This window comes from Delphinus delphis, chromosome 11, assembly GCF_949987515.2.
Source record: "Delphinus delphis chromosome 11, mDelDel1.2, whole genome shotgun sequence".
In the NCBI taxonomy this organism is placed as follows: domain Eukaryota; kingdom Metazoa; phylum Chordata; class Mammalia; order Artiodactyla; family Delphinidae; genus Delphinus; species Delphinus delphis.
The window spans coordinates 44,520,121-44,661,949 of NC_082693.1; the positions used below are offsets into that span (position 1 = coordinate 44,520,121).

The 141,829-nt window shown below is 47.6% G+C and overlaps 7 protein-coding genes and 2 pseudogenes across 7 annotated transcripts in view; 1 reads left to right on the plus strand and 8 right to left on the minus strand.

Moving 5' to 3' along the window:
• Positions 1-16,616: 16,616 nt before the first annotated feature.
• SDR9C7 (short chain dehydrogenase/reductase family 9C member 7) lies at positions 16,617-29,523 on the minus strand. Its single transcript, XM_060025032.1, is given in 5 exon segments — positions 16,617-18,132; positions 24,925-25,097; positions 25,752-26,010; positions 29,118-29,379; positions 29,381-29,523. Coding segments are annotated over 5 exon segments (1,014 nt in total). The 5' UTR covers positions 29,420-29,523; the 3' UTR covers positions 16,617-17,851.
• Positions 29,524-31,212: 1,689 nt separating this feature from the next.
• LOC132433800 (retinol dehydrogenase 16-like) lies at positions 31,213-36,822 on the minus strand (annotated as a pseudogene).
• Positions 36,823-40,418: 3,596 nt separating this feature from the next.
• On the minus strand, positions 40,419-44,848 carry LOC132434588 (retinol dehydrogenase 16-like). Its single transcript, XM_060026284.1, has 4 exons — positions 44,536-44,848; positions 42,211-42,469; positions 41,192-41,355; positions 40,419-40,636 (listed from the first exon to the last, which is right to left on the minus strand). Exons 1-4 carry the CDS (start codon positions 44,846-44,848, stop codon positions 40,419-40,421), a joined length of 954 nt encoding a protein of 317 aa, XP_059882267.1.
• Positions 44,849-51,203: 6,355 nt separating this feature from the next.
• Positions 51,204-54,893, minus strand: LOC132433802 (retinol dehydrogenase 16-like; annotated as a pseudogene).
• An 11,064-nt stretch (positions 54,894-65,957) lies between these two features.
• Positions 65,958-67,154, plus strand: GPR182 (G protein-coupled receptor 182). Its single transcript, XM_060026285.2, has one exon. The coding sequence runs from the start codon at positions 65,973-65,975 to the stop codon at positions 67,146-67,148; it is 1,176 nt and encodes a 391-aa protein (XP_059882268.1). The 5' UTR covers positions 65,958-65,972; the 3' UTR covers positions 67,149-67,154.
• A 6,281-nt stretch (positions 67,155-73,435) lies between these two features.
• Positions 73,436-77,938, minus strand: ZBTB39 (zinc finger and BTB domain containing 39). The gene is made up of 2 exons (XM_060025034.2): positions 77,215-77,938; positions 73,436-75,686 (listed from the first exon to the last, which is right to left on the minus strand). The coding sequence occupies exon 2, from the start codon at positions 75,640-75,642 to the stop codon at positions 73,507-73,509; it is 2,136 nt and encodes a 711-aa protein (XP_059881017.1). The 5' UTR covers positions 75,643-75,686; positions 77,215-77,938; the 3' UTR covers positions 73,436-73,506.
• Positions 77,939-87,590: 9,652 nt separating this feature from the next.
• TAC3 (tachykinin precursor 3) lies at positions 87,591-98,330 on the minus strand. Its single transcript, XM_060026287.1, has 7 exons — positions 98,257-98,330; positions 92,035-92,126; positions 91,353-91,471; positions 88,836-88,944; positions 88,614-88,643; positions 88,067-88,120; positions 87,591-87,664 (listed from the first exon to the last, which is right to left on the minus strand). The coding sequence occupies exons 3-7, from the start codon at positions 91,464-91,466 to the stop codon at positions 87,591-87,593; spliced, it is 381 nt and encodes a 126-aa protein (XP_059882270.1). The 5' UTR covers positions 91,467-91,471; positions 92,035-92,126; positions 98,257-98,330.
• On the minus strand, positions 97,549-115,929 carry MYO1A (myosin IA). Its single transcript, XM_060026286.1, has 27 exons — positions 115,816-115,929; positions 115,594-115,709; positions 115,236-115,330; positions 114,938-115,042; positions 114,698-114,744; positions 114,497-114,560; positions 114,196-114,294; positions 112,075-112,178; positions 111,812-111,959; positions 111,218-111,336; positions 111,051-111,137; positions 109,634-109,699; positions 109,386-109,490; positions 107,318-107,380; positions 106,911-107,111; positions 106,511-106,737; positions 105,946-106,146; positions 105,550-105,643; positions 104,945-105,094; positions 104,767-104,835; positions 104,248-104,322; positions 99,840-99,974; positions 99,126-99,232; positions 98,605-98,737; positions 98,257-98,409; positions 97,951-98,078; positions 97,549-97,675 (listed from the first exon to the last, which is right to left on the minus strand). The coding sequence occupies exons 1-27, from the start codon at positions 115,927-115,929 to the stop codon at positions 97,549-97,551; spliced, it is 3,132 nt and encodes a 1,043-aa protein (XP_059882269.1).
• A 10,137-nt stretch (positions 115,930-126,066) lies between these two features.
• The window catches only part of NEMP1 (nuclear envelope integral membrane protein 1), a 16,271-nt gene continuing 508 nt past the window's right edge, over positions 126,067-141,829 (minus strand). The window contains exons 2-9 of the mRNA XM_060026288.1: positions 134,915-135,039; positions 133,501-133,720; positions 132,056-132,128; positions 130,577-130,670; positions 129,990-130,104; positions 129,046-129,271; positions 127,763-127,936; positions 126,067-127,026 (exon numbers count right to left, since the gene is read on the minus strand). Of these exons, the coding sequence (XP_059882271.1) occupies positions 126,843-127,026; positions 127,763-127,936; positions 129,046-129,271; positions 129,990-130,104; positions 130,577-130,670; positions 132,056-132,128; positions 133,501-133,720; positions 134,915-135,039 (1,211 nt within the window). The 3' untranslated portion in view covers positions 126,067-126,842. The remainder of the gene's footprint in view (positions 127,027-127,762; positions 127,937-129,045; positions 129,272-129,989; positions 130,105-130,576; positions 130,671-132,055; positions 132,129-133,500; positions 133,721-134,914; positions 135,040-141,829) is intronic.

Here is a 141,829-nt window from a genome sequence, read left to right on the forward strand (position 1 = left end):
AGGAAAAAAATTAAACAAGGCAAACAAGTGAGAAAATGTTTTGCACCAGAACTGTTTGTTAGTACTGGACTCCAGCCTCTTTGGTCCACTTACTCTGCAGTTGCAATCCTGTCTGAAGAGGGGGAATGGGCAGCATCCCACATGTCTCTGGAGCCTGACAGTCGGGGTTGAAACTCTGCTCTCCTCGCACTGGGTTCCTCATCTGTAGAATGGGCCTGTTAATAACAGCAAGTTTTTTTAAGGAAGGTTAAATGAGTCAATATTTGTAAGGCACATAGACCAGTGTCTGGCACCTAACAAGTGCTATGTAAGCATTTCCTGGTTAAAGGAAATATCAATAAATCCTGTTTGAATGGGCTCAAAAGTCTGTGCCTTTTACTATTCACAAAAGATTACAGACTTAAGAGTTAGCTAACCATTTCTTCCATTCTTTATGCCAGCTTCTTAACAAGCTGCTGGTTGGCTTTCTTTCCCATCTAATTCATGAGAAAGAAGCTACTCCACAATTATTATTAGATGATAAAAACATATCTTACTATATGTCAGATGCAATTTTAATCATTTCGTGTACACCATCTCATTTAATCTTCACATCAACTCATTTTAGAGTTAAGGAAACCAAGGCACAGAGAAGTTAAGTTACTTGCCCAAGGTTACACAGTTGGTTAAGTGTTGGAGCCAGGATTCAATCCTAGACAAGCTGGCTCCAGGGACCATGTGCTTCACCACGACAATGGGCTACCCCACAAAGAGCAAGCTCTGTTAGGAATAACACGCAACTTTATTTTTATTTATTTATTTATTTATTTTTGCTGCGTCAGATCTTAGATTACAAAATGAACCAATTATTAAAGAAAAATACGTTCTTAGTTACAACTTTAGTAAATCATACATTAATTTTAACAATCAAAGTAGTCTCAGAAAAATTTTTTCTACTCACAAATGCCATGCTTAAGGATACACACTTACTCACATGCACACACACAAAACCTCATTTAACACCTATCATTACGGAAGAGGGCTTTGAGTCCCAGGAATCTGGGTAACCTAATTCCCATATGAGGCAAGGCATTCAAATACTCTACAGAAAAATAAGCAAAAGATGAGAATACTCACTTTATAAAAGAGAAAAGCATCAATATACTTAGGAAAAGAAACTTAACCTTCTCAGTGGTTAAAGAAATGCCAAGTAAAACAAGAATGACTTTGCTATGACCAAGTGTCTTGTTTGCTTTGTTTCTTTTTCTTTTTTTTGGCTGGGCCACATGGGATGTGGGATCCTAGTTCCCCCATAGAACCTGTGCCCCCTGCATTGGCATTGGTAGTGTGGAGTCTTAACCACTGGACAGCCAGGGAAGTCCCTGCTTTGTTTCATTTTTAGTGTAAGTGTTCAAGGTTAGCAAGAACTCAGGGACATGGGTATTCATACACTGATTATGGGGGCTAAGGGTAATTTCTCGGTTCATTAAAAATTTAAAAAACCCACATAATTTATGTATGCTCATTAAACCATCATTTTTATTCAAAAATTTATCCTAAGGTAAAAATAACAACTTAAACATTTAACCACCTTGCGGTGCTGTGGATAATTGCTAAAAACTGGAAAGAATAAAACCAGTTAAGAATAAATAAAATGTGGCATATTAATACAATAAAAGCTATGTGATTTAAATATGACATAAAAGATATTTAGTACTTATATATTAAGAGAAAAAAGTATCATAAGAACACTATGACCCATTTTTTTTAGAGAATTGTTTTAAAAATTAATTTACTTTATTTTATTTTTGGCTGTGTTGAGTCTTTCTTGCTGTGCTCGGGCTTTCTCTAGTTGCGGCGAGCGGGGGCTACTCTTTGCTGCGGCGCGCGGGCTTCTCATTGCGATGGTTTCTCTTATTGCGGTGCACGGGCTCTAGGTGCGTGGGCTTCAGTAGTTGTGGCATGCAGGCTCAGTAGTTGTGGCTCGCGGGCTCTAGAGCACAGGCTCTGTAGTTGTGGCACACGGGCTTAGTTGCTCCGCAGCATGTGGGATCTTCCCAGACCAGGGCTCGAACCCTTGTTCACTGCATTGACAGGCGGATTCTTAACCTCTGGGCCACCAGGGAAGTCCTTATGACCCATTTTTAAAGCATATACATGATAAAGAAAACTCTGAATGTATAGCCAGAAAAATATTAAGTGGTTATCTCCGAGTGGTAGAATTATGCTGTTATTTCCTCACTTTTGCTATGCATGTGTTCTAGTCTTTTACAATGCGCATATATTGCTTATATAATAAGGAAAAACAATAAAAGGGTGCATGCATGTATGTATGTGTTTGGCTTGTTTGTTCACTTGTTTTAAGGTATGAACAAACCTTAAGGTAAACGAGAAAAGCAGATGAGACCTCAGGATCTGTAGCACAGGTAAGGTTTTCTCAATGTATAATCAAGCACTCCCTTTGATATCCACTTAAGAACAACATAAACAACATTGCTATACGGGGAAAATATGCCTGACAAAGCACCTTTCCTTGAGAGAGCTGCTGGGGTAGAGTGCAAGCCTTCTAGTTTTATTCCTAAACTCTACCATGGCACTGTAGGTAGACGCTTTCTCATTTTAGTACAGACCTCAGCTTGCTTTCCATGACACTGCCCAGTCTGGATTAGTTGTATTTAGCTTTGCAAAATCACTTGATTTACTTCTTACTAGAGGTGGAAGGCAACTGGGGACTGACTTACCCCTTTCTTTTTACTAATAAAAAAAAACAACAACAAGATTAAGAAATTTGCCCAGCATCTCCCAGTTACTCAATGGTAGACCAGGACTAGAATTTCATGGTGATCTAGTCCAACCCCCATCAGGGCATGCATCTCTTCCAGAGATGCCCATTCAACTGGTTTTACATATCATACTCAGAAGCTGTCAGGTACTTTGGGATTCTGTTTCTCAATCATTAAGTCAAGGATTGTTTTTATTGTTGTATCCTTATCTTTCTAAATCCATCTGGCTCAGATGGATTAAAATTAGCCAACATTCCTGGAAGATCACATACCAAATTATATAGGTAGAGTGAGGCAAGGAGGCAAAATAAAGGAGGTGATCTAGAAGGAAGCTGAATGGGTGGGAGGCCGAGTTAAAACTCAGCCTTGATTTGAAAATTTGTGAACAATACACAGTGTAAACTAGCTGCCTGCCTAACTCTGACTCATTCCCTAGTCAGTTCAGACATTACTTCTTCCAAGAAGCCTCCTCTGATCCCCCAAGTCTACATTAAGTGCTCCTGTCTTGCATAAGTTTCTATTAACAGCCTGTACCTCTCCTGCCATTATTTCCATAACACTTTATTACAAGTGCTTATTTATTTGTGTCTACTCCTTGGTACTGTAAGTTCCTCTAGGGTGGAAACCGTATGTGGCATGCTCACCACCATATCCCCAGCCCCTAGCACAGTGCCAGCCCCCACAGTAGTGCTTCAACACAAATCAACTGAACCAGTGAGTAAGGTGTGGCCCTGGATTTTGGCACTTGGAGAATGTCTGCAGCAGCCCCATCCAGGCCTACCTTAGGGCACCCCAGATATAGTTTACTGGTCTCACTGAGGCCAGAGTTGGATTGCTCTAGAAAGCAAATTGCTGGTATGTCTATGTTCACGTACAGGGGTGTGTGTGTGTGTGTGTGTGTGTGTTTGTGTGTGTGTTTGTGTGTGTGTAGTTGGGAGAATGGGGAAGACTAACATATTGGGGAGAGCGGCTATCACAGTGTAAGACCTTAGGAAACTAATTCTCTGGGAATTAAACCAGCCAACTTTGAGGGACTTGTCCCTCAAGGATCACAGCCCTGTTTGGGGCTCAGAATCAGTTGTTCTTGAACCCAAAGTCAAAAAGACTTGCTTGAATGCTGGTGACAGAGGGCCTACAGTTTTCAAAGAACTTCTATCTTCTGATTTCCAGAGAAATATGGTCCCAGGTATCCTCAAGGATGCTGTTTACCCTTTTGGGAAAGAAATGGCTGTCCTAAAGTTGCCAGGTTTTATGACAGAAACTTCACCTCCAAAGTAGTAGGGGGACTTTAACCATGGAGTGAAGAGGTTGGCAAATCCTCTTCTCCAAAACCAAGTATAAAGTTGGACAAAACTGTCAAAAATAATGGTTTAAGATCTCTGGAAATCAACCAAAAGTAAACAACAAATTGAGAATCATTTATTCATGAAAAACTTCTAGTTCTTCCAGTGAGATCAGCAGGAATCTATGATCTTGCTTGAGACTGCTCCGCTGTCCTCACTCAGCAGAGCTGGCCAGAAAGTCAGCAGCTTTACTGCCAGAGGGGGGTGGGCACAATTTCAGGCAGAAGGCAAAAACACACCACAACCTTACCAGTAGAAGTAGCAAACTTGGTAGGACATGGACAGGGAAAACCCAGAGCTCTTCTAGCCTGCGCTTGTGGCCCTGGTTGGGGCAAGCAACAGACCAGTCAGAAATTTAGCAGTGAGGTGGGACTTCCCTGGCGGTCCAGTGGTTAAGACCTCGCCTTCCAATGCAGGGGGTAAGGGTTCAATCCCTGGTCGGGGAGCTAAGATCCCACATGTTTTGGGGCCAAAAAACCAAAACATAAAACAGAAGCAATATTGTAACAAATTCAAGGAAGACTTTAAAAATGGGAAGAAAAAAAAAAGAAATTTAACAGTGAGAGCCTGGAAATGAGAGCGCCATTGAAGGGCTGGAATAAGCTCTTCACACAGAGCCAGCTGACTGGAAAACTATGCACATGCATGGGGAGACCTAGGAGAGCCAAGCTGAGAGCTAAAGCCAATGCTAATTTGAGGACTGGCTGAACCCTGAATGTCCTCCCAGGCTGTGACAACCAAAAATGTCTCCAGACATTTCCAAATGTCCTCTGGTGGGAGTGGGGAAGCAATACTGTTACCAGTTGAAAACTACTACTCTAGACCAACATTTCAGAAAATAACAATTTCAAAAATTTTTTAGAAATCAGGAGAGAAATTTAAATGGTACGCTAAAAAAATTTTAACACTAAAGATGGCAGGAAATGAGGAACAGAAAAAAAAAATAAACTAAGACCTAAGGAAAATAAAAGTGTTTGATACAAATCCAGTGACATTGATAATTATATTACTGTAAATGGACTAAACTTCCCCTATCAAAGGTAGAAATTGTGAGACTGGATACAAAAGCAAGACCCAATTATATGCAGTCTATAAGAGATATACTTTAGATCCAAAGACACAAACAGAATGAAAGTAAAAAGATCAAAAAAGATATACCATGCAAATAGTAATTGTTAGAGAGCTTGAATGGCTATATTAATCAACGTTGAGAATAGAAATATTACTAGAGACAAATAGAGACGTTTTACAACATCATTACATCTGAAAAGTATAAAGTTTATAATGTATATGCAACTAACAACAGAACCCCAAAACAACATGAAGCAAAATGAACAGAATTGAAAGGGAAAATAGACAACTCAACAATTATAGTTGAAGATTCCAATGTTTTTCTCTTGAGTATTTTTTTTAAAGATTCTTTTTTGATGTGAACCATATTTAAAGTTTTTATTGAATTTGTTACAATATTGCTTCTTTTTTTAAATATTTATTATTTATTTTTGGCTGTGTCAGGTCTTAGCTGCAGCATGCGGGATCTTCATTGAAGCATGTGGGATCTTTGGTTGGGGCATGCGGGCTTCTCTCTAGTTGTGGCGTGTGGGTTTTCTCTCTCTTGCTGTGGTACACAGGTTCCAGAGCACGTGGGCTCTGTAGTTTGTGGCAATGAGGGCTCTCTAATTGAGGTGCAAGAGCTCAGTAGTTGTGGTGTGCGTGGGCTTAGTTGCCCCACGGCATGTGGGATCTTAGTTCCCTAACCAGGGATCAAACACGTTGTCCCCTGCATTAGAAGGTGGATTCTTTACCACTGGACCACCAGGGAAGTCCCTATTGCTTCTGTTTTATGTCTTTGGATTTTTGGGGATGAGGCATGTGGGATCCCAGCTCCCAGACAAGGGATCGAACCTGCATCCCTGCATGGGAAGGCGAAATCTTAAGCTCTGGACCACCAGGGAAGTCTCTCGAGTATTGATAAAACAATTAGGCAGAAAATTGGTAAGATAAGGAGACTTGAACAACATTATCAATCAACTTGGTCTAACTGATAGAACAACAACAGAATACACTTTCTTCACAAGCACACATTAAACATTGTCTAGAATAAATAACATTCTAGGCCACAAAACAAGTCTCAATAAAACTTAAAAGACTGAAATCATACAAAGATTGTTTTACAACCACAGAGGAATTAAATTAGAATTTAACAGCAAGAAGAAATTTGAGCAGCCACTATGGAGAATGGTATGGAGGTTCCTTAACAAACTAAAAATAGAGTTGCCGTACGATTCACCAATCCTACTCCTGGGAACATATCCAGAAAAGACGAAAACTGTAATTCAAAAAGATATATACACTGCAATGTTCATAGCAGCACTGTTTACAATAGCTAAGACATGGAAGCAACCAAAATGTCCATTGACAGATGAATGGATAAAGAAGATGTGGTATATATATAAACATCTATATATGTGTGCGTATACATACATACATATATATATATATATATGATGGAATATTACTCAGCCATAAAAAAAGAATGAAATTATGTCATTTGCAGCAACATGGATGGACCTAGAGATTATCATACTAAGGGAACTAAGTCAGACAGAAAGACAAATATCATATGATATCACTTATATGTGAAATCTCAAAAAAAGATACAAATGAACTTACTTATAAAACAGAAATAGACTCACAGACATAGAAAACAAATTTATAGTTACAAAAGGGAAAAGGAGGAGGGATATGGGCTTCCCTGGTGGCGCAGTGGTTGAGAGTCCGCCTGCCGATGCAGGGGACACGGGTTCATGCCCCGGTCCGGGAAGATCCCACATGCCGCGGAGCGGCTGGGCCCGTGAGCCACGGCCGCTGAGCCTGCGCGTCTGGAGCCTGTGCTCCGCAACGGGAGAGGCCACGACAGTGAGAGGCCCGTGTACCGCAAAAAAATAAATAAATAAATAAATGTGGTATGTCCATATTATAGAATACAATTCAGCAATAAAAAAGAAGGAACTATTAAGATAAGCAGCAACATGGATAAGCCCCCAAACATTATTCTAAATAAAGGAAGCCAACACAAAATGCTACATATTGTATGATTCTATTTATATAAGATTTCTAAAAAAGGTAAATCTATACAAACAGGAAGCAGATCAGTGGTTGCCTAGAGGAACCTGGAGTGGAAGTACGAATTGACTTCAAACAGGCACAAGAGAACAGTTTGGATGAAGAAAATTTTTTATTACTGGACTGTATGATAGTTGCACAAATTGTATGAATTTAGTAAACAATTCTCAAACTGTACACTTAACATCAAATTCAATAAGTGAATTTGAGGTATGTAACTTATACCACAACAAAACTGTTAAAAAAAATAGGTAAGGCTCTCTAACTGCAAAGGAATCCAAGACCAAAACTGATTGATCATAAGAAATGTCTCTGTACTCTTCTCAAATCTCTGCTGTTAAAGAGAGGCCCAGGTATGTTAGGAAAGGGGAATTCCTAGAGTCTGAAAGTCCAATCCAGAGAAATCTCAAATTCCAACCATTTGATCCATAGATTTAGAAATGCAATTATTAAAACTTTCTATCACCAAAGACTATAAAGGAAGAAGCTGTTGCTAAAGATGTCACAGAAGAATTGACTTATTCTGTGTGGCAGAGACTGCCAGCTGTCCCACACTATATATTCTCCCCTTTACCCATAATAATGGAATTTTTAGGTGAATTCATGGCTGCTCAGAATGAGGACTACAGTTTCAGTCTGTCTTGCAGCTAGGTGTAACAATGTGACTAAGTTCTGGCCAATACATGTAAGCACAAGCCAGATGTGCTATGCCCTTAAAGGGCAGACGCCTGTCCTTCCTTTCCCCATTGCTGCTGGCTGGAGCTACCTTGGACTGTAGGATGGCAGAGCAAAAAGACAAAGGAGTCTGAGCCCCTGACAAATTAATAGAGAAGAGATACTATATCATTCCAGGTTTTTCCATGAGGAAGAAAGAAACATCTGTCTTGTGTAATCCACAGTTAATTTTGGTGTCTGTGACATGCAGCTGAAACCACATCCTATAATAAGAACATGATCTCTTGTATACAGTCCAGAGGGTATAGAGTGTGGGCAGTTGTTTCCAAATGTATCCATTAACCATTCAGAAAGGAACAAAGGTTGGGAAGGACAGAGGGAGGAAGGAAGGAAAGGTGAGGGAAGGGTGAAGGGAGGAAGGGAAAGAGAGACAAAGGCAGAGGCAGACATTTCTATCCAGCCCTGATACGGAGCATTTTCCTGCTGAGTAAACAAGGAGACCAGTATATACTTAGGGAGAATGGTTGTGATTCTTAAACCTCTCTTTCTTCATGTAAAGGAGGACAAAAGCCAAATGAGAAATGCCAGGAACAAAAGCCAAATGAGAAATGAAGCCATCCTGTCATGGAAAGGGAGGCTCTTCCCGACTTCTTGTTCCAGATTTGAGCCCAGAGCTCATGAAAAGCTCCCATGATGAGGCTGTGGACTGAAACAGGACAGGACACTGGAGAGTCAAAGGACGACCTGATGAGGCTGCCTGGACAGGAGAAGAGGAAGAAATTTTCTTCAAGATAAAGTTGCAAAAGGCAGGAAATTATTTTGAAATTATTATGCCCAAGACTATGCCAGTGCTGGAGAAGGAAGGGCATAAACATAGATGGGAGACAGACATTGTGGTGAGTGGCCTCTGGGATTCAGACAAATTCTTGCCTTGTGAAAACACAGTGAAAGAGTGAAGAAGGGTTCGGAAACTGGAAGAGAAGGAACCAGCCTCTTCCACAGGCTTGCAAGAAGGGCCATATGCAGGAACCAAACAGGCAGAAAAACACTTTTCCCCAGGAACAAGGATCTAGCAGAATACATCAAAATTCTAAGACCTCAAACTAAGCCACCAAAAAGTGTAATAAATTGAAGATGAAGAAGAAACTGATCAAATATGCCCTTTCTAAATGCTGCCACTAGCAAGCTAAGAAATCTCTATTCTTGCTTGAGCAGATGGCTGGAAGGATATGCAACTGCTACAAGAGTAGATTCTGTAGAAAACAGTCACTGCCTCCAAGAATTTGAAGAGTGTCAGACTTGGAGAGGCCCACAACCCTGATTAACTTGAAATGCTGCCCTTTTCATCTATTAAAAAATGTACACATACGTATTAATTGTAGAAATGATACCTAGGAATAAACTTAACCAAGGAAGTGAAAGAACTGTACTCTGAAAACTAAAAGACATTGAGGCAAGAAATAGAAGATGACACAAATAACTGGAAAGATACACCATACTCATGAATTGGAAGAATCAGTATTGTTAAAAAAACAAAAACAAAAAAACAAGGCAATCTACAGATTCAATACAATCCCTATCAAAACACCAACGGCATTTTTCACAGAGCTAGAACAAATAATCCTAAAATTTGTATGGAATCACAAAATACCCTGAACAACCAAAGTAATCGAGAGGGGAGAACAAAACTGGAGACATCACACTTCCTGATTTCAAACTATAATACAAAGTTACAGTAATCAAAAGAGTATGGTACTAGCATAAAAACAGACACATAGACCAATGGAACAGAATGGAGAGCCCAGAAATAAATCCATGCTCATATAGTCAATTAATCTACAACAAAGGAGGCAAAAATATACAATGGGGAAAAGACAGTCTCTTCAATAAGTGGTGTTGGGCAAATTGGACAGTAACATATAAAAGAATGAAACTGGACTACTTTCTTACATCATATGCAAAAATAAACGCAAAATGGATTAAATGGAAGATACCATCATCTTAGAGATCCCACCCAACACCAGCTCCCATTGATTTATCAAGGGAAGGGCCTCTGACTCAAGCTAGGCTTATGATAGAGCCCTCGACCCCTGATTACAATTAACTGATTCAGGGATTGTCATCTGATCCAAGTACTTTTTTTTTTAACTTGGCTCCATGATGATGAAGCTATGAGATGTGAGGTTCGGAGATGTCAAAGGCCATGTGTCACTGTGAAGAGGAAACCAGTCTCAGAGAGGAGCTAAGGTGTGGACAGGAGCCAACACCTCCACTTATGCGCTCTTTCCTACTGAAAGTTTCCAGCCCCTCTTTCCTACTCTAAGATACCAACTCAGCAACCCACTCCTTTCTCTCCTTCCTTTCACCCTCTATCATATCATTGCCATCGGTACACAAACATGATGCTATTTCTCCCATCTTCAAAATGAATGGAGTCTCTTGACTCTGCTTCCCTTCCAGCAACTGCCCCATTTCCCTGTTTCTTATTAGAGCAAAACTCCTTGGAGGAGCTCCCTGTACTCATGGTCTCCAATTCTCCTCCTACCCTTCACAGAAATGACTTTCTGAGATAGATAACCAAGAGGGAGCAGGCCATGGAATGGAGATCACCTGATGATGAGAAGAGCCAAAACATGGGACCTGGTCTGGGCAGGACCCACTCTGGGAAGAGTGGGGGGTGTTCCATGAGGCTTTGCATGAGACCACCAAGGTTGTGGGGATGGACATAAAGAACGCAGAAAAGGCAAGTGGAAGTGAGGGATTGCGCCGGGACTAACCTCATAATCGGCGGTGGTGCCAATGGGTCATTTGGGGAGAATTTGTCCTCCCATATAGCATATAATTACGTAGCATTTACTGTGGACTATGCACTATTCTATGTGCTGTACACTTTTCTTTTTTTTGCATGTCTTTTTTATTGAATTTTATTTTATTTATTTTTTTATACAGCAGGTTCTTATTAGTTATCTATTTTACACATATTAGTGTATATATGTCGATCCCAATCTCCCAATTCATCCCACATATTACCACATTTAATCGTTGCTACAACCCTATGCAATAGATACTATTATTATCTCCATTTTTGCATATGAGGAAAATGAGGCACAGAGGGATTAAGTAATTTGCGCAAGTTCATACAGCTAGTAAGAGGCAGATGAGGATTTGAACCCAGGAAATCTGATTCCACATCTATGATTTTTAACCACTATTTGAAGGGAAATAAAAGGCTTGCCATGCAAAAAGCATGTCCAGGTGCCCGAATCCACCCAAATCGCCTCTCTCAGGTCCCTCCTATAAAGAGTCTGGAGCCAGGACCATTGGGGTGTCCATGACTATGCAGTCATCACAAAAAAACTGTCACCCTGGAATCTACAGGTGGTTCATATAAGCTCAGGTCAAGTTGTTTCTTTCTTTTGAAATGTTTTCCACCTCAGTCCCTTCCCTTCTGTCTTTTGGAAACTTATTCCCTCTCTTTTCTTTCCCAGGTATTTACTCCTGTAGCCCCTTGTCAACAGTTTCCTTCCTCTTCTAGTTTTTGATAGGAATCTGCTGGACACTGCCAGCAGAGAGAAGTCCAAAGTCCTAGAAATTAGGGGGATTCAGGCTGAACAAGGGAAATTTGGGAGAGAGTAGGAAAAGAACCCCCTCTCTCCATAAACTGCTAAGTCTCCCCATTTGCACAGAAGACAGGGCACTGATTCTCTAGCTTGGCCTGTGACTTCCCAGCTCCATCACCTGGCTCCGTCTCACCTTTACAAAGTTTTTTATATACATTACCTCATGTATGCTTTACCAGAGCTGCTTGAGGGGAGATATTATTGTTCCCACTTTACTGGGAAAGACATTGAATCACTGAGGGGTTAGATGAATTTTTTTTTTGCGGCACGCGGGCCTCTAACTGTCGTGGCCTCTCCCGTTGCGGAGCACAGGCTCCGGACGCGCAGGCTCAGCGGCCATGGCTCACGGGCCCAGCCGCTCTGCGACATGCGGGATCTTCCCAGACCGGGGCACGAACCCGTGTCCCCTGCATCGGCAGGCGGACTCTCAACCACTGCACCAGCAGGGAAGCCCCAGAGTGGAGAATTTTATCACAGGTATCCAGACTTCAACTCCCATGTCTCACTGCACCAGCATGTGCAGGAGCTCTGAGCAAAGACCTCTGCTGTGGGTCTTGCTTTTCCACATTAAAAGTATTCAAATGATCTGAGGTGAAATCAAAGTTCTTGAAACAGGACATGGCGTAATGTATGTATAAGAACTTTGTAACACTGTGAAGTGCTATACAAACATGATTTGTTATTAAATAGTTTGTACTTATATGAAGCATGTTTATATACCTACAGCTACATGCCATGGAGTGTGACTGAGTAGAATCAGCTGCTGTCTTGGATCCAGACGATTGCTCTTTTCTGTCAAGTAAATAACTAAGAGCTCATTTTATAACTTGATAGTATCTCTCCCTCATTTAATAGACCGGTGTCATCTCATGGGGCCACTACTTGGAATAAGAGGACATCCAGATTAAGAGAAATATACCTAAGTCATATCTCTGTCCCCCACACACTCCTTTACTCAGTGGGTGGCTACAGCAATGTTGTCTTGGTGACATCCAGGATGTCCCCAGCCTGTCTGACGTTTGGTTCCTCAGCTGCCGCACCCCCTTCCCCATCAGACACGCAGCCAGCACCCTCAAGCCTCACAGGTCCAGCTGCCTGGCCAGCAAGTTCCCAAAGCCTGAGTCCCATGTCACAATTAAGTCATAGTTGTCTTGGAGGTGGCTCACCCCTCACTGGTCTTCGCAGATAACAGTGCAGAAGATGGAAGAACCCCCTGGGGGAGTTTTCCTCCTCCTTCAGTAGGAGAAATTCAGATCTCTCCTTTCCCGGCAACCTTGGAAGAGTTGGCATTTCTCTCCTTACCTACAAAGCCCTCTGAAATGTCTCCTAAGTGGAGTCTCAATTCTGCCTTTGAAAATTGTTTACTTGCAGTTCATATTCATTTCCTGGTTGAAACTTGTCCCTGACTATTAAATAAACACACACAATTTAAAAAAATCCTCACTCCTCCTGTTCCTCTGTCAGAAATTCCAAAAGGAACATTTTGTTATTGTTTCAAGTTTGGCATTAAAATTCTCTGTATCATTTTGTTCTGGTCCAGATGCAGTATTTACACTGCCGTTGCCCAAGAATATCTCAAATATTCTGGCCAGGCAATAGTTCAGTGACCAGCAAGTCCCAATTACTCTGGATGGTACTCTGTCCTCCCACCTCCCATCACTTCTGAGTTGAGGTTGACAGGAGATCAGACAGCTGAGGCTCAGGGGAAAGGCAGGCATGCCCCATAGGAGAAAAGGAGGCCATGGAGGACAGAGGCTCCCCTCCTTTCATGGGGAAGGAGTTGGAAGAGAGGCCCATGCAAGTCTAGCTAGAAGAGGTTCAGAAGGTTTATGGAAACAGAAGCAAAAGCCACATCACAGCTGCTGGCTAGAAAACCCTGCTACAAATGTGTGTGGACAGAGGTGCTCCCCAGGGTGAAATTAAGCACATGCTCAACGAATAGCATTCAGAAATAGAAGGACCTGCTCTGCCAGTTACTTTTAAGGTATGTAATTACCCTCTCTGAGTCTCAGTTTCTTCCTCATTAAAACTGAATAATAATATCCTTCTTTCAAGGTTGTTGTGAATATTAAAGTGCTTAGAACAGTGCCTGGTATTCAGTAACCACTATGTAAGTGTTTGCTATTGTAGTGTGTGGTGAACGGCAGGGACTGGAATCCTCTCTGCCATTTATTAGCTATGTAATCTTTTTTTTAAATTAGTTAATTAATTAATTTTTGGCTGTGTTAGGTCTTCGTTGCTGTGCGCAGGTTTTCTTTTTAGTTGCAGCAAGCAGGGGTGGCTAGTGGGGGCTACTTGTCGTTGTGGTGCATGGGCTTCTCATCGCGGTGGCTTCTCTTGTTGCAGAGCACGGGCTCTAGGTGCGTGGGCTTCAGTAGTTGTGGCACGCAGGCTCAGTAGTTGTGGATCGCGGGCTCTAGAACGCAGTCTCAGTAGTTGTGGTGCTCGGGATTAGGTGCTCTGCAGCATGTGGGATCTTCCCGGACCAGGGCTCGAACCCATGTCCCCTGCATTGGCAGGCGGATTCTTAACCACTGTGCCACCAGGGAAACCCCATTAGCTATGTAATCTTGTACAAATCACTTAACTTTCTGAGTCTTGGTTTCCTCCTTTATAAAATAGGGATAAAACCACAGGGCTTGTTGCAGGGGTTAAATAAAAATTAAATGGATAGTATTTGGAAAACACAGTGCTTGGGACAGAGTAAATGTCCAATAAATGCTAATTATTATTATTTCTATGATTTTGTTGTTACATTTCTCTCACCATCTCTAGTCTTGCTCCTCTTGTACCCCTCCAGTAGAAGACCCAATGCAGCCAAAATAAATAAATAAATAAAAGAAAATTAAAAAAAAAATATTTATTGTTCCAGTCTACATGCCTTTTTTTTTTTTAATGTAAGTAAGCAGAGTGCCTTTTTTTTTTTTTTTTGGCTCCGTTGTCTCTTCATTGTTGCGTGCGGGCTTTCTCTAGTTGTGGCGAGCAGGGGTTACTCTTGGTTGTGGTGTGCGTGCTTCTCATTGCGGTGGCTTCTCTCGTTAGCATGGGCTCTAGGTGCACGGGCTTCAGTAGTTGTGGCACACAGGCTCAGTAGTTGTGGCTTGTGGTCTAGAGCGCAGGTTCAGTAGTTGTGGCGCACGGGCTTAGTTGCTCCGTGGCGTGTGGGATCTTCCCGGACCAGGGATCGAACCCGTGTCCTCTGCATTGGCAGATGGATTCTTAACCACTACGCCACCAGGGAAGTCCCTACATGCCCTTTATATCTGGTGAATCTCTACTGCCTTCCTGCCATGGTGGGACACATGTGTCTTCTGTGAGGTCACCCAGAGTCTCATGTGCCTAAACACACAACGCAGCTGGGACTATCTTGAGTCTTGCCACTTCCCCAACATACTACCAAAAAGTGAACCCTGGTCTTCCCTCATCAGAATTAACCAAAGTGAATCTTCTAGTCTTAGGGGAAAGGCCCTGCTTCTCTGAGACATTGTATAAACCCACAAGACACATTCCCTTTTGCTTCTTTCCCTAAATCCTATTAAAGATATTAAGGTTGGGGGAAACTAAATCTGGAGAAAGTACAAGAAATGTATTTATTCTATTCCATTAGATGTCTCACCCTAGGTAAAGAAGTACCAAATTGGCTCCTTGCTTGAGTGGGGAAGGGGGAAATAAGAAACCAAGGAGCAATGAAAATGTGTAAATTAATATCTCAAAATATTACCTAGCTATAGGTAGTATGGCTACTCCCCCTAGTAAATTTTTGTGTCTTCAACAAAGAAAATTTATTTTTGACCTAGATTTAACCTTCTCAATAGCATGGAGTCTGAGGTTTGAATGTTCCAGGGCAATAGGCACTGTGACTGTCTCCCCAACATTCCCATTCTGTCTTGTGATTAATCTAAACAATTCGTGGCAATTTACCCCCTTGTCAGTGACTGGTCCACAGATGGACAAACCTAAGCCCTCCAGGTCTCATTTGGGTCAATGTGATTTTTTTTTTAATATAAATTTATTTATTTATTTATTTTTGGCTGCATTGGGTCTTCATCGTTGGGTCTTCGTTGCCATGTGCAGGCTTTCTTTAGTTGCGGTGAGCAGGGGCTACTCTTCGTTGGGGTGCATGGGCTTCCCATTGAGGTGGCTCCTCTTTTGCGGAGCGCGGGCTCTAGGCGCATGGGCTTCAGTAGTTGTGGCACGAGGGCTCAGTAGTTGTGGCTTACGGGCTCTAGAGCACAGGCTCTGCAGCTGTGGTGCACGGGCTTAGTTGCTCTGTGGCATGTCCCAGACCAGGGCTCGAACCTCTGTCCCCTGCATTGGCAGGAGGATTCTTAAGCACTGTGCCACCAGGGAAGTCCCTGGGTCAATGAGATTTAAGGAAAGCCTCAGTGAGGGCTCTGGGAAAGAAACTTCCTAAATCTTTAGCGTCATGGAAAGACAGGCTCTCTCTTTTCTTATAAGTTGTGAATGAGGAAGCACAGAGTTCCCGTTGCCACTGGCAGTCGTGCCACAACAATAAAGGTAATTGGATTTAGGGTAAAGACTAAACTGTGGATGCCAGAGCAAAGAAGCAGAAGATGATGCAGTTATCATTTAGCTATGGGGTCCTGCCCTAACTCTTTCTTTGTTGTTTAAACCAATGTGAGTTGACTTTTCTGTTACTTGCTGCTCAATGCATCCTACCTGATACAGAGAATTTGGTGCCAGGAATAGACGTGATGCAAATAACAGACTTAGTGGGTTGTATGGTGGCCCTCCAAAAAATACGTCCACACCCTAATCCTTAGAACCTGTGAATGTTACCTTCCTTGGAAAAGGGGTCTTCGGCAGATGTGATTAAGTTACATTTAATTATTTTCAAGTTCAGCTGGATGTTGAAGAGACACCAACTAAAGACATTTTAATTTTAAAAATTCACATCTGACCTTTATTACGTGATCACTCCTCAAGATCAAAAGTCTTTTCAATAGAACTTCATATGGCTCAGAAGTTTAAGGATTTTTAAAGAATAATAATTTCGTTTCATGACTTTTTTTTTTTTTTTGTGGTACGCGGGCCTATCACTGTTGTGGCGTCTCCCGTTGCGGAGCACAGGCTCCGGACGCGCAGGCCCAGAGGCCATGGCTCTCAGGCCCAGCCGCTCCGTGGCACGTGGGATCTTCCCGGACCGGGGCACGAACCCATGTCCCCTGCATCGGCAGGCGGACTCTCAAGCACTGCGCCACCAGGGAAGCCCATCGTTTCCTGACTTTTTTGACAACGTTACTAATTACGGGAATTTATTCTCCTGTAACTAAAATCCTAGCCTGGGAATCTAAACACCTGAGTTCTGTCAAGGCTATGATGCTAGGGGACCTCCCATAAGTCACTTCCTCCTCTGAGCATTAGTTACTCCTATGGAACTATCAGCAGTTTCCAAATGCCCAGATGCATCAGAATCATCTAGGTCCTTTTGACAAATACAGATTTCTGGGCCCCACCCAAGCCTAATGAATCAGATTTTCTAACACCAAGGCCCAGGAATCTGTGTTTTAATTAACCAGGTGATTATGATATACACAGCCAAGTTGGGGAACTACTGAATTAGATAAACTCTAGTGTTCCTCGTAGCTCCAAAAATTTGATTTTCTGATTTCTGTTTCTTCTATCGCTATCCTGTCTCTGCTACTAGATATTGTGCTAAAATACAAAAACAAAACCACAAAATAAAGAGGGAAAAACCAAGACCATGATTCAATCATATTTCTATGCTTCTAGCACCTACACAGGGCCTCGTCTATAGTAGGCACTCAGGTAATATTTGAAGAATTAATCAATGGTGATTAAACAAACGAGTGTTACTTCATGGGAGTCCCAATCACCTATGGATACAGAAATCCATAAAAGAGAGAGAAAATACTATGATAAACTTTTGCGTGATATAATCTTGCACTCCCTGTTTGTCCTACTACACACTTCAAATAATGGTTTATGTGAATAAGGTTAATGCATATTTAGAGACACGAGAGGAAAGTGGTTGAGTTCTCCTGTGGGCTACATAATCCCACAAAATTTCCCAGTGGTGGTGATAACTGAGGGAGGCTCATGATTCAGCAGGAACTAGTTTTCCTCTCCTTGACGCCTCCAGGTCAAGAAAAAGCCATATCCTGATTGGGTGACAGATGTTCTTGGGGCCAGGCTGCAGGTCTTTGAACCTGTAAAGGCCCCCTCAGGTTTCTGTGAGGCCCCAGTGAGTAGGAACACCTTCTGTGAGAAGTTATCCATAAATTCACCACCAACAGGTAGGGTGTCAGCCAAGCAAGGTGTCCCCAGAACATCTGATACCCCCTCATGTGACCCTACAGTGCCTTCTCCTCCATACTCCACTGACCACCCCTTGGGCTTCCCCAGCTCGGACACTGTCTGCTGGCCTTGGAAGGTACCGCCTCAGGATGAAATCTGTCACAGGGGTGGGAAACTTAGCCAAGGGGAGGTAGAGGAGTTTGACATCCAGGCCAGGGTTGTAGTGGATGCAGGGGTCCCGGGAAGCAGTAGCGTGCTCCATGCTGTTAGTGATTTCACTGATCCTTGACTCTGCCAGCTGCATCGTGTTCTTTAACTTGTCAGTATCTGTTTGAGGGTACAAGAGGGGGAAAAATCAAAGGCTCTATTATTCTTCATTAAAGATTGTTTCTTCTGAATTCCATCCAAGCTCCTTTTTCACCGGACCACTGATCTAACATTTCAGGCAGATTTCACAAGCTCCAGGTTGCCCCTTAAACAAACACCCTATAAATAATCTTATTTCTCTTCCCGAATTCAATAGTTGTGAATTGAATTCCTACTGTTGCATTAGACTAGCAATGAGGAGAACTGTGCCCAGTTCTGCCACTTATTAGTTGTGTGACTTTGAGCTTAAACTATCATCATCTGTAAAATGGGGATAATAATACCTGCCCTAGAGAATAATAAAGATGAATAATAGCAGGGTAGACAGTGGAGGAAAGAGGAGAGAAAACAGGTGAATATAAGTGCACAGAAAAATTGGAAGGAAATAAGGAAAAATACTGTCTGTCTGTTGAAATTCCTAGTTGCTGGAGGTTTTTTTTCCTCCTGTGGACTTCCTAGAGTTTCCAAATTTTCTACAAAAGCATGCAGGGAAAAGATGTTATTAAAAAATAGTAACACTGCCTTTGCTTTGGTCATAAGGTCATTATGGGGCTCAGATGAGCTAAGGCACAGACCGGTACCTTGTAAGGCTCTAGCAAATGTGAGGGGCTGTTCCGTTAGCATGGTACACACGGGTGTGGAGATGGGTCCAAGTCTGCTGTAGCTTACAACACAGATAGGAGACAAGCCACACGATACACTTAGGGAGCCCTGATCTGCACCCTCACCCCAGGACTCTGGGAAGGGGGTAGCTCAGTGGGACTCATATTTCACTGAGCGCCCCAAGGACTCAGGAGGAAGTGGTGCCTGAGAGTCAGACTTCGTGATAAGGGATTAGAACTTGAAAACAAAGAGGGAGCAAAAGCTAGCCTGACTTTGGGGGTGGTCCAGGAAGGCAGAGAAGTCACCCCTTCTGTGCAGGACACTGGTGGGCAGTTGATGAGGGCAGAACAGTGTCGTTCAAGTATGCTTTACCCATCTCTCCGACTCCGAGGAACTCCCTTTCTGTTTCTTAAAGAGAAAACTACTGTAGTGAAAAGAGGTAAACTACATATTAGGGGTCCCAAAAAGAGCCACACTGACTTAAAGCCAGGCTGTCTATAGAGCAATAATGTCTTAGGAATCCGACACTCTGTGCTCCATCCTTGGGTCTGACACAGAGTCCACCACCAACAGGTTCCAGGCAGGGAAGCGAGTGTCAAAGGACTCATTCATGAAGCTCAGGGTTACAGCTCCCTCAGAGGGAGGGAAGGCTGTGTGGGCTGATGAGGATAAGGCAAGCTGATGGGATGAGATGGCTTTGGACCCACAAGCTGATGGGGTGGAAGAAGCTGCCTGAGACTCTGAAATAGTCTAAGGCACATCCTTTCCATGTTCTCTCAAATAGTTATTGCACTCCTGCTTTGTGCTGGGCACCCAGCTAGACATGGATTGAGGGAGACAGGGGTACCCTTTAGCCCCTGTCAGTCTCCTGGACAGTGAGGAAGAACTCAGGCTTTGCATTTGGGCATCCAGGAAACGTTTGTGCTATTGTGAGAATTCAGCAAAATAAAGTCTATAAAACAGCAGGCACTAGGCTTTGGCACTCAGTATGGACCCAACGGTCCTAGTCCCTCCCTAGGAAGAAAGGGGACTAAAAGGGGAATTTTTGGTGGCTTCCCTGGCAGGGTTGAGATAAAGAAAGAAACTTGGCAGGTGGCTGTGTTGCTGCGAAGTATGCTAACAAGCCAGGCTGTGCTCTGTGAGGACCAGAGCACTGTGTCCTGTTCACATGCTTATTCCAGTGACTCTGTGTGCTGCTTCTTCGGGTATGTGCCTAGGTTAGGTTGCTATTAACTAGTCATTTCCAATATGGTTCTATTTTGGGGATAGCTAAAAATCACTCCAAGATACCTGGCCTGTTCCCCGATTCACAAGCCAGGGGCCTGTTTGATTGGCTATAACAGCTTGCTGGAGTTCGTGTCCAGTGGTGCTTGTGACCACTCCTAAATATTTCTTCAGTCTGTCTCCACAGCACCCGCCCCCCCCCCCCCAACACTACCCCACATACATACATACTTCCCACAGTGCCCAAGACCTTTCACTTCATGCCTTTGTTGGTCCTTCACTGGGTTTCTGAGGTGGCCTCCCAGCTGGTCTCACGTCTCCACCCTCATCCTTCCCGCGGCACACAAATCTGATCAGGTCATTTCAGAGCCATTTAATAAAAGGCTCTCCAAGGTCCTTCAGGATGAGAGCCACACTTCTTTTTTTTTTTTTTTTCACAGCCACACTTCTTATTGGACCCATCAAAGTCTTCTACTATCCGACTCGTAACGTCTCCCGGCTTCATTCCCATGCCCACCTCTTTACACTTCACACTCAGGCCAGACTAGTCATAACAACGATGGCTAAGATTGTTGAGCCCTTATCATATGGCTGAGCTGAGTACTTTACATTCTTGTTTAACTCTCCTAACAACCCACGAGAGAGGAATTATTATACTTTATCGTGGAGAGACTGAGGTATAGAGAGTTGTGTAACACGGTTAGAGGGATTACTGTCGTCTACAGCTTGCATCCACACCACCTTCGAAAGCACACAAGTGCTATGGCAGGTCTCCAAACTGTTGCTCGTGCTCTTCCCTCTGTGAAACATTTGCCATCTTTTTCCCTTTTGGTGAACTCCTATTTATTCTTCAAAACCCACTAGGACACCAATGGTCACCTCTGTGAAGGCTTTTGTGACAGCAGAATTAAGTCCCCGTACTGTTGCTTTGTTTGTTTGTTTTTTATAATTTACGTCATTTATTTAATTAATTTATTAATTTATGGCTGTGTTGGGTCTTAGTTTCTGTGCGTGGGCTTTCTCTAGTTACGGCGAGCGGGGGCCACTCTTCATCGCGGTGCGCGGCCCTCTCACTGTCGCAGCCTCTCCTGTTGCGGAGCAGTAGCTCCAGACGCTCAGGCTCAGTAGTTGCTTTGTTTTGTATGTATGTCCATTGTTGCACAATTTGTGTGGCGTTATACTTGCTTTCAGACCTCCCCTTCTAGATTCCTAGAGATTTTTGTCTCATCTGTGTATCCCAGTAAACACTAGTAAAACTGAAGTAAAAATTAGAGTATGATCACTCGGAAAATTTTTTATCTAAAAGTAGTCAAATGCCTGCATAAAAATTTTCCTCTGAAATCGTGGAGAGAACTACAGATGAATCAGCCTATAGTATTTTATAACCCAACCCTTACTTTTCTTCTGAAGAACATCAGCTTTTCAACAGTGGTTTTCAGAGGAAGTTCGCCTTTCTACACACTCTTTTATGGACCTCGCTGAAGACTCTACAGCTTCTGCCTGCATTGAGCTACTTAGAAAATGCCTTTGTGAGGTTTCCAGATACTGGCTGAGTCTGTGTTTCACCCCAGCCTCATAGCGACCCCATAAATAATTTGGATCATTCTTTGCTAACTGAGAGTTTTAGGGGAGACTCACAGGGAATATATATTATCCTCCCCCCAACCCCCAAACAGCTATTCCCCTTGTTTGTAGCAACAGCTACAGATTTCTCTCTGGGAATCCACGCCTCTTCCATTCTGAGTCCTTTGGTCTAGGTAGAGTGCATGACCCAGCCTGAGCCAATCAGAGCTTCACATTTCCCCGGGCACAGTGATGGGCTCAGGGTTGAGTACATCCTGCAATTCCCTCTGCTCCTGCCATCACTGGCCCACCGAGTCAGAGTAAATCTTAGACCGTTTGGGGGAGCTACTGGAAAGGACTATCCTGGGAGGAGATGAGGAGATGCTGCAGCCATGGGACCCCACCAACAGGGGAGAGAGCTGTAAGCCTGAAGCTAGTACAGAAGAAGCAGAGCCAAGAAATAGGGTGATTTGAAATGAAAATAGAGCTTTCCTCAGCTAGTGAAGGGTTTACCACGGCTGGATTGTAAAGGACAAGTGTCACTGAGTGAGCACAAGACAAAGGGCAGTCACATGGATTAGCACAGCTGGTGTATTAGCTCTAATTCTATCGATTTATTTAGCATTTGAAACATCCAGCCCTCTGTTCAAATATTTATTGTAATTCCTGGTTACTTTAAGACCTCTAACAGGCCTGAATAAATCTATAAGTACTGAAAAAAAAAAAAGAAATAGGGTGAAAGCAGGTCCTAAGAACATCATTTGTGGACTGGATCAGGCAGTGCCTGAAGCCCATATCCTTATACTTTTTAGTAATAAGCATCAAGAAATTCCTTTTCTGCTTAAATGATTTGGGTTGGATTTTCTGTCACCTGTAACTGAGAAAGCCCTAACTGATCCTCAGAACTTTTTACTTCTCCTCACAGAATTCTAATATGTCCAGAACTGAAAGATTACTTTCCCCAAGGAATACTTCTCCAAATACTTCTCCCTGACTTTTCCCTAAATCAATGAATGAATGATGCCTCCACCCATCAGTTTTCTTGAACTAAACCTAGCACTCGTCCTGGATGGCTTTCTCTCCCTCCCAGCACCAGGAGGTCTCATACACACCGGGCATCTATCAACTTCTTTCCATCTCCTCCACTTCTCTGTAGCCCAAACCACCGACATGTGTAGCCTGGAATACTGCAGCAACCACAGCAGGCTTTCCCAATCACAAATCAGATCACATCCTTAATCCTCAGTGTGCTTTGATGCTCTAATTTATCCTGGGTCTCTTCTGCTCCCCCCGCACTGCTCCCCACCCTCTGGTATCCTTAAAGTTCCTCTAAGGGAACTCAGTGCCTCAGGGTCTTCCTGAAAAAACTTTCTTGCCTATCCACTTTCCAACAATGCCTAACTTATTCTTCCCCAAAGTCGACTCAGAGAAGCCCTCCCTACACCATAATCTAAACTGGGCCCCCACTCCCAACCCTATTCTTTTTTTCATGGCCTTGTGTTTCTTCCCATGGTCATTATCCACATTTGTCACTAAATGTGTGTGTCGTTATTAAGATCTATCTCCTCCACTGGGCCTTAAGCTGCAGGCAGCCAGCTGTGTGCCCTGCTGCTTCGTCCACTCTCACCCCCGGCCCTACCCAGTGCCTGGCATGTGGTAGGTGCTCAATAAAATGTGCATTAGGTGAATAAATGGCTGTTATGGTTTTTAAGTTATGGTGTCTTGGCTTTTTACTCTGTGGATGTATGAGGTCTAGGAGAGCAATTCACTAAAATAACCACCCCTGCCCCCCAGACAGTTAGATACCTGCCATTAATTTAACTGAGTGATTATATTTAGCCCATTCAGAGTTTCTGGGTATATGTTTAAAATTCATCACTTTGGATTTTGGATGATTGCTAGTTAAGAATATCTCTTTGCAACACAGCTCGCAGGTACCAGTGTACTAGAGAAAAGGAGGCCATGCTCTTTTTCTCTGTTACACTGGTAATAGATAAAAACAACAAACTTTTAAATCAAATTGTTCCTACCAGGAAGCAGATAATATTCTAAGCACTTTTTATATATTAACTCATTTAATTTTTATAACCCATTACAGATGAGAAAACTGAGCAACTGGCCCAAGGCAAGCAGGAGAGATGAAATTTACAGTCAGGCAGCCTAGTTTCAGAGTCTAAGAGCTTAAAACCACAACAGGAAATTGCCTCTCAGGGATGTTCATGGAAGTCAAGTAAAAGAGAGGGAAAAAAATCTGGGTTAGGGAAATATATGACTAGGCCACTGAGGCCCAAATGGAGCAGGACGGGGCTGAGAGCCGGCTGCTTCACTCTGGACCGAGGGACCCTCCTGAGCCAGAAAAATGCCAGCCCCCCCTTTCTGTCCCACACAAGGGCAGCTCCAAGGGTGGCCCTGAGGGGCTGTTCCCCCTCCAGGCACTTGGAGGGGAGAAGTGGAGAGAAGCAGGAAATCTTGTGAATGATCCTCTCCTGAAACCAACTGGCTTGGCTTTGGGATTAGAGGCTCTGAGTGAATATGGGGCCGCCCAGTCCTCAGAATAGGCCTCTCCCTACCACGAGGTACTCCACCAGGTCTTTTGGCCAATCCCTCCTCCGCTGCACCTGCAGGCCACCCCTCCTCTTGTTCTCCAATGGTGGGGGCTCCGTGCATCCCTCAAACTGGAAGAGTTCCCCAAACTGTGAGTTTGGGACAGTATAGTAAACAGCTGTGATGTCCCTCCTCTACTCTCCAGAAACACCTGAGATTCACAGGCGACCCTTAGGCCAGGGAGAAAGAGAGCTCCCAGAGCCCCTTCCTTTAAAACATTCGTGTGATTTTCCTCTTTACTGATTGGACAAGCACTTAGTGCATGAGAGAGACTTCACAGACATTAATCCTCACAGCAGCACTGTGAGGTAGGCACTATCATTAACTCCATTTTATAGATGAGAAGACTGAGGCTTAAGGCGACTAGGTAACATTCTCAAAGTCTCCTCCTAGCCCGTAAGTGGCAGAGCCAGGCTTCAAACCCAGGCAGTCTGGCTCAAGCAGCTGTGCTCTTAATAACTTCTCTGTACTCGTGGCAGTGCATTTTCACCTGATTCACCTGCATACGGATGTTTGGGGGGAAGGCAGGTGCCAGGGGGCGGGTGGGCAGCATCTCTCTTAACACCCCCATCTCCCGCAGCTATGGTTTTGTCACTCCCCCAGCAGTTCTCAAATCCCAGCTCTGCCACCAGCTGTGTGGCCTTGGGCTCATAACCTCTCTGAGCTTCCATCCCATCATCTGTAAAATGAAAGTGGGTCAGTGACCCCCAAGACCTTTCCATCCCTCTCAGAGACCCCTTTCTCTCCTGGGGAACGCACAGATATGGAAGTACTCCTCTCCATAGCTCTCGCGGGTCTCCTGAGGCAGCCGCTCCCACAGCTTGCGCATGCTCTTCTCCATGCCCTCCAGGTCCTTCTTGCCCAGAATGGATGTCCGGTAGTTCCCCGGCTCAATGATGCTGACTTTCACCCCGAAGTAGTGGAGCTCACGCCTGGGAAAGAAGAGCTGGACTCAGTCTGGGACTCCACGATGACAAAGGATCATCAGGGAAAGTCACCTCTGACACCTCTAGAGGAGCTGATCTCCAGAGATCAGGAACCTGGAGGTGTGCCCCCCACCCCTGCACCAGGCCCAGCACTGCTTTCATGCAAATAAGCCCTTTCCCAAGCCTGTCTCTGGACAATTCACATTAGGCCAGCCTAGCCAGGAGGAATCTAGACCAAAGCCTTGCTCCGACCAGGTCCCTCCCACTCAGCCCCACCCCCAATGCCTAGGTGGCAAAGGAGTGAAGGGATCTATGCAAGGCTTGCATCCTTCTCGGAGGGCTGCCCACAGCACATCTGCCCCCAGACCTCTCCGTCGGTTTGGAGGACTCTCCCTCCTACTCCCACAGGCCCAAGCAGCGTGTTGCTTATTCTGAGAAAGCTCAAGGGAAGGCTGCTCATCACCACCCCACCTCTTCTCATCCCTCTTCTCTGAGTCCCTGAGGAAGGCCCCTGGAGGTCTAGCCTTCCTCCTGCTACTGTTTTAGCATCTTCTCTCCAGATCTCCTCTGCCCACAGGGTACCCTCACCCAGCCCTCTCTTCCTAAGGTGAAACCCCCAGAACTCCTACCCTGAATGGTTTGGCACCTGGGCCCAGTCACCTGATGCTGTCAGAGAAGGCCTCGACGCCAAACTTAGAGACACAGTAGCCGCCACCAGTGATAGCCACATGGCCACCAGAGCTGGACATTTTGATGACCCTGCCCTGGGCTTTCTTGACCATGGGCAGCTTATGGAGAGCCACTTCGATCAGTCCCACCAGGTTCACGTTGATCACCTTCACATAGTCTTCCTTGGTCAGCCATTCATTGGGACCATTGGGCAGGCCTACACCAGCATTGTTCACCAGGGCCCAGAGGCCTGGGGGCGCAGTGGAGGGAGGGAGAACCAGACAAAAATCAGCAGTGTTTCTGGAAAAGCACAAGGGTCCACGAACCCCCAGCTCAGGGCTGCTGAGGATGGTTGAGCATGTCACAAGGCACAAGACAGCCAGTCTGGCAGCGTGGGGTGGGGAGCTATGACAGCCCAAAGGAACATGGGCATTTTACTCATGGGTTTTCCCTAAAGGGGCAGTTTTTCTGATTCACGCAGTCTGCCAGCTAGCTGGACACTCTACCAGCTACAATCCAGGCTTTATGTAGTAGCATCTAAGCTATTGGCTCTGGGAAAAGAGATCTCATTTTCATACCAATGAATTAATGTTTCAATTCCTTCCCCCATCATGCTTCCCCCTCTCTGTTCACCTGAGTGTAAGAAACCAACTCCATTTCACACATTACCAAAATCACTCTGTTCATTCATTCATTCATCCATTCACACATTCATTCATTTCATGCATCTGTCAGTTACAGAGGAAGGTGCTGGAGACATTAAATGAACAAAACATGGTCTTAATCCTCAGTGATCTCAGAAACCAGAGAAGAAATAAATAAGACTTATAAACAAATACAGAAGACATTTAAATAAAATAATTTTGGAAAAATGTGAAAAGGGCTCCTTTTGAGATATTTAAATTGAGTTGGTATAAATGGAGAGAAATATTGCTAGGTATTGTCCTTCAGCTCTGCAAGAGCCAGGCTTGAAGAGCCTCAGGTTCTAATCCTGGTTCTACCTCCAGCCTTGGACAGGTCACTTCCTTTCCCTGGGCCTCAGGTTCATTGTTGAGTGGATTAGGACAGTTGTTTCCAACCTGTGGTTTGCAGTCCTGAGAGCTTTCAGGCTGAACCCCAGAACCTGATAAGGAAGGGAGATGCAGGAGAACCTCAATTTTCATTTGTCTTACATACTGAGGTTCCAAGTAAAATTCCACTTGGGGGAAGGGCTTGGGGTTCCTTCCCTTTCCCTCCCCTTATCTCACTACCCCACCTTGGCCTCTGTAGCCTCAAGATACTCTTCCACACACATGTGGGGAGGTCTAGACGTAAACACCAATCATGGTTCACCCCTTCCCCTAGGCCTGGGGTCCCCACACAAGCTGTGTCCCCATCCTATCTTTCTGCCTTCCTCCAAGTAGAGACCCCAGGAGACCAACTGGCTGGCAGGACTCAGAGCCTTCCCAGCTAGGGGAGACTCTTGTCTTACAGTGGAAGAAATGAGCTGCTGAGACCCAAAGACTGTAAAACCCGAGGGGTCTCTGCCTGTGGAGAAGGGACATGTACTCGCTGCTACCTCTGATCATCCCTGGTAAATAGCTCTGCCTGCTGGCAAACCAGGACAACTTTAATTTTTTTTTTTTTTTCCTGCAAAGAGAGCTAGAGAACTTTCAAAACAGTGTGAACAGCTTTAGGGTCATGCCAACTTGTCATGTCCAGAGACTCTGAGGGGCAAAAAGAAAGCATGCAAGTATCCCTTCCTCCCATTTCCCAGTGCTTCTTAGACCAAAGATGTTGCCCAATGGCCCCCCAGAGATGTCCCCATACTAATACCTGGAACCTGTGAATATGGTGGATTACATGGGAAAGAGGAATTAAGGTAGCAGATGAAATTTAAATTGCTTAACTGACCTTAAAATGGGGAAATTATCGTGGATTAGCTTGGCAAGCCCAATATAATCACAAAGGTCCTTCTAAGTGGAGAGGGAGCCAGAAGACAGAGAACCAGAGAGATGGCAGCCTGAAAAAGACTCAGCCCAACCTTGCAGCCTTGAAGATGAGGAAGGTCACGAACCAAGGAATGCAGGAGGCCTTTAGAAGCTGGAAAAGGTGATGAAATGCAATCTTCCCTAGAGCTCGGTTAACACTTTGATTTTAGTCCAGTGAGACCCTTTTTGGACTTCTGACTTCCAGAACTATAAGATAATAAATTTGTGCTCTTTTAAGCCACCGACTTTGTGTACATTTATTATAGCAGCAACAGGAAACTAATTAATATACCCAGGGAGTCATTAACGCAAGTGGCTCAAAGCTGAATGTAGGGCACTGGGCGGAGGCAGCCTGGTGAAGAGAGAAACTGACTCTTGCTGAATTATTCATAAGTTAGTTCATTTGACAAATATTTATTGAACACCTTACTAGATGCCAGACACTGTTCTAAGCACTAAGGATATATAATAAATAAAAGGAAAAACACCTCCCCCACTAGAAGCTTTATTCTAGCAGGAGAAATAGAAAATAAATAAGAAAAATAAGTAAAATAGATTGAATATTGGATAGCAGTAGATGCCAAGGAGGAAAATAAAGCAAGAGTTATTGTCTGCCCCTCATGGGCCCCAGAGCTCTCCTGCCCTGACTCGTGTGCACAGACCCCAGATGAGCTCCCTCAGGAGTCAGGACTTCCCCCAGGCTGCTCCTTCTACAACTGAGCCACCCTGTTCCTCCATTCCTACACCCACATCTTGCGTGTGGGAAGATCCCTGGGTGGGTCCCCATTCAGTCCTAGTCCATCCCTAGCCCACAGCCTCCTTTCCCAATAAGAGCAGCCACCCTGACATAGGCACTTACCCTTAGGTCAACCTGGTATCCATCATGATATGACGAAGAGGAGAGATCTCGCTCCCCACCCTGCAGTCTAGCCTGACACAGTTAAGGAGAGCAAATGTCCCCACTCAGAGAGTCCAACCTCATGTTCCCTCTCTCCTCCCCCTAGCCTGATCCCGACAAGAAATGTGCTCATATTTTTATAGGAGCTGATAGTTAGGACTACCAAAGTCCCAGTGAGGCAACTCCATGTTTCCGACAGACGGAATGCATATTCCCTCCCTGAACTTCTAGCGCAACCTCCCCCAAACCCTGCTAACCCTCTGAGTTTCTGGGAAAGAAAACTTCCTTGGGAAATCACCTCTCCATGTGGACAGTCCAAACCCTGCAACAGGTCCAATCCCACTGAGCTACAGGCCCGGCCCCTTTCTCTACATCACCTCTCCCATCCCATCTGAACAACAGGGTCCCTGATAACTCTCAGATACCTGCAGGAGAAAGAGAGAAAAAGAAGGATAAACTGAGAAAGCCAAGGAATGCAATTCGTCCCACCTTGCTCTCCCACTTGGTCCTTCACCCACTGGGCTGCTGCTTTGATGCTCTCAGTCTTGGTGACATCCAATAGGGTGGTCTCCAGCTGGTAGGAGGTATCCTGCTGAAGCTTCTGGGCCCCCTCCTCAGTGAAGCAAGCAGCCAGCACCCGCATGCCCCGATCAACCAGCTGCATGGCCAGGAGGTTCCCGAATCCCGAGTCACAGCCCATGATGAAGATGTACTTGTCCGAGAGGTTGTGGACCAGATTGCAGTTCTTGAACGTACAAGTCCATAAAGGAGAGGTCCGTGATAGCCGCCATAGCAGAGGGGAGAGGTGATGGCCAAGAAGAATCGGGCTCAGAAGATGGCAGGAGAGGCTGGTCCTCTGAGCCCCAGTCTGCTGGAGCCTGTTGAGAAGAGCTCTCCTCCCTTCTGCTGCCGGCGACAGATGCACGGCCCCTGGGTGAGCCACTCTATAACTTGTATAGGTGGATGCATCACCATGCCAATTTGCCTAGATGCAAGAAGTTCAAGTCCAACCTGAAGCTTTGTCACTTCAGACAGCCCTGGTGGCTCCCTCTCTCTCTCCCCCAGCCGTAATGGGTGAAGATGCCAAGGATGGGAAAAACCACAGCGGTGACGTTAGTGCTGAGAAGTGGCTCACCTGGGTGGTCTGAGCAGAGGAAAGAAGGAAGGAGGACTCAGCCCAGAGGACCCTCCTGGAAATCCCCCACTTCCAGCCCAGGAATCAAAATCCTTTGTCATGAATGCGGGCATGTGAAGAAATGTAACTGTTATTTTCGGTGGAAAAATTAAGACAAATTCACTAATGCAAAACAAACAAAATTGGTTTTGTGCCCTCCAAACCCCAAGAGAATTCCAGGTTATCAGCTCTTTGGAATTCTCTGTCCTTAGGTGAGTCTCCATTGCGAGAGATGATGAGAAATAAAGGGTCTGCCCCAGGGTGGATGTGCCTCCGTTGTCCTGAGGTCAGAGGCAGCAGGCCCCCGCTTAAGGGAAACTGGTTATGTGAGGCCCCAACTCCCAGAAAGCAGAAACCCCTGACGGGCTCAGGGCCTGGGCCCTGGGGAGGTGATGCTCAGGTCACCAATGAGGAGTCCCCACTGCACTCTAAGCGGGTCCAGCACCCCCCTCACCCAGCAACCAGGTAAATGGAGGGAGTCAAGGACCGAGGACACAGAAGCTCCCCCGGGCAGGACCCCCAGTGAGCATTTTTCTTCTACCTCCAGGACCAGATACACGCTAGGCTGAGCTGAGGAGCCTGAAGGGGGGTGATGTCCGTGAAAGGAAGGGACTGTAAAGTCAACTGACACAGTGGCTCATGGAAAATGCAGAGGGAAGGGAGGCCAGGAGTCAAAATGATTCTGATAACAGGTAGAACCCCGGGTGTCAAGAAAAGTCAGGAGGAGACACTTTGGGCATCGGGAGAGAGGCAGGAGAATAGAGAGTTCTGATATGAGCATTACTGAGACTGAGGTCCAGCCAGATGATGAGGATGGCTCATGAATGCCCTGGGCAGCTGTGGGAAGGGCCTGGGGCCAAGTCCTTGGCCCCGAGAGGGGATGACATATGGGAAGAGCAGAGGACCGGGGTCAGGGACTTAGAAAACTCTCAGGGTCAGGACTTGGAGGGAAGGGAGAGATTCCAGGCAAGGGAGCAAAGAACACACAGAAAGGTAGAAGGGAAGCCAGTAAAGAAAAGGAAGCAAGGATATGAGACAGAGGTATGAGTAGTGAGGGGCCGTGCCCAGGGCTGCATAAAATATGGGGACAGAATTATGCTGGAGTTTGTGGTGGTTCTTTGGATAAACCTCTAGGGTCACCATTTCTCAGGATAGGCCTGAGAAAAGAGCCCAGGCTCATCCTGAGGGACCCGGGACAACTGCCTACACCTTCCCTGTCTAGAGGGTCTGACACAGAAATGGGGCCACAAAGTTCTCTAGAGTGAAGGGAAAAGGATGCGTCTCTCTGCTCTATGCTATCTATCTACCAAGGTTAGTCAGCTCCAGAATGTCACCACAAATCTCAGGGAGTCTGGCCATTCTATACCAAGGGTGGTGGGAGTAGGGGGGGTGGGGGTCAGTTCATGGACCCAGCCCTGGGGAGCAGACCCAAAGCCTGCAGGGTATGGAGGTAGGAGGTGGGAGGTGGAAGCGAACCTCACCTACTTCATACCCACCCCAAGGCACAGCACTGCCTACAGTGGGTCTGGGGGGCATCTCAGAAGTCTGTCTGCCTCCTTGGTGAGTGAACAAGGAAGTCTTGGCTGGAAGAAGTCAGACAATGTCACCCAAGGGCTGAGCAGGCCCAGGAGTGTCCCAGTTCTTCAGACAGTCCCAGTTGGTGAGATTCAGGGTTTTGTCACTAGACCTGAAAAAGAATGACTTGGAACTGTCCCAGCGCAGGCCTGGGCCTGACTCACCATCTCATGGGCCTGTCTGCTGACTGCTGGCTCAAGCAGCACTTCCCTGGACTCAAACTCCCAACATCAGAAAAATGCAGGCCATGGAATGGGGGTTGGGGGGGCTGCAGGACCACGCAGAGGGCTCTTCTTCTAGGACTGAGAATGCTGCCCGCTCTGATGAGTGGCCTCCTTATTCAGCTGGCACATGAGGCTGATGGGTCAGGCTGGTGGTTGCCTTGTGCATCCCCAACCCCTGCTCACAGGTACTTTCAGTGGAGAGAGGACCCTTTGCCTCTTCCAGGCCATTTCCATCCTGTGGGATGAGGAAACGAAGGCACACTCTGAGGAGATGAACAGAGGCAGAGCAGGTGGGGCTGAGCCCCCTCCCAGCGGCTCACACCCTCCGAAGAGTGCAGATTCCTCAGGGTGGCAGGAGGGCCATGAGGCTCAGAGCCTTGAGAGGCTGCTCCAGGACCAGGGCACAGATGTGTGCTATTGGCTCCCTGTTCCTCAGCTGCAAAACTTGGTCCTTTCTTCCTAATATCCCCAGAGCCTCAGAAGAAGCCTGGAGTAGAGATAAGGAGGAGGATGAGCTGCATGACCTTAGAGACTGGAAAGCTCCCTCCCTCCACCTTTTTTCCCTTCTCTTGAAGCATCATCCCTCACACAGCAACCCAAATAGACCTCCCATGCACCCCAACCTTGACTTCACAGGGCCCTGGCCCTTGAGGAGCTCCAGTAGACCATGGCATCCATCAGGAAGGAGGGTATGTAGCTCTTGGGAAGTAGATGAGCTTGACATCCCAGTCAGGTGAGTATCATCAGGTGCGTGGGTGGCAGGTGGTCAGAGCACGTTCACGAAGTTCATGACCAAGGACAGAGATTCAACTTGCATTTTTTGAAAATATTTTCAGTTATTTTGATGTCTGTTCAAGATGAAAGTTTCCTTATATACTTCCACATCCCTCCTTTCCAATTCACAGCTCTAATATGGGAAGGAACCTTCTAAGAAATCCTGTCCTCTCCCTGCCCCACCCCCTCAAACCCATGTCCCAAACTAATCCATTCAAATTCTCCAAGAAGCGCTCGAATTCTTACCCCAGGAACAACTGTTCCACACTAAGCGACCTCTGGCTCTACTTCTGAGAATATCCAATACATAAATTGGATCTTTCTATAAACACTAGAAATCTAAGCACATGAAAACCAGCTGCTCTAAAGTCAGTTTGCCATGAGTCCACAGGTGTCTATCCTCTCTGGCTTCAGTTTCCTCCCAAAATAACAAGGGGTACAGATGAGACAGTGGTTCCCAGGTTTACCAAGCCTGGATCCTTTCCTTAGGTCACCAGTTGACCACATGGGATCCTGGGGATGGAGCTCATGTGCCCACTGTGTGGGTGAGTCAGAGCCTGGAGGATGGACCTGAGACTGGAGGAGGTGCTAATGATGGACCCAGGCTTCCAGACAAGGGTTTGCTTCTCTCTCCAAGGTCCACAGCTCACTCACTTGAGGCCAGGAATGTCTCCGCATAGAGTTCCTTGACCTCTGAGCTGGCCTGATCCCATGCTGCCTGGAGGCCCTGAGAAATTGCCTCAGGGCTGGTCACAAAGGTCTTGAAGTAACCAGGCACGATCATCTCCTCCTTCACCCCAAAGTAGGAGAGCTCCTTCCTGCAAGGGAGGCAGGCAGAGGGGCAAAGACTTCAGAGTTTTTATGAACCAAGACACAAAAACACACACACACAAATAAGATACCAATACAGGACTGCAGTGCGATAAGCAGGAAACTCTGGGAGGTTGTGAAGTACAGAAAAGCCAGAAGGAGAAATCTTATGATGATGTTATTCTGTATAGAGTTTGAATATTTTTCCAAATATTTTATATACATGTGCTTATGCTTCTAAATCCTACCAGTTGAGTTGCAAGGTACCACTTAAGTGCTATCTCCTCATATTCCCCTCACATCCAATTGATCACCAGGCTTTTTGTATTTTATCCCCTTCACGCTCAATTTCCTCTCTTCCCTATCCTAACCAGTCTACTGCCTGGCCATTTATCAGCTGGGCTGGTGTAACTGGACCCTAAAATGCATCTCCCTACCTGGGATCACTTCCCTGCCCCATATTCAGAGCCATCCTCAGCCCTGCAGCCAGTAGGGTCTCTACTGCTGATATGATTAATTACTTTCCTTGATTAATTGCTTCCATGGGGTTACACTGCAAACAAGGCTCCCCCAACCTAATATCATAGCAGTAATGTAGGTGGAGCACACTGTAGCCAAATTATATCGGTGACAATTCTACCTCACTTTCTGAGTGTGGGCCAACTTCCAGGGCAGAGTAAGTTCATTCAAACTCTACAGTCGCCAAGTCCATCCTGACACCAAGAACTTAGAAAGGAGCTTCCCAATGAATGCCTGGCAAAAGCAAGAGAGAAAGTTCTGGAAAAAAGAACTCTAAGTCTGTGATGAAAGGAACCCCCTGTAAAAGACTCCCCCAGAAGCACAGAAGCAGAAGGACCAAGGGGGTGGGGGGAGGGTCTCTGTCCCAGGCCATAACCTGGGGGAGTCCAAGTCCAAGAAGGCCTCCATGCCATATTGGAAATGCAATAACCTCCACCCCAGAGGGACACACGGCCCGTGACGCTGGAGACGTTGACCACACGGCCCCTCGCCTTCCGCACTAGGGACAGCAGACTCAGGGTCACCTTGATCACCCCCAACAGGTACACGTCCAGTATCTTCACGAAGTCCTGGTTGGTCAGCCACACACTGGGTACAGTGGACATTGGAGATGGCGGTGTTATTCACCAGGCCCCAAAGTCCTGGGAACAGTGAGAGCAAGAGGGCAACACCATGCTGGGCCCATGAGTGAGGACCCAGCAGAGGTTCCAAGTCACCTTCCACCCAGTGAGGACTTTAGGAGAGAGGCTGCAGGGGGAACGGCTGGAACAGAGACCAACATGCTGAAGGTGCGCCACCCTCCTGACTCAGTCTTCACGCCCAGCCCACTGCCTGGTGACAAGGGGCAAGCACCCCAGATTGGATGAAGGCAGGGACTGAGGCTGAAGAAATCTAGTGGGTCCATAGTCTGGAACTCGGAGGGTGAAGTTTTGTGTTTTCACAGTCCATGTTGTCCTTGCAGACATTATCAAAATTCACCTACAAGCAGAAACTAACACACCATTGTAAAGCAATTATACCCCAATAAAGATGTTAAAAAAAAAAAAAAAAAAAGAAAAGTAGTGGTTAAAAAAAAAAAATTCACCTACATTTTCAGATTTTCTGACAGCTGCAGGACTGAGTGCTCAACAACTAGCTAGTATAAGGGAAAGAGAGGGAAACAGAGAGAGACAATGAGGAAGGGAGGGGAAGAGAGGAAGAGAGGAGACAATGGATAAAAGACAAAAACAAAAAAGATGAGAACTATTTGGGTGCAGATTGGCTGGGTAAAAGAGACCTGAAATCCCAGGTTTGGGAGAATGTGTTGACAGGCCTGGTATTGACCTCTAGGGCCTGGCTTTGAAATACCCGCATCGATACTGAGCAATGTTCCAGCAGGAATCTGGGGAATTCCATGGGGTAGGCTTTCAGGGGAAGGCAGGGCTGCCACTATTAACCACCCTCCCCCAAATCGGAATTTACACTTTGTCCCAGAAAAATACACCCTCTCCTCCCACCCACACAGGAGGCAACTCTGACCCCATGACTCTCAGTTCACAGTTCACCAAGCTTCATGGAAACCTCTCTGCAAGACTCAAAGACACATACCAAATATTTAAACACTAACCAATTAATAGAACTCAGGGCAGAAGAGCAGGGTCAGGGGAGTTGGGTACAGGGTGTTAGAATTATTAACACACAGAGTTAGTCCCTCCCCTGCTCAGTACCAAGTCTGCCCTTGTAAGAATATATATTCTCCCACCATATTTGACACCAAAGACCCAACTAATATACATGGTTACAACGTAGGGAGTTGGGTAGAAAGTTTACCAAGACATCATTTCGTTGAATCCAATGAATAAAATGTGGGAAACAATTACATTCATGCCATGAGGTACTTTTTACTAAGTAGTGCTATTCTAAAGTATGGAACATTCTCGATCATTATTTATTATGTTTTTGAAGAAATTTTTGTTATGTGTAAATTTGTTCAACTTCTTTCAGTGGAAAATTAGGATACAAATTATGTACAAAATGTAATATCCTGTATGTAAAAATGTTATCAGTACTTATCTGCGGGTGGCGTGATTTGGGGTAACTTTGGTTTTTATCCATGTACTTTTCCCGTTTTTCACAATGATCATGTTTTAAATCTATACTTAGATAAAAGAAATTAAAGTCCTTTCCTTTTACCATAAAACACAGGCAGAACTACAGTAAAACACACACACACACACACACACACACACACACGCACACTCACACACACACAGAAAAACGAAAAATAAAAGAGGGAGAAAGTAACTCCATAGTAGTTTTCTGACCTTCCTTAGACAAGTCCTGACAGTTCAGTGTCGACATCTGAAAAATACGTGACATTTAAACACAAGTCGGATGACTAGGGGTCACCAGCAAGAACATGACCAAGTACTGAGAACTCAGCTCGGCTCCAGCGCTGCTCCCCAGCCCCCCATGCAGCCTTCCAGCCAGAGTGCCCATCTCCATCCGTCCTCCAAAAAGTGCACCCCGATCACCCTGGTCACTCAGCATCAAGGAACCCAGACCTCCTGCTGAGGGAGGAGGGGACACCAGACAGAAAGTCTGCAAGGACGCATTCTCATCAGGGAAATCTCTCCCCCAAACTGCAGAGCCTCAAGTATGGGAGGTGGAGGTGGGATGGAAGAGGCTTGGCTGGTAAGCTGGATGAGGAGAAGAACACAGGGAGGACTTCAAGTCCTGGAAAACACCTTGGGAATCTCCCCAGGCAGCTGTCAAGGGGTCTCCACTTCACAGAGAGGAATCAGACTTGAGAAATCTGGGTGGTACCTCTGTCCCTCACATGTTCCTTTACCCACTTGGCGGCCGCAGTGATGCTCTCAGTCTTGGTGACATCCAGGATCACCGTCTCCAGCCTGTCTGATGTCTGGTTCCTCAGCTGCTCGGCCCCCTGCTCCGTCAGACATGCATCCAGTACCCTCAAGCCTCGCAGATCCAGCTGCCTGGCCAGTGGGTTCCCGAAGCCCGAGTCACAGCCCGTGATGAAGACGAACTTGTCCTGGAGGAGGCTCACCACCTGCCTCTCCCGGTACCAGCGCAGGAGGTAGTACAGGCCCACGAGGACCGCCAGGTACAGCCACATGGCTTTGCAGGGGACAGACACAGGCAGGCTGGGGTGAAACTCGAGTCTGGCTAGTGTTGAGACAGGAGGACTTAGAACACATGCAATGTTGGTTGGCCAACCAGCCTCCAGGCTCTCTGGCATGGAGTCCTCACGATTTTCCTGTTCACCCTCTTTGGTGAGTAATACTGACTCTGGTCCCAGTGTTAATGCTCTTTGGTACATTTACACCATTTCTAATAGATGTCACTGCATTTCCAACACAACGCCTTGAGGCTCTTTTACAACCACCATTTCCAGGTCCTCCCACTCCTCCCTGTTTCCCCTGCTCACCTCTCCCCTCCCCACTCTCCACATTGGGCCTTTATGTCCTTGGTCTCATGGTTCACAGCTATCTTCTTCCCTTTTTCCTGCTCAGCCTGGGACCGGGGTCTCCCTTACCTACTGGAGATTCTTACAAGGGGAATACACGTGGAATCAAGACACAAGTGGCTTCAAAACCCAGCTCTGCTGCCAACCAGCTGTGTGACCTTGGGCAGCTGGCTTAGCCTCTGAGCCTGGTCTCCTCCTCTGGCTCAGCTCCCAGAATTCACTCCTGAAAGACTAAGTCCCTCTCAGCCTCTCTAGGATTAGAAGGGGAAGGCAAACGAGAATAAGGTGTCTCCTGATGAAGAGGTTCCCTGGGCCAGAAAGGTGTCCAGGAGAACAGCGGGGGTGTCTGATCTCAGAGGCAAGGAGAGGGGACAAGAAGGGAATGGGGGCGACACACGCAATGGTGAGACGTCTCCCAGATGCCGGGCCAGTTGTTGGAAGGACTCACACAAAGCTGGTCTAACAGTTGTTCCCCTTTCACTCTGTGAAGATGCCCTGCCCACAGCCCTGGGTGCCCGGCTACATTGCCCTCTGCCCCTCCTGTGCTGAGTGAGGCCCTGCCCTGCCCGGCACCACACCCCGAATCCAGACCATTCCGACACTGAGAAAAGACTGACTTGAACGGGGATCATGGGATGGGCTGTGCGAACCTCCCCCCAGGCAGCGTGGGCCGTAAAGCCCAATAATTGGAAAGAATCAGGTCAGTTGTATCAGGGTGATGATGGAGAAGAGGAGGGAGCTGCCCCCTCAGGAGATTAAAGAAAGGATCAGAGGCTGGACCCCAGAACAGCTGTGCATGCAGGGACTTTCACATTCAGTAACGGGGGTGGACCCATCAGGGGCACAGAGCTGGTGAGTGGGGCAGGGACAGAAGGAGCCTGGTTTAGTGCGCTGGGCATCCCCTGACCGTCCACATTTACTACAGCTCCGACTGGTAAGTAAGGAAATACGAGAGGCACTGGGAGGGAAGGAGAGGCTTCCCCAAGCAAACAGAGGCTCAAATGCCCCTGGAACCCACCCCAGCAGCCAACAAAGACAGACAGGGGCACAGATTCAGCCTTTAGTGGTAACTGTCAAGTGCAGGGAGCTGACTGTAGTCCTGAAAGTGTTTGTCCCTCAGGTGGGAGTTGGCAGCAGTAATAGAAAGGCCCGTCTTGCAGAAACCAGCCTGTGCCTGCTTCCTGCGTGACCACCAGGACCCTCCTACGTGGGCTTCCCAAAGGGTGAGGACGAAGAAGGCAAGGATGAAGGATGGTGCCCTGGAAACTGTGTGGAAACGGTGTCAAGAAGCCGGGGCGGCATGCAAATCCTAGACAAACAAAAACCCTGCTATGGGAGAAGGTTTGGTTTCTTTACTTGGAAGAAACAGGAGATTTTTTTTTCTCAGTGACCACGAATTCCTTCAACCATAAACTCCCAAGGGGCCATGCAGCAGACACGTCCCAGCCCTCAGGCCATTTGCTTCCCTCTTGTGAACCCTGAAAGTAATATGACTGCTCGCGGGAGTCTCAGCTGTTTCAGACTACATTCCAGGTGGGAACAACCACAGGAAGGTCAGGAGAGAGCAGTAAGAGAAAGGAGCCTGGGGTGACACTCACTCACCTGGGAGCTGCGGGGGCCAGAAGAAGAAATCTTTCAGAGGCGACCCTGTCAGGGAGACTCACTGACCAAGATCTCTGCATCTACGGTCCAGGGAGTTGCAGCTGGCCCAGATTCTGAGGCCGCACCTGTGAGCCTGCTTGTGCTGGAGCAGGGGCTGCCACCACCAGGTGTCTCTCTGCCCAGTCTCAGTAGGACCACTGTCAAAGACAGGGTGTCCCACACCATCCCCTCTTCTCATCTCAGGTTGGGTCCCCTGAAGTGGGGAGAGGCGTAGGTAACCAAAGGGGGCTAGAAGGTGCCAGGAGTGAGGGCTAATTGTGCAAGCTCTTTTCCAGCCCTACAGGTATGCAGTCCCCCTTCTGGAGTGAGCTCCCAAAATGGAGAGACAAATCCCGCCTCCGGCGCTGAATATCTGATACTTGGAGGAGATGAGATTTTCAGTGGGGAATCACTGATCCTTTGTCAAAAACCACCGGGACAGCCAAGGGGAGGATTAGGGAAACTTCCCTGTGACAGCCGCATGGACCCTCATGGCATGGGTTCCAGCCCCTTCACACGTCCACCAGACCAGACCTGGTTCCCTCCCTAAGAAAGGCAGCCTGGAAGGAGGAGGAATAGGGATCTACGGAAGGTCTAGGGTAAGGACGTGGGATGGTGTGCATTGCACTTCTTTTTTCAGCGCTTTTGTTGCTCCGCCTTGTCTAAATAGGGGTCCTTGTGTCACAGTCCACACTGTGGGCCATGGAACCCAACTCAGTGCAGCCCTGCACCCCCCTGTAAGACCAGCAAGGAGGACCAGGGCTTTGCAATCTCACAAGCTCTCTGACATTCTGGAGAGGATTCCTGGGGCTGAGTCCAAACCTCCTGAACACATACCCCCAAGGCATAAAGTGAATCAATGATACTTTATTTGATTTCAGTTTGTTTGGTGTGACTGGCTCGGTGTCTGTGTGTGTATGTGAGTGTTTACGTGTATAAATAATAATTTGAAAAACAGGAGTCTTCAGATTAAGCATGAAGCTCAAGCAGGTGAACTTTTCAACTATAATTTTAAGGCAAAAATAATCAATGGAAATTCTTGTTTCCAAGATAGATCAAAACCCGGTTTGTTTGTTCTCCGACAGGATCGCATTCCAGCCAAGGTCTACTGAGTTGGCACCTAGGCTCGTGAGTCAGGCTGGTGGTTACCCTCCACTGTCAACACATACCCTCAGGCAAGAGGGGCCTTTATCTCCCCTGTCCATTTCTATCCTGGGGGAGAGGGAGACTGGACATGGGAAAGATACATCAACAGGTGGACAGAGGCAGAGCAGGGGGGACTGAAAACTCCCAGCTGCTCACACCCTCCCCAAAGCAAGGGTTTTTCACAGCTGCATGTGGGTCATAAGGCACTGAGAGGCCACTCAAGGAACAGGACACAGATGTGAGATAATGAGCCCTGTTCCTCGGCCATAAGACTTGTTCCTTTCTTCCTAATATCCCCAGAGAACTAAGTAATGTCCCAAGAGAAGCCTGGGGACTGAGGTGGGATGGGTGTCCCCGGTGACATGAGAACCCCTTTCGCCACTCTTATTTCCCTCTCCCTGATGCATCCCCTCCCCACACTATCCCCAACTGCCCCCACCATGCACCCCAGTCTTGGGTTACAGGGCCTTAGCAGGCCGTGGGGCACCCCAGTACATCATGAGATCCACCAGGAAGGTGGGCATGTAGCTCACGGGGAGGTAGAAGAACTTGGCGTCCCAGCCAGCGGAGTACCGGGTGCGGGGGTGGCAGGAGGTCAGGGCATGCTCCATGCAGTTGGTCATCAAGGACAGATTCCCGGACCATGATGGCTTCAGTAAATTAGATGTCTTCATGACTGTCCAGAAGGAGACACCATCCAAAATATTCTCATTTCCCAATGCTCCCACTTTCAGATCAACATGACAGTTTCTAAAAAGTCCTTTCTCTTCCAAAATCATACTCCAAATCAAATCCATGGATTTCATTGGAGTGTGTCCTGACACTTACCCCAGGATCTCTATCCACACCAAGCCCCCTCTGGATCTATTCCTGGGAATATGTGCACTACATAAACTGGAGGTCTTTGCAAACACTAGAAATTGAGGCACCTGAAAAAAGCTGGTTCTAACACCAGCTTACCGTGATTCCACGGGTGTCTTCCCTCTCTGGCTTCATTTTCCTTCCCAAATTAAAAGAGTTTCGGAAGAGAAACTGGTCCCCAGGTCTGTCAAGCCTGAATCCCTTCCTTGGGTCACCAATTGACCACACAGGACCCTGGGGATGGAGTTCATGTCCCCACTATGTGGGGGGACTCAGAGCCTGGAGGATGGACCTGAGACTGGAGGAGGTGCTAATGATGGACCCAGGCTACCAGACAAGGGTTTGCTTCTCTCCCCAAGGTCTCACTCACAGTCAGCCACGAACTTCTCTCCATAGAGTTCCTTGATCTCTGGGCTGGCCTGATCCCATGATGCCTGGAGGCTTCCATTAAACACCTCAGGGCTGGTCATATTGGTCATGAAGTAACCAGGCTCAATCATCGCCACCTTCACTCCGAAGTAGGAGAGCTCCCTCCTGCAAGGGAGACAGGCCGAGGGGCAAGGACTTCAGAGGTCCTCTTGCAAAACAAAACATGAAAGAACAGTAAGACACCAACATAGGATCGGGGTAGGATACGCTGGAATTTCTCAGAGGTTGTGAGGTACAGAAGCCAGGGGGAGAAAACTCAGGATGATGGTATTGCTTCTGTATAGAGTGGGAATATTTTTCCAATTACTTTACATACCTGCGCCTATCAGCTCTAAATCCTACCAGTTGTGCTACAAGGCATCCTTTAAATGTTATCTCCTCCTATTCCTCTCACCTCCAATCAATCACCACACTTTGCACGTTTTATCTTTCCCATACTCCCCAGTCCCCTCTCTCCCCTCTCCTACTCTGCTAACCCCCTGGCCACCTGTCCTCTAGGGAGCATCTCTCTGCCCACGGTATCAGATCCCGCACATCAGAGCCACCTTCTCCCTGCAGCCCGTGGAGTCTCCACACTGATTTGATTAAGTGGCTCCCTGGATTAATGGCTTCATGGGGTACACTCCCCACAGGGCTCCCAAAACCTAAATACCGCAGCAGCTGAGCACATGGAAGGGCTGCACAGACAAATCATATCAAGTCCAATTCTGCCTCCGACACTTTGGTGACTGTGGACCCTCACGCAAGGCAGGAATATGTTGAATCATATTAGGCCTCACACCCACCTGGACACCCAAAAGATAAAAGGGTGCTTCCCAGTGAAAGACCTACACAGAGCAAGAGAGAGGGATCTAGAAGGAAGGGCCATTAGGTCTCAAAAGAAAGAAAACCCCTGTAGAAGGCACCCCCAGAAGCATAAAGCAGGAGGACAGAGGAAGGGCCTCCATCCCAGGCCATTACCTGAGGGAGTCTGAGAAGGCCTCCACGCCGTATTTGGACATGCAGTAGCCCCCACCAAAGAGGGACACGCGGCCCATGACGCTGGAGACGTTGACCACACGGCCCCTCGCCTTCCGCACTAGGGGCAGCAGACTCAGGGTCACCTCGATCATCCCCAACAGGTTCACGTCGAGCATCTTTACGAAGTCCTGTTTGGTCAGCCACTCATTGGGTGCCATGGGAGTGCAAATGCCGGCATTATTCACCAGGCCCCAGAGTCCTGGGAACAGTGAGGGCGAGAGGGCAACACCATGCTGGGCCCGTGAGTGAGGACCCAGCAGAGGTTCCAAGTCACCTTCCACCCAGTGAGGACTTTAGGAGAGAGGCTGCAGGGGGAACAGCTGGAACAGAGACCAACATGCTGCCTGCGGGTTTGGGGAGACCAGATCCTGTAAGCGGTTGGAGGACAGAAGGTGCGCCACCCTCCTGACTCAGTCTTCACGCCCAGCCCACTGCCTGGTGACAAGGGGCAAGCACCCCAGATTGGATGAAGGCAGGGACTGAGGCTGAGGAAATCTAGTGGGTCCATAGTCTGGAACTCGGAGGGTGAAGTTTTGTGTTTTCACAGTCCATGTTGTCCTTGCAGACATTATCAATATTCACCTACATTTTCAGATGTTCTGACAGCTGCAGGACTGAGTGCCCAACAGCTAGTATGAGGGAAAGAGAGGGAAATATAGAGAGACAATAAGGAAGGGAGGGGAAGAGAGGATTAAAAGAGACAGTGGATAAAAGGCAAAAAAGGATGAGTAATATCTGGGTGGAGACTGGCTGGGTAAAACAGACCTGAAATCCCAGGTTTGGGGAAACATGTTGACAGGCCTGGTATTGACCTCTAGGGCCTGGCCTTAAAACACCGAGCAATGTTCCTGCAGGAATCTGGGGAATTCCATGGGGGTAGGCTTTCAGGGGGAGGAAGGGCTGCCTCTGTTTACCCATCACCCCCAGAACACAGAGTTCACCCCCTACCCCAGAAAATTCCATCTTCTCCTGCCACCCACACAGGAGTCCACTCTAGCCACATCTCCTTGGTGCAATTTCACCCAACTTAACGGAGACCTCTCTGCAAGTATCAAAGACACAATCCCAAGGTTTTAAAGACTTGGTAACCATAGGCCTCAGGGTGGCAGGAGCAGGCTATTGAGGGATGGGATAGGGCTGCCAGAAGTATCCACTCAGAGAGTTGAGTTCCTCCCCTACTCAGTAACACGTGTGCCTTGTAGGAAGAATATTCTCCAACCATTGTCACCAAAGGCACAATCAACATATGCGGTTATAGTGTAGGGAACTGGGTAGAAAGAAGTTTGCCAAGATATCATTTATGTTGAATATGATGAATAAAAGGTAGGAAATAATTATGTATCATACCATGAGGTACTTTTTAGTAAGTAATGCTATTCTAAAGGGTAGTATATTCTCAGTCATAATTTACTAATTTTTGGAAGAAAGTTTTATTACGTTGTAAATCAGTACATCTTTCTTTAGTGGAAAGAAAATGATACTAATATGTGCAAAATATAATACCATGTATGTCAAAATATTATCAGTACTTATCTCTGGGTGGTGAGATTTTGAGAGAGTTTGGTTTTAATCCCTGCACTTTTCTGAGTTGCCACAATGATCATGTTTTAAATTATACTTAGATGAAAGAAATACAAGTTCTCTCCTTCCCCTGCAAAACAAAGGCACAACTGTAGTAATTAAAAAAAACAAACAAAGAAGGAAAAGAAAAACAGAAAACAGAGAGAGAGAAAAAGTAACACTTAAGTAGTTTTCTGACCTTCCTTAGACAAGTCCTAACAGCTCAATGTTGTCATATGAAAATTGGTGACATTTAAACCCAAGTAGGATGACTACGGATCACCAGGAAGAACATGATCAAGTGCTGAGAACACAGCCCAGCTCCAGCGCTGCCCCCCAGCCCCCCATGCAGCCTTCCAGCCAGAGTGCCCATCTCCATCCGTCCTCCAAAAAGTGCACCCCAATCACCCTGGTCACTCAGCATCAAGGAACCCAGACCTCCTGCTGAGGGAGGAGGGGACACCAGACAGGAAGTCTGCAAGGACGCACTCTCATCAGGGAAAACTCTCCCCCAAACTGCAGAGCCTCAAGGTTGGGAGGTGGAGGTGGGATGGAAGAGGCTTTGCTGGTAAGCTGGGTGAGGAGAACACAGGGAGGACTTCAAGTCCTGGAAAACACCTTGGGAATCTCCCCAGGCAGCTGTCAGTGGGTCTCCCCTTCACACAGAGAGAAGAAATAAACAGAAAAAAGAAATCTGGGTGGTACCTCTGTCCCCGACACGCTCCTTCACCCACTCGGCGGCCGCAGCGATGCTCTCAGTCTTGGTGACGTCCAGGATCACCGTCTCCAACCTGTCTGATGTCTGGCCGTTCAGCTGCTCGGCCCCCTGCTCCGTCAGACACGTAGCCAGCACCCTCAAGCCTCGCAGGTCCAGCTGCCTGGCCAGCAGGTTCCCGAAGCCCGAGTCACAGCCCGTGATGAAGACGAACTTGTCCTGGAGGAGGCTCACCACCTGCCTCTCCCGGTACCAGCGCAGGAGGTAGTACAGGCCCACGAGGACCGCCAGGTACAGCCACATGGCTTTGCAGGGGACAGACACAGGCAGACTGGGGTGAAACTCGAGTCTGGCTAGTGTTGAGACAGGAGGACTTAAGAACATACACAATGTTGGTTGGCCAACCAGCCTCCAGGCTCTCTGGCGTGGAGTCCTCACGATTTTCCTGTTCACCCTCTTTGCTGAGTATTATTGATTCTAACCCCAAATGCATGCTATTTGGTGCGCTCACAGCATTTCTAATACATGTCATTGCGTTTCCAACACAACTTCTTAAGGATGACAGTGCTTTTCCAGCCACCTCTTCCTGGTGCACCCACTCCTCCCTGTTTCCCTCTACCCACCTCTCCCCTCTCCACCCCACCCCCAAATGTTGTAACTCTTATATCCCAGGTTTCATGGTTCACAACTATCTTCTTCCCTTTTTCCTACTCAGCCTGGGACCGGGGTCTCCCTTACCTACTGGAGATTCTTACAAGGGGAATACACGTGGAATCAAGACACAAGTGGCTTCAAAACCCAGCTCTGCTGCCAACAAGCTATGTGACCTTGGGCAGCTGGCTTAGCCTCTGAGCCTGGTCTCCTCCTCTGGCTCAGCTCCCAGAATTCACTCCTGAAAGACTAAGTCTCTCTCAGCCTCTCTAGGATTAGAAGGGGAAGGCAAACGAGAATAAGGTGTCTCCTGATGAAGAGGTTCCCTGGGCCAGAAAGGTGTTCAGGAGAACAGCAGGGGTGTCTGATCTCAGAGGCAAGGAGAGGGGACAAGAAGGGAATGGGGGCGACACACGCAATGGTGAGACGTCTCCCAGATGCCGGGCCAGTTGTTGGAAGGACTCACACAAAGCTGGTCTAACAGTTGTTCCCCTTTCACTCTGTGAAGATGCCCTGCCCACAGCCCTGGGTGCCCGGCTACATTGCCCTCTGCCCCTCCTGTGCTGAGTGAGGCCCTGCCCTGCCCGGCACCACACCCCGAATCCAGACCATTCAGACACTGAGAAAAGACTGACTTGAACGGGGATCATGGGATGGGCTGTGCGAACCTCCCCCCAGGCAGCGTGGGCTGTAAAGCCCAATAATTGGAAAGAATCAGGTCAGTTGTTTCAGGGTGATGATGGAGAAGGGGAGGGAGCTGCCCCCTCAGGAGATTAAAGAAAGGATCGGAGGCTGGACCCCAGAACAGCTGTGCATGCAGGGACTTTCACATTCAGTAACGGGGGTGGACCCATCAGGGGCACGGAGCTGGTGAGTGGGGCAGGGACAGAAGGAGCCTGGTTCAGTGCGCTGGGCATCCCCTGACCGTCCACATTTACTACAGCTCCGACTGGTAAGTAAGGAAATACGAGAGGCACTGGGAGGGAAGGAGAGGCTTCCCCAAGCAAACAGAGGCTCAAATGCCCCTGGAACCCACCCCAGCAGCCAACAAAGACAGACAGGGGCACAGATTCAGCCTTTAGTGGTAACTGTCAAGTGCAGGGAGCTGACTGTAGTCCTGAAAGTGTTTGTCCCTCAGGTGGGAGTTGGCAGCAGTAATAGAAAGGCTCGTCTTGCAGAAACCAGCCTGTGCCTGCTTCCTGCGTGACCACCAGGACCCTCCTACGTGGGCTTCCCAAAGGGTGAGGACGAAGAAGGCAAGGATGAAGGATGGTGCCCTGGAAACTCTCAGGGGCCTGGGGCGACATGCAAATCCTAGGCAAATAGAAACCTTGCTAAGGGAGAAGGTCGTGGTTTCTTTACTTGGAAGAAACAAGAGGGTTTTTTCCTCAGTGACCACGAATTCCTTCAACCATAAACTCCCAAGGGGCCATGCAGAAGACATGTCCCAGCCCTCATGCCATCTGCTTCCCTTTTGTGAATCCTGAAAGTAATATGACTGCTCGCGGGGGTCTCAGCTGTTTCAGACTACATTCCAGGTGGGAACAACCACAGGAAGGTCAGGAGAGAGCAGTAAGAGAAAGGAGCCTGGGGTGACACTCACTCACCTGGGAGCTGCAGGGTCAGAAGAAGAAATCCTTCAGAGGCTACGCTGTCAGGGAGACTCACTGACAAAGATCTCTGCACCTTATGTCCTGGGAAGGGCAGTTGGGCCAGATTCCAGGACAACACCTGTGACCCTCATGTGAGCTGGAGCTGACGCACACACCCCCCGGCGTAGCCCAACAGCATCTCAGTGGGGACCACTGTCAAGCGTAAGGCCATCTCCCACCCACTCCCTCTTCTCCACCCAGGACAAATCCTCTGAACAGGGGGAGGTGTAGGTAACAACTGGGGGAGCTGGAAGGGGTAGAGAGTAAGGGCTAACTGTGCAAGCTTGTTTCCATCTCTACACGTACGCAGTTCCGCCGTCTGGAGTGGAGACCCAAAAATGTAGAAACAGACCAGGGCCTTCAGGTGTTGAAGATCTGGTGCTCAGAGGGGATGAGGGTTGCAGGCGGGGAGTCACTGACCCTATGCGACTCACAAAGGGCCAGGACAGCCCAGGGAAAGAGTGACAGCAGCTTCCTTGTGGCACTCCCCTGGATCCTCATGGCATGGGTTCCAGCCCCTGCACAGGTCCATCAGACAAGACTGGCTCCCTCTCCAAGGAAGGCAGCCTGGAATGAGGAGAAATGGGGTTCTGCTGAGGGCCTAGGCTGAGGACATGGGCTGGTGTGCATTGCACTTCTTTTTCAATGCATTTGTTGTTCCATCTTGTCTGAATTGGGGCCCTTGAGTCACAGTCCACATTGTGGGCCATGGAACCCACCTCAGTGTAACCCTTGCCTCCCCACCCCCGTGTAGGACCAGCAAGGAGGGCCAGGGTTTTGTTTTTTGTGTGTGTGGTTTTTTTTTTTTTTTTTTGCAGTATGCGGGCCTCTCACTGTTGTGGCCTCTCCCGTTGTGGAGCACAGGCTCCAGAAGCGCAGGCTCAGCGGCCATGGCTCACGGGCCCAGCCGCTCCGCGGCATGTGGGATCTTCCCGGACCGGGGCACGAACCCGTGTCCCCTGCATCGGCAGGCGGACTCTCAACCACTGCGCCACCAGGGAAGCCCAGGGCCAGGGGTTGTAATCTCACAAGTTCTCTGACATTCTGGAGAGGATTCCTGGAGGTGAGTCCAAACCTCCTGAACACATACCTCCAAGGCGTAAAGTGAATCAATGATGCTTTATTTGATTTCAGTTTGTTTGGAATCTGGCTCTGTGTGTTTCTCTCTGTGTGTGTATAAATAAAAATATGAAAATCTGGGGTCTTCAGATCAAGTATGAAGCTCTAGCTTTGTATTTAAGAGGTAGACATGATAGACCTTGAGGGGCTGACATGACAGCCTTGAAGTACTCAGAGATCCTTGAGGAAACTCCTAGCCATCTTTGTCTCTTCAGCAGTCCCCTGTCTGACACCAAGCGCTCACCACAGTCTTGAGTTTCAGTGGCCCTGCAACTTTTGAACTCACTCTCTGCTCAAAAATGGTGATACTGGGCTTCCCTGGTGGCGCAGAGGTTGAGAGTCCGCCTGCTGATGCAGGGGACATGGGTTCGTGCCCCGGCCCGGGAAGATCCCACATGTTGCGGAGCGGCTGGGCCCGTGAGCCATGGCCGCTGAGCCCGTGTGTCCGGAGCCTGTGCTCCGCAGCGCGAGAGGCCACAACAGTGAGAGGCCCGCGTACAGCAAAAAAAAAAAAAAAAAAAAAAAAATGGTGATACTGTTCTATAACATAAGGTTCCCCTGAAGACTCCATACCCTCGACTTTGAACAAAAGGAGAAAAAAGTTCAGGTTTTCTAGTTGACACTTGGAGAGGTCCCTCCCACTCCAATTTGTACTCAGCCCAGAAATCTGTATGACTTTGAACAGATGCCTTCTCCACTGAGTCCATACTCAGACCATCATGAGAAGAGTGGACACATAAAGAGTCGGGGTCTCAGGAAGCACTGGGACATCAAGGGAATTCCTGTCCTGCACACAGTAGGTGCTCAGTAAAGATTAGCAGAAAACATAAGACCGGGGTCCAGAAGTGACCCCCACTCTCCTCCACTGGAGGGTCGGGGGAGGGGATCTGGACCAGGGGACCCAGAGGTTGGCAGAGGATGGACGGTGGTGACTCTAAAGGAGGGGACAGAGGGAGGACCACAGAGAGAGGTTTCTGGTGAGAGAGAGACTAGGTGTCCCCAGGGAAGGGTCTGGGCCCTGCCTGTCCCTTAGACACCTCTCCTTGTTTGTCCATCCTGTGTCTAACCCTGGGAACCCAGGTCACTTGATAAGCCCCAGAAAGACACATTAGCCCCTCACTTCTGTGGATGAAGGGATGACCTCACTTCCCTCTTCAAATCCCTCCTCAGGTCACCCCACTCACCCCTTCTCCTCTGTGAGGTCACCTGACTCCTCCTCTCGTAGGCACACACCCACTGCTGCCCAAGGCATCGGTCCCAATCACTGGGCCTGCGTAAACTTTTCAACTTTTATTTTCAGGAAAATATAATCAATGGAAATGCATGGTTTCAAGACAAAACAAAAATTGGTTTCTGTGTCCTCTGTCAGGACCCCTACTGAGGACAGCCCTTTCCAGCCAAGGTCTGCTGAGTTGGCACCTAGGCTGCTGTGTCAGGCTGGTGGTCACCCTCCACACACACCACCCCTGTCTACAGGTGTCTTTGGAGGGGAGGGACCGTTACCTCCCCCAGACCACTTTTATCCCATGGGAGGGGGAGACTGGCCAGGGCCAAGGCACACCCAGAAGAGGTGGACAGGGGCAGAGGGTGGGGGGCCAAGACCCTGCCAGCTGCTCACACCCTCCCCAAAGGGTGGATTTTTCACAGCTGCATGTGGAACATGAGGCACTGAGAGGCCACTCAAGGAACAGGACGCAGACGTGAGCTATTGACCCCTGTTCCTCAGACACAAAACTTGTTCCTTTCTTCCTAATATCCCCAGAATCCTAAGTAATGTCCCAAGAGAAGCCTGAGGAGAAGGTGGGGACTGAGGTGGGATGGGTGTCCCCGGTGACATGAGAACCCCTCTCTCCACTTTATTTCCCTCCCTCTGATGCATCCCCTCCCCACAGAGTCCCCAACTCCCCCCTACCATGCACCCCAGTCTTTGGTTATAAAAAACAAGGCACGTCACTCATCATCCAGTTCTACAAGGATTAAGTCATTAGTCACTACATTGCTGACCTACAATATACCTTGAAAGGAATTCAGAACAAAGATCAGGACGAGGAACTCTGCTCTGGGAAAATAGCAAACAGGCCCTTACATAGAAATATTTCTGGAGAAATTCTTTATTACCCTGGAATCTTGCATCTTTCCGTACTTCAGAAAGCACTAAAATCATTAACTGAGTTATCTGTTCCTTGCGACTAGGAGTAACCTTCTACCTATATGTATGCCTGATTGCACAACCCCTCAACCAAAATCACATAGTTGCTGGTTTCTCCTTCTGCCTCTTCGGGGCAGGTCCTCAGAGGTATCTGAGAGACTCTACCCTGGGCCATAGTACTCAGGAAGACATTAAATCAACTCAACTCGCAGCTCTTACATTGTGCGTTTTTTTTTTCAAGTTGATGGTTTCAGGGCCTTAGCAGGCCTTGGGGATCTCCAGTAGATCATGGAGTCAATCAGGAAGGTGGGCAAGTAGCTCATGGGGAGAGAGATGTCCATGCCATCATAGCCAGGTGAGTATTGGATCTGGGGGTGGCAGGCGTCAGGGCATGATCCATGCAGTCCCACATGAGGAGATGTTCTCAGATCATCTTGGCTTCAGTATTTCAATTGACTTCATGACTATCCAGAAGGAGACGCCATACAAATATATCCTCACTTCCCAGCCCTCCCACTTTTAGATCAACTTCAGGAAGAAGTTTCTAAAAAATTCTTGGTCCCGTCAAATCATGTTACAAATCATTCAAGCAGTGTGTGCCACCTCTTACCCCAGGGTCACACTCCAGACTAAAGCCCCTCTTGCTCTGTACCTGAGAGTGTGTGCACCGCAGAAACTGAAGGTCTCTACAAACACTAGAAATAGACGCATCTGAAAATCAACTTGCCATGAGTACGGGTATCTTCCATTTTTGGCTTCAGTTTTCTCTCCAGATAACACGGGGTTCCGATGAGACACTGGTCCCCAGGTCTACCAAGCCTGGATACTTTCCTTATGTTACAAGTTGACCACACGAGACCGTGGGGATGGAGCTCTTGTTCCCATTGTGTGGGTGAGTCAGAGCCCCGAGGATGGACCTGAGACTGGAAGAGGTGCTAATGATGGACCCAGGCTTCCAGACAAGAGTTTGCTTCACTCCCCAAGGTCCACAGCTCACTCATCTAAGGCCAGGAATGTCTCCCCATAGAGTACCTTGACCTCTGGGATGGCCCCATCCTATGCAGCAGGGAAACTTCAAGAAAGCACCTCAGGACTGGACATAGCGATCTTGACCAGGCTTGATCATAATTATTTTCACCCCAAAGTAGAGAGCTCTCTCCTGCAAGGGAGACAGGGAGAGGGGCAAGGACTTCAGAGGTCTTGCAAAACAAAACACAAAAATGCACCAAAAAACAAAGTCACCAAATTAAACTGTGCTGGGTAACTGGAAACCTCTGGAGAGTTGTAAAGTATAGAATCCAGGAGAAGAAATGTTATGATGATGGTATTACTTCTGTGTAAAATTTGAATATATTTCCAAATATTTTACAAACTTATAATTCGTAGCACTAAATCCTACCAATTATGAGGCAAGGTACCACTTAAATGCTATCTCCTCTTCTTCCCCTCACCTCTAATCAAACACCAAACTAGGCACAATTTACCTTTCCCATACTCCTCAGTCCCTTCTCTCCCCTCTTCCACCCGGGTAGCCCCCTGGACATCGTTCCTCTAAGGAACGTCACCTTGCCTGTGGACACAGCTCCACACAATTAAAAGCACCCTCCCCCTGCAGCCCGTGGAGTCTCTCCCACAGATATGATTAAGTGGCTCCCTGGATAAATGGCTTCATGGGGTACACTCCCCACAGAGATCCCAGAACCTAAATACCGCAGCAGTTGAGCACATGCAAGGGCTGCACAGACAAATAATATCAGGTCCAATTCTGCCTCCGACACTTGGTGACTGTGGACCCTCACGCAAGGCAGGAATATGTTGAATCAAACTCCTTAGGCCTCGCACCCACCCGGACACCCAAAAGATAAAAGGGTGCTTCCCAGTGAAAGATCTACACAGAGCAGGAGAGAGGGACCTGGAAGGGCCTCTAATTCTCTGGTAATAGGAAACCCCTGTAAAAGACTTCCCCAGAACACAGAAGCAGCAGGACAGAGGAAGTGCATCCATCCCAGGCCAATAACTGAGGGGGTCTGAGAAGGCCTCAGCACTGTACTTGGACATGGAGAAGCTCCCACCAAAGAGAGACACGCGGCCCAACACTGGAGATATTGACGTCACGGCCCCTCGCCTTCCGCACTAGGGGCAGCAGACTCAGGGTCACCTCGATCACCCCCAACAGGTTCACGTCCAGTATCTTCATGAAGTTCTGTTTGGTCAGCCACTCATTGGATGCAGTGGGCATGGAGATGTCGGCTTTATTCACCAGGCCCCAGACTCCTGGGAACTGTGAGGGCGAGAGGGCAACGCTGTGCTGGGCCCATAAGTGAGGACCCAGCTGTGGTTCCAAGTCACCTTCCACCCAGTGAGGACTTTAGGAGAGAGGCTGCAGGGGGAACAGCTGGAACAGAGACCAACATGCTGCCTGCGGGTTTGAGGAGACCAAACACTGTAAGCGGTTGGAGGACAGAAGGTGCACCACCCTCCTGACTCAGTCTTCACGCCCAGCCCACTGCCTGGTGACAAGGGGCAAGCACCCCAGATTGGATGAAGGCAGGGACTGAGGCTGAAGAAATCTAGTGGGTCCATAGTCTGGAACTCGGAGGGTGAAGTTTTGGGTTTTCACAGTCCATGTTGTCCTTGCAGACGTTATCAATATTCACCTATATTTTCAGATTTTCTGACAGCTGCAGGACTGAGTGCCCAACAGCTAGTATGAAAGAAAGAGAGACACACAGATAGACCATGAGGAAGGGAGGGGAAGAGAGGATTAAAAGACAATGGATAAAAGACAAAAACAAAAAGATGAGTAATATCTGGGTGGAGATTAGCTGGGTAGAACAGACCTGAAATCCCAGGTTTGGGAGAATGTGTTGACAGGCCTGGTATTGACCTCTAGGGCCTGGCTTTGAAATACCCGCATCGATACTGAGCAATGATCCAGCAGGAATCTGGGGAATTCCATGGGGTAGGCTTTCAGGGGAAGGCAGGGCTGCCACTATTAACCACCCTCCCCCAAATCGGAATTTACACTTTGTCCCAGAAAAACCCACCCTCTCCTCCCACCCAAGGAGGCCACTCTGGCCCTAAGCCCCTCTATTCACAGGTCACCCAGCTTCCTGGAAACCTCTCCGCAAGACTCAGAGACATGTACCAAGAATTTAAAGACTTAACCAACTAACAGAACTCAGAGCAGAAAAGCAGGGTCAGGGGAGTTGGGTGCAGGGTGTTGGAATTATTAATACACAGAGTTAGTCCCTCCCCTGCTCTGTACCAAGTCTGCCCTTGTAGGAATGTATATTCTCTCACCATATTTGACACCAAAGACCCAATCAACATACAGGGTTATATTATTGTACAACATGAGATATGTAGCCAATATTTTGTAATAACTGTAAATGGAATGTAACCTTTAAAAATTGTAAAAAGAATTTTCTTAAGGCAAAAACAAACAAACCAAAAAACCAACCAAACAAACAAAAATATGCATGGTTATAGACTAGAAAATTTGGTAAATAAATTTTATCGAGACGTCATTTACGTTCAACACAATGAATAAAATCTAGGAAACCATTACATATTATATCATGATGTACTGCCTTAGTAAGTAATGTTATTCTAAAGGATATAATATTCCATTATTAAAAATTATGTCTTTGAAATTTTTCTATTATATTGTAAAATTTATTAACTTCTTTTAATAAGTATCAAGATACCACTATATGCAAAATATAATACCATGTATGTCAAAATATTATCAGTACTTATCTCTGGGTGGTGAGATTTTGGGTGAGTTTGGTTTTCATCCCTGTATTTTTTCGTTTCCACAATGATCATGTTATATATTTATACTAAGATAAAAGAAATTAATGTTCTTTCCCTCACCAATAAAAAAAAGACAGAACTGTAGTAAACAAAAACAAAAAAACAAAAAGAAAAGAGAAGGTGACCCCACAGTAGTTTTCTGACCTTCCTTAGACAAGTCCTGACAGCTCAGTGTCGACATCTGAAAAATGCATGACATTTAAACACAAGTTGGATGACTAGGGGTCACCAGCAAGCACATGACCAAGTACTGAGAACTCAGCTCAGCTCCAGCGCCGCCCCCCAGCCCCCCATACAGCCTTCCAGCCAGAGTGCCCATCTCCACCCATCCTCCAGAATCTGCACCCTGATCCCCCTGGTCACTCAGCATCAAGAAACCCAGACCTCCTGCTGACAGTGGAGGGGACACCAGACAGGAAGTCTGCAAGGACACATTCTCATCAGGGAAAACTCTCCCCCAGGCTGCAGAGCCTCAAGGTTGAGAGGTGGGTGTGGGATGGAAGAGGCTTGGCTGGTAAGCTGGGTGAGGAGAAGAACACAGGGAGGACTTCAAGTCCTGGAAAACACCTTGGGAATCTTCCCAGGCAGCTGTCATGGGGTCTCCACTTCACAGAGAGGAATCAGATTGAGAAATATGGGTGGTACCTCTGTCCCTCGCATGTTCCTTTACCCACTTGGTGGCTGCAGTGATGCTCTCAGTCTTGGCGACGTCCAGGATCACTGTCTCCAGCCTGTCTGACGTCTGGCCCTTCAGCTGCTCCGCCCCCTGCACCATCAGACATGCATCCAGGACCCTCAAGCCTCGCAGGTCCAGCTGCCTGGCCAGTGGGTTCCCGAAGCCCGAGTCACAGCCCGTGATGAAGACGAACTTGTCCTGGAGGAGGCTCACCACCTGCCTCTCCCGGTACCAGCGCAGGAGGTAGTACAGGCCCACGAGGACCGCCAGGTACAGCCACATGGCTTTGCAGGGGACAGACACAGGCAGGCTGGGGTGAAACTCGAGTCTGGCTAGTGTTGAGACAGGAGGACTTAGAACACACACAATGTTGGTTGGCCAACCAGCCTCCAGGCTCTCTGGCATGGAGTCCTCAGGATTTTCCTGTTCACCCTCTTTAGTGACTATTATTGATTCTGGCCTCAATTTGCATGTTTATTTTTAGTACACTTAATTCATTTCTAATAGACATCATTGCATTTCCAAAACAACGCCTTGAGGATGAGAATACTTTTCCCAGCCACCTTTTCCTGGTTCCCCACTCCTCCCTGTTTCCTCCTGCCCACCTCTCCTCTCCCCCACCACCCCCCCGCACACACATTGGAACACTTATATCTCAGGTCTCATGGTTAAGGGCTGATTTCTTTACTTTTTCTGCTCAAGTGTGGGACCCGGATCTTCCTGACCTACTGGAGATTCTTACATAGGGAATAAACATGGAATCAAGACACAAGTGGCTTCAAAACCCAGCTCTGCTGCCAACCAGCTGTGTGACCTTGGGCAGCTGGCTTAGCCTCTGAGCCTGGTCTCCTCCTCTGGCTCAGCTCCCAGAATTCACTCCTGAAAGACTAAGTCCCTCTCAGCCTCTCTAGGATTAGAAGAGGAAGGCAAACGAGAATAAGGTGTCTCCTGATGAAGAGGTTCCCTGGGCCAGAAAGGTGTCCAGGAGAACAGCGGGGGTGTCTGATCTCAGAGGCAAGGAGAGGGGACAAGAAGGGAATGGGGGCGACACACGCAATGGTGAGACGTCTCCCAGATGCCGGGCCAGTTGTTGGAAGGACTCACACAAAGCTGGTCTAACAGTTGTTCTCCTTTCACTCTGTGAAGATGCCCTGCCCACAGCCCTGGGTGCCCGGCTACATTGCCCTCCGCCCCTCCTGTGCTGAGTGAGGCCCTGCCCTGCCCGGCACCACACCCCGAATCCAGACCATTCAGACACTGAGAAAAGACTGACTTGAACGGGGATCATGGGATGGGCTGTGCGAACCTCCCCCCAGGCAGCGTGGGCTGTAAAGCCCAATAATTGGAAAGGTGTTAGTTCGGTTTGTATCAGGGTGATGATGGAGAGGAGGAGGGAGCTGCCCCCTCAGGAGACTAAGGAAAGGACCAGAGGCTGGACCCCAGAACAGCTGTGCATGCAGGGGCTTTCATGGTGTGGTGGTGAATACCATTTGTTAAAGGGGGTAGAATTATGATGAGTGGGGTGCCTACCCACTGGCACCCTTGTGGCCTCTGATGGACTGGGCTCCAGTCCCTGCTCAGGTCACCAACTGGACCTGCCTCGCCCCCCAGGAGAAAAAAACTGGGATGGGGTTGAGGCATGCTGAGGTTCCGAGGGACTTTGAGGAGGAGGACACCTTTGTCACTGCGGTTCTCCCTCCAGTGCGACCGGCTCCTGAAGGGAGCTACAGGAAGCAGCAGTGGTTTGTGTCCTTCAGGAGGTGCTAGCAGAAACCAGAGTCCTAATCAGTCCACTCTTCCCTGACTCTCTGGAGGGGACTCCCGGAGGTGGGCCCAACCCTCTTGAATACCTTTCCCCACGGGGATACAAAATGGCTCAATAGTCATTGTCTGGGGGAAGAGAAACGGCACGATGTTGGCTGGCCAACCTGCCTCCAGGCTCTCTGGCACGGAGTCCTCAAGATTTTCCTGTTCACCCTCTTTAGTGACTTCTGAATTTAGTGAAATCCAGAAGTTCCAGGTTAAGCCTGAAGCAATGGTTTCATGTTAATGAAGCCACACGGACTGTGCTGTGTGTGCTGAATTCTAGAGAATTGCTGCCTCAGATTCCCCCGAGGGCAAGGGCTGAGTCTCATCTTCTTGTATTTCCAGGACCTGGCAGTGCCTAGCATCTGACAGAGATGAATGAATGATCACCGCAACATCCTTTACCCCTGCATTTCTCTTTTTTTTTTTTTTTTTTTTTTGCGGTACGCGGGCCTCTCACTGCTGTGGCCTCTCCCGTTGCAGAGCACGGGCTCCAGACGCGCAGGCTCAGCGGCCATGGCTCACGGGCCCAGCCGCGGCATGTGGGAGCTTCCCGGACCGGGGCACGAACCCGTGTCCCCTGCATCGGCAGGCGGACTCTGAACCGCTGCGCCACCAGGGAAGCCCTCTTTTTTTTTTTTAATAAATTTATTTTTATTTATTTATTTTTGGCTGCATTGGGTCTTCGTTGCTGTGTGCGGGCTTTCTCTAGTTGTGGCGAGGGGGTTGCCCAGCAGTTGTGGCGCACGGGCTTAGCTGCTCCAACAGCATGTGGGATATTCCCGGGCCAGGGCTCGAACCCGTGTCCCCCGCATTGGCAAGCAGATTCTTAACCACTGCGCCACCAGGGAAGTCCCTCCCCTGCATTTCTTACCTTGTCTGACAAGATGAAATTCCCTGAAGCTTCCGTCTCCCGCATCTTTATAATGGGGGAGGGGAATCCAGATGACTTCAGTGAGTCCTCTCAGCTCCAGCTCTCCAGGAGTCTAAGAATCCATATGTTGTCATCAAAATAGTGAAACTTTAGGAAGTTGGGCCCTCAGGAAGCACCGGAAAATTCAAGGGGAATTTCTGTGCAGCACACATTAGGTGCTCAAGATGAGTCAGTAGAAACAATAAATCTGCAATCAGAAAGGGAATGTTAGCACATCTACCGAGACCCAGGGAAGGTGCTTCGGGTCAGCAGGTGGGGGAATCTGAGTGAGGAACAGAAGAAAGGGAAGGTATGGAAAAGTGAAGGGGTGGGGCGGAATACTGAGGCCTTCCAGGAGGCTGCTGGGTGGGGCCGATTTTCCCTGGGGTAATGATACCCAGGGCCCTTCCAGTCTCTCTCAGTCTCTCCAAGCTTCCTCTTCCTCAGACTAATGTGCACATCCCCACACACACTTTCCCAAGAGGGAAACCATGAGAGGAAACAGTTGTCCCCCATCTTGTGGAAGGATAAGGGCTGGGAGAAAAGGCAACTCATCTTCCCTTTCTCAAGCACTTCCCTAGATCATCCCACACATCTCTCAGCCTCCATAAAGGGGGCTTCTCCCCCAACCAAGAAATATCCCAGAACTCCCAGGGTTCAGTCCGCTTCATGGAAGTGTTGGTCCTACCCCATTTTCTCATCCTAGCCCCTATCCATGAGAAGCTCTTCTACTAGGGTGGTCATTTTTAACCTTTTGGATATCATGGACCCCTTTTCTTTTTAATAAATTTGTTTATTTGTTTTTATTTTTGGCTGTGTTGGGTCTTCGTTGCTGCGCATGGGCTTTCTCTAGTTGAGGCGAGCGGGGGCTACTCTTCGTTGCTGTGCTCAGGCTTCTCATTGTCATGGCTTTTCTTGTTGCCGAGCATGGGCTCTAGAGCGCAGGCTCAGTAGTTGTGGTGCACGGGCTTAGTTGCTCCGTGGCATGTGGGATCTTCCCGGGCCAGGGATCGAACCCGTGTCCCCTGCATTGGCAGGTGGATTCTTAACCACTGCGCCACCAGGGAAGCCCCATCATGGACCCCTTTGAGCACCCAAGGAAGCCTCGAAGCCCCATAAAAATGACAACACAACAGGCAGGATTTTGTACCTAATTTTCGGTGAGTTCACAGACCACCTAAAGCCATTAGGTGCCAGCATCCAGGTCAAGAATCCCTGCAGTAAGAGTTTACTGAACTACTAGCAGAGAGACTCAGGTGAGTTGTTGAATCTCTCTGTGCCTCAGTCTCCTTGTCTACAATAGAACCCACACCTCATTGAGTTGTTGCCAGGATTAAATGAGGTGATACTTGGAAAGCACATTGCAGTCATGCCTGGCAAATGTAACTGTAATAGCTGTGAGCTCTCACTGTTACTCCATCTCTTCTGTGGTGATTCATAGTGGCATTTGTGGTTCTTGACCTTCTGTGTAAGAAACACAATGTCAGATACTAAATAAAAGAGGAAGCTGGTGTTGATCCAGTTCAGAGAGAAAAAAAAATGGTTAGTGTCGGTGGGACTAGGGAGAAGATCTCAAGGTCAATTCCACAAAAAACGGATTTCTCCCTCTTCATCTCCAAGAAGCAGAACACGGGGCATGTTTATGCCAAGCACTTTACATATACAATGTCATGTATCTCACACAGTAATCCTGCAAGGAGGCACCATTATCCTCATTTTACATATAAAGAAAGTGAGGCTCAGGAAGATAAAGTGACTTGCCCAAAGTCACACAGCTACCAAGTGGTGGGACAAGGTGTCAAAGGCAGGTCTGGTCCCCAAGCTAGTGTTCTCTCTACTGTCTCCGGGATGAGTGAGGGAGCAGGGGAGAGCTGAGCAGAGGAAGGATAGGGTCACTGGGCCACATCCATCTTTGGGGAGCCTGGGGAGCTCCCGATCTGGTGTTCCTGGGTAGACAAGGCTGCGTCCCTGGTGTGGGGCAAAGCCATGGCAGGAGGGCAGAGCAACTTCCGAGGCTGGACTTGTCTTCTGCACTCAGTGAGCTTCTGGAAGCTCAGGCTGGGGAAGGAAGGACAATGGTTGTCAAACTCCTCAGCCTTGACCTGTCCACGGTCCACTTGCCCTCGCACACAAAGTAGGGTCCTTTGCCACACGAGCCGGACAAGTGGGGCAATTCCTGAAACAGCCCACCCCACCCCTTCCTCCAGGGTCCAGGCACAAGCTCTTGGCCCTCCCAACCCTGGGAAGCTGCCTGCCTTTATCTGTGTCTTCCAATAACTCCTTCCTGGTACCTTCCTTCCTTTCTGATTGTGATTACAATATCTTGTCTATATTTTGGGGGGGAAAAATGGGGGGGAGGGAGAGGAAGGAAAAAGAGTAAATTTCCAGGAATTGTTTTGCTGCTGCTGCTCCTGTTGCTTGGAGCAAAGCTGTTTGCCCCCCTCCTCCTGCCCAGGCTGGCAAGGAGCCTGGGATCCTGCCCCTCCCTCTTTCCCTTCCTTCCAGTCTCTCTTTCCAGCTGCCTCCCTCCTCCCTCCAAAGAAAAACACCCACATGAAAACTGCAGAGTTATCACTCATTCCTTCCTGAGGGGGCAGCTTTCCCTCTGTGCCTCTGCCAGAAGGAGCCACCATCACTTCCTCTTGCTGCAAATACACATTGGGAGGTGGGGGCGGGCGGGGGGAGGGCTGGGAGCAGGTGGAGGTAAGGCGGCAGGGGGTGACATCTCCACGTGGGAGGGAGAAGGTCCTGGGTAGAAGATTCAGAGACCCAGGACTGAACCAGTAAAATGCAGTCTTGAGAGGAAGGGAAATGACCATGGGTCAGAATGTGTGGTCCCTGTGGAGAGAATAGAAGGCAGAACTAGGGTTTTTTCTTGCGGGTGCTTGGTCCAGTAGAGCCTCCATCTGCATGGGTCAAAGGCATGGAGAAGGAAGTGAAAATTCTCAGAAGGCTCCTTACTGAAAAGAGATAGCCATAGGATAGAAACTGAGATCCTAAACAGAGAGAGTAAAACTGTCTGAAAAATCAAAGTAACCCACATTTTAGGGATTCCTTGGTGGTCCAGTGATTAGGACTCAGCGCTTTCACTGCTGGGGGCCTGGGTTCGATCCCTGGTCGGGCAGCTAAGATCCCACAGGCCGCAAGGCATGGCAGGACACACACACACACACACACATTTTACTTCGTCACAGCTCATCATGACAGATTTCTTGACCTAGGAGTGATCTGATGTGTGAGTGGAAGTGTGACATAATAAATATTTGGTCTCTGCTCCCAGTTCCTCACACAGAGCTCCTAAAACCCTTGTAATTTCCTGAGTGATGCAAGTGATAGGAGCATCTTACACAGAATTTGTAACCCCTTGGAAATTCTTGGGTGATAGGAATGTCTTTTGTTCTAATGAGATGACTCTTGGTGGGCTCCAGGAAGCCTTCAGGATGGGGCTGATCACCAGAAAGACCAAGTCTTGATTAGAAGCTTAGAACTTTTAGCTGCACTCCCACCATCCTCTGGAAAGAAGAATGGGGTTGGAGATTAACTTAATAATTGATCATGCCTATGTGATGAAGCCGCCATTAAAATTCCTAAACTGGGCTTCCCTGGTGGCGCAGTGGTTGAGGGTCCGCCTGCCGATGCGGGGGACGCGGGTTCGTGCCCCGGTCTGGGAGGATCCCACATGCCGCGGAGCGGCTGGGCCTGTGGGCCGTGGCCACTGGGCCTGCGCGTCCGGAGCCTGTGCTCCGCAACGGGAGAGGCCGCAGCGGTGAGAGACCTGCGTACCACAAAACAAAAAAACAAAACAAAACAAAAAAATTTCCTAAACTATGAGGTTCAGAGAACTTCTGGGTTGGTGAACGCATCCAAGTGCCAGGAGGGTGGTGCATTCCAACTCCACAAGGACAGACCTTACCCTATGTACCTCTTTATCTGGTTGTTCATTTGTATCCTTTATAATAAAACAGAAAACATAAGCAGAAGCAAACTATCAAAATTGCCAGGAGGGGGGTTGTGGGAACACCTGTCTTTGCAGTCATGTTGGACAGAAGTGTGGGTACCTAGGGGAACCCATTGATTGCATCTAAAGTAAGGAAAATCTTGTGAGACTGAGCCCTTAAACCTGTGGAGTTGGACACTAACTCCAGGTGGTTGGTGTCAGAATTGAATTAAATTACAGAACACCCAACTGATATCTGGAGAGTTGGAAAACTGGTTGGTTTTGGGGAGAAAACTCTACACATTTGGTGTCAGAAGTGTCATGAGTAGAGAAACAGTTTTTCTAGAGGAGGCCTTAAGAAAACTGAAAATTAAAAATATTCCCTTCCATGGAGATGGTTGGTGGTGATGGTTGCTCGACAATGTGAACGCACTTAATGTTACTGAACTGTATACTTTAAAATAGCCACAATGGGAAATTTGATGTTACGTTTATTTTACTACAATTTAAAAAGTCAATTAGCAGACTTTTAAAAAATCCCCTCCTTGAATGGATAAACAAAATGTGGTATATCCATGCAATGGAATATTACTCAGCCATAAAAAGGAGTGAAGCACAGATACAGGCTACAACACAGATGAACCTCAAAAATGTTATGCTAAGTGATGTATATCAATGAAGTTAGAACACTCCCTCACACCATACACACACACACACACACACACACACACACACACACACACACACAAACTCAAAATGGCTTAAAGACAAATGTTAAGATAGGACACCATAAAACTCCTAGAAGAGAACACAGGCAAAACATTCTCTGATATAAATTGTAGCAATGTTTTCTTAGGTCAGTCTCTTAAGGCAATAGAAATAAAAGCAAAAATAAACAAATGGGACCTAATCAAACTTACAAGCTTTTGCACAGCAAAGGAAACCATAAACAAAATGAAAAGACAACCTACAGAATGGGAGAAAATATTTGCAAATGAGGCAACCAACAAAGGCTTAATTTCCAAAATATACAAACAGCTCATACAACTCAATAACAACAAAAACCCAATCAAAAAATGGGCAGAAGGGGACTTCCCTGGGGGTCCAGTGGTTAAGACTCTGTGTTGCCAATGCAGGGGTCATGGGTTCGATCCCTGGTGGGGGAACTAAGATCCCACATGCTGCATGGCACGGCTAATAAATAATAAATGGGCAGAAGACCGAGAGAGACATTTCTCCAAAGAAGACAGACAGGGACTTCCCTGGTAGTGTAGTGGTTAAGAATCCGCCTGCCAAGGCAGGCGACACGGGTTCGAGCCCTGGTCCGGGAAGATACCACATGCCCGGAGCAACTAAGCCTGTGTGCCACAACTACTGAGCCTGTACTCTAGAGCCTGCGAGCCACAACTACCAAGCCCATGCGCCTAGAGCCCATGCTCTGCAACAAGAGAAGCCACCGCAATGAGAAGCCCTCACACTGCAACGAAGAGTAGCCCCCACTCGCCGCAACTAGAGAAAGCCTGCGCAGAGCAACGAAGACCCAATGCAGCCAAAAATAAATAAATACATTTTTAAAAATAAATAAAAATCCTTAAAAAAAAAAGACATACAGATGGCCAATAGGCACATGAAAAATGCTCAACATTGCTAATTATCAGAGAAATGCAAATCAAAATTACAATGAAGTATCACCTCACACCAGTCAGAATGGCCATCATTAAAAAGTCTACAAATAAAGTGAGAGAGTGGCATGAACATATATACACTACCAAATGTAAAATAGATAGCTAGTGGGAAGCAGCCGCATAGCACAGGGAGATCAGCTCAGTGCTTCGTGAGGGGTGGGATAGGGAGGGTGGGAGGGAGGGAGACGCAAGAGGGAAGAGATATGAGAACATACGTATATGAATAACTGATTCACTTTGTTATAAAGCAGAAACTAACACACCATTGTAAAGCAATTATACTCCAATAAAGATGTTAAAAAAAATGTCTACAAATAATAAATGCTGGAGAGGATGTGGAGAAAAGGGAACCCTCCTACATACACTGTTGGTGGGAATGTAAATTGGTGCAGCCACTATGGAAAACAGTATGGAGTTTCCTCACAAAACTAAAAATAGAGTTGCCATATGATCCACCAATCCCACTCCTGGGCATATATCCGGATAAAACTATAATTCAAAAAGATGAATGCACCCCAATGTTCATAGCGGCACTATTTACAATAGCCAAGACATGGAAGCAACCTAAATGTCCATTGACAGATGAATGGATAGAGAAGATGTGGTGTGTGTGTGTATATATATATGTCAGCCATAAAAAAGAAAGAAATAATGCCATTTGCAGCAACATGGATGGACCTAGAGATTATCATACTAAGTGAAGTAAGTCAGACAGAGAAAGGTAAATACCATATGATATCACATGTGAATCTAAAACATGATACAAATGAACTTACTTACAAAACAGAAACAGACTCACAGACATAGAAAACAAATGTATGGTTACCAAAGGGGAAAGGCAGTGGGGGAGGGATAAATTAGGAGTTTAGGATTAGCAGATACAAACCACTGTATATAAAATAGATAAACAACAAGGTCCTACTGTATAGCATAGGGAACTATATTCAATATCTTATAATAAACCATGATGGAAAAGAATATGAAAAAGAATATATATATATATATATATAACTGAATCACCTTGCTATACACCAGAAACTAACACAACATTGTAAATCAACTATATTTCAATAAAAAAAATTTTTAACATCATGCTAAGTGAAGAAAAACAGACACAAAGGTCACACGCATGATTTGACTGATATTAAATACCCTTAATAGGTAAATCCACAGAGACAGGAAGCAGAAGGGTGGTTACCAGGTGGCTGCCAGGGGCTGAGGGGAGAGGGGATCTGAGACTGCATGCTTAATGGGTGTGGTGTTTTCTTTTGGGGTGATGAAAATATTTTGGAATTAGATAGAAGTGGTGGTTGCACAACAACGTGAATACTAAATGCCATTGAATTGTAAACTCTAAAATAGTTAATATTGTCATAGGGATCTCACCTCGATTAAATTTAATCCCCTCCAGCCAGCACACCCCTGGCCCTACAGCCTACAAAACATGGGCCCAGCTCCAGGCGGTTCTGCTCTCTTTTTGCTGCTGCTGTGTGGCTTGTGTGAGACAGGCAACGTCTCTGGATAAGGAAGCCCATCCTCCCTCCCTGCAGAGGTACCTCAGGGATCAAATGACTAACTGAGGTGAAAGAGCTCTGAGAAGCAGGATGCTCTGCTGACACGATGCTCACCAACAACACAAATCCAGGGGCTCCAAGCCTTCCCCTTGGCTTGGAGGGAGAGAGAAGCCTGGTGTCTGTCTTCTCTCTCTCTCCCTCTCTCTCTCCTCCACACTTGGCCAGAGCAGTATGAGCTGTAGTGGGGAGAATGCTGTTCTCCTTCCCCTCCCCATCCAGGAGTCTCCCCGAAGCTCAACACGGCCCCTTCCCCACCCACATTCAGTCTACCTCTCTCTCCAGATTCTCACCTCAGATCACAAAGTGAAGGCTGGGGGAATGGCAGGGGTGGCCATTCAGCAAAAGAGCCAGAGTGATTACGTCTGAATAATTTTCAGATTTATTTTAGCCCTCCCACTCCCATCCAGTTCTGCTTCAGTAGGTATCAAGACAGACAGGGCAGAGTGGGATGCCAATCCCATTTATCGGGTGGAAAACACATACATACGTAAAGCGTTAGCACGTCACTTTGATGGCTCATTTAATTCTCACAGACACCCGTATTAGTAGATACTATTGCTGTCCCATTTTGCAGAGGAGAGAACTGAGGCTTAAAGAGGTAAATTCACACAGCCACAGGAGTCTGGAATTTAACGCTTGCAGCCTGACTCCTCCCTGTCACCGCTACACTGGATGTTTTGCTGTGACTTCCCCTCTAACTGGATTGGGGGAAGGCAGGAAAAACCCCGACCCTCTCCCACAGAGCCTCAGCCAGTGATACTGCTTCCCGGATGAGAAGGGCGGCCCTGAAGCCCGCAGCAAAGCCAGCCCCACGGCCACGGTCCCTCCAGCCTCCCCGCAGCTCCACAGCAGTCCAGACCTGCCGGCCCTCCAGGACCGGAGGTGCTCCCAACAGGGAAACTCAGGTGAGTGTTGCCCTCTCTCAGGGAAGAAGGCAGTGGAGTTTGGAGACGATTGGCTTCCCTGTACGATCCACAGATGTTCCCAGGGATGAACTGGAAGTGTGTGTGTCTGTGCCTGTGTTTGTGTATGTGTGTCCCATACACAAGGCCCAAATAGCAAGACAGAGCAAGAGCCCCTAAGGAAGGCCTGTGTGAAAGGGCCAAAGGGTGAAGCGCCAGGAGAGAAGTGGAGGTTGAGCCCACCCGGGCTGGAGGAGGGCGGGACTGGCCGGGCCGGGGAGAAGGCGTTTGGCCTCTGGTCTCTCCCACCACTGAGACCCCTTAACAAAATATTTGTGTTCGTGCGTTAAAGCCGGCAGTGAGCCGTGTGCTATTTATTCCCGGTTTGAATGTTGCACTTCCCTTTCTTGCCTCTTCAGACGCAGGATCTTTCCCCGAAGCCTCCGGCCCCTGTGGCCTGCGACCTTGGGAACACCAGGCTGCTTTCGAGGCCTCCCCTCTCTTCCAACCCTCCCTTCTCCCCACTAGGCACTTGCTGGTCCTCATGTCGGCCCCGGGGCCCAGCGTGGCGCCCGCCAGCGAGGCGGGAGAGATCCACAACTGGACGGAACTGCTCCACTTCTTCAACCACACCCTGCCCGAGTGCCACATGGAGCTCAGCGAGAGCACCAAGCGAGTGGCCCTCTTCGTGCTCTACCTGGCTGTCTTCGTGGTCGGGCTGGTGGAGAACCTGCTGGTGATCTGCGTCAACTGGCGCGGGGCGGCCCGCGCAGGGCTGCTGCGCCTCTACGTCCTCAACATGGCCATCGCCGACCTGGGCATCGTCCTGTCCCTGCCCGTGTGGATGCTGGAGGTCACGCTGGACTACACCTGGCTCTGGGGCAGCTTCTCCTGCCGCTTCACTCACTACTTCTACTTTGCCAACATGTACAGCAGCATCTTCTTCCTGGTGTGCCTCAGCATCGACCGCTACGTCACCCTCACCAACGCCTCTCCCTCCTGGCAGCGCCACCAGCATCGAGGGCGGCGGGCCGTGTGCGCCGGGGTCTGGGTCCTCTCGGCCCTCATCCCGCTGCCCGAGGTGGTCCACATCCGGCTGGTGGAGAGCTTTGAGCCCATGTGCCTCTTCATGGCGCCCTTTGAAACGTACAGCACATGGGCCCTGGCGGTGGCCCTGTCCACCACGGTCCTGGGCTTCCTGCTGCCCTTCCCTCTCATTGCGGTCTTCAACGTGCTGACAGCCTGCCGGCTTCGGCGGGCAGGACAGCCTGAGGGCCGGCGCCACTGCCTGCTGGTGTGTGCCTACATTGCCGTCTTTGTCACCTGCTGGCTGCCCTACCATGTGACCCTGCTGCTGATCACACTGCACGGGACCCACATCTCCCTCCACTGCTATCTGGCCCACCTGCTCTACTTCTTCTACGACATCATCGACTGCTTCTCCATGCTCCACTGCGTCGTCAACCCCATCCTGTACAACTTTCTCAGCCCGAGCTTCCGGGGCCGGCTGCTCAACGCTGTGGTCCATTACCTTCCCAAGGTCCAGGCCAGGGAGGGCAGACATGCTTCCTCCTCCTCCTCCTCCACCCAGCATTCCATCGTCATCACCAAGGAGGGCAGCCAGCCCCCTGCAGCCAGCCCCCGCCACCACCCAAGCCTGAACTTCCAGGCAGCAGACACCCCACCCACCTCTGCTCCTCGGGCTCTTATAGCCAGCTGAGGAAGATTCCAGTCTCCTCTACCAGCCAAGTAGAAAGCTGGAAGTGTAGGTGAGAGATCGGGGGTGGGGGTGGGGGGCGGGGGGAGAGGGTCAGAGCCCTCATGGCCGAATTTTGAGTATGTCTTAAAATATTGAAGTCGGGGGATGGGGTGGGAGGCAGGGAGGGAGAGGGAACGGGTCCTTGGCGTTGTACCATTCGACACGGTCCCTGTGCCGAAGGGAGACACGCAGGGGAAAAGGAGAAATAAAGAATAGAGACAGACATGACTCTGGATCTCTGAAAAAGTCTGCACTGCAAGCTGGGACTGGGAAGGGAGCTGAAGCTAAAGAGATGCTCAGCGGAAACCAGACGCACCCGTTTCAGAAACCACGCTGGCCGGAAAGAGTGAGCTCCACAGGAACCCCACACAACTTTCCTTTTGTGTTTGTGCTTGTTGATCTCCTAGCACACATGCAGGCTACAGGGACAAGAGGCCAGAGGCCAAGGAGCCAGGAGGCCTCAGGAGGCTGTTTTCTAGCAGTGCATCCTCAGTGTGATGATAAATGGAGGGGGTGGGCGGTGGGGACAGCAGGGGCGGGGTGAAGCTGAGGTCTCAGACAGGCACCCTGCAGCTGGGCCGGCTCGAGGATTCTCCACCCCCACCATGCAGGAAAGGGCTCCATTTCCTTGCTGATACTCTCCCCTTCGTCCATCCTGATCCCCTCCCCCCAAAGCAGAGGCGCTGTCCCAGAGTCCACGCTCCTCGTAGCCCATCTTCCCCCAGCTCTGGGTCTAGCAGGTTTCCAGACTTCTACCCGCAGTCCCTCCCTTTCTCTCCAGATCATAGGAAAATATCAAGATATCCACTCTGGGAGCAGACTTCGGGACAGGCAGCAGGAGGCACTGACAAGTGCTCTGTCCCTCAGCCTTTGCCCCTGCACGGGGTGGGGAAGTGGAAATCTTCCAATTCTGTCACAGGGCAGAGTTCTGGTGTTCTCCTAAGTCAGGTCTCACCCTCAGACTTCTTTCTTCCTGGCCAAGTCTCTCATAATTTTCCTGTCCAGCAACTTCTATTAACACTTGTCCTATAGACAGGAAAAGAAGTCCTCTTGTTAACAAGGAGGTCTTCTGGAAGGGGCTCATTTATCAGTTTGGGAAACTAGGACCACGTCCATGAAGCACTCTGACTGAAGTAGAGCCTAAGAGCAGGTCCCAGCCCACCAGTGCCGAGCCCTCCGCCCCTCCATCCTGCCTGTGGAGAACGAGAGGTTTGTGGACACACTCACTGAGACCTTCTGTCCTGCTCAAGTGCTCAGTATGTCAGGAATGTTTAACTTGGAATAACCACTCGCTGACCTAGAGCACCATCTCCTCTGCACTTAGAAATCTGAGACTGTATTCACCAGATGCATTAAACATGTGCTCCAGCGGTGTATGAACCCGTTTGTCAGGAGCACAGAGGGAAATCTGTGTCTAACTCCCCCTGCTCATTGGGCCCAAACCTGAAAAAGGGCCTTTTCTTTTCTTTTTTTTTAAGAGTCTTAACGCTTCAAACAGCTGCTTGGTGGCGCAGACCTGAAACCTTTCTCAGCCAGAGGAGTTTGGGCTGTGACTTGGCGCTGCAGTAAGGGCTGACCTAACAAGGCACAGAATGTATTAGAAAGACTTTCCTCACTTGTGCCCACATAAAAACCCAGCCCAGACCCAATGCCCTTATCACTGGCCCCTCTGCCTCAGGGTCCGGAAGTTGTCTCAAGGAAACCCAGTTTTACATCTGTCACACCCCAGATTACCTGAGGCCACTTTCCCAACATCTTCTCTTCTCGTGGACTCCATTTTGGCGACCAGTGACCACCCTGGCGGCACAAATACTTCCTTAGGGCCTGAGAGGAGAACTCGTGTGCCGACAGCAGCAAGGCCCTCTGCTCTACATTTGCAGTGCACTGATGGGGGCCTGGGCCCAAGCAGTGTGCTCTGAGACCAAATGGACCACATCGCACCCTGACTTCTAGAGAGGCCTGTCTCTTCTCTGTGGGGGGAACATTTGTTACCAACCTCATGAAATCATGCCGAACCTCCGCCCCCTTCTCTGAATCTGCCTCTCTCCACTCTGACATATCACGTCGTGGTGAATTAAATGGCGCTGGCAAGACAATCTGCGGCCAAATCTCTGGTCCACCCAGACATTAGCAGAGTCCCACTGCTCTCTCTGGGCCAACAGAAGATTCCCCCGGAGATGGTCCCTCTGAAAAGGCTGGGCCATTGAGTTGATTTTCCACTAAAAACAGATCAAGTCTGGGGAATTCCAGCTACAGGAAAGGAAAATGTGCACCTGAAAGAGTGCTGGCACCTGCTGAGCAGAATCCTGATACTGAAAGGGTGGAGGCCTAGATCCTCTGAACCCTGAGGGATGAGCACGATCACAGTAAATAAGAAAAGAATTCCCATTTCAAATTTCCTTTTTTTATTCTAAATAAAAACCACACTTTGTGCCGAACAATGGAATATAAAAGAATCAGATGTACAACGATTTTAGACATCTACTATTTGGGGGAAAAAGTTTACAAAATATACAAAACTTTACAGCAATAGATAGTAAACACTTAAATATTAGGAGGTCAGTACTTATTAATTTAATGGAAGGAGTTAAGACGTCAACAATTTTTCTTGGTTTCAAAAGAGATTTAGCTAGTAGAGGTGGGAGGGGAGGGTGGACTGGACAGGGGAAGGGTGTTAAAGAAACATCCAAGGTAAAAGTTTCCTTTTCATTCTGATGTTAAGTTTACCATGAGTTATCACGTTGAAATCAACGCTGTGTGCCCTGCTTCCTGATTCATTCAGCGCAGGATTTAGGGAAAAGGACACGTGGGGACTCCCACATGGGCAGATTTCTCCACACAGCCCACTTCCATGCCACCAAAATCATGCCCATCTATGAAGGAATTTAAATTCACTTCCTAAGTTGAGTAGTCTGGGGACTAGGGCACAGCAGGTGGCCAGAAGAGGAAGAAAATCCACCAGCAGCAAAACCTGACTGGGGAGAAGGTATTTAAGCTCAAAGGTTATCCTAGAGACAAAAGGGTACTGACAGAGCAGAAGAAAGTCAGAAAGAATTTTTATCCATTTCCTGACCCCCCACCCCCACCTCCTTTCTTCCCAACTAGCCATGAACTAGAGTGACTCCACGGAGTCTTAAAATTTAGGACCAAATACCAGGGTACAGCAGAGCTTCCCCGCAGGTGCTGTGGCATCAGTGAGCCGTGGATGGGCCAGAGGAGCATCAGGATACTGATCCCTTCCTCTGGCCACAGCAGCTGTTTACAGTGTGCCATTAGAGTATCACCGTTTTCCCTCAGGAAAAGAGTTGGGAATGGCCTCGTGTTTGCTTTAATGCTCTAGTCGCCATCTTGAAATTCTTAATAATTTTTAAACAAAGGGCTCTGTAAATTATGTAGCTGGTCCTGAGTACAGAACAAGAAAAAGGGAGAAAAGGGAGAAGAAGAGACATTCAAGGATCAGACAGAACTTTGGAACAATACAGCAGGAGACAGTGCTAAACTGGGCTCCAGGGCAGAGAGGGCAACAAAATCCAAAGAACAGTTGAAAAAATTTTAAATTCAAAATACAATTAATACCTTCCACCAGGTATCCTAGAGCACCCTTTGCCACAATATAGTGTTTCAAGTAAAACAGTGCAGAAAAGGGTGAGCTGGTGGCAGAGGCAGCAAACATGACTCCAAACAGAGGAAGGGTTGAGGTGCGAACACGGGGGACACGCAGGGGAACAGGGTTTGGTCAATGAGCCTCATGAGCTACTGACCTGCTACATGTCTGACTGCAACCAGCCGGGCCACCCTGGCTGACCACTTTGCCTCAGGAGGATCAGGGGGTGCAGTTTCTTGTTTAGTGTTTCAGGGGCAAAGTTTCAGGGACTTGCTTTTTGGTTTACTGGCGAAAAGGGAAAACTTCACAGTTTCAGGTTAAGTATACAGACTACCCAGCACCCATGATATCCTCTGTTACGGAAGAGGGTTTCTCCAGCATACTGATCCATTCTCAGCTACCTGGCTGGGTCCCAGTGAGCATCCCCACTCTCAGATCCGGCCCTTCAAAACTCAGTCCTCACCAACAATCTGCGAGAAACCGCTCAGGCGTGAAAAGCTTAGCAGATAGGTGACTGTAATCTTTTACACACCTTCCTTCTTAATCGCCTAATGGTCAGCGTGGGAAGAAAGGGAGCAGTCAGTCAGGGAAGAAGTGTCAGCACTGCTTTCTGACAAGAATGTCCCAGGGGAACATTTAAATAGTTGGATTCAGATGGTGAAAGGTGGCCACTTGACAAGTCCCTTCATGTAATGGTCACCCCACCAGAGAGCCATGCACACAAACTCGGGGGCTTTATCAGTTTAGGGCTGGGGAGAGAGGCAGCAGGTCCAACAGGGACAGAGCTTTGGTTTATTTGTATGTCTTATTATAGCTTCCCAACTTTAGGAAGGATGAGAAAATATGCAAAAAGGTCCTTCATGTGACTTGATCCCCTCAACCCAGTGCCCAACCTACTCAATCAGAGGACGGAAAGGGGATGGAAGGCCTAGGGATTTAACAAGCCTCAACTTTCTAGAATGTACATCCATTACCTAAATGGTTCCCTGGGTCTATTCTGCAAGAGACTATCTGGAGAGAAAGAAAAGAATTTGCTTGTTTAAAGGCTTGACCTGTTCTCCCCTAGTTTTAGCCCCTGTTTCCCAAATATCTGGCCAGGATTGTCCCCTGGAATATGGCTACTTGCTGGGGAGAAGCTCATTTTCCTGAAGTCTCTTATCCAAGAGATGCTGGGTAATATGTATACAAAAACAAAAATAAATAAATATTAATGTCCAAAAAGGCCTTGTGAGTTAATTAAAACCACTTGCTTGTAAAACAGCCTGGGGTGCTGCTGAGTCCCACGAGGGGCTGTATCAGGGCCGAGGCCAGGGACCCCCAGAGCTCGCCTGAGCAGGTGAGGTAGTATGGGTTACTGAGGTGCCACCTTGTGAGATGCGAGATCCGAGGACCCTCTCCCTCAAGCCTTCTTTGGGTAAGACCCCTCAAAAAGGCAACTAAGAACGGAGCCAACCAGCACCCCAGGACTGGGCAGACCCATTCCCGAGTCACCTAGGGAGGGCCTGAACCAGCTGCTGGTCAATAGCGCCCCCTGGTGGCGACACAATGACAGATCAGGATAAATTCCAGCAGGTCAAATGGGAGCTGCCAAAGCTCTGGCCCAGTTAGCACAAAGTATTAACAACAGGTTACCTGACTGGGACAGACAGACACACATCCCGCTACAAACCACCAGTTACTCGGGTCCCTTTAATCCTGAAGGGCTCACAGTCCACCACTCCACCTCATGGGGTCTTCTCATCTACGCTACAGGCCAAACACACTTCTAGGTGGGAGACTGGATGTAAATTAAGGCAAGGCTGCTGCTTCAGAGACATCCCCACCTCTCCACCAGGAAACCCAAGGTCGATGGACGTGGCCAGATGACAGAGGATTACATCAAAGCGGCTCCCTGTCCTTTCTGCCCACAGGGAAGGCCTGACGTCCCGGGCCATCACTCCATAAAATTGTGTTTCTTTGGAATTGAGGAGAAAAGAGAAAACCTCCCTTCCTGTCCATCCAGGCTGCCACTTCCGGCGGCACTGCAGGACACCTCTTCTGGCTGGCAAGGATTCATCCCAAAGCCTTCTGACCTAAACAGAACGCTTTGTCCCCAGTTTGGATCTAGCTGCCAAGAGATTTTACTGTCCAATCAGCAGATTCGAGCCATGGAACAAGCAGGACCCTCCATCCCTGACCCCTTTCCCCTGCTGAGGGCTGGGACTGGCACCTGAGGTGAGCTGCCCTGCTGACCAGTCTTTTCTGAATGACCACATTCCCAAAATCTCTCTCATAGCTGGTTGTCCCGGTTGGAGGTCTGGCAGTAATACCCACGGTGAAAACCTCTCTCCACCTCCTCTGTTCAGTGAGGCTGTTGGTTGGATTCTTAGCAGCATAAAACCTATCAGTAAACTAAAACTCGAGCGGCTGGGGAAGGGGATCTAGTTGACACCAACTGCCTGACGAGATCCCAAAACCAGCCTCAAAAGAATCAAAAACACAGCCCTCCATGGGCAAGAACAGGTAAGGAGGTAAACATGATATAGGGCCGTTGTTCTCAAAAACAGTAACAGTGTTCATGTGCTATTTCTTCTTTCTTCTTCTTTCAACACAGGACAGAACAGAACTCCTAGCAAGGCAAAACTGCAACTTCAGCTGGGGAGGGACCAACAGCCATTAGAAAACCAACGTCCTGGCTGCTGCCTGGGAGCTCCCCCTGGCTCTGCTGGGACCCAGTCAGCTGTCCAGGTTCTTTTCGGCCTCTTTGGAATGGATAATGTACATGAAGGTCTGCTCAATGGTGAAGTCAGGCGGGAGGCTGCCTTTGTGCACGCCGACGTGCTTGCTCATGAGGTTAAGGGTGGAGCTGTAGTGGCCACAGACCGTGCAGCGATACATGAGGGCCCCCGAGTGCGTCTTCAGGTGGCATTTGATGGTCGAGCGGCCTCGGAAGAACTTGTGGCACACCTTACACTGGTACGGCTTCTCGCCCGTGTGGATCCGCCGGTGGTAGTTGAACTCACTCGTGTGGGCAAACCTTTTGCCACACACCTTGCAGCTATACTTGCTATTCCCGGGTTGGCCCTGCAGCACCAGCTCCTCATTCAGGAACTCCTCAGCCGGCAGCTTCCGCTTCTGGAGAGCTGGGTGCTGTAGCCCCAAACCAGGCCGTGCGTCAAGGCCACTGTTGCATTTGTGCTGGCTGACGTGGTAGCGATAGGCAGCCTCCGACTTGAAGCTCTGGCTGCACAAGTGACAGTGGAAGAGGGCGTCTTCCAGGCTTTGGTGCACAGCCATGTGCTTCTCCAGGAGAGGCCAGTCCACAAAGCTGTTCGCACAGACAGAGCAGGAGAAGACTGAGATACCGAGATGGGAGAGTGTGTGCCACATGAGGCTGCAGAGGTTAAGGTGGCGCTGGTCACAGACGCTGCAGGCCTGGCCTTTCAGGTTCAGATGGTCAAGGATGTGGCCCCGGACCACGTGGAAATCTTTGGCCAATGCCTTCCCGCAGGCAGCACACTGCAGCTCTGCGGAGGCTGCCCCTGAAAAGAGACCCAGCTTCCCAGGCAGGGGGTCGTTGGGGTGGACGATGATGTTGTTCTCAAATATTCCATCCCGTCGGTGGAGGGTCAGCTGCCACTGGGTAAAGAACTTAGTTTCACACATGTCGCAGGAGAAGAGGAAAATACCAATGTGGGACAGAACATGGGTCACCCGGGAGTTTCGGTCCTGGAAGTGGGTCTCACAGACCTTGCAGTTGCCGGTCAGCAGGTCCACATGGTCCCGAGCATGCTGTCGGATCAGTTGAATGTTGGGCTCTAGAACTTTCTTGCATACCTGGCAGGGCATGGCCTTATTCTCTCGGCTGTCACTCTCTCCAAAAGTCAGCTCGTCTTCACTGTCATCACTCAACTCAATCACCTCCTCGGCTGTGCCTATCTCCTCGGTGGGGTCTTCAAACTGCAAGTCTTCATCCCCCAGGTCCTCCAGCTGGAGCTCATCCATCTGCCCAAAGCTCGGGTCTTTGGAGTGGTCGCTATTGCTCAGACAGGAGTTGGTCCCAGTGGTGATGTCTATGGCATTGTCAGGGGTGAAGAAACTGTTTTTACTGAAGTCTCCATTGCTCTGGACTTTGTATGGCTGGCAGGACCTTGTGCTGGTTTGGACGCCCATGCCGACAGCGCCTAGGACTGGCTGGGTCACCACATTGGGAACGGACGTGAACGGAGCAGGGGCATCGTGGTCTTCTGTCTTTGGCGGCAGTGGCTGCTGCGGCAGAGGCAGGCTATGGTTAGTGTCACTGGTAACGTTTCTCTCTTCCTCTTTATAGTTTCCTCCAGCATCACTAGGCAACGCATAGTTTCGATCAGGACCAAAGTGCTCCCCCCCACCCCTGAGTTCTCCAAGGGGATGGGCTGGTTCTGCTGAGCTACAACTCAGGGTACTGGAGTGGCTCTCACTGGTGCTGGTCAGGGGCTTGGCCACAGCAGTGCTCTCCAGGTCAGGAAAGGTGGAGTGACAGGCCCGGAGGAGATCCTCCATACCCAGTCGCTCAGCTACCTCGTAAATGACCCCAACGTTGATCAGGTCCGTGAAGAGCTCTGACGTGTAGACAAAGCTCAGAATCTTCTCAAAGTTGGCGGGGGTGATGAAGTCTACCACATAGGTCCTGGCAGCATCAAGCCCAGTGTTCAGGAAGAGGTTCTGGAAGTAGCCAGCTGCGCAGGCCAGCACGGCTTTGTGGGCTGGGAAGGAGCGGCTCCCCACTACGATGGTGACATCACACATGGTCTCGGAGAGCCGGCACTTGTTGAGTTCCTTCAGCAGGTTGTTGGGGTGGTTGGTGCTTTGCAGTTTGATCCTCATGCCCATCTTAGCAGCTCCTATGACGTTGCCTCCCTATCAGCACGGTTAATCTGTGGACAGCAAAAGGAAAAGGTGGATGGCCAAACACGCCCCTGCCGGTGAGGAGTTCTGCAGGACGAAATACCACCAGTCTGCACGTTCCCAAGCCCTGGGCGGAGAGCAAGAGTGAATGGACAGACACCTGCTCCATTCTGCTCGGGGCAAGGACAGCAAAAGTGACAGGGCAGTGACCTCTCTCCCTGCATACTCCCAAAGACAAGAGTTGTCACAACAAAATCCAAAACTATTGAAAAAAATCTGATGGGTTGGTCTTTAAGAGTAAGAGAAGCTGTAGGCCTGGGTGGACAGAAGCTAGTGCCTTAAAGCCAAGCCAGAAGCATCCTCTCGACACAATCTTATACTTCATTACCAGAGCAACTGGTTCTAATTTTTCTCATATTAAATGCCCAATTTCTTCCTGAATCCAGGCTTTCCTATCTCACTGAGTATATTCTCTTCGCTTATGATGCCAAATGCCATATACATACTTGAACACAATTATCAAGCTCCATTAGCTGTTGGGGACAAGATAAGGATGCTCTACCCTTTAGTTTCCTATCATTGCTGTGATCGTTCAGGCCGTAAAAAAATCTCTTGCTTATTCTTGAGTTCCCATCTCTCCCTACCTATGCTACCTGCCTCCCCTCTTGTCTCTCCATAGCCCAGAGCCATTCAGATACTGCTCTATCACATTCTCTGTATGCTGTGGATGAAGTTAAAACACTCAGACACCAGAGAAGTAAAGCAAAGCAGAACACCACTGTGGCATTTAATATTACCTAAATATGCTTCAATTTTTCTTCCCACCCTTTTCAGGATTTATGCTTATGTTGACCAGAAGTAAGAGATATATACCTGATGCCATAAGAAGGCATCTAATTACATAGGTAACTCCTAAAGGCTTGCTCAGTACCACTTTTTCCCCTTTTTGAGGCCTGCCCGCCAGAAAGAAGACAAACTAGTTGCCTTCTCTCTCGGCCTCACGACTTGCCCTGGGCAACACAGACCCACATTCGACTAACTCCCAACTTTTTCTGGGGCCCAGGAAGCTTCTGAGCATTGCTGGGTACCAGCCAAGCATCTCCCGGGCCCTGGTGGCCACACATCAGCGGTCAGTAGGTCCGGACACCGGGAAGCCCAAGCGGGCAGTGGGAGGGGACGGATTCGGAACTTCGGAGAAGGCACCCCAACAATCCCGCGGCGCCGCCGTCTCCCCTCTGGAGGGTCGAATCCGAGAGGAAGGGCGTTGGATCTGGCTGGGGCACTCCATCTGGGAGGCATCGAGCACTTCGGTCCCTCCCCAAACAGCGGGGGAATTCCTCAGGGCGACCTCGGGCGGGGACGGGGGGTGGCGGCGGGGAGCGGGGTCGGATGGGGATCGAGGGGATAGGCGGCGGGGCCGGCCAGGGTCGGCGCGCGGCCGGGGAGGATGGGTCCGGCCGAGGGGAGCGGGCAGGAGGGAGCCAAGCGAGAGCGAGAGAAAGGCCGGGATGGGGGTCGGGCCTCGGCCGGGTCAGCCCTCGGCCGGGCCGCGCTTACCCGGCTCCGCGGGGCTCGAGCACCATCGCCGCCGCCGCCTCACACAAAGGCCCCGGCCCGCCGTGCCCGGCCCGACAAGGAGGCGGCGCCGCCGGCCGCGGCCAGACTCTCCATCCGCCGCGCCGCTCGCCGCACCGGCCCGGGCCGCCCCCACCGCCCGGCCCGCAGCGCCCCCCGCCGTCCCGGAGGAGGCAGCGCCCCCCGCCGCTCGGCCGCAGCGCCCCCAGCCGCCCAGGAGGAGGCAGCGCCCCCTCAAGGCGGGGCCGGGCGCGAGGCCAGCGGGCCAAAGCCGCCGAGCCTCCGGCCGCCCTCACCCCTCGCGCCCTCTCCGCTTCCCCGCCCGGCCCTCGCGCTACCCGGGACCCTCGACCCCACCTCCAACCCCCGCGCGGCCCAGGGACCGCCGCCGCCGGGCCCCGCGGGCAACGGTGAGGACGTTTCCAACACCCCCATCCCCAACCCAGGCCTGGCTTTTCTGAAGCACTGATCCTCCGGATGCAGGACCACTCCCTCCTCGCGCTGGTACCTGGAGAAGTGAAAAACCCTATCCCAGCTCTAAGCTTAAATCGGCTTCCCTGTTCCACATCTCATATTCCCAGAAGTCTACTCTCAGAACGTCTGCTGTTGTAGTTTTACACGAAGTTGTGAGACTGTTTGATTAATTTACGTCTCCTCCACCAGGCAGTGACCTTCCTGAAGGCAGGGCGCCGTGGTTCTGCACACTACCGCGTCCCTGCGCTTCCCACACGCTTCTGGTTCATATGATAGGTGCTTAACAAAGCCTGTTTGAATGAATGAACAAGTACTTTTGGGTCCCTGGTGGAGAACCCTCTGGAAGTTCACTGTGGACCCTCCTTCCAGCTAGGTGGGCAAATGAAGGAATTCACAGGATCCCACTGCACCTTGGCAGCGCAGGCCTGTTCCCGGCAGCTTGTCCTCCCTGGAGGGGTGCAGAACTTGACACCTCAAAATATGCCTCTTTGGCATAAGGATTATTTTTAAGAAGCAGCAGACGGGGGAGAAGCTCTGAAAAGTGAGTAGAAGTTACACTTTTGTAAAAGATATTTACATTTATAAGGGAAATGTCCATTTGTAAGGTACCTCTCTGTACCAGGAAGAGAAGGGTTACTAAATGTCTAGAAACTTAGTTTTCCTGGGTATCTCCCATGTATACAGGAAGTATACCTGTTATTAAACTTCTGTTTCTTTTTTCCTTTTAATCTGTCTTTTATTATTTACTCAGCCAGGAACCTCAAAGGGTGAGGGAGAATTATTTTTCCTCCCCTACTTCCTCAACTCGTTTTCAGCTCAGTTTCTCTGCTTCCACCCACCCTTCTCCTTTAGTGCAGCAGTTACCCTCCAAATCTTCTCCCCAGATGCTCCTGCCCAAGAATTGTTATCAAACTGAAACTACCTGAGTTTAACTGAGAGATGTGATCAAAATTTAAGGCATTGGCACCATTACCAGCGATCAGTCTGAAGTTCTCATCACAGCTTTTACTGTGACATTCACAGGTCATGAAGGTTTTTTGGCTGAATCTCTGTGGTATTCACAGGTCACGACTTCAGGCTCACAGTTTTTTAGTTGGTCATATTTTTTATTCCCTTTTTGGTGTTCCAGTCTTAGGGAGATCATTTGCTTGGTGGTTAGCAACTGACAACATGCATTTAAAGCTTTTAAGAGAATACAGGAGGCTTCCTTGGTGGCGTAGTGGTTAAGAATCCGCCTGCCAATGCAGGACACACGGGTTCGAACCCTGGTCTGGGAAGATCCCACGTGCTGCAGAGCAACTAAGCCTGAGCGCCACAACTACTGAGCCTGTGCTCTAGAGCCCGTGAGCCACAACTACTGAAGCCTGTGTGCCTAGAGCCATGCTCTGCAGCAGGAGAAGCCACTGCAATGAGGAACCTGCACACAGCAAGGAAGAGCAGCCCCCACTCACCGCAACTAGAGAAAGCCTGCGTGCAGCAACGAACACCCAACACAGCCATAAATAAATAAATTTATTTTTTAAAAAAAGAGAGAGAGAGAATACAGGGCACAAGGAGACTACTATAACGATTATAAGCAGGACAATTCCCAATGTCTAGAGTGCACTTCAGAGCCATGGTCCCCAAGACCCAAAGCAATCAAAATCAAACAAGTCAAAGAAAGACCCCATTAGCGGAGTCACCTTTTTAAGCCAAGTGGCTTGTTCAGTAATCTTATGCAGCTGAGTTTCAACTTCCCCAGAAGTGTTCATTTAGGTACAGTGGGTGGCGGTGGCCATAGCACAGATACCTCCTTGTTCAGCTAAAAGAAAATCAAGAACAACTTTGGCTGGAGAGTCTAAGGATTTTTGTTGGGCAGGCATTAGTTTAGGAGCACATTCAGGAAAATCTTTAAGAGTTAAGGAGAGATTTCTGATCACAACCTCATCTGTACTCACTCCTAACCAGGAGTAGAGGGACCTGCCAAAGGAAGCAAATCCTGAATCACGAAAGCCTCCTGGTAGGTCCTTTCTAATTTGATGATGTAAATTCAGGGAAGTTGACCCAATAAGGTGTCTCAGTTTGTCTGTGAACAGTCAGGGGCACAGTTACATAACCTAAAAGGCATTGCCCAGTTATGCACTAGCCATCCAGGCATTCCTAGGCCCAAGGAGAATGACAACCACCACAGACAAAGATTAATTCTGTCAGGACACAGACCAATTCTGCTAAGGTGGCACTATTAATGGTCAGATCGGAGTTTTTATGACAAAACCAGCAGTCTGAAATGTTATCCCCCTTAGCAATGGCCTGGGACATATGGATGATGGTGTCATCTTTCCAGACCAATGACAGAGTAAAGGAAAGAAAGAAAAGAAGTAAGGGTTTCAAGTTTAGTTAAAGTAGGAAGTCTTGATCTGATGTCTTGGGTGGAAGAAGTTTACATCAATGTCAGCTACCCCTCTTCTTTGTCAATTTGATTTTGAGGTCTCTAGCTGGTGTGCAGTTCCTAAAATCAGAAGGAGCCCTTTTTAATTAGGAGCTGTGGACCCAACGTTCAAGTTCCTGAAGTTTGGCTGCCATCCGGGTAAGACCTGGTATAGTCCCTTCCAAGGAGTTTCAAGGGCATTCTATTAGTGATTATTAGGTTATTAGTGATTCCAAATTAGAAGGGTGGGAGAAAATTGGAAACATTAGTTTGGAGAGTTGTAGCCAGATATTTGAGGAAACTAGAAGAATTCAGGATCTAGTTTAGTTTTCAAGTATATTACAAAACCTCAAAGATAATTAACAGAATTAGAATCTAATATTTACAAAGGTTAAAACATAATTTTTCTCTCTACAATCACCCCATTTCCCCCCAAAGATAACACAACAATTCGTCTGAATTTAACTTGGCCTGATTAGTTACATAAGTGCAACAAGAGTAGTGATTGACCCTATAAGCTCTTTTTTAAGACTGCTTTACTAGGAGTTTCAGATTGAACTCTTAATAGCCTCTGAAGCCAGGAGGCCAAGCCAAGGATTGCCATCAGACTTTACCTGAAAAACCTGTAGTTTGGGTGAATTCTCCTCTTCTCAAGGTCCTGAAAATGTCCTGGGGTTCCTGGACCTGCCGGGAAATGACCTTCCTTACTTACATGGTAAGGCTGCCAGGAACCCTGTAAGTAGAGTACCAAGCCAATTTTTCCAAGGGGCTTTACTGGCCTTATAAAGTCAACCTTAGTTCCTTAGAGCTACCTAGTCATATCTGAGTCTATGCACATTTCTCTTAACTATGACATTTCAGTCAAAGCCTTGATAATGTAGCCAGCGTTTCCAATTGCATCCTGTTACAAGGAGAGCAGATTTTTATTGGACTTATGCAAATAACTAATCCTATTGCCATGAGAAGAATACTCAAGAGTTTCTGAATTCTGACAGGATCAGGTAGGGAGAAAAAATACATGTTTCATCTTTGTTTACAAAGGTATATGTTACCAAATTGCTGTAAATCATAGATAGCTTAAGAAAAAAAAGGTTTTCTTAAGTTTAGAAAAACAAAACATTAAGGGACCAGCAATGTTGCAAACAAAAAAGTCGTAAAATTTTTAATTCTTCTCCTCAGTTATTCAGTCCCATGTAAGTAATACTTGTTCTGCTTGAATCCAGTTTTTCCATTAGTTCTGGAAATTCTTACCTTGTTCAGTTATATGCTCTTAAAGTTATCATAAACCTGTACTTACCAAAGTCCTTTCCATGAATCTTCTTGAAAATGACATACTTTTGCAGCTGATGTTGAAGAATTTGCATAAGGCCTTTAAGAACAATCCCTTTTCCAGTGTTTCCATTGATTACAACTGAACATCAATCCCTGGGCAGCATTTTGATGATGGACACCTAGGAGGATGTAATAGGGGAGGCCTAGGTGTTGTTCTAGATACCTTTTGTGTTTTTAGTAAGATTTTGCCATTTTTGTAGATATTTATAGCTTCCGGAACCATCGTTCTTAGACATAAAATAGGCAGGTATGGGCTTCCCTGGTGGCGCAGTGGTTGAGAGTCCGCCTGCCGATGCAGGGGACACGGGTTCGTGCCCCGGTCTGGGAAGATCCCACATGCCGCGGAGCGGCTGGGCCCGTGAGCCATGGCCGCTGAGCCTGCGCGTCCGGAGTCTGTGCTCCGCAGCGGGAGAGGCCACAACAGTGAGAGGCCCATGTACCGCAAAAAAAAAAAAAAAAAAAGGCAGGTATGCCAGAAGGTGGCATGCTTGACTCTTTGGAGCTTAAGGATCCTGTTATATTTTTAGCTAAGATTTTGGGTCTCTGGGAGCCAAACTAATACCTAAGAGGGATGTGCCACTGGGTTGGAGATTGTGTGGTGTTTTACAAGTGTACCTCATTGCATGGAAATTTTATTGAGGTTGGCATCAATCTAACCCATTCTATGACCAAATTATCCTAACATGGGAGTCTTTTGGTTAGGTGAGCACTCTAACAGGTTTTTTTGTTGTTTTATTTTTTTCTAACAGCTTTTAAGTGCTCATCAATTTTTGTAACTTTATGGCTTCCAAGATTCCGATTAACAATAGCCTTTATCTACACTAAGCGAGACAAACAAACATGTGCATCTTAACACACCAGCAGTAACCAAGAGATGTTACTGCAGCTTGGCCAAGGAAAGTCCCTGTGTGCACCACCACCAATTCCCATGGAACTGGGGACTGGAAAAAAGATTGAACCAGCAGACCCCAAACAATGGGGATTGCAGACTGATTCCAAACAAATGAGGAGCTGCAGCTGCCACCAGCAGTTCCCAACATGGAATCTGGGGAAGGATTCCAAACAAATATGAAACTGCAGACCAAACCACCAGCAGTTCCCTGTGTGGAATCTGGGTACAAACCAGCAGCTGGGATTTTCTGCTCAAGTGGGGGAATTGTGGTCTGAACCAAGGGCTAGGGGATTGGGTTCTGGATGGAATCATCTGGTAGCTCAAGCTGACCTGTGCCAGATTGGAAAGTCAATTAGATCAGGAGCTTGACACACAGAGTGGAGCTCAGAGCTGAGAGGAACTTACTCACGGCCCTTGGAAACAATGAGAGAGACACAGAACTCAAAAGAGTTTTCAGGGACCATGCCTACGTTTCCCGTTGAGTTGTTAACAAACCCCCTAAAGGTATAGATTAAAGTTTATACTGTTTATACTTGTGATATTGTGATTTATAATAAAAAAAAATATATATATATATATATATATATGGTCATTACCCCCATTTCTAGCACAGAACTCCTAAAACACTTGGAATTTCCTAAGTGATGAGAGCCATAAAGATATCTTTTGTTATGCTGTCGAGTGACTTCGGGACTGCACCTAAAGATGGGGACTGGTCTCCAGGAGAACCAACTTTATGATTAAAAGGTTGGAACTTTCATTCCTAAGCCCCTGACCTCCAGGGAGGGAAGAGGGCCTGGAGGTTGAATCAATTATCGTTGGTCAATGGTTTAATCAATCATACCTATGTAATAAAGCTTCCATAAAATCCTAAAGGAACTGGGTTTGGAGAGCTTCCAGGTTGGTGAAAATGTAGAGATTCAAGGAGAGGAGGGTGGCATGCTCAGAGAGAGCATGGAAACTCCACACCCCGTTCCCCATGCCTTGCCTTATGCATCTCTTCCATCTGGTGTTCCTAAGTTATATCCTTTTATAATAAACTGGTGATCTAGTGAGTAAACAGGCTTCCTGAGTTCTGTGAACCACACTAGCAAATTAATGGAACTCAAGGAGAGGGTTGTGGGAACCTCCAACCTGTAGAGAGTTAACAACCTGGGCTTAAGATTGGCATCTGAAGGAGGGGTGGGGGTGGGGGACGTCTTGTAGGACTGAGCCCTCAACCTGTGGAATCTGATACTATCTCCAGGTAGATAATGTTGGAGCACTGCTTGTTGGTGTGGGAAATCTCCCCCTCCACACACTGAATTGGGTCTAGAACCTTTAATACCGAAGTCTTTAAAGTAAATCATCATGTAATAACAATAGCACACATATGCAAAGCTAAATGGAGAAGGGCCAGGAATTCAGCCCAAGGTCTTTTTGACCAGGTCCCCTTAGGCATCAACATCTTTACAACAGGAAGAAGAAGGCCAGGATTCCTTCACACATTCTCCAAGCACAAAAACAGAAATCCAATTTAAAGTTTGTCTTCATTTTGCCTGGAATGCCCAGTACTGCAATTTTCATTAGTCCCACCAGAGAGCAACCTTTCTACACTTATGCTCCTACTTGACAAGAACAGAACCACCTCGTGAAGCTTTCATGACCCAAATAAATTCCCCAGACTCTGCAAAATTACCCCACTTTTAAACCGTCTAGGTAGATCATTTTGAAAAGCCAACAATATAACGCGTTGGAAAACGGCTTGAGGATTTGGGGTGAGGGTATTCTTTGACCTCTAGCAATAAACCTGACACCAGAGATACTGAGGTGAGCGCTCGCACCATAGAGCTGTGGGTCCAAAGTTGCCCCAGTCAGGTTCTGGGAAGAGAGCACTTTCACTGGGGTGAAGGACCTGCAGGAACTGGTCTCTGGCTCCATGGCCCTGACTTTACACAGCCTTGGGAGAACTGAGTGTCGACTTTGTATCAGGGTGGTTCAGGGCCATGGCCAAGTCCCCTACACCGGGCTAAGACAGGGAGGCTGAGGACTTCCCAGGCTGTTCCATTAGGGTACAGAACTCCCCCTGGGATCAGTGGGCTGTGACAGTTAGCACATCAGATTAATAAAAGACACCCACACACACCTCATTTAAGTGCCTTATGTACACTGCAGACTACTAGACCAGCATTACAGGGGCTGGTAAGAGTTGCATCACAGAAGAGTAGGAAATAAATGTTTTCCCTTTATAACTGGCCACTAAGGTGGCCAGTTAACACTAAAAAGATCTGCTCTCCTCTTTCTCAGCCCCTATAGTAACTTCCCTGTCTATGCCCCACCCTAGCAAGATCAAGTGCTGTTTGCTTGTCTAAAGCCCTGCTACAATGTGAACTCTGTTTATGGATCACCATCTTATCCACATGACCTGTTGCAGGATCCAAGTTCAATATTCGGCGACAGAAAAATAGTACAGTGCTGGGATGCACCCTCCTCTGGGCTGGATCTTCGCACAGCCTTGATCCCCACTTCTCTTCTTGGAGTAGGATTCAGGGACTGATGTCTCCCAGGCCCATCCTGGAAATACAGACAAGCCATTCAGAATATCTGTACTTCTTTATCTAAATCTGGTCTGCGAAAGTCTTTGAGTGCTAGAAACCATCTTCCAAATTCATTTCTTCTTTTAATCACTAAATAAATCTTCTGATACTAATTTATGAAGCAAGGAGTAAGACACTGTTGGGGAAACCAATATGTGTACAAAATAAAGATACTTCCATTTATATATGATATGTGTGTGTGTATCATATATATATATCTGTGTATGTGTGTGTGATGTAGCTGCAAGAGTCAAGAAAGAGGAAAACCCACCCACCAACCCACCAACCAAATACATCACTCTAGGTCATAATATGTAAAAATCCTTTATTGTTGAGGCGTGGAGAGACATCACATTTTTAGGATGCTACAGAAACTCCAGGGCAATCTATAGTCAATGCCTGCAGGGACTGGGGGGGCTCACTAGGCAGTTTCTACAGCGGGTGGGGTAGAGGGTTGGAGAAGGGGTCAAAGCACAGGAGTGTTACAAGGATGTGGGAGAGGAAGGGAAATAGGAGTGCGTGCACCTGGGGATTGGGAGAGGGTGACAGGTGTCTTCACGATGCAGCCCAGGAGTCCAGAAGTGGAGTGCTGAGGACCAAAAAAAGAAGAAATCACATCTCTGTCCTGTAAAACTCCCACCAACCACCCACTGGGGAGGCGGGGGAGAAAGGGAGGGGCATCTGTAAGGGAGAAGTAGAGAGAATGGAAGTCTTAACCCTCAGCTACCCCTGTAGCCTTTGAACTAGAGGACCGAACTCTCCTAGCCACAGGTGCAGGCATCTTCCCAGCTTCCATGTTTATCACGCTATGGTCTGAGGGGCCCATGCAGAAAGAAGTACTGGCAAAGTTCATAGCATCCTGGCATCCCTATGAGCCAGGCATACACACAGCCCTGTCCAATGCACCCTGGCACTAATGCTCCCCTGGCCTCACTCAGTCCCTCCTCCTCTTTCCAGAAACCTCCCAGAGGAAGGACAGGCCCAGGGATCACTTCCTTTTTCAGCAGTTTCACATGAATGAGATAAGATGGCACAATGATCTGTGTTGATCCATCTCATCTAACCTCCTTTAAATGCCAGCCCCCAGGGACCTAGTGTCTATTCTTCCCAGCACCTAACAGGTTGAGAATGCACCATCAGTGGTGAGGTTATGAGGGCTGCAATTATGGGCCTGGTCCCTCTGAAAGAGCCTACGTTCGCCAGAAAGCATTAAAAGTAGATTTCCACGATGCACTTGTTTCTGCCATTTGTATAAAATACTATGGCAAACTTGCACTGTAATTATCTTTATGGTTGATGCATAACGTTGGGGAGTGTATATCATCCAGATATAGCTGCCCGTATAATTATCTGACCGTCAGCAGGACTGAAATAACAATCTAACGAGAGCAAAATGACACAGTAAGTACCATGTAATCAGTGAGTTACGGTTATTACGGCTTTTTGTACCCTCTCACCCAACACTGAATGGGGGGCCAGACCCGGTCTCTGGGCCCGGGGAGTCACACACAGGCAGTTTCATTGAGAGCCTGCTCCTGGTCCTTGGGGCTCCCTTGAGACCAATGAGTGTGGGTAGCAGGGCCACAGAGAGAGGGGCAGGAGTCTCTGGGAAGACTGAGCCTTCCTGATCCCTCTCCTTTCCTCCCCTGACACCTTCAGTGGAAGCCAGTGCAAAGAAAGCCATCAGTGAGCTGCTATTGCTGTGTGTGGGAAGATGGTGTCGAGGCAGACGGTTCCGTGTTTTGACAAGACACTTCCCCGGGGGACTCACACTTGCATACCAAGTGGAAGAGCTGTCAGCCCACTCGGGCCCAGGGTCCAGCCCAGACAGCTCCAGGCAGACAGACTGGAGCCCGCCAGGGTCAACACTGGGACCTTCCCCACAGTTCCCAGACTACAGTCACAATAAAGCCAACACACAGCACTGTGTGCCAGGCACTGTTCTGAACACTTTACCTAGACTCAAAACCACAGCCCTGCAAGGTAATACTGTGACCCCTGTTGTTCAGATGAGGAAATTGAGGCACAGAAGGGTTTTGTAACCTGGCCAAGGGACACAGCTAGTGAGTGGCAGGATTCGAACTCAGGCCATGCTGATATTCATTACACTGCACAGAGCGATTAAGATATAGTTTCCAGCTACTCCCCATTAGATTTCAGAGTTTGTTGCATTTCTTGCTAAATCACCCTTGCAAATAACTATATAGTGGACCCGGTAACCCGAGATTCTGAATGATCTGAATGGTTTCAGCCTGCCTGGGAAGCAAAATGCTTCACCTGTGAATAGATGTGGTACCTGTAATTATCAGATGATGATCTCTCCACCTTTTGCACAAATCACAAGAATGGAGTCCAAACAAGAGAAGCTGCTCATCAAAGAAACCCCAGGGGAAACCCCTCCCTTGCCATTTCCTACCACTCAGCCATAAGCAGGGGTCCATGAGACTGGAAAGAGATGAGAAACAGGGTGTGTGTGTGTCTGTGTGTGTGTGTCTGTGTGTGTGTGATCACAGGCAAGCACACACTTCTAAATGTCAGGCACTGGTAGTGTATTTAGGCCATTAATTATGAGCATTAATACACACAGCATCAGAGGAAATGCTCCAATGCTCCTCTGGCAACCTACTCCCCCCACATACACACACACAGTCCCCTCTCCTCTCCCTAGGTACTTACTTCATTCCACATTGGAGGGATACTTGAAGGTGCCAAAGCTGGGGACGTTCTCTTGGTTCACATCAATAGGATTGTCTGTGGTGAAATAAACAGTGTAGTTAGGAGGGATTTTTCTGCATATGACCTTCACCCTGACCCAATAGCAAAGGGCTGGCTATGAAGGACAGCTTTGGAAGACAGAGTTGGGAAGTAGATGGATGCTCTGTTTGGGAGATGGGGGCGGGGGGCGGGGGAGAAGCAGAGCTTGCCTGACCCCCTCGCAGCTGCAGCAGAACTATCTTACAAAGGTCTCCGTCCTGTGCTCCCGGGGAAGGCTGGACTGTGGACCCAAGCCGATTGGTTAGAAGGGGCAGAGGAACCCTCACTGTAGCTAAGAAAAGTCCTGTCTTTCCCTCTGGTGACAAATGTGAAGCAGCTGACTTCTGCTACATCTTTGCCAGCACGCTAGTCCTTCCACCGACCTCCACATCTTCCTACCTGGCTGGATGTTCCTCTTGCCCATGAGACCCACAAAGAAGTCATGCATGTCACCTGCAGAAACAGGGCCAACATTTTCAGCGGTGATAGTGAGGGGCTGATACATTTCCCCAGACATGTGTCAAGACTTCTGAGGTTGGGCTTCTGGTCTCTGTTTCAGTGTCTCACCACAGCTTACTCCCCGCAGTTAGCAGGCTGTCCCCTAGGCCCACCCTCTCTGTCTACCTCTCCCTCCCCCACATTTCGAGAACTCTCTGAAATTCTCCCACCCAACAGGTACCTGGCTTAGAATCTTCACAGCCACCAAGAGATCCTCTTGGTTCCCACTAACCTACCAGCGGAGGGAGACTCCACCGTGCCCCGCACATCTGCTTCCTCCGGCTCTCAGCGGCCTCTTCCATTCAGGAAAGGCTGGCTGAGCAGTTGCAGCTGGCATGCTGTTTGCGCCAGCTGAGCCGGGGCCAGCCGAAATAGTCACTGGGCCCTGTGCCCATGGAGCTCTAGGCAAGTGGTCAGCAGAGATCAGGAGGGAGAAGAGGCTACTCACGTTTCTGGGGAAGTGACGACTCCTTAGGACCTGTGAAGCAAGAACAGGCATGTAACTGGGGAAAGGAATCTGCAAAGTGATGATTAGAGGGGGTTCAGATCACAGCCCTCAATAATTCACTAAGCCATCTCCAGTCTCCTTCCCACACGAAGGGGTCTCCCAGGCCTATTTAATCTTCAGAATCCTGCCCCACACGCCCCTCTGCCCGGGGCTGCTTCCTACCCACGCTAGCCTTGCTCAGCATTTTGAGCAATCCATCTAGGGAGACTGAGCGGCTGTCATAGAGTCTCCGGAGCAACGACGGGGGCAGCTGGTAGAGATTCGAGTCCTTCTGGGGAGAGAAACAAAGAGGGCTGAGGAGGATGCTCACACCCAATCCACTCACTCTTTCCCCACAAGAAATGGCCTCTTCTTGAGCTCATCACAGCTGAACTTAACATCCTATTTCTTTCAGGATTTCCTCTGGTGTACACTAGAAGCGAAGTAGGCTCTCAAAGTGTGGTCCATGGACCAGCAGCATCGCCGCTGGGAGCTTGTTAAAAATACATAATCTTGGTCTACGCCAGACCTACTGAGACAGAATCTGCATCTTAACCAGGCCCCCAGGTGACTCACAGGCACAGCAAGGTTTGGGAAGCACATGTAAAGGGAACACATTGGGCATCCCTGTAGGCCGACCAACTGTCCCGGTTTGCCCAGGTATGTGGGGCTTTCAGTGTTCAAGCTGGGACAGTCCCAGGAAAGCTGGGAGTTGGTCATGCTATATCCCAAGCTCAAAGGGGACTGACCCTTGGGGCCCCCTCCAGCTCCTGCCACCTCTCAGTGAGAAGGGCCATTGGTTCTTTTCTCCCTGGCACACCCGGAACCGGTTTGACCAACGATGTGGTTGCCCCACTAAGTGAATGAGCCAGGAATTCCCGCACTCACAAGAAAGGCTCATCAGACAGAGCTAGTGTCCTCTGGTCTGTGCTCCATGATTGAGTCACAGACAGGACTCGGTCCTGGGGACAGGTGGGGGTAGGCAGTCAGGGCCACCAGCAATCCTGAAGTTGCCCCCGCTCTGCACTGTGTCCGTGGATGTTTCTCTCCCTGCGTTTCCCACCACCTCGCCCTCTCTTTTCTTCTCCATCAGGTTTCTGCCTCTGTTTTTGTCTCCCTCTCCCCTCTCTCCCCTGGATTTAGAATTTCACGAAGGCAGCATGCTCAGAATGAAGCCTCTTCTTCCCCTCCACAGATGAACCCCATTCTAGACCTGCTGCCAAACAGGGGTTCTTTCTCATCTTGGTGGTTTCTTTTTTAGCAACTTGGGCACAGCAGGATGGTTGGTGGGCACACATCACACACCCAGTTTATTGCGGCTGCAGAGAGATAATGACAATTGATCATGTTTGGAGATTTTCACCTTGAATCTCAGCGGTTCCTCTCTCTCCAGAGCCTAGGGGTCCTTGGGCGGCTGAGCACACGCAGATGGGCATTTACCCAGGATGCACCCACACACGTGCCAACCTGGCTGCCCAGGCACACATACATCCTACTCCCGTTCCGTCCCAATTTCCCTCATCCTCTCGGACCTGCAGGGAGAAGGGGCAGGATGGCAAGCTCTATTTTATTGACCAAGAGGGGCAAGGTCTCAAAGCAAGTTTGTCTCAGAGGAACAGACCCAGATATTCTGACTGTCTCCAGCTGGAACTTTGGGCTCCAAACACAGTGTCCAGCCCATATTTGGCACTCGCTGTGTGTTTTTTGAACTGGTTCTGGTCTTTTGGAGCTGGTGCAACTACTGCAAGGATGCCAACCTATCATACCTTGGGACACCTCACCAGCTAGATGAAGGCTGGTGATCTCTCTCTTTGCCCTTCCCACGCAGCCACTTCCCCAAATTGTTCAAATACTCTGCGCACCTCCTGTAATGAGATGCTAAACAGATCTGAGCTGGAGAGGCAGTTAGACTTCACACACTGAATATGTAGTAAGTTCCACCTGTAATCATCTTAAAAGCATTCGTACCAATGTAACTGCTGTCTTGTCAAAACCTTGAGAAGACTTCCTCCCTGCTCTCCCCCAGTACCCCTACCCTGACAACTCCTACTCTTTTTCTTAGATGAACTTTGGAAATTGGGGCCCAACCTGTTTTGTGGGGTCTTTTCCTATCCTGACTCAGCAGAGGCTAGAGGGGGACATGGGAGAGGAGGGAAGAAAGGGTTGGAATGTTAGGAGCACCTGAGGTTATTGGGGGTGGATGAGCAGGGGATAAGGGAATTTATTTGAATTTTGAAAACAAAAAATACATATAGCTGATAGGTAAAAGAGCACACAAATGACTATTGGGGAGAGAAGTTCTGACTGTGTTTCATACCATCCAGGAAGTGGGGAGGATCTGCCCCCCTGCAAAGGGACAGAACCTGAGCTGGACCATAGGGAACCTGAGACAACGCTATCCTACCCCTCACAGTACCACCCAATCACCAGGTCACCACACAATCAACCAACCAAACAACATATTAGTGCCGCACATTTTATGTACAAGGTGTCAAAGACATGCAGAGGGACAGAGACACTGACAGACATACTGGGAGAACATGAGGCCACTGCAGAGGCTGCGCTGTCCAACCCTCTGATGGGTAACTCCCAGCCCGCCCGTCCCACCTTCCTCCCTACCACGGTGGGACAGGCAGAGTGCAGCCTTATGATGCTGCCCAGTACTCTGCCAGGCTGGGTGAGCCAGAGTGGGTGCCTTACCTTGCTGTGACTCCCACCAGGCACCACCTGTTCCTGTGACTCCTCACACACCGCCCCAAAACTCCGAGCCAAGCTGAGGGCCAGGATCACTGCAAACAGCAGGGCACTCCTCATGATGCCTAGGAGTGCAGACGGACAGGACGGAGGGAAGGCAAGGAGGAGGAGGACACAACACAGGTGCAAACATGGGAGACATTCACGACTAGCAGCCTGGCTTGACCCTGCTTCCCCAGCCCCCAACTCTCCCGCCCAAGCCTTAGTCTGGGAGAGTCTCTGAGCTGGGAGGCGCTCAGTTTCCCTGCTCCCCCATCACATATTTCCCCAGGATATGCACCTGGCAATGAGCAATGGTGCAATAATGTGGGGGACTCTAGCCTCCCAGGGAAGATAATAGATTTATATGACGTGCATGGGTCTATTTCCTTAGTCGGCTTGAGGAGGGATCCTGGGTGCTATTTTCCAGCCCTAGGTACCCCAAGACTTAGGCAAAAACTTTCTAATATAGGAAGAATCAGTCTGTACCCACAGGCTCCAAACACTACATCAACCCCCATTGACTCCTGTTCACCTTCCCAGTATCCTGCTCCCCGATCAAAGGCTGCCACCTTTATTCCCTCCTGACTTTGCCCCTGTCCTTTGGTGCCAGCTCCTGTCCATCCAACATTCTGCCGCTTGTGCCTACCTGTGGAGCAGCTCTGAGCCTGGGGCAGATGGTCCGGCAGGATCAGGGAGCTGGCCGGGAGCACTGTCCGCTCCCCACACACTCTGCTGGTGCTGCCGTGAAGAGAGAAACAGGGAGTGGAGGGGCTTGGGGAATGTGGCAGGAGCTCCGGCCCAGCTCCCAGATAAAGGCTCTGGGAGGGTCTGGGGGAGCCGGGGGAGGGGCTGAGAATCACCAATCCCAGGGTGGCTGGAGGGGAGGGGGAGGCTGGTGGGGGGAAGAGGGATATAGGACACACACACACACACACACACACACACACACACACACACACACACACACACACACACACACACACACACACACACACACACACACACACACACACACACACACACACACACACACACACACACACACACACACACACACACACACACACACACACACACACACACACACACACACACACACACACACACACACACACACACACACACCAGTGAACGGCGGTTATCCAGCAGCCCACAGTACAATAGCCCCTGAGCTGTGCATGCTAAGGGATGATGTTGTGTACGGTTTGCCACAAAATTTCCATGCCGGAGCCTACTCAACAGGTGTGGTCCCTGGGCTCTTTCTCCTCCTTGTCCACCCACCAGCTCTTTGCCCTTTAAACTTCCAGCCTCGACTGCCTGGCCAAAACAATTTCCGCCAGGTGCTGCTCTGGCCCTTCTACCACCAGGATGAGCAGGCTCAGGTCCCTGACGATTGAGAGGTGAGTCTGGCACACCCTCCAGTCCTCAGTTCTCCCTCTGTCCTCCTCCCGGCTGGAGCTGACCCATTGCGTTGGTCCTCAGACCAGTAGGGTTGGTACTTCTCCCCACTAGTGAATGCAGAAAACTCCAGGGTCTGCCCCCCTCCACCTCCCCAGTTCCAGAGCCTCTCCCCATGGCCTCCCACCCCACTCTTGACCCCTGAATCAGCCTGACGTAGCTGCATCCTTCCAGGGTTCTGACTTCTATCCTTCCTGCTGTCATCTCTGAAAGGAGGGACAGAGCACCATGGCTGAGCTCTTCCCCTACCCTCACCCCCGCTCCAGCATTGATCTCTTAACTGCTTCTTTTTCTCCTCACAGTTGCATTTTTTCCACTCTAATCTGTCTCCCTACAGCTCAGGCATCTTCTCCCCTGAACTTTCAAGCCTCTAGTTCACGCCCCACAGTCGAGGGGCCTTATTCTGCTCACTTCACACCCAAGGTAAGAGAATCCCAGGGGAGAGGCAGAGTCAGGATCTGATCCAGATCCAGAGAGAAAAGACCCAGAGAGAAAAACATACTGCTGTAGGAGACGAGGGGAGGGAAAGAGAAAGCCGGCTCCAGAGCAATCATCACTCTTAGCATTTATAATGGGTGCAGAATTTGAACATTTGCAAGACGCTTCGGCAGAGAGCAATCCAACTGATTTTCATCACCTCCACCGTGTGAGTAGGAAATATTCCTATTTTCAGATGAGAGAACTGAGGCTCAAAAAATTCAGTCACATGCTCTAGGACATATAGCTATTGGAGAACAGCCTCAAATTCAGGTTTTTCTCACTCCAAACTTCCCCTTCATTTTACTGCACTGGTCTGTACTTTGACCACTAAGGGAACAGTTAAGTCTCCCAGAGGGAGTTGGGGGTCCACCTCTCCAAAAGACCTGGAGATTTGGGACCTTGTACTCTTCTACATCTTGGGATTGGGAAGAGAATCATAGCTCTGTTGCATATTTACTACAAAGACTTCTGCTCACCAGCACCTTCCCCAATCACCCTATTTAAAATTACTACCACTCCATTCTCCATATCCCTTCATTTCTTTTCTTCATATATTACATCAAACATACTACAATTTTACTTATGGTCTGTCTACCCCACATCCCACCAGAATGTCAGCATTATAAGGGCAAGGACTTCCGTCGCTTTACTGTTGGATTCCTAGCTCTATAGTGCTTGGCATATAATAGGTGCTCAATAAAAATTTATTTATAAAACAAAAAAGCAAGTCTGAGTCCAGCTTCTTGCATTGCGGCCCACAATGTGGATCCTCCACAGGGCCTTTCAAGCACTGCTAGGGTCCTGAAATGTTTGTCTCCCCATCCTACCCATCCTGGGGTTTGGGCCATACTGAGAAGTCATTCCGGCTTCACGGGGCCCCATGTTCATCCCCGAGTGAGGGCAGCAGCTAGGTCTCAAGGCCCCTTAATTATGTGAGAGGCCAATGGGGCCTCAATAAAGGCTTCCCATTACCCAGCTAATTACAGGGCTCTGTGGGGCAACCATGGCCCAGGACTCAGGGTTGGGAGCCATTAGTGGAATAAAAGGTAGAAGTGGAAGGCTGTTTACACGTTAATGGCATGACTTGTTCATGCCTTTGAGAAGCTCTGATGCTATTCCTAATTGGACCAGGTCATCTCCCACCTCCTCCTCTTCTCCTCCCTCACCAATCTGGAAAAGGAGGTCCAAGCTGGGCAGGCTGGAGGAAATTGGAGGTGTAGTAGGAAGAATGTGTTAGACTGAGGGCTAAGAACAAAAGCCTCCTGGGTCCCATCTCTACATCAGCCTCCCTCCCCCACCAACCCATCCATCCCTGCCCCCAAGCCCTGGGACTAGGGAAGCAAGGATTCAGCAAAGGTCCGTCATGAATAATCTCCTTTGATGATGAGGCATCTCACAGAGGATGGCAGGAGCCAAGGATGGGGGGAGCAAGGGAATGGCAGGGAGAATTGACCACCTCTTGATCTCTGGGATTAGCAAAGACTTGAAAGAGCTGATGCTGAGTCAGAGAGGTGATGAAGGAGGGAGGCTTTGGAGGGCTAGGGCAGGCTGGGCTTCACTTTGCCCACAAATCATATGCAAATGACATGTAAAGCACGTGCTGCAGCTACAGAGAACCTAGGTGTGTTTCCTTTGAACACTTACTCTTTGAGCCACACCTCAGACACTAACTGTCACTGGCCTAGCGGAGCAGGATCCCTAGCAGACCATCCCTCCGGAGCCCCCCCTCTTTATTGCTGGTGCAGGTTGTGGGTGAAGCCAGTAAAACACTGAGCTGAGATGCTTTAATCGACCCTTCCCAGGGGTCAAGGTGGGGCACGTGACTGTGCGCGCGAGCTGGCCTGCGTATGTCCACAACATGCACAGCTTGGGCGCGACACGTGGACCCCTTCGACATTCTGGAGGGGTGCCGCGGGCTGCTGGGGGAGGGGGCTGGGCCATATGTGACAATGGGTGGAGATACCAGTGAGGACTGGAAGGATGCCGAGTCCTGTGGCCAGGACACAGTCGGGAGACAACCCACAGCACGAGGAGAAGAGTCCCTCAGAGCCTGGGGAAGAAATGTGCTGAGCCAAGAGGGCTGAGCTAGAGTGGTTTGTGCTGTGAGATGATCAAATGGCCCCTCTTGGGGGTTAGGGGACTCCAGGATGGCTTGTGCCCCTCAGAGGCTCAAACAGCCTAGACTTTGAGAGAGCTGGACTGGCTGTGAGCAGGGCGGGCAGCAGAACTTCAGCTTCTCCCATCATGATGGAGCCAATTCAAGCCCTATAACAACAGGTGGGGAAACTGAGCCCCTATAGGCTTCAGGGGACAAAAACACACACTCCTGAGCTCCAGAAGAGAAGAGAAGCAGAGACAGGAAAGAGGAGGAGGGAGGGAGAGATGGGAGAGTAAAGAAGAGAGGACCCCCCCCCCACACCTCCCTCAGCCTACCATCTATCCACATGACTGACGGGGGGAGGACAGGAAAGAGAGCAGGGGCCCCAGCCCTCCCCGCTCCTACCATTCCCAGCCCGGAGAGCTGACAGTGCCTTCAGCCCTGGGAAAGGAAAAGCAGGATAGGGAGCAGCAGCTGCATATTCTCCTGAAATTGCTTCTGAAAATGACCAGACACTTCACTAGGAAAGTGACGACAATTTGGGCCCTGGGAGCAGCAGATGAGGCGAGAGCGGGGGCGGTCAGGCTCTGATCACCACCCCCCTCTCGGCCTGGTTCTGAGAAGTAAAGGACGGGGGAACTGTTGGGGGTGGCGGAAGGGTGGCCAGAGCCCCAACTCTGGACATGGCTCCCCACGACAGCTCTAACCCCTCACCCACTGGGAAGGGCTGCCTCCCTGGGCCCCATCTCAGCTCAGGGCAGGGTGTGCCAGAACACGGGGCTGCCTTGTGCTCTGAGGGCTAGATTAATCTGCAGTCAGAGGATGAGCTAATCAGGTCTCCCGCCAGCGTGACTACCTGGGGAGTGAGCTGCCTGCCAGTGGAGGCTGAGGTGGAGGGAGACCCCAGCCTCAAGGCACCATGAGCTCAGCGGAGACAGGGAAGAGGCAGGGAAGGCAGAGGTCCGAAAGGAGGCAGAGCCGTCCAGACAGAAACAAAAGGCAGCCATTTGTGTGCTCGCATAGAGCGCAGTCTACATTTTACTGCAAACCCAGGAGATGCTTGTTCCCCAAAGGTAGAGAGCAGAGTGGGAGAGGCTTAGACAAGACAGAATCTATGAGGAAATAGCCATGAAGGAAGTGGGGGAGGGTGATATTTAAAGCATTATACAAACTCTTACGTGTCACCATTAGTCAGAGCCCACAGCAACGGGGACAACGAGATGGTGTCAGACAGTTGGAAACCAAGAAAGAAATAATGACGATGACACATGGAAAATAAATGAAGACGAGAGAGGTCAGTCATAGGAATGGGGGAGTCCGGGTGGGGGGGCGTGTCCCCCTGTCAAGTGCCACCAGCTGCAGGCCCCAGCTGTGGGGCCGTGATTAGTAAGATAACTGTTGGCAGCAGCCTGGCATCTCTGGTGTACGGAAAGGAAAGGGGTGCCAGGGGGCAGGTGTGACAAAACCCAGTGCTGAGCTTGGGGTGGAGGGGGCTATGGAGCCGGGGACCCTGCATTCCCCAGCTCACCTCAGCTCGCATAAGCCCTCCAGCCTTGGGCCTCTTTCCGGGCTGAATCTCCAAAGGATCCCAGTTTCTGCCAAGACAGGGATCCTCACTTCTTCCCTCCAGGGACACACTTAATGAATCAGCTCATTGGCCACCTGCGACCTGAGCCCCATCCCCGACTGCCCCACCCCCACCCCAGTCTCTCCAAACCCCGCCAGAGCTCAGCCGGTCAAGGAGCCCGGAGACAATTTCCCTTCTTCTTCATTCTTATTATCTGCATTAGCTGGCTCCAAGGAGCCTGAGGAGAGGAAAGGGAGGGGGGCAGAGGGTCTAAGCACAAGCCAGTGAAAAGGTGGGGGGACAGGGACCCACCCACATGACCATATGTTTGCAAAGCCTCTTGTTTTATTAGTGGGCAAAGAGGCTGAGGGCGGGAGGAAGCTAAGTTTGGAGAGAGGATTGGAAAGGACTGGGAGAAGCAAGGTCCTCTTCAAGGGTTCTGCACTCTCTGAGCCCCACCTCCCATCAGAGGGCTCAGGCACGGGAGCCTCCCACGAAGGTGGGTGGGTGGGAGTAGGGCCGGTGCTGGTCCAGGAAGAAGAAACTGCTGCACCTCCTCACTGTACAGTCACCTCCAGGCAACGACTCCCCTTCTTCTTGCAGCTCAGCTTGCCATTCCCACCACCCCCAGGGCCCTGGATGACCTTGACAGCCAAGCTGCTCTCCTTGAACCTCACTGAGAACCTGGAGGGGTAACAGACAGAAAGACAAAGCTAGTGCCCTCATCCCCTCACCCCTACTCCTATATTTTCATGGTGGCTTCCCCTCCCCTTCTTGAGGCAAGTACATCCCCCCACCAGCCCCCTATGTCAGAAGACTCAAGGCCGCAGAGAACTTGGGTGGCCCTGACCTGACATAGTATGCTTCACTTTCTGACAGGACAAATTTTCCCGGTCACAATGACCGCCAGCTTGGTCATCTGCCCCAAGCCATCCCTCAGCCCCAGCTCATGGCCTTACTCCTCAGTCACAGTGACTGGAAGCTGCCTCTGTGTGGCATCCAGCACAGCCCGGTACATCTTGGTCAGCAGTTCAATCACATGCTCGCTGACCAGCAGGAAGTCCCCCTTGGAGCCCACTGACGATATCTTAGGAAGGAGAGAAACAGCAGGGAAGGGATTCATTTTTTTCTCCTCAGGAGCAGCCTGGGAGATATCAAAGGCCCAGAGTGAGAGGTCTGCTCTCCATGGCCTCCAGCTCGCCCCAGCCCTGTGATGCCCACCACCTTCTCCAGTCTGGGGCCCTGCCCCCACCCAGCTCTGATACCTCACTCAGATGCAAGCTAAAAAGCCCATCCTTGAAGCTGGTGACTGACACCCCGGCCACACTGTTTAGCGCGACGACAATCTTGGCCTGGGAATTCTTGGTGTCTGAGATAATCACATGCCCCTTGGTCAGAAGGAGAATTCGAGAGGAAGTCTAGGGACAGAACAGGAAAGGGTGAGGAAGGGTTGTGATGCATCCCCACCCTTCCAGCTACCAGCCAATTCGAGAGGAAGTCTAGGGACAGAACAGGAAAGGGTGAGGAAGGGTTGTGATGCATCCCCACCCTTCCAGCTACCAGCCGAGGCTCTGGATCAGGCTGGGGGAGGAGTTCGGGATATGGGCCTTCACCTTGCCATTGCCACGGTTGACCTTCATCACAGTCTCAGCCACCAGAACAGGCCCTTCCTCCCTGCCCTTCAGCTTCTGTAGCTTGGGGTTTCCTTGCAGCCCAATGTAGTCACCGTGGAATGGAATAGGGACACTGAGGACACACGGGAGGTACGCAGTGGAGATAAGGTCCTTACCTCCGACCTCCAAGGTCCTTGTACCTCCCCCCCGAGTTCCCATCTTGGTCCTCCCGTGCTCCATCCCCCATCCTCCGCCGTACCCTGTGTCTCAGCGGTTCTCAGAGCACGGTCCAGGACCGACATCAGCATCCCCTAGGACCTTGTTAGAAAGGCAAATTCTTTGGCCCCACCCCAGACCTCCTAAAACAGAAACTCTGAGGAGGGCATGCAGCAACCTGGCTGTTATCCAGTCTGCCAGGTGATTCTGAGGCGCACTAAAGTTTGAGAACCACAGCTCTGTTCCACCTGGGGAATCTTCTCTTTGCTATTGATGAAACTGCACAGGGTCTGGGAGGCACTCACCTCTGAGGGTATGAAGCCTTCTTGCCCTTGAACAGTTCGCTGGCACAGAGCTTCTCCCTTAGGACCTCTACCTGCTTCGGGGACAGCTGATCCCGGAATTTCTTGCACTGTGACAGGGGCGGGGAAGGAGGACACTTCAGAGAGGGCAGGGGCTGGAGGAGCACTGGGGAGGGGAAGGGGGGCTGAGGGATGCTGGGGGAGGGGGATGGAAACAGTCAAATACAAGCCCCAGGAGGGCTGTGTGCCCACAGCACAGCACAAGGCCTACTCCCAGACAGGTGCTCAAAAGTATTTCTTGAGTAGAAGAACTCTGTGCTAAGTGAAATAAGCCAGACAAAAGGACAAATGTGGCATGAGTTCACTTATATGAGGTACCTAGAGTAGTTAAATTCATAGAGACAGAAAGTAGATCACACTTCCTGGGGGCTGAGGGACAGAGGAATGGGGAGTTATTGCTTAATGTGTACAGAGTTTCAGTTTGGGACAGATGGCGGTGATGGTCGCACAACAATGCGAATGTGCTTAATGCCACTGAACTGTTTACTTAAAAATAGTTAAAATGGTAAATTTTATGTATTACCACAATAAAAAAAAAAATTTAAGTGGAAGAGGGAGGCAGAAGAGGAAAATCAGGAGGAGGAGAAAAAAAAAAAAAAAGACAAATGAGAGAGGAGTTGCCTGAGCACCAGGAGAGGCTGCCCAGGCCCCGCTCACCTTCCATTGGTAGAAGAGCTTCTGAAGCTCGTGGTTAGCTGTGTTGAAGTACTTGTAAGGGGCAGCTGGCCACCTTTTGTCCAAGACATTGGTAGACGGCAAATCGTTCTTCAGCCCCAGGAGGAATTTCTGTGCCTGGGTTGGGAGCAGGGGGGTTGGGAATGGGATGACGAGAAGACCTCCTGACAGGCAAACTGGCACCCAGATCCCACCACTTTGAGAAAGAAGGCCACCCACAGGGAGAAGCAACAAGTGCAGTTGAGGAGATGGAAGGGAGTCCCCTCCTGATCTCTTTCAGTGTGAATGCAGACTTGAGGTTGGGCAGTAAGAGCGTGATCGGGAGATGGAGGGGAGAGAAGGAGTAGTTCCAAGCAGATACCTTCTACACAGGGTGGTGAGGTGGGAGGAGCAATATGGAAACTGGCCTTAATATTTTGCTTCTGTAGCTCCCTATTCTCGAGGCTTATAATTGCCTACAGATGGCTGCCCCACTGTCTGTGTTAGCTATTGGACAGGTGCCAAATCTTCCCTCCTCTCTGCTCTGTCAAGGCCAACACCTCAACCTGGCATTCAAAGTCCTCTACTCAGAGCCCAGCCTCATGTCACAGGGTCCCCTGCATTATCTAATCCTGGCACACCAACCAGACTGGACTCCCTGACTTGCCCTCTGCCCAGCCCATTCATCATCACTCTGTGCCTTAGCTCATGCTGCTCTCAGCTCAACTCTGCCAACCCAGATTCTACCTATCCTTTGAGATGCAGCTCAAAGCCCTCCCAGATTCCCTGGGCCAGTGGTGTCTCTCCTTTCTTTGAAGCCCCATAGCACTTTGTCTATACATTTGTTTTTGTACTACTGTTATTTGCATGGAAATCTCCCTCTTCTACAGGGTGAGTCTTTGGGAGTCAGGATGCTAGGTCCTGAGTTTTTTCACCATTCAACACCATTAAGCATCTGTTCTGTGCCTGGCACTGTTCTAGGTATGGGGACACAGCAGTGAACAGAGTAAACAAAGTCTCTTCTCACTGAGTTTACATTCTACTGTGGGTGGAGAAGGAGACAGCCCACAAGCAAATAAACATAGACTGTAGCTTCCAATAATTATATACGCTATGATGCAAAAAAAAGCAGAACAGAGACAGGAATGAGTGGTAGCATATTCCAGACAAGAAGGAAAGCCAGTGCGACTGGGCTAAATTGAGCAAGAGAAGAAAAGATCAGAGAGTAGGTTAGCCAAGGAGAGATCATGAAGGGCCTTGTAGGCTGTGGTAAGGACATTTGGCTTTATGTGGGGTGAAATGGAACACCTTTAGAGGGTCTTAGAGGAAGAGTGACATAAACTGACTTAAGGTTTTACTTTTTACTTTTTAAAATGTAATACAACTTATTTTCTTATTTTGAAATTTTTAAAATTTGCGTGAAAGCTGAAACAACATTGCAATGAACATCTGAATAACATATACTTCTCACCTAAATTCACCAGCTGATAATGTTAACATCTTACCCTATCTTTGTGCTCTTTCTAACACACGCACACATAAATACAAATGCATGTAAGTATATAAATACACGCATATGTACAAATCTTGGCTACTATAGCATCCTAAAGTAGGTTACAGCTATCACGACATTTTCCTCTAAAGCTTAAGCACGCATTGCCCAAGAACCAGGATATTTTCCTACACAATCATGATTCTATCACCATACCTAAGAAAACTAACATTAATTGGACACACTCACCCAACAGTAATGTGTATGCAAATCTCTTCTAATGTCCTTTATAAACTTTAAAAATGTACTCTTTGACTTTGTTTTTATTTTTCCTGATCCAGGATCCAATCAAGTTTCACCCGTGGCATCTGACTGTTTAGTCTCCCCCAATCTAGAACAAGGACTCTTAAGTCTTTATATCTCAGGGAGCACCTAGCACCCTGTTTATTTATGGGATAGAATTACTGAAGGTATAGAAAATGACTTGACCTTGAACACTTCCAAATTTTTGGAATTTTTGTGAAAACTTTTTACTGAGATATTAGGTTAAAAAACTAAAATAGAAAAAGGCAAAACACACAGTACATTGCTGTAACTCTCCAGGAACAATGCAAGCTCTTTGTACCTTCCACTGCAAAGATCTAGTGGGCTTGGTCTCATCACCCTGGAGTCCCCAGTCCTTGGCCTGGTTTGATTTAATTCAGTAAACATTCCTTAGCATGTCCCATAATCCCCCATGTTCCAACTGATGTGGAGCTTCTGAGGTTTTTCTTTTTTGTTTGTTTTTTTTAGATCTAGAAAGTTCTGCTTTTCCCTATGCAGCCCTCCTGCCCACAGGTCTACCCAGAGCCATGGATACCTGGGTTGTCCAGGCCTCTGTGAGTGTGTTGGGAGTGGTGAGGCAGGAAGGGGAGGGGAACAGTCACAGGTGGTGGTTAAAACTAGAGTCAAATAGCTTGTATCCCAGCTCTACCACATACCAGCTATGGAACTCCTACAAGTTATTCAACCTCTCTGGGCCTTAGTTTTTACCAATAAAATGAGGGAAAGAGTATATTTTATTTTTAAAAAACATATACTTTGAATAACAATTTTCTGGGCATGTTTAACTAACCTAGGTAAGAAAACCATGGTGTTTAATTGTAAATAGATTGATATAAAATTGGACCAATACTTGATGTGTACAATTTTAGTATATAGGGTTTTGTGCTTTTAAAAAGAAAAGGTCGGGACTTCCCTGGTGGTGCAGTGGTTAAGAATCCACCTGCCAATGCAGGCGACATGGGTTCGATCCCTGGTCCAGGAAGATCCCACATGCCATGGAGCAACTAAGCCCGTGCACCACAACTACTGAGCCCGCTTGCCACAGTTATTGAATCCCACAAGCCTGGAGCCCCGTGCTCTGCAACAAGAGAAGCCACCACAATGAGAAGACAGCACACCGCAATGAAGAGTAGCCCCTGCTCGCCACAACTAGAGAAAAGCCCATGTGCAGCGAAGATCCAAAGCAGCCAAAAAAAAAGTTCAATTAATTAATTAATTATAAAATAAAATGAGGGCAATATAAGGGCCTACCTCAGAGGGTTGTTGAAAGCATTAGAGTTAATGCATGTAAAGGGCTTAGCACATAGTAAGTGAGTTATAGGCAAGGCAATGGCAAAATATGGACTAGTCAGAAACACTGGGGCAATCAATGCCCTGTGGTCCCCCATACGCAGACTTCCACAGTGGGTCTGATTTATTGAAATACTGGTTTAAAGGCAACAGCTCCTGTGGTGACATTCAGCAGATGCCTGATGATATACAGGTGAAAAAGAAGGTAGACTAGAGGTCATTCAGGAGATAAGAACAAAATCAGATTACAGGTCTCGGGTGTGCAGCAAGAGAGCACGTACTCTGGTAAGGCAGACACCCTGGAGCCTGCCTGAGGAGAGCCCTGGCAATGGAAGAGGCCTAGGACAATGGAGCTTCCCGGGGGAGGGGGAGGAGGACACAGTGAAGACTCAGGGAGGTGGGAAGAGGCCCAGAGCCCCCCTTCCTCAACTTAGCCAAGGGAACAGAGAGGAGCTCCAATGCATCTCGTGTCTTTACGAGCAAAGTCAGTAAGAGTCCTAACAACCATCAAAAATCAAATCAGCCGAGGTCAGTTCTAATTCACTCCAGCCCTCTGTCCAAGATCTCCCGCTCTTCTCTCTGGTCTTTCCCAAGGTTTCAGTGGAGTGCTGCTCTCCCCCATCTGGTTTCCCTCCAACACTTCTCAGAAGCACTGTTGCTATCGGATGTATGTCTCTGGAAATCACCCCTCTCTGTCCCTGTTTTCCTCTCACTGGAAACTGTCCATAGTTTGAACGTCCAGACCTGCTCTTGGCTTCTTCCTGCCCACCCTGACCCAAGTCCTCCAGAATTAAGGTCCTTCCTGAGATTCGGTTTCAGCCTGGCCTGCTACAGTGTCAGAAGAGATAGAAGGAAGATATGACTCCTCCACCTTCACCCCCAGCCCTAAAATGAATCTCAGGAGGTTGGGTTACTTAACCCTATGTGTGTCCTCTCTCTGCTCTTCAATGAGGCGCAGCCTCTGCAACTGTTGTTAACCACCTAGCCCCAGTCTCTTCTCCAGCCTACTCACCATGGACTAGTTGGTGGGTGTGCTGGGACCCCTTCCTGCCACAAGGTTGCCTGCAGTGTCTATTCATGCCAAAATGTGCTCTGATTCTGCCCCTAGGCCCCTAGGCGCTGGGGCCCTCCCCGTGCAGGCTGCTGCCCCATCCCCTCTGCTCCCAGGGTTTAAGTACATCAGATAGAGGAGGCTCTTGGGAAAAAGCTTTGAGTCACCTCCTCTCAAACCCCACATACTTCCTCTTCCCAACCTGTCCCTCCCTCCTCAATGCCCCGTTTCCACCCTCAATCCCCACCACTTACCATGCTCTTGTAGATGAAATCTGACAAGGTGAGGGCAGCCCCTGACCGGAAGTACTTCCGATAATTCTTGCGAGCCTGGCAGGGACATACAAGAAAAGGGCCAAAGTAAAGATAGAGAGTTATACCTGGAAGATAGAAGACAGGCTTAGAAGAGGTTCTACTATTTTTCAACCACACAAAGAACAGAGTAAGGAAAAGAGCTGAGACTATAGCTGGAGGGAGAGAGTAAAGTCAGACAAGCTGGCAGTCAGGAGGACACTCAAAGCAGAAGGCAGAGCTCTGCTGCTAAGTCAGAAACACACCCAAGCATATATTCAGATCTCCCCAAGATGCACCCACACTCCCAGACACACACAGAGCAGACCCAGAAACACACCAAGACACAGACATACCATCACACACAGATGTGTCCTGGGTGAGGGCAGGACCTTCTCTCTGCTACTCTTCCCCACCAGCAGCAGCTGGCATGACCCGGAGGAGCCACGTGAGGGGAGGAAACCCCTCTCCCTTCCCCATTACCTTCCAACCTCTCACAAAAGCCTGGATCAACAATGCTGATGCCTTCATCTTCCCATAGCGTTTCTTTTGCTGTAGAAAACAGTGGGCCTGTTAGAAAAACTCCACCTCCTGAACCACCTCTCCGCTTCCCACTCTCCTATTAGAGTAAGGGGGATAGGACTTTGGGGATGACAGATACCATGTTGCCCCGAAACCAAGAGGAAATGAGGATCTGACTCTTGCGCATCAGTTGGTAGTGGACGCGGCAGCGCCAGCCTCGGTACATCTTCTGTATGAGTGTGGCCAGCTGATGGATTCGTAGGCGCCTCTGATCTTCCAGGTGGAAAAGCTGTGGAGAGGTGGAAGGGGGGCAGAGAGGGGCTCACCTAGGGGAACCCCACGGCACCAAGATTTCCTAGCCAGTGTCTTATTCAATCGTTCCTTAGTCCTCTTATTCATTTATGCATTCATTCATTTAATAAGCAGCTACTGAGCTCTGACTCTTTAGCAGGCATTGTGCTAAGACTTGGAAACTCAGACACCCTGACTCTCAAGGAGTCCTGCTTCAGGCAGAGGCGCTCAGACCAGCAATGCAAGCACACCTAATTCCAGGGCTCAAGGCAGGCAGGGCAGGAACCCAAGAACTCAGTTCCCAGGGATAAAGTCCCTGCAGAGAGGAGACTTCCTCATCCACTATCCATTCCAGGTTCTAGAAGCTCCCGTCGCCCAGCCTCGCACTCACGTGGGCTCTCCAACTCTTCCACCTTCCAGCCCCACCAAACACAAGTGCACCCTCCAACTCACAGTCTTGGGGCTTCTGATGAAGATCTTTGTCCTCCCAAAGGCCAGCTCCTCTGAGGACACACTCAGCTCCCCCAGGACCTTCTCGACCCCCTCCCTACAGGAGCAGGTGGGGAAAGCTGCCAAAGGGCATCCCAGGTCCTCTCCCACCTGTCCTCTACCTGTGGGGGTCCTCTCCCACAGGTCCTCTCCCACCTGTCCTCTACCGCCTTCCACCTCAGGAGAAGAGTTCAGAGTTCGGACAGACTTCAGAGCCTCTGAGAAGTGATCATTCAATTCATTTCCCCGAGAAGCCCCTTCACGAGCTTCAGCGATACACATGGCACCACCTGGTCTCTTCCCCCACAGAGGTTCCCTGCACTGCCCTTCCCTTCTCCCCAGTCTCCCACTGAGTCTTACCGGTCTCCACCGTCCCAGCGAGGCCAAGTGCTCCGGCTCAGCAATCGGTACCTTTCCAGGAAGGACCCGTAGGCCTGGCGGTAGGCATAGCCTGCTCGTCGCACCCGCACATTCTCCAGCAGCCCCAGGTACCGAGACTGGACGGCCACCAGCTCCGAGGAGAACTCACCTCGCTTCTGATGCTCATTGGGCTTTATACACCTGGTGGGAGGTAAGGCAAGGCCCGGGCTACAGGAGCTTCACCCTTGCCAGTGTCACCCACCCTGGTCTCTACACCTCTATTCTGTACACATTCCCGTTAGCTGAAAATTTTCAGAGGAAGCAGACACACTGGCCTTCCCAGTTTCACTCACTATAGCATGGTCCCTACTTGACCATGACGCTCTCCCCCTTACAGGACTCTCAGCTCCTCAGCTGGCTCTGTTTTTCATGAGGCAAAGGGATCTGGTATCCTATTCCAGAGACAGCCTTCCCCCCACCCCCGCACGGACATGTTCTACCATGCGTGGACCCTGCAAGTGTCATCACAAATGCAGCATGTTCCCCTATGTGCCCAGCATGTCACCTGATGTAGTTGGGTTTCTTGGAATACAGGTTCTTCATGAGAATGGCCACAGAACCCTTGAACTGGACCCCAGCAGTTGGGGGGCGTTTGAGAGACGCCTGCTTTGGATCACCCTCAGGAAACAAGGACCGAAGGAGGGGGTGCTGGGCCTTCCACATGGCCTGGGACAAGTCCCGGAAGAGCAGGTCGTTATTCTTGTCGATGAAGCTGTTCACGTTGTAGGTCACCTGTACAGGAACAGCACTTGGTCTGGACAGCCCACCACATTGTCTGTCGTGCGCGTGGCCCTCCCAGTTTCACTGCGAAGTGTTCCTGGTTCTCACCTCCCCCCAGTGCCTCCCCCATTGCCTTCAGCCTGTGCCCAGACCCTAGTCTTCACCCTCCAGCCCCGTGACATCACCTTGCCCGCATAGTGGCAGATGCGGAAGCAGCTGAGGCCCATGCTGTGGTCATACTGGTGCTGGGCATTCTGGGTGACTTTGCTCTCATAGTGGCCATGCTTGGAGAAGATCTGGTTCAGCTTTGCTAGGAAGGTGGAGTCACTGACCACCCCAGGCCGCAGGCACTCCTCGTCCAGCATGGCCAGGATGCCTCGTTGATTCTGGCCAGGGGAACACGATCAGCCCAACCTAGACCTGGTCCTTCAAGACGTCCACATCCTCACTGCCGCCCCTCTGCCCCCTCATCCTTTGCCCCCTTTACCATCCTTATCAAGTGGGGTGGGGGAGGAGGGGAGAGAGAGACAGGGGAAGGGTGTTCAGGCAGTCTGGAGGGGGAGGTCCCAGAGATGAGAGAAGGATAACTTACATCCTCAATGAGGTTACAGATAATGCCATTATCAAAGTAGTCCACCTTCACCCACGGTATGCCCTGGCAACAGGAGATGACAAATTACACGGAGCAGGTCCAAGACAAGTCTCCAACGGTCTCACCAGAACCAGGCCCCCTTTCACCCACCCCACAAAGGACCATCAGAAAGCCCTATAGTTCAGAGGGGTCCTTGGTGTGGTTTCTATCACATCCTCATCCCTCCAAGGTTGATGGAGAATTTGTGGGGTGGGTGGGCAGACGTGTGGGAGGACCCAGAGCAGTTGTGAGAGAGGGTGAGACAGTGCAGAAAGCCATGTAGGTGCTGTAGGTTGGAGAAGGAAGTGGAATATGTTGGGTGAAGACTGGGATAGGGATTACCCCACTGTGGGAGTGGGGAAGGGTCCTTGAGTATGTAGAAGAGCAAATGGCCATACTGTTCTGGCAACAAGCTATGGAACCAAAGCACATAGGTGAGTTTATCATAAAACGACAAAGCTAATTTGATACATCTTCAAAGACCTTCATCAGTGATTCCCAAACTCAAGTGTGCATCACAGTCACCTGGAGGGCTTGTTAAAATACAGATGGCTGGGCCCCACCCCCAGGTTCTGATTCAGCAGGTCTGGGACAGGGCCTGGGAATCTGTCTTTCCAACATGTTCCCAGGGGACACTGCTACTGCTGGTCCAGGACCACACTTTCAGAACAACTGATCTACATGATACTTTGGGGCTGTATAATTTGTTTTTTAAAAAGCAAGAATGGTATAGAAGCAAAAGACCCATAAGACCATGCATCTCTAATTTAGAGCTTTGCTGGGTAACAGGCCTATAGACAGGAGAGCTCTGGACCAGCCAAGGGCCAGACCTCCCAGGCTCAGGCCATTCCCAGGTGTGGTTGGGGAACACGAGCCTTTCTCTTCCTGCTCCCTCACAGGTCTTTAGGGAATGCAGAGTGGAATTAAGTAAAGTTGCCCGCCCACTTCATCCCCAAAATACCTCCCCAACTGGCTAAATGAACAATCCTATGCAGCTATAGAAAAGCATCTTTATGTACTGATACAGAAAGGTCTCTTGTTAACTGGTGAAAGCAAGATGCAGAACAGAGTGTATTCATTGCCACTTGAATAAATTTTGAGGGGAAATATATTTACAGATTTTTTTGATTACACATAAAAGACGTCTGGAAGGAGGCCGACTTCAGTTGCCTCTAGATGCGGGGGGAGAACTAGGAAGCTGGGATGGGGTGGGAGGGAGACCTTTCTTTACACACCTTTTTAAGCTTTTTGAATCTTGAAGCATGGGAATGTATATCTATTTGCTAATTTAAAATTTTAAAGTAAAAACATACAAAACTAAAAAAACTTTTAGTTGTGACCACATTGCCTGAAATTCTGCCACAGCAGGTTCCTGAGGGCTCACAGGGAACATCCCTGAGAGGGTTTTGATGAGTGAGACTCAGCCATTCACACTTTGGAGTGAATTAGCTCAAACAGAGAGCTTTTCTAACACTTGGCCATAGGAAACTGGGGGGGCGGGCGGGGGGGTGCGGTTTTCGCTGACCAGGGGAAGGAGTGTGGAAACTTTGAGCCACGGGGCATTTCTGGTGAGAAAGTCTGGGTGCTACAAGAGGGGACGGCAACATCAGTCCAGCCCAGAGGAGACAAAAGATTCTGAGACGTCAGAGAAGGGCACCGAAAGGGATGTGGTAGGGTGCCAAGCCCAGGAGAAATGCCCCTTCTAGATTCGGCTCATAGCCTGCCCTGGGCCAAGCACAGCTGTCACTTCACTCTTGTCAGCCCTCTCCCCCACCCCTACCCACCCCAACACCCTTCCATCAATCTGCTCCCTTCCTCTCCTGGCCTGGAGGGCAGGATGGGGAACTGGGGGTGGAAAGCAGAGAATTAGGGCTTCTTGGTAATGCTGGAATATTCAGCTGTGCAAGGGAAACCTTCTGTCCTTAGTGTTCTCATCTGGGGACAATTGAGAGGAAGCTGTGATGAAGGAGAAAGATCTGGCATACGTAGAAGTCATCTGAGAGAGGGGAAGCAGGAAGTCCTCGTTTACCTCTCTCTTATATTCCTCTTGCTCCTCTTTCAGCGTTATCTCTATGAACACCTGCTGTAGCTTCTCATTGCAGTAGTTGATCACAAATTGCTCAAAGCTATTATCCTGTGGTGGGTACACAGGTTAGAGAGTGAGACCAAGACACTTCCTCTGTCTCAGCCCTACCTCCCCTCTCTCACACCCCCCTTGGAGCCTGGCGCTCCTAACCCTCAGGAAGCAGGGTGCTGAGGTTGCCGAAGCTCTCTCACCTCTAATATTTCAAAGCCATAGATATCCAGGACCCCCATGACCTTCCTTTTCTCCCCAGTGCCCACCTGAAGAGGAGGAAAAGATAAATCTGAGGACCGGCCCTCTACACACCAGGCCAGGCCCCTCTGGGATGGATGTGAGCAAAGCAGGGAGCAAACAGAACTTGGGTGAGCCTGACCAAGCTGGAAAGGAATTGGTGTAATTTTACTCTCCCTCTTCCTCTATAGGCTGAAGGACAAGCAAAGAGGGAGGAAAGGAGGAAAAGGAAGATGTAATAGATTCCAGGAAAATGCTCCCATGGTACAAAGTAGAAAGACGTTAAAATCTTCTCGGGAAAATAACCATCCCTTATATTTGTAGAGCATTTTACAAAAAATCCTATGATCTTATTTCATTAATCCATCTATCCCTATAAGGTGTGATTATTCCCATTCTATAGATGAAAAAAAATCGAACTTCAAAAGAGCTAAGCATTTACCCAAATCTAGATTCAAATCCTATATTACCCTGCTGCCTTCTGGTAACAGATTCTAAATTGATAGCACTTTCACATACGAATTTTTAAATAATAGCTCTATTTTGACCGAATTTGCACACCATAAAATTTACCCTTTAAAAGTATACAATTCAGTGGGATTTTTTTTTTCAGTATATTCAAAAGGTATACAACCACCACCACCAAATTCCAGAGCATTTTCACCATCCCCAGATGAAATCTTATACATGTAACCCATTAGCAGTCACTCCCTATTCCCCTGCCAACTGCTGACCTGCTTCCCATCCCGATGGATTGCTTACTCTGGACATTTCATATAAATGGAACCATACAAAATGTGACCTTTTGTGTCTGGCTTCTTTCACTCAACATCTTTCCAAGGTTCATCCACGCTGAGCATGTATGAGCACTTCGTGCCTTTTAATGGCCAAATAATATCCCACTGTACGGATATACCACATTTTGTTTATCCATTCATTAGCTGATGTACACTGGGGTTGTTTCCACTTCTTGGCTATTACGAATAATGCCTCTATGAACATTTATGCACAGGTTTTTATGTGGACATCTGTTTTCAGTTCTTTTGGATATATACTTAGGAGTGGAATTGCTGGGTTATATGGTAACCACGTACACAATTTCATCTGATCCTCACTAAATCCTGCGAAACAAGTAGGCATTAGTGTGTCTCATTTCCCAAATCGGGAAACTGAGGTTCAGAATCTCTGTGAAACTGAAAGACCACACAGTTGGTAAGTAGGGAACCCAAATAGATGAACTCAAAAAAACAGAGATGTTTCCAAAACACTACATTATCGTAAATAAATAAATACACCCTATCCTCCTTACTCTGTTCGTCTCAGAACCCAAGGCATGGGGCGGGCAGAGGAGAGTGCTGAGGGAGGAGGGCAGTCTCTCACCTGGATACTCTCATTGATTCGATTCACCAGCCAGGTGAAAAGGCGGCTGTAGACGTTCTTAGCCAGAGCATCCCGAGCGTACTGAGCCTGCAGGGCAGTGCCAACTGGTTAGTGTGGCAGCCACAGAACAGACTCAAAACTCAGCCTCCTCCCACAGGGCCCCTCACCTGGACGACATTCAGTGCAGTGACCACTTTTTCTCTGGCCGTTTCCATGGTCCTTGAGCACAAAGCTCTCTCTAGTTCCACTGAATTCAAACCCACCATTTCCCCAATCTCTTGAATACCTGGAGTGATGAGGAAATACAACATGGCCTGAGAGAGGGCTTGCTCCCAGGGGAGGGAGGGAGGGCTGAAAAGTGGAACTGCTGAGAGCCTGCTGTTCCTGGGTCTTACTGGGAAAGTCCTTACAGCCAATCCAGAACATGGCTCTGGAGGAATCTCTGGGGAGGAGGAGGAAAGGGAGATCTTGACGCTTTGCATGCATTATCTCCTTTATTATGAGAATCTCCTGAAATGAGTGTAATTGTCCCCATTTCTGCAAAAAATCCACTGAGACTCAGAGAGGTCCCAGAACCTAGGTCTACCAAACATCAAAACCTCATTCCAATATGCCTCACAGGGAGTTCTGAATGAGTATGTTTGGGGAAGAACTCCTGAGCGGGCAGAGGGGGACTGAATCAGAGTGAGGTCTATTATGCTGGAGATGGTGGAAGAACAGAAATTGTAGCAGGAGATTCAGGGAGCTGGTTGGGTGCAGACCTCTCCCATCACGGATGCCACTTGCTGGTACCCCATTGGCCTGGAACTCGTCTGCCAGTTCCACATTCCCCAGCTTCAACACCAGGGCCACCACCTCTAGCACCTGCCGAATCTCCTCCTTGGAGAACCCAATCACAGTCATCGCACTCTTGGAGAGAAAGGAGAAGTCCAAAGTTGAACTGCGGTGCCAGTCTTACGCCTCCCTTCTCAAAGCCAGAGCCTGGGCTCAGGGCATGGCCTAATGGCCCATCCCAGGTACTCACCTGGAGGGCCTTGAAGTTGGCAGTGTCGTCCATGCCATCCACCCTGGATGCCCCCGGGTTCAGGTAGGCGTAGCCATTTGTGTCCCGCTCAAGCTTCAGGGCCTCTGGGAGGGCCAGCATGAGGGAAGAGGGTCAGTACACATGCTTTCTGGAGTCCTCCAGCCTTGACCCTCACGGTCCTTGTCCTAGGTTGGTTCATTCATTTATTCAGAGGAGCCGTTTTTGTTTTAGGTTCTTCCCCTGCCTCTTTTGTTTTGGGATCACTAATTCCTGTGATGATCGACTACATTTTCAAGTGGTATTTAGGGTTTGGGTGTTCATAATTGTTGAGGTTTTCCCCAACTTTTATGAAAGAAAAGCCTCATTCTACTCTTTTCCCCACCATCAGGGTTCCAAACAATAAAAACAAACAAGACACCTCTCTGTCCTGCTCAGTTCTCAATGGTTCTCGGAGGATGAAGGCGAGGAAAGAAGGGGGAGCACACATCTGCCACCCACCCCCAGCCTCGAGGCCTCACCCTAGGCCCATGTTGGCGCACCCATTATTTGTTCACAAAGCACCAACCAAGTGACAGATACTATGTTCCCCAACCCTGACTCCCTTCGGGAAGGTTTTCTCTGTGCATAGCTGAGCCAAGTGGCCCTCTTGGGTTCCCCCATTGTGCATCTCTACCCCAGACCACATCACATGGGCTGGGCTTTGGGGTTTTTTCTGTCCCTCCTACAAATGAACAACTTGCGTGTTGGGACTGTGTTTTTCATCTTCATATTCTGTGTGCCTGGCTGGCATGCAGGAACTTTTTTCTTTTTAATAAATGAATCAAGGGAATGGTCAAAGCCGTTCACCTGAGATGGGAAGGAATGGGTTAATCATGGAGCTTGAAGGGTATCAGTTATCTGTTATTCAAATGATCTGAGAATCAGGGAGTGACCCTCAAACTAGAGTTTAATGGCAGTTTCCCCTGAGACACAAATTTTGAAATAAGAGCCTGCTAAAGAGGGGTGTCTGGAAGGAGAATGAGTCAGAAAGGCCCTGGGATGATGACACCAGGGAGGGAGGCCCCACCCAGACTCAACTTAAATCAGTGAGTGAGAATCAGCCAGAGCACAACTCTAGTACCTATGATTCAGAAAAACAGAATACAGTCAAGACAATTAAGCCAGGAGGGAGGATGAGACCTGTGGGGGCTCTTGAACCATAGAGATCTCCAGGAGGGGGAAAGGAGACAGGCACAAGTCCAGCATAGAATAACCAGAAACCAAAGGGACAGGTTCTTGGAGGCCAAGACACCCACAGTGCCCACAGTTAGAGGGGGGATTGAGAGGGGAAACTCTGGCAGGGCTTTAAGTCCCATCAGACCCTGCAGTAATGCCCATCCCGAGCCACCTCAGGCCCATCCAGCATCCAGGCTGAGATGGTCTCTTCCCCAAGACAACGTAAGGTGCTCCATGCCTTCTGCCCCTCTAGCTAGCTGCAGAGCCTATTGGCACTGATCACACTGTATTGTGATGTAGCTGTTCATGCATCTGCCATCCCTAGAAGACTCTAAGTTCTTCGAGGACAAGGTCTCTTACTCACCTCTGTATCCCTAGAAGCTAGCACAGTAGGTGTTCAAGAGATGTTTGATGAATGATTGAATGGAACCTCCACAGAACTATCTAAGAAGAGAAAATCAAGGACAAGGTCCTGGGCGAGGCAGATGTACACCCAGGACAACTTCAGCTAGAGCTCATTGAAAGTTCTTGAACACTTGTAACCTCCTGCCTGCTTTCCTGCTGAGCTACGGACAAAGTCCCTTAAATTGAAGATAGGAGAGATGGTAGATGGAAATAAGTGTTCCATTTTTGAAGCCAGCTTGGGGAAAGAGGAATCCAGACAAGACAGAGAAATAAGAGCAGGGAAGAGGTAAGAAGGCTTATTCCTAGCAATAAAACCCCAGAAATGGAAGAGAACACAGAGGTCAAGGGATTTGTTCCCAGCAATGGGTGGATGAGATTCACGGTGGGGACTGCCCTGAGATTCAAGGGAAGAGGGCTACAGGGATCCAGAGAGGTCCAGGGGTTCTGGGCATTGAATGGAGGCTAGGGATGTTCTGCCATGTGTCGGGGGCAGGCACATACTCAGCAGCTCTGGATCTGCTCCAGCCAGTAGCTGATAGAAGATGTGGAAGTTCCTTTCTCCTTCAAGGTGCTTCACCACGCGGGATTTCTCAAGCAGATCTGGCAGAGAATTTGAAAATCACGTTCTGAGGACCTGGGAGGTACTGCAGCTTCCCTCTAATTCTGCCCTCATCCCTAGCGTTCCTAGTGGTTGGGAAGCCTGGTAGTCTAACATTCCTCCTTCCTACAGCAGCAGATTAGCCAAAAGGAACACCGTGGGGGCAGGTGGGACAGGTGGTAAGCGGGATGGGGAGACACGTACAGTTTGTGATGATGCCACCAAGGGGGGATCCCTTGAAGTCAAACTCAACATCCATGTATTTTCCCTTCAGAGACCAGAGAGAGAGAGAGAGACTTGGCTTCCTCCTCTTCTCGCCACCCTGTCCAGGAGGGATCTGCGCCTTGTTCCTCCCCCTCAAGGCCCCACACCCTCTTGTCCCAGTCCGGGGAGATGTTCACTCACAAATCGAGAGGAGTTGTTGTTGCGAATGGTCTTGGCATTGCCAAAAGCTGCGGAGATGAGGGGAGGGGGAATACGATGGCTGAGGCGAGAAGAGGGACTCCAGAGCAGGGGAAGGGGGAAGGCCCTCCAGCCATGAGGTCGATCTCAGGTTTCTCAGGCTGAGCAAGAACAGCGATGTGGGGAACACTGGGGACGGTAGGGTGGGGTGGGGGTGGATCGGGCAGAGACTGGACTTCTCACCCTCCAGCACTGGATTTGACTGAAGCAGTTGTTCCTTCACAGAGTTCACCCGTTCCCCTTCCCCACAGACAGCCGCCACGTAAGTCATCACTAGCTTACTAGCCTCTGCAAGAGAAACCCTCGCGTGAATCCCCACCAATGCCCTTAACCTCCCTCATCCCAGCACCTCACACCACTCAGAGTCAGAAAAAGCCAGGGAGGAATTTCAGGGGGTGGGGGCAGAACTGGGCCTGGCTTGGAAAGAGACAAGGGGGTAGTTCCAGCAGTGACTCCATGGCTTCCCCGCCGGGCGCCTCACCTGTCTTGCCAGCTCCACTCTCGCCCGTGATGAGGATACACTGGTCTTGGTCCTGGTCCCTCAGTGACTGGTATGCCTCATTTGCCAGTGCATAGCTTGTGGGGAGGAAGTGGGTGGTGACTAGTGTGGGACCAGTCCAGGACAACACCTTTCACTCGACCCCCAACCCCCAGACTCATTCGCCCTCCCCACTTGGACCAGACCAAGGCAAGTGACAGGCCCAGGAAGGGGCCTCCAGAGGGCCAAGGGAGGAAGGGGCAGCTGGAGAACCTCCTTCAGGAGGAAGGAAAGAGGAAATTAGGATGTGTCATCATAGCGAGCCGGGGCCCTGTCACCTCTCCTCGGTCCCTCTACTCACACATGGGGCTTCAGCTCGTAGAAGGTATAGTCCCTGTATCTGGCAATGAACTCTGGGCCATAGATGGGCAGCTGTTGGTAGGGATTCACTGAGACCAACACGTTCCCAATGTAGGTCTGGAGCCAGGGAAGATGAAGGGAATGAGCGAGGGTGGGGGTTAGGGGGAGGCACATGAACTCTCTGGCCACACGGCCACAGGCAGGGGCACCCGTAAGCACTCACATAAATCTCCCCGTTCTCATAGCGCAGCTGGAGGTTCTTGATCAGAGACTCCTGCTCCAGGGGTTCCAGGAGCACAAGGTCCTCCACCCCAATGGACCCTTCCAGGAGAGTCATGTCCAGAGGAGCAGCTGATCCTGGGATCAGTTTGTTGATGTCTGCTCAGCTTTAGAGGCCAGTAGCTGTTTGAGGGGAGGAAGGCAGAAGGACCAAGAGAGCTTTCCCCTCCCCCAGTTCTGGCCCTAGAGAGAGCCCCCAACCTGGGAAAGGCCTCTGGGCCAGCCCAAGCTAACAGTGGAGGCTGCAGAAACTCCTGGTGGGAGGCGAGGGAATGCTCTGCTCCCTGAATTAGGGTTGGTGGGGGTGGGACAGGACCACCAGGGTAAAGAAGGCACCCAGTAGGCAGCAGCTGGGGGAGCATCCTTGTGCTTGCAGGGGAGAGGGCTGGGGAGGAAAGGGTAAGCAAACTTCATGCCACAGCCAGGCACCAAAAGCTCCCTCCCTCCCGCACGGAGGCTGAGGCCAGGGTCCAGACTCCCTGACTCTTTGTCCCCCATTCTCCTTCTCAACTCCCCGCCTCTCACAGCCCCCGTTTCAGTCACCCAGCACACCCCATACCCCTTTGAAAAATTGTGCCAGTGTCTTTCCTCCCATCTCTCTGCTACAGTGAGATTCATTTTTTAAATGGGGACTGGAAGAGGTGATGAGCTCAAGGACAGAGATGGAAGTTCCTCCGTAAAAGGCTGGAATACCCCAAAGAAAATGAAAATGAGGTTTGTTTCCCCAAAAGCAAGTAGCTGTCAGGACCTCTGGATGTGCCTACATGTCTGTCCCTATATTTCCATGTCCAGATTTTACACCCATGACCATAAGCTTCTGGCATGGACTTTGCCCCAGAGGGACACACCTAGCTTTTTAGTAGCTGGTGGGAATGGGCAGAGTCAGAGGGGCAGGGGACACCGTGCGGCTCGGCCTCCACGCAGTAGGCATATGGCAGGTGCTCCCTAGAGTGGAAGCCCAGCCCTCCTCAGTCTTTCCTGGGGGACTGAGTAGGCAGGGCGACCTGTGCAGGACGGGACTATTACAATGGTCAACGTCACTCCCTAACAGAAATAAAAGAGCCACATCCTCCTGTGCTGCATTGCTGAAACTGACTGGGGGAAGGGAGGGAAGCAGGAAGGGAAGGTGGGGCAAGAAGGGGGCACGGGCTGCCTTCTCCCTTCACTCTGCCTTCCCCAAGCTTCGGGAAAAGGGAGCACCTGTCACTTCCTGTAAAGTCACAACGGAGGGAGCAATAATAATGACTATCGCAACCTTTAGCAATCAGGTAGTATGTACTACGGGCTAGGCAGGCTCTAAACACTTTACATACACTAATTCACTTGATGCTTACAATATCCCCATGAAGTAGATACTATTATCATCCCACATTTTCTAGATTAAACAAAAAAAGTTAAGATTTTAAATAACTTGGCAGGGAAGGGAGAGAAGCAGAAGCAGAGCTGGGAGAAGGCATCTTCTTTGGATTTAGATTTGAAAGAAATGGGAATAAGATTGGTTGGAGGTGGGGGAAGCAGCCCCCACATGGGGCACCCAAAGATGTGAAAAGAGAAGTACAGGCAGGTTACGGAAGGACTCACCCAATACTGGAACTAGGGTGTAACTTCAGTGTCTCTTGGAGACTGGTGGATGAAATCCCAATTCGACAGGAAGGGGGCATAGGAGTCCCAGGCCCCAAGGCTGGAGAGGTGCCCTCGTTAATGGGAGCTGTCCATGGTGTCAAGGAAGACAGGAGATATTCGACCCTCTTCTTCCCAGCGTCCACGATGCTGACCTTCCTCTGTGCAGCCTCCTCCAGCCAGGGCTCCCTGTGCCAGTCAGGCCAGGCGAGCCCTGAGATGGCTGCTCAGCACAAAGTCCGAGGCTGTTCCTGCTGAGGGTGTGGCTCGCTTAACCCTTCACAGGCCTGCAGCCCCAGAGGGAGACACTCAGTCGCATGAGAAAGCCCCCTCTAGGTAGGAAGGGGTATCTGGCTGGCCTTAGCTGAGGGGTTCAAGCAGAGTTCTTGCTCCATTGCCCCCAAAATTTGGAAATGAGGGCAGAAGGAGCAGACTTTATAGCCAAGGAAAAGCTTTTTCCAAAAGTCAGGAATATTGTCAAAGAGGAAGTTAGGCTGGGGTGTCTTCTAACCAAAGAAGTAGTACCTCCCTCAAACCTACCCTTCCTATCTTGTTCAGAGCCAGGGGGTACTGATGACATTATTGGAAGAACTAAGCAGACAAAATCCCCAAATTTCTCTCCACTTCCCTCCCCCCATGAATCAGACCCCATCATACAGGTCCAAAGATTAAAGTTAGTGGTAACAACTGACATTTCATTCAGTGAACTCCCACCTATGTCACCTCATTGAATCACACCACCCTGTGAGGTAGGCAGTGCAGACTCACTCCATTAAAAAGGAAAATTAGAGACAAACACCGAGGCTCAGAGAGGTTACACAATGTGTCCCTAGTTCCACAGACGGCACGTGGCAGAACCAGGAACAGAAAAATGCAGCTTCCTGACCCTAAGTTGGCCACAGGTTCCAGCCCAAGTCCTGGTATTTCTCATTTTATTCCTTCTTCTGTGCTAGAATACCGAATAAGACCCTGGGATGCTCTTTCCTGGGCACTATCTCAGCTGGAAATAACTCCCTCCAGTGGACAAGAAGCTTTAAAATCCTATTTCCCAGGGTACCCCCTCATCCACCCAGGAAAATTCCTAAACAGCAGGCTCCCTATGCCCACCCCCCTCCCTCCCAGGCACGCACAAAGAGCAAATTAGGTCATTACACACACTTAGCTGAAGACAGAGACTTGATGCTCCAACTCCCAGCCACAGCTGCTTGGTTCAAGGTCCAAACTCTATTGCTCTCACAGAAGCACTCTGCATAAACCTGGCCCATCAGCAATTCCATTACCAACCTGCCCTTACATAAATTATTGATCTACTAAATATATATATATTTGAAGGGGGTAAAAAGCAAGAGGCAAGAGAGAGAGAGAGAAAGCTGAGTGGAAGTGACATCAGAACATAATCCCATGTACAGGGAGAGCAGTATCACAGCAGAGGCAGAAATGACTAAAGTTCCCCTATTTTGCAGTGGAGGAAACATACCTAGAGTGAGAAACCACTTTCCTAGGATCACACCGCTGCAAACCTGGCAGCGCCAGGACCAGAACACAGGTCTCCTGTTCTCCAGGCCAGGAATCTGCAGCTGCCTACAACTGAGGTTCATTTGTGTCCATCCACAGACTCATTTACCAAGTGCCTACTATGTGCTCACATGAGAGAAGTGACTCTAAAATGAGATGGCAACCTCAGGCTTAGAAACAATGGCATGAACATCACAGCTAGGGTGACCAACCATCAATGGTTTGTCTGGGACCTGAGATGAGTTTTCTGGACATGGGTATTTGAGTGCTAAAACCAGTAAAGTTCTGGGCAAACGGGGATGAGTGGGTCATTCTAAATTAACAAGGTACAAAATACACATCCAACTCAGCTGGGATTTGAAGATTTGTCAAAGCACTCTTGGGGTGGAGAGGAGGCACAGGGGATGCAGGGTTGTGATCTCCTGCTTCCCAGGCAAAACTGAAGCAACTGGAGCTTGTTGGTCTTCCTCCACTCTGACTCTGAAATTCCCTTCCTTATCCCCCCATTAGAATTTCTAGTTGCGTAGGGGGAAATGAGGGAACTTTTTTTTTCTTTTTTTTTGCATTGGGTCTTCATTGCTGCGCGTGGAGTTTCTCTAGTTGTGGAGAGCAGGAGCTACTCTTCGTCGCGGTGCGCGGGCTTCTCATTGTGGTGGCTTCTCTTGTTGCAGAGCATGGGCTCTAGGTGCATGGGCTTCAGTAGTTGCAGCACGCGGGCCCTAGAGCGCAGGCTCAGTAGTTGTGGTGCACGGACTTAGTTGCTCCGCGGCATGTGGGATCCTCCCGGACCAGGGATTGAACCCGTGTCTTCTGCATTGGCAAGTGGATTCTTAGCCACTGAGTCAGTCACCAGGGAAGTCCCATGAGGGAACTTTTTGAGGTGATGGAAATGCTCTATAACATAACTGTGGTGGTGGTTACACAACTGTCTCCATTTGCCAAAATTCAGCAAGATTAAGACTGGTGAACTTTATTGTATTGTACAATTTTATAAATTATACTTCAGTAAAGCTGGCAAAGAAGCACTAGAAGCAGCAGCAGCAATTCTAAACCCTTCAATGCTGACTTCTGAGAGCTGTGAGGGCGGCAGTCTAATTGGTCTAATTCACACTCACTAGTCCTCCCAGGGACATTCACTTTTTTAAAAGATGTTACACAATAAAAACACAGGAGTTTTCAGACATGGTGAAGATATTTGGTGGTAGAGGGTCTTTTTGACCCTCACAAACTATCTGGTGTCAATTAGTAACAACATTGATCAAGTACAGTTGACCCTTCAACAACACAGGTTTGAACTCCCTGGTCCACTTAAACTCAAGATTTTTTTCAATAAGTACTTACTGCTACTACATGATCCATGGGTGCCTGAATGTGCAGATGTGGAAGCACAGATACAGAGGGCCTTCAACTGTAAAATTATAGGTGGATTTTCCACTGGACAGAGGCTTGGAGACCCTAACCCTCCCCACCCCCGATTTAAGAGTCAGCTGTGCTACTATGTGCCAGGCAACAAGCTAAATGCTATCCAAAGTGAGGTCCACAGACCAGCAGCATCTGAATCACCTGGGAGCTTATTAGAAATGCAGAATCTTGGGCCCCAACCCAGACCTACTGAATCAGAAGTCTGCAGTTTAACAAGCTCCCCAGATGATTCCTATGCATGTTAAAGTTTGAGAAGAACTGCTTTACACACCTTATCTTTTTTTTATCCTCACTAAAACCCTATGATCTTGCAAACCTGGCAATTATGCTTTAAGTTTTTATTAATTCAACCATTGATGATCATCCAATGTCTCTTATTTACCTAGTTTGGTTGTAGAAGGAAGAGGAGAAAAGATGTCATCGGTGTGCATTAATCTACATAAATTTACATATGATCCACACCCTGTTTTCTTCCTATTTCACCAACTGTCTTTGAAAAATGGACAGTGGATTTCCATGTAGTCAAAATAGAAGGGACAGGTACAGAATTAATGCAAATGCTATAATGGATTCCCAGAGCAAAGAAAATAGCCAAAACATAAAAGAAAATGGAAGGTACCAGACTCCTTCCTAATGCAGAAGCTGGGCCTAGTCATAATTGAAGTTTTTTGTTTGTTTGTTTGTTTTATTTTTGCTGCATTGGGTCTTCATTGCTGCACACTGGCTTTCTCTAGTTGCAGAGAGCAGGGGCTACTCTTCGTTGTGGTGTGCAGGCTTCTCACTGCGGCAGCTTCTCTTGTTGCGGAGCATGGGCTTTAGGCGCACAGGCTTCAGTAGTTGCAGCACATGGGCTCAGTAGTTGCGGCATGCGGGCCCTAGAGTGCACGGGCTTCAGTAGTTGCGGTGTGTGGGCTCAACAGTTGTGGTGCATGGGCTCTGCAGTTGTGGCGCACGGGCTGTTGCTCTGCGGCATGCAGGATCTTTCTGGACCAGGGATCGAACCCGTGTCCCCTGCACTGGCAGGCAGATTCTTAACCACTGCGCCACCAGGGAAGTCCAAAACTGAAGTTTTTATTCCATGCCCCCTAATACTCACTACAGTCCTGCTCCCTTTCACCCTACATAAAGCTCTTGGCAGGCATCTCACAGCTGAATCCATAGGTCTTCCCCTCACCCCAACTGAGAAACAAAAGAGATACTTTATGCCATTAAAAAAAGAAAAGAACTAAAGTACAGAGTAGCTCCCTGGACCAGGAATAACCTATACACTGTTTTCCTATGAGACAGCACAGTGGTACAACCTTCTGCTCCTGCAAGAATACCCCTTAGAGATCTGGCATCCTGGGAAATCATCCAGTCCAAGGAAGTAGACCAAGACAGACCCAGGATGGGGAGCAGTAGTTAAGAAAAAAAGGAAAATAAATGGCATACAAAACAATCTCATCAGAAAGATGAAACAGAAGAGCTAATTGCTGATTACCTGAAAACAAGAGATCAAACAAGAAAAGTGCATGTTCGGGACTTCCCTGGTGGTGCAGTGGTTAAGAATCCGCCTGCCAATGCAGGGGACACGGGTTCAAGCCCTGGTCCGGGAAGATCCTACATGCCGTGGAGCAACTAAGCCTGCGCACCACAACTACTGAGCCTGCGCTCTAGAGTCCGCAAGCCACAACTACTGAAGCCCGTGCGCCTACAGCCCGTGCTCCACACAAGAGAAGCCTCTGCAATGAGAAGCCCGCGCACTGCAATGAAGAGCAGCCCCTGCTCACCGCAACTAGAGAAAGCCTGTGCGCAGCAACGAAGACCCAACACAGACAAAAATAAATAAATTAAATAAATTTTTTTTTTTTAAGTACATGTTCAGGGCTTCCCTGGTGGCGCAGTGGTTCACAGTCCACCTGCCGATGCAGGGGACACGGATTCGTGCCCCGGTCCGGGAAGATCCCACGTGCCGCAGAGCGGCTGGGCCTGTGAGCCATGGCCGCTGGGCCTACGCGTCTGAAGCCTGTGCTCCGCAATGGGAGAGGCCCCAACAGTGAGAGGCCCGCGTACCGCAAAAAAAAAAAAAAGTACATGTTCATTAAGAGAAACCACTATATAGTCTATAAAACTTTATTAAAATTGGGATTACTTACAAACTTGTACAATAAAAATGAAAAAATATATAATAAGACGTCATTGTTTTTCCTTACAGGAAAGAGTGAAAATGAGACCCATGGCAAAGAGTCATCCCTGATCATTTTGTTGCTTTCAAACATTCATGAACTTATTTTAAATATAAATGACAAATCTTTTAAAATAACACTAAGGCATTACCCACAGGCTAAAACTTACCCAGTAACTCCCTATTTCACCATCAATTCTAGAAACTTGATAAAGGGAGGCAACTGCAGGCTGTAACAGTTCTAACACTCACCTTATGAGCTATCTATTATGTTAATAAGAAAAGAATGTTGTCCATGCTGTAGAAAATTTCGGAGAAGGTGGTTTCACCATTTTCAAGTTATTGTCAAGAGTGTGAAAAGGAAGATGAGACACATGGGCGGGGGGTATGGGAGACAAAAGCCCCAAATTTGGGGATACTGTGTGCCGTCCCCTTCCCCACTAAAGCTGTGTGTTGACACTGGTGTGAATCCGCTTTGTTTATTCCCAGCAGTCTCTGGCTCCCATCATATAAGGCACCAAATTCCCTTTTCAAGGTAATAACTGTCTAGACTCCAACTCAATAGCAACTGAATCCATAAGCTAAGTTACCAAGAGATACCCCCGGAACACCACAATTGCATAGGTTTCCCTAAAAATCAATTTCTGCTACATCAAAACATAAACAAAAGGTTTTAGGTGCATTTGCCTGTGCAATGGCTATTTTATGTTTATTACTTGGTTTCAGTGCCTATGTAACATGAAGGCATAATAAATCTGTCAAACTGTCCTCTCCTTGATTCAGATAAAATTCTTGGCATTTCAATATAGGTTATTATCTCTTATGTCAGACCCGAGTCCAAAGGAATACTAGAAGGACATTTAATTTCCTTTTCTCCTACTTCAACTTTCACTACTCAATTCAGAGAAAAGTTATGAGTACACAGCTAGGAACCATTTTTATGTAGGCATCCATCTGGGCCCATCATTTTTTCTGGAACAACAAAAAGATTGAGGGCAATTGCATAATCCATTCCCAAGCCTTTTATGGATATCAGGGCCTGGGGGAACTATCTGGCCTATTTGGGTCCTTTCATTCATCAACTCTCTATTGTATATGTAAAGTGGGGATTGGGTTGAAGGGAACACAGTCAATGAAGAGAAGGCTAGGCCCTAAAATGGGATGTATTAGCACAAAATGGAACACCGGGACTCAAAGTCTATCATCAGCAAAATCCCGTAACTAACATAAAGGTCATGAATTTGGGGGAAGAAGTAAACTAGTTTTGGTGGGATGAAGTGGCTGATAGGAATTTCTTATTAGAAGATATCAAAGTTGCTAAATTTTCCTTATTATCAGTCATTGGTTCCATGGGTCTTCTGAAAGTAATCTGAGTGGGAAAGTGAAGGGGAAATGTTTTAGGCCAGTTGGCTCTTGTATTCCCATTAATGGGAGTCATGCTCTACACAACTTGGTCAGACCCATTAGGGGCAATAGATTTCTGATGCTGATGGGACCCAGAGCCCTAGGGCCAATTTACAGCTTGATATTTGCCGAGCAAGATGCTGACATGGCAGCAGACGTAGCTCCAATGTCCAGCTCACTCCACAGTTATCCCTTCAATCCTTCTTGATGAGATCTGTCTGAGACGAGACTATGCCGAAACTGCAAGAGCTGTAACTGAAAATTAAGTGGGGGCTTCAAGTAGTGACTGAGCCAGCAGACTCAGTGGCCAAAAGGGAGACAAGAACAGCTCCTAAAAAAGGTTTACGAAGTCAAGCAATCTCCAGGCGCACAGAGGCTCTGAAGCATCTGGGGCAGAGCCACACAAGAAGACAGGGCAAGGACACAGCACACCAGAGGCACCGTCCTTCACTGTCTGAGAGCAGCTCTCATGCTGCAGGACCCATTGTCATTGCCACTGCCTACAGCTCAGTTCTCCAACTACCAGACAGGGAGTAATAAACTGAGTTTGATTTTACTCATCCCAAATTCAAACACAGTGAGAAAAACTCATCTTGAGATGGAAACTGTATATCACAAGGGGTTTACTAAACAGAAAAAGACGAGAATCTTTCTCTACTTCACAATGCTTTCTTGCTGAAATAAAGACATGAGTCGGGAAAAGTCACACTGGAGGCAAGCAACCATGTCTCTAAGTAGTTATATGGGGAAGGCACCGAAGTCTCCAGGGAATCCTGAGACCATTTGTACAGCCGAATTATTCTTTCAAATCAGCTTAGGCTCAAACATGCTAAGTCTCGATTTCTATTAATGAGGCAAAAAATAGTAAATTTCAGCGGTCTTAACAGTTCTTTGTAGAGAGATAAAATGTTACCACGTACATAATTCACAAAGATAGAAAGGTTTCCTAATATAAAGCAACTTTAACCCATGGCATCTGTCCAAATACTGCTTATTTTTCACTTTCTGCTATATGTCTATCTGCTGCCAACTGAGGTAGTTGTCCCTTTAGGACAGTTTAAAGCTGTGGGAAACACCGGCAGAAAAAAATCAACTGGTCACCTGGAGGGGAATCTCAGAACTGACATTTTGGAAGTCTGTAATGGAGTCCAGAACCTTTCAACATGATCTGTTAATGGCTGGTCTGAAGGAGTCATTACAGCTTCTTAAAAAATCATCTGCCTTCTCCATGATCATGGTTAAGCCAGTCAGTCCAATGCTGTGCTCCTGCCATCAGTGTCTATCTTCCTGAATAAAGTAATTATAGCTTTTTCCAAGGTACGAGGGTCACAAAGACAGAACCAAGCGAATGACAGAGACTTGGGAATTTGCTCCCTCATAAATGGCAATGCTTGTTTATAAGGGTACTTTGCAATGGCAAAAGAAAGTGAAACCAATGCCACTGTAATAAAAGGCAGCATGAACCTCTGGTCAGAAATGGAATTGCAAATAAGTACAATAAGTTCATAGAAAAGTGCATCTGCTCCTGATGGCTGAACAGGCACCCAGAGGCATAAGGATTATCTGGAGGTCTATCTCCTGACAATGCAAACTGCGGCAGCCACATAGCTACAATGTGTATATTGTATCAAGAACCTTCACAGATAGTTTTAGGCTCACAAATTAGTCAGACTTCCGGTGGGGAGGGATACAGGTGGTACGGAAAGGCTGAAAAGAATAGGTAGAATGGGTAGACAAAGGAAGGCAAGGGAAAAGGAGATAGTTTCTTGATCCCACAGCAATTCAAAGATATGTGACCCACTGACAGGAAAAATGGAGAACCTTAAAAAGCATTTAAATTCCCTAAATAAGATCACTCCTCCTAATCAGCAGAAACAATGCTATTATAAACCAAAGGGAAGAGAATATAAGAAATGAAACATGTATATACTTAATGAAACATGTATATACTTAAATGTATATACTTGTATATATAAACATGTATATACTGAAATGTATATACTTCAGAGGTGACGGAATAGACCCTTCCTGAAAGGGCAAATGGGGCAACGAGGACTTAGAAGGGAAGAATGCAAACCTATTTTTAAAACAGAATTGAAAGTTAAATATAATAAAAACCCCAACAGACCTCATCTACAGAAAGGCCTGCAGGCAGGACTTAGAATATCATAGGTGTGAGAACTAATCCAAAGCTCAGCACAACACTCCTCGGGCTTTAATGGATAATCCATATTAATAAATACGTAGGGGCCTACTGGGCTGGTCACTCTGGAGCACTTGCTGGCTCTGGAACGAGTTTGTCACATTTTTTTAAAATGTATTCACTTAAAAAACAAGACAGACAAATAATAATCTATTTTCCTCTTAAAACAGTTGAAACAAGGATTATGCTAAAGTCACTGAAATAAAAGCAGAAGTAAAAGAGGCTCAGATTTGTGGATTTGTCTCTGAAAGATGCAGCCTATAGTCTGAAAGCATTACTTCACATATAACAGTTATCACTTCTGAGTTTGAAATGCCACGACTGAATCAACTTTCAAAGAGGAGCTGGAATGCCATGCTAGCTGTGGCAATCCAGTTTCTTCGGAAATATAAAGGTGGGCCAAGAACTTAACCAATGGGATGTGTTGGGAAGCAGTTACTACTTTATCCACTCTGCTTCCTCGGGACCCCAGAGACCACCAAGACCATTTCCAGAGGGAGGTCTACTCAGGCCTCTAATTTCAGCGGGAGAATTTCAGCACTATCTCACTCAACTTCCAAGATTTGAGAAGCAATTGTGCAACACATGCAACCTGGACCATTGAGGTACCAAGCCAATCCACATAAAAATAACTGACGACTACCTAAGTCAAGAAGCTGTTCTGTTGTGTGATGGGGGGGTACCGAGAATCTAAGTCCTCCTCTTCAGAGGATGTTTCTTCATAGAGTTCATCCTGGGCAATAATGCTCTCTAACCCATATTCCTGCTCATGGACAGAAACCTCATTGGGTGTGAGGTGGAAAGATCCTTCCACAAAGTCAGCAAATCTGAAAAACAGAAGATAATACTCATTAGGAACCTGCCTTCTGTCCTGTTTTCTTTCAAAATAAGAGCAAACTGAAACCCTTGGTATGCTCTCAGCTCAAATTATATTGAGTCTAGCCAACACCCTTATCCTTACTCTGGCAGGTAAGTAGACTAAAGCAAGAAATAAGAAGAAAAGGAAAGCTGGGATCATAGGCCAACATCTCCTGCAACCCCATCCTGCTTAATAAGCACTTTTAGTTATGGAAGTTTAGTTACCCTTTTTAGTTATGGAAGTGCTAAAGTTCCTTTAGTCATCCGTAATCCTGATAAGATTAAGGGGCATTACACATTTATTTGTGTTTATGGCCCTATAAACTTTATGCCATCAGGATTCCAAATTGAAGCTTCACATGTTTCCAAATAAAAAGGATCCCCTCTCCTAAAAAAAAAAAAAATAAAAAAAAAAAACACTCAAGAGAGCAGTGCAAAACTATCAAAGGGGAAACTTAATATGGTACTAAAGTCTTCTCATCTCAATGCTAAAATCAAAGCTAGAGTAAATAGTTCTTTGAGGAATCAGAAAACAGGCTACTGCTTAACATGTGATATGAGTACCTTTCTCTTGACTACTCCTAGATGAACAAGGAAAACAAAGCCACAAATACAAAATGATTACAGAAGCATAATCTCTGTTAAAACTGAAGGTCACAAGCACCCTGACAGACACTTGGCACTTCTGGCAAAGAGTTTATTTACCTTTTTGGAGACTGGATTCGAGAAACAGTCTTCCAAGCCGGGCAGTCTGGACTGTTGCAGTATTCTCTAAGCTTCTCTAAAGCCTTTCGGGTCTCTACCTCTCCTTGTATCCGATATTCTTCTTCTGTCAGAAGACGAGGGGGGACAGTCTTTTCTGTTGCATTACACATCTTTCTGTGCTCACCAAAATAACATCATGAATGATTAATCAGTAATCTACATCCACCCTTACATCTAACTCCCTTCAGTGGGTCAAGCATACAGCAGAGACCCTGAGCATTAAGAGTCACTGCTCCCACCTTTCTTCTACAGACATCTTTAGTTATAATGTACCCTTGACATGTTAGACTATGAGTGACAAGTCAGAGTCGTCAATATTATTCAGTAATGTGAACAAATTCACTTATTTTCCAATAAGTGACAGACAAAATATTTATTTCCCAATAAATGGAAAAACCACAAGAAATGATGGCATAAGACTGTGGTTCATTAACTTGGTTCCCCCCGAACTGAAAGCATTACTTTGACTATCTGTAATAGAAAGAACATTGATAACCTCAGAACCTATGACCATTCCACAGTCACCATACAAAGTGACAACATGCTTTGAATTACATCTTAAACTAAGAATAGGACTCCCAGGGGGCTTCCCTGGTTGCGCAGTGGTTGAGAATCTGCCTGCCAGTGGAGGGGACACGGGTTCGAGCCCTGGCCTGGGAGGATCCCACGTGCCATGGAGCAACTAGGCCCGTGAGCCACAACTACTGAGCCTGCGCGTCTGGAGCCTGTGCTCCACAACAAGAGAGGCCGCGATAGTGAGAGGCCTGCGCACCGCGATGAAGCGTAGCCCCTGCTCGCCACAACTAGAGAAAGCCCTCGCACAGAAACGAAGACCCAACACAGCCAAAAATAAATTAAAAAAAAAAAAAAAAGAATAGGACTCCCAGAGCAACCTGAGAGCCAGTGTGAAATAATCTGAAACCAGGTGACCTGAGGCATGCGGTATAAAAGTGATATACTTTGCATCACCTAGTGGTAACAAGAACACATGACACTTTACTAGATGTTTTTATTTTATATATAAAATAACCAGAATTTATAAATTCTATAAAAATGCCTACAGAGAATCTAAAAAGAAAGACTTGAAGGAAATAAAAGTGAAGCATAATACCATAAATTTGCATTAACAAAGAGGCTCCCAGGTCAACACCTCTGTCTCCTTTTGCAGCAACTGCATCCCACATTGCATGTTTCAGTACAAAGTTACACTGCCTTTCAGTCACCTGTAGGTGATGTACAGCCAGTGAATAGGGTACTCCACGCTCTTAGTACACAGTGCAGTGATGATAATGGCAAGGGCAATGTGTGGTATCTGGATACTGGAATACATGAAACATAAGCCCATCAGCTGCAAGGTCCAAGTCAGCAGGTTGATACTTCGTTCATTCTCCAAGGGCCCATACTTGTAACAGACTGCAAAACTCATGAATCCAACTGCAAGGACATAGCCTATGAGAAGAGTTATCAGAAGACATTCTTTTTAATCTACAGTTGGTAAAAATAATCTGTGTGGGGAGCAGCAGTAAATTCACTATGTAGCGCCTAATGAACCAGGGAAATAGGTAAGATCGTTACTCAATTATTCACACTTTTTTCATTATTCATATATATTAATCTCTTTAAGCTTCTATCCTTTCTACTATCCTAAATTTATTTAATTCTCAAATGGAGAATTAAACCTACATGTTGAACAACTCTAAAATAGTCTGTTTAAAAAACCTAATATATGAAAATCCAGATTAATCTGCTCTCAAAGGATAGATTAAGAGTTACTATCTTTATAGCCAAAAGATTCTCGCTTTATAGATAAGGTTCACTGTAGAGTCCTTTACTTCTTAAGGCCCTCAAGTGTATTTAAAATATGATTATATTCATAAAGTCAATTTACGGCTTTTCAGAAAGATGCCTATTGTGTAAACAGAGACGTATTTATAAACACCAAGAAATTAAAGTCTTCTCCCTAGCAGCATCATTTTAATTTAAGAGAAGGTCACAACTGTATAGAGGGGTTAGAAATAAGTAAAGAACTATGATTCTTACAAGTTAACAAAATGGCATAGACTATTAAACTCCCGTAAGCAGTAAGCAAGCAACGTCTTTTCATGATCAAATTAACTAAAACAGCCTATAAACATATAAAAAGTAAAGCAAAACCAACAACACTTACTTAAAAGATACTGCCAATAACATCTCCAGATCTCTTGTAAATTTTTAAAAACTAGCTGAATGAGGTACAGAGAAAAGGACCAGCCTCCTACCAGGATGATGTAAATGGGACTTTTCTAAGAAAGAGTAGAAGTGAAAGCAAAAAGTTACAATGGGCTTTCCATACATAAAAGAAACAAAATAGAACTGTGATTTAAAAAAAAAAAAAATTCAACCTACTAAAAATGCACAAAACACATCTCTTAAAAAGATGTCCTTTATATTTTAAATGGTACAGTCTGCAAAGAAAACTGGGAAAATGAGATGCTAAATAACTTAAAAGCCTGGCTATATAATCTATGTAATTAACAAACAGGAAGAAGACTTTAATCACCCCCACTGTATACAGGATTTCAAATAAAAAGGGAGAGATTGTATGTAATGAGGCTGCAAGTTTCATCATGGAAAGTACCTTTCTGAATCAAGGAAAGAGTAGGACATTTACTTATCAGCCGTCAATGCAAATTTTCAGTGCTGTAAGATTATCCAAAAACAATCCTTCAACTATCCAAGCTCATCCTAACTGCATGTGAGGATTCTGCTTCTTACCTTGGGCATAAACTTGGACAGCATAAAAATGATGATTAGTAAAGAGGTCACAATTCCCACACTCATCCCAGTGGAATAGTAGAAGATTTGACTTCTGCAGAGATAAAATTCATTTCATGACTACGTGTGTATTCATATATGGCACTGTTCAAACTAGACAACTAACCCAGCCAAAAGATAGAAAAAAGGTACATGGTGAGAGCAGGTATTTGCCCAACACTTCAGATGAGAAAACTGAAGAGACTAGTACAATGTAGTTGCTGCCAGATTATGAAGATTAGTATCAATAAGGGCCCCTCAAATATATCCCAGTAATAAACCTCTGCTTAGTCTCCCGCTCCCATCCCCAGTACCTCTCCCCAGGCAATTTCTAATGGGAATCTTTCTTCTGGGAACTGCACAGCTTCTCTAGGGAGAAGGAAGAGCCCCAGTAGACACTGGAAACTAGAACTGAACTGATTACCCAGAAGGATAAACCAAACACAGGGCACAGAACAGAGAGCTCCTCTTCCTCTTCTAGGTTCTTTCTACCAGATATCCGTCTCTCACTTTGAGTTTCTCTCAGGATCCCCAAAATAAGGAACAACTTCCACCAACCTTGCTCCAGTTGAACTTCAATTGGTAAGCTTTCATTCACTATTCCACAAATATTCTCCTTGTGTTCAAAGTTAATGTTAATTCTACCTTTGTTCAATGTTTGTTATCTATATGTTTTCTTTATATTTGTACATGTCTGTTTCATCTAGCTAGTAGGTTCCTAAAGGCAGGAAATGAGTAAGTGGTTGATATTTGTTTCTTTACTTCTGAACAGCATGAAACTCATCAACACACAGCCCTGTAAAAATGAGGGCTAAACATTTCTAACGGTGGAAAGGGTGGTGCTGTATTGGCTAAATCCCACACATGATGGGTAACCTAATGGGGGAATTTCATTATTACCAATCTTATTAATACAAGAAAATAATTATAACACATATTATTTTTTTAAATTATTGAAGCAGGCAATGGCCTAGCCATCCATAAAGGTCCTAGAAAAGGGAATGGCAGCACTTCAAGTCTTTATGATAAAAGTCAAGCAGGGTTGGACTTCCCTGGTGGCGCAGTGGTTAAGAATCTGCCTGCAAATGCAGGGGACATGGGTTTGAGCCCTGGTCTGGGAAGATCCCACATGCCACAGAGCAACTAAGCCTGTGCGCCACAACTACTGAGCCTGTGCTCTAGAGCCCGCGAGCCATGACTACTGAGCCCATGTGCCACAACTACTGAAGCCCACACGCCTAGAGCCCGTGCTCCGCAACAAGAGAAGCCACCACAGTGAGAAGCCCGCGCACTGCAACGAGGAGTAGCCCCCACTCGCCGCAACTAGAGAAAGCCCGTGCGCAGCAATGAAGACTCAACGCAGCCAAGAATGAATAAAAAAAAAAGTCAAGCAGGGTAGGTCTGAGCCTCCTCATTCTGCCCGCTAGCCTTGGAACCTACCTGCTCAGCAAGTCACCACAAAAAAATAGAATAAGTCCAAGGAGAAAAATGAGGAAGAGTTTGGGGTCAAATCCTGAAATAAATAAAAGACTTCTGCTTAATATGGGAACAAAACAATTTAAGGCATTACAGAATAAAAGACAATGTTGGCATCATTGGTCAGCTAATAAAATATATGCAAACAGCCCACCTAAACAGCATTTTAAATTCCACACAAAGCCTGGGCACCCTTCCAAAGAGAAAGTATAATTAGGTCTCTGTCTAACCTGTACTTCCCTCAAGAGTTTATTTTTATTTTGGCTACTAAGCTAAGGCTAAAAGAAGCTAAGCTTTGCTTTTGATGGAGTCATAGTGCCATCAGCGCTTCATGCAGTCGCCCACAAGGGGTCTCCACCACTCTGGTTTTCGGGCCTTAAGTCACACATGCTCGGATTCAGATCAGCCCAGAACTTGCGGTCAGGGCCCTCTGCTGTTCTCTAACTGTTGGTCTCTGCTTGACCAACACCACCACCTACTTCTCTTCGCTACACAAGCACTGTGTTGGAAAAGCCTATACTCAAAACACATCTCACCCAGGACCAGGGGGCCCAAGCATAGACCCCTTACTGGCATACCAGACACTCCCACAGCTTTCACATTCAAGAGCTCTTGAGTCTAGGGGAAGTCCACAAACAGAAGAGTGAGAGGGATCAGTAAATGCAAAAGGAACACCAAAAAAACAGGCTGATCCTGTTCAACCAAAGAACTGTGGAACCCTAGGACAGTTGGAAGGGCACAATGTATTTCGTAGCAAAACCCAGGAACATTTCTACTACTTAAAACATTACTCTCCTAAGACAGCAGTTACCAAGGAGAGACCAAAAGTCACAGAGAATCCAAGAGGCTAATGGTCCACCTCTTCTGTGAAGCTTTCTCAGACACATTCAGAGAAGGGAAAACTCCCAATTAGACTGAATAAGCCTGAAACTGCAGTGATGTTCATATTTATTTATGGTTCCACATATATTCTTTTGTTTGTGAGGTATTCAGTTCTACCCTTCTTTAGTTTTTATTGTTAACCATTCATGTCTTCAAATGTAGACCTGTACATTTCAAGACATCTATCTTTGTCTATAAGTGCCCAGAAGACAAGGAATACATCTATCTTACTCTGAAGAATACTAGGCATATCAGCTCAGAGCCATTGGAAGTATTAGAAATACAAGTCTTCACAATTCCAGGTAAGGAAGTACTCAGAATGACTTATGGTAAAGTCTCAAATCTAGGCTTAAAGGGTTTTATGAGGGGTGGAGGCTCTCTGAACTGTTTGGAGCAGTGGTATATTCAGGTTATAATCAGAACCAAAATGGAGCTGTCTTGGGCTGACTTTTCTCACTAATTACATCCTCGAAAGCTCAGTCCCTTCTCACCAGAGAATCCATCAGAAAAACAGAGGTAAGACTTACTCCGGGTCACAGTGACACTGTACTTGGTGTCTTCCTCTATAATCTCAACTTTGAGGCAGGTTTTTGTGCTGTATAGACCCACGTTAACATAGGTGTCATTCAATTTCTCTTTTAAAAAGGAGGAAAAAAAGTTCCAGATACTAAACTTCTCTAGCTCCTTCAGTTTATCCTCATTCTCCACCTGGGTGACTCGGACCAGTTTGGAACTATTTACCCGAATCTGTAACACAAGTAAAATCAGGATGAGAAAGAAGAAAGTAGGAATTTAAAATTTTCACAAATATAATTAAAAAAAAAAAACCTTTAGAGTAAATAACTAAATCAATAATGGCACCAGCTTTCCACAGGCTTATGAGAAATACAGAGATACAGCAGCTAAAAGATAACTGGGCAAATAACACTGTACATGGTACAGAGAGGCAGCTGTTAGAATGTTTTATTGTTAACATGATCTGAATCTAGTATTAGGCCAGAACATAGGGGGGAAAAAAAGACTTCCAAGCTGAAAGAGTTACCAATACAGCTATTTATGAGAGATCATGCAAAGCAAGGGTCTAGAATATTAAGAAAACTGCCAGGCATAAACAGCACCAAAAATGTTTCCCATAATGACAAGCTGAAAAGTTCAACCCTTTGTCACAAATCACTGATTATGGGTAAATGTTGGTTATAATGTGCTCCAGATGGAATATGATCTTTATATCAGACAATGAAAAAAGAGAATTTTTTTTAAAAACCCACGAGCCCACCTTATGTTTTTGATGTGAACAAATCCCTTATCAGTAACTATGCTTATAGCAGCAGAAACATTTCCAAGGACTCATTTTGTTCAATCATTACAGCCAGACACTCTGGCTCAACAGTGTTATGAAATAAATGAGACCAAAGTCATTCTATCAAGGGGAAACTTCAGCTCAGGGCATTTATGCAACACCTTGTGTAGAATCAAAATAGAATAGGAGCAGCAAGGCGAGAGTTTACATCCTGATAGGCACGCAACAGTGTCCAGCCCAAAGAAGGCCTAAGACCTTTAAAAAGAAAGAGAGGTCTATATGTGTGTGTCTGTGTCTCTGTGAGTGTAAAAGGAGTGAGGGGAAGAGAAGGAAGTACTCTCTTGGGGAAAAGGAGGAAGGAAGTTTATCTCAGGCCACTTAAAGAAACAGAGAGAGAAACACAAAATAGGCATAAATGCTTTACTGATGAAAACACTGATGAGATTAAGAATAATCATAATCTTATCAAGGTTGTTAATTTTACACACACACACACACACACACACACACACACACACACACACACACATATATTTTTTTAACTGCATGTGAGAAGGGAAGAAAGTGTCAATGTACTCACTAATCACAGACAGACAGATATTCACAGAAACTGCCCCTGCCAGGAGCCTCCAAATCATTACCTGTATCTGTGTCCATATATCATGCCACTTCGGGATAAGCACATTTTTATAACAGGATTGTTGACTGGTATTCATATAATAAACTTGGGATTCCTGAAGCATGACCACGTTTAAATCAATTCCGGCTTTATGCAAAGAAAGAAAATAATTAAGTATAATAACAGAACAAGCTAGTAACTATAACTCATTTCATAAAAAGAATTAAACTGACCACTTTCTTAAAGCTGGGGTTAAAAATATCAGCGACTAAGACACGAAGAAGAAAACTGAGATGAGAGAAGAAATAAGGCAGTCTTATTCCTGCCAAATGTAATTAGTTAAATATTACAAATAGTCACTAATCCAGGATAAGTAATAATAAAAGCCACTATTACGTGTTTATTAAGACAGACAGTATGTTGTCTGTCTCATTTAACCCTCCCAGCAATGCTGTGAGGTTGGCACTCTCATAACCCCCATTTTACAAATGAGGAAACTGATGCTTAGGAAAGATTAAGTAATTTGTCCAAAGTCACACAGCTAGTAAACAGCTAAACTGACATTCACACCCAGGTCCTGTTTCTCTTATAAAGGCATAGCTAAAGTAACCCCATCTGGTGACTTTCTCTATCCATATCCTGAGTAGGATGAACAGAATTAGCAACACTTTTTGTATTTAGAGTACTTTAAGCAGATACTAAAAGACTGCAAAGTTGCTTTTTTCCAGCTGTTTTGTTTCATTCAAGTTTTAAGAGCAGCCAATGAACATATGCAGTCCCTCTGATTTTACCAAAACAGATCTCCCCTGAGGAATTTATATTCAATCTCAGCTAATTTAAGGTTTACAAGTGACCATTATCATATCTTCCCACCCAAGTTTGCACAAGTTACTTTCTTCACCACAAAACATTTCAATATCTTCTTCCTTGCTCTACACTGTACTTACCAACTCATTTAGTGCTACTCTCAGGGGAAATTTAGTTAACTCTTTGGTTCTTAGTATAAAGGTGGGTAGATTTAAATAAACAAAACACCCCAAAACACAAAAACCTCAAACAAACCTTACAAAGCCAAAGTTACACACACAAAAAAGGTAATGACACCCATCAGTTCAAAATGGTTTTAGAGTGAAGCGCAGACTAATTTTGAAGTTAAATGCGGTCTTAAACCTAAATATTGGGCTTCCCTGGTGGCGCAGTGGTTGAGAGCCCGCCTGCCGATGCAGGGGACGCGGGTTCGTGCCCCGGTCCGGGAAGATCCCACATGCCGCGGAGCAGCTGGGCCCGTGAGCCATGGCCGCTGAGCCTGCGCGTCCGGAGCTTGTGCTCCGCAACGGGAGAGGCCACAACAGTGAGAGGCCCGCGTACAGCAAAACAAACAAAAAAACAAAACAAACAAACAAACCTTAATATTAAGAACGAAAACTAAAAAACTCTTAGAAGAAGAAAACAGGTGTGTAAACCTTTGTGACCTTGGATTTGACAATGGTTTCAAAAATTTTAAACTTTTGTGTTTCAATGGCCACTATCAAGAAAGTGAAAAGATGACCCACAAAGTGGGAGGAAATACTTGCAAATCATATATCTGATAAGGGTCTAATATCCAGAATATATAAAGAACTACTACAATTCAACAATAAAAAGAGAAATAACCCAATGTTTAGAATGCATAAAGGATTTGAATAGACATTTCTCCAAAGAAGATACACAAATGGCCAATAAGCACAATGAAAAGAGATTCAACATCATTAGCTATTATGGAAATGCAAGTCAAAACCACAATGAAATACCACTTCACATTCATTAGGATGGCTCTAATCAAAAAGAGGACAATAACCACGTGTTGGCAAGGATGTGCAGAAACTGGAACCCTCACACATTGCTGGTGGGAATGTAAAATGGTACAGTCTCTCTGGAAAACAGCTTGGCAGTTCCTCAAAAACTAAAACACAATTATTACATGACACAGCAATTCCACTCCTATGTATACACGCAAGAGAAGTGAAAACATGTTCACACCGAAACCTGTACACAAATGTTCACTGCAGCAATATCCATAATAACCAAAAAGTGGAAACACCCCAAATGTCCATCAGCTGATCAACGGATAAGCAAAATGCGGTATTATTGATACAATGGAATATTATTCAGCCATAAAAGTACTGATACATACTACAACATGAACCTTAAAAACTTTTTGTTGAATGAAAGCCAGTCAAGAAAAAGTCCACATATTAAATGATTCCATTTATATAAATATCCAGAATAAGCAAAGGCGCAGAAAGTAGATCAGTGGTCGTCAGGGGCTAGGAGGAGAAGGGAATGGGGAGAGACCTTTAAGGGGTATGGGGCCTCATTTTGGAGTAATAAAAATATTCTGGGGATGCCTGGTGCTGCAGTAGTTAAGAATCCGCCTGCCAATGCAGGGGACACAGGTTCGAGCCCTGGTCCTGGAAGATCCCACATGCCGTGGAGCAACTAAGCCCGTGTGCCACAACTACTGAGCCTGTGCTCTAGAGCCCACGAGCCACAACTGCTGAGCCCGCGTGCCACAACTACCAAAGCCTGTGCACCTAGAGCCCATGCTCCGCAACGAGAAGCCTCCTCAATAAGCCCTTGCACCGCAACAGAGAGTAGACCCCACTCGCAGCAACTAGAGAAAGTCCACGCACAGCAACGGAAGACCCAACGCAGCCAATAAATAAATAAATAAAATCTATTAAAAAAAATTCTGTAATTAGTCAGTGGTGATGGTTGCACAATACTGTGAATACAGCTGCCCCATGAACAACCATGGTTAGGGATGCCACCTCTCTGCTCAGTCAAAAATCAGCGTATAACTTTAGTTAGCCTTCTAGATCCACAGTTCCGCATCTGTGGATTCAACCAACCAAAGATCAGGTAGTACTATAGTATGTATTTATTGAAAATAAAAATCCACGTATAAGTGGACCCATGCAATTCAAATCTGTGTTGTTCAAGGATCAACTGTATACGGAAGACCAATGAAAGGGTGGATTTTATGGTATGTGAATTATATCTCAATATTTTAAAATTCAGTCTTGATATTGCAGGGGAGGAAAAGTTTTCCTTGACCGTCTTGGGTCCCTGGCTGGGTCCAAAAATTAAACTGACAAAGACATATTAACAGGAGAAAATCATACAAATTTATTTCATATCTTTTATGTGACATGAAAACCTCTAAGGAAATAAAGACCCAAAGAAACAGACCCACGTACTTTTATGCTAGGTTTGACGAAAAGTGGACATTTGCAGAGGAACGAAAGGTTAAGTATGAGGTAAGTGTAGTAAAGTGGGGGAAACTGAGCAAGCCCTGTTTATTAGGATTCTTCTTCATGCCCCTTTGTCTTCGAAGACAAGGATGCTCCTTTCCTCCAGGTATAGGGAGGACACCTCTCACATGAGGATTTCATGGCCTATTTCAAGGAAGGAGGGCAAAGTGCGGGAGGTCAGAGTGACTTTTCGGCTTTGCTGTTTTCTCAAACTCCCTCAGCTTAAAATATTCAATATGCCAAGGTGCCATATTTTGGAGTAGTATGTCCTGAACCTCATCTATCAATCTCTCACTAGGGTTTAATTCAATAGTAATTTGGATTTCCTCCAAGCCTATTTTTCATAAAATGAAACCCTTTCAAAATCCTATTGACATTTGTTTCACTAGGAAGCCCAAATATACTGAAAGAACACCCACTCACAAATATGGATCAAGAGTTTATTTTCTTCTGGAGACTGTAAGAGAGTAAGATTATGTAAAGTTTAAAACTGTGTATTTACAAATAAATTTTAAAAAACCTAAGAGTCACACTTTATTAACTCCTTTCTCCCACAGCACCAAGTAATATAACACAACATCTCTTTAAGCCCATTATTATTTTCAAGAGGGTAGTAAGATACAAATAATATGTCAATAGCACAGGAGATTTGAAAAATTTAATGCCAAGAACAGACATCAGTATTTTTAAACCAATTTTAAAATTCTTCAATGTCATTTTCCTAAAGGAATAAAACTTTTATAAAAAGCAACATTTTGGGGGTAATTCCCTGGCGGTCCAGTGGTTAGGACTCCCGTGCTTCCACTGTAGGAGGCGCAGGTTCTATCCCTGGTCAGGGAACTAAGATCCCACGGACAAATAAATATATAATTTAACAAGCAACATTTTCTTAAACCTTCCTTTACCCAAGTTCCACACCATTCAAAGGAAAGCACTGTAAATAAACAAACAAACCTCTCTAACACCAATCTCCTACAGAAATCAGCACCTTGGCCAGCCATATCTTTGGAAATTCATTGAGAGGGAAAACACACCAAATCAGCCTAAGGGGATAATCTGTGCAAACAATCACCACTCCAGCTATAGCTTAAATTATTAGAAAAACATAGAACTACACCAATTACCTTCAATATATACAAGCTGTCAAAATGCTCATGTTACAATCTTGTGCTTCCCATAGCAAAAGGACATACACAACACTTTCCTTCCCCTCCCCAAAGTGAGTTAGCCAGCATGTTAAAAAGCACAATAAATTAAACATTTAAAAAATGCCTTCTGAGCCCAAAGATCTAGTTCTTCTTAGAAAATGCCTCCTTGGAATTTAGTGAATCACAACTTGCTTATTGTATTTTCCCATAAACCAGCTACTTAAAAGTTAGTAACTTCGTATTTACTTATAATTCATCAATCAACAACACTGATCATTTAACATCTACTGGTAGAAGGTAATGAAAATGATTCATAGTATGTGAGGACCAGAAAAGACCCTAAAAATTTATGAAAAACCACCTCTTCTAATTCTTAAATAGCCTCTATTCATTTCTGTCAAGAGGTAATCCAGTTCATACTTAAAAGCATCTTAAAATGCTCCTTAAAAACTAGCATCTTAAATTAGTGGGCTTAGCAAAGGATTATTCAATGTGATGCTGGTACAACTGACTAGTTATTTGGAAAATAAAATCTATCTAGATACTCACCTCACACCAAATACTAACATTAACCGCTGATTAAAAAGTAAAATGAAAAATAATTAAATTGTACCACAAAATATACATATACAAAAATTTAATTTTGGCGGAATCTTCAAGTACAAAAGCAATGGAAATAAATCTAAAGAATAAAATCAAGTGATCACATAAAAAATATAAATCTTCTATTTAAAAAGATAAAGGGGGCAAATTAAAGTTCTGTAATAAATAGATTATAAAAATATACATCCTTAAAATATTAAAAAGTTCATCAACTGATTTTAAAAGTACACAAACATCCCAATAAACAGTAATCACAATAAATAGGCCAAGAGCAAAGGACACACTCTCCAAAAAATGTAAACTCTAAACAGAAAATTAAATAACTAATTAATATTTGAAAGATGCTTCCTCACAAATAATGCAAGAAATGCAAAGTAAATTAAGATGCCGCTTTCAATCTATCAAATTAGCAAAGGTGTTTCTGTCTGGAATATCCAATGCTGGCAAGGGAATGGGTCACAAGCAAATATAGCTGATAATCGTATAAACCGGCACACCTTTTCAGAAAAATATTTTAGCAAGATGTTTCAAGGGTCTTAAATATATTTTCACTTTTGATTAAATAAATCCATTTCTGAGAATCTATCCTAAAAAAAAAAATCTGTCCACAGGATGAAACTAAAAATAACATTTATGAAGAATTTTAAATGACATAGGAAAATGTTTATGCTACAAAACCATATGAGAAAACTATCTCTGGCAGCAACTGGTGGCCTCCAGGGAAGAGAACTGAAGTGCTGACAAGTTTATGAATATATTATCAATTCAAAAAAAAATTTTAATTAAAAACATGTGGAAACAGACCAGAAGAAAGCGTGCTTTAACGGACTGCCTCTGAATGGAATAAACAGTAAGTGATTTTTCTACTTCCTTATACTTAATTGTACTTGCCAAATGGTCTAAAAGAACTCCCTGCCTTTTGAAGTACTCCATTCTCTCTTTAGGTAGATCCCACTTTTAGAAAGTTCTACTCTATTACATGATTGTCTCCTTGTAGCTGCCACCTACATGATCTATTAGGCCACAAAGAACACGTATCCCAAGTTTACCCTTCTCCAAGCCAAAAAGTCCCCATTCCTCTCCTTATTAAAGAAACTTTGAGCCTGCTGATAGAGCACGGACTACGTGGGAGCATTTTGATATAAATATTCTCTTTCATTTCCACAATACACAGCCTCTAAGGTTAAACATCTGGTCAAAGTTCATTCAGATCATATGTAGCCCTTCAAATGTTACTCTGGGCCCTGCCCCTGGAAAAGTACCTTCTTGGTTACCTATTCCCCTCTCCCTATAAAAACCGTTTCAGAAGGACGCTGCAGTTTGAAACTAGTTCTATGGATCCTGAGATAACCTTAAAGCTGCAGCTAAGGATAATCATAAGTGACAGCAAGAGATAGGCAGCAAACGACGGAAAGGTGAGAGAGCATATGTGTTTACAAGATACGATTCTCCTTAGCCCCATGAGTCTCTACTCCCTCCAGTGGAAGCTTGGAAACATCGCTTATCTTTCTGTTGTGCACTTAACAAGGGTAGAAGGAGGTTTTTTTTTACAAACACAGTCTAGGTTTTCTGAATTAGAGCGTTAAAGGAAAACAATTTCATCCCAGTCCAGAGCCAATTATGCAGTAGCAGGCATCAAGAAAGTCTGCTTGAGGAATGAATAAATTTCCAAAAGAAAACTACTCGATACTGACTAGCGTTTTTGGAAACGGGAATTTAACGGCTCCAGGTCGGTTCTATAGGGCCGGTTGGAGCCAGGATCTTACAAAGGCGTAAGATACTGAAAGAGCTCACTGCATTTCAGTGAACTATAATTATCTGTTCAGCCACCCATGCCGAGTCCTGACAGCATACGCTCAGGTGTTGCTAATTTTCTGAATGAACGGTATGCTC

Excerpts from the sequence above, each read along its gene's own strand:
- LOC132434588 (XM_060026284.1), bottom strand. The coding sequence starts at position 44,848 with ATGTGGCTGTACCTGGCGGTCCTCGTGGGCCTGTACTACCTCCTGCGC. Across the intron at positions 41,356-42,210 it reads GCCTTCTCAGACTCCCTCAG|GAGGGAGCTCTCCTACTTCG; the intron begins GTAATGGCCTGG and ends TCTCCCTTGCAG. Across the intron at positions 40,637-41,191 it reads AGAGAAGTTCGTGGCTGACT|TCATGAAGACATCTAATTTA; the intron begins GTGAGTGAGACC and ends CCTTCTGGACAG.
- GPR182 (XM_060026285.2), top strand. The coding sequence starts at position 65,973 with ATGTCGGCCCCGGGGCCCAGCGTGGCGCCCGCCAGCGAGGCGGGAGAG.
- ZBTB39 (XM_060025034.2), bottom strand. The coding sequence starts at position 75,642 with ATGGGCATGAGGATCAAACTGCAAAGCACCAACCACCCCAACAACCTG.
- TAC3 (XM_060026287.1), bottom strand. The coding sequence starts at position 91,466 with ATGAGGAGTGCCCTGCTGTTTGCAGTGATCCTGGCCCTCAGCTTGGCT. Across the intron at positions 88,945-91,352 it reads CTGGTGGGAGTCACAGCAAG|AAGGACTCGAATCTCTACCA; the intron begins GTAAGGCACCCA and ends TTCTCTCCCCAG. Across the intron at positions 87,665-88,066 it reads CAAGAGGAACATCCAGCCAG|ACAATCCTATTGATGTGAAC; the intron begins GTAGGAAGATGT and ends ATTTCACCACAG.
- MYO1A (XM_060026286.1), bottom strand. The coding sequence starts at position 115,929 with ATGACTCTCCTGGAAGGGTCCATTGGGGTGGAGGACCTTGTGCTCCTG. Across the intron at positions 111,337-111,811 it reads TGGCATCCGTGATGGGAGAG|GTATTCAAGAGATTGGGGAA; the intron begins GTCTGCACCCAA and ends TCATCACTCCAG. Across the intron at positions 98,738-99,125 it reads AAGGCTTCATACCCTCAGAG|TGTCCCTATTCCATTCCACG; the intron begins GTGAGTGCCTCC and ends GTGTGTCCTCAG.